Source organism: Cydia pomonella, chromosome 15 (assembly GCF_033807575.1).
Source record: "Cydia pomonella isolate Wapato2018A chromosome 15, ilCydPomo1, whole genome shotgun sequence".
NCBI classification, from domain to species: Eukaryota; Metazoa; Arthropoda; class Insecta; order Lepidoptera; family Tortricidae; genus Cydia; species Cydia pomonella.
The window spans coordinates 1,571,899-1,692,254 of record NC_084717.1 but is presented as its reverse complement, the minus strand read 5'-3'; the positions used below and the strand labels follow the sequence as shown (position 1 = coordinate 1,692,254).

The following is a 120,356-nucleotide window of genomic DNA, read 5'->3' as shown; positions in this document are numbered from 1 at the left end:
ATCCGGATATTACGGATCCGTTAAATATGGTTATTGACCTATAACCGAAACAATTTTCTTATGAAATTTATGAATAATTTTGTCATTTAAATATAGTATTTTCATATATTTAAGCAATTCAAATACTAACAGCACATCAATTTTGATAAGTACATCATGTCACGCAGTAACTTTATACAATGAATGCGAATGTTGCTTAATGCAAACATTAGATCATTGGATATCCTGATGACTTGGGGCTATAGGCTCAAAACAAAAGCGACCTGGAGGCCAAGGCTAGGATAGTAGAGTAGGAAGGAGAGAAAATTGGTCTGATAATCAACCACTAGAATATCTCCAAATGAATAGGGCTAAGATGGTCGGCTCTTTATCATTTGTCATGAAGGGCATAGTGACAAGTGATAATAATAGAACCATGCTGCCACCGCAGATCGAAAAGGAAAGACCTACCTAAAGTAATCGGGAAGAGGAGATAGATGTTCGAATCCAAAATGCCCTAAGATGCTCAGCAGCGCTTCACCGAGTTCTAGTATCCAAGCTGATCAGTAGACTGTCCATGATTCAAGTCTATAAGACAATAATTAGATTTTGATGAATGGCATCGGTAAGTATTACACTTGGACTCTGAATCAGAAAAAAAAGAACAAGTTCTTAGTTAAGAAGACGAAATTCTGGCGGAATATTCTGGGACCTATCAGAGATGAAGATTGAGAAGATGAAAGCATAGGAAAAATAGGGAGCTAGAGTAGCTAGTTGCGGCACCCAATATAATTAGCGAGATTATAGCCGCACGACTTCGCAGACTTGGTCACTTGGAGTGGACGGGAGAGAATCGGGCTGTGAGAAGATAGGAGCGATGTAGCTCTAAAACGCCCTCGGAGTATCCAACTAGCGTGGAGTGGTGCAGAATAGAGCAGAGTGACGTTGTACTTGTGTCAAAGGCCAAGATTCTTTTTGGGTCACTGATCCAGTGAAGTAAGTAAGTATTGCTTTCATAGTCAGTATTTCATGACGAATGAACACGAGGTGAGGCATTGGATGTATTTCCAACTATGCACCAGCTAATCCAGATATAAACCCTCCTTATTAAGTACGGTTTTAGAGATAACATTATGTTAGCTATTATAATAATCAAGTAATCATTTAAAATTGGTTGGGATAATATCATTGTATTAAAACATAGTTAAAAACGTTATTTCTGTGTTATCTAAATCCGTTTATTCGGATATTTATTTTGGTGGATATTCGAATAATTAGAATATCACAATATTCTAATTGCAAACCCTACATATAGTAGTGACACCCAGTAGTGACACAAATAGGTAATGTAAATACTGCGAGGAGGATCTTGTTTAGGAAATAATCGGACAGACAGACGGACATGACGGGTTCCGTTTTTTGCCATTTGGCTACGGAACCCTAAAAACAGAGCGATCGAGTATATTCCTTCAACAGGATGCTCTCTTACAGCATATAAAAAGGGCTTAACAGACCCACATTGGGACCAATTTACCGGAATAGCGACCCACAAATGCTAGATTCTTGCAACTAGGCTTGGCGAAAGAAAAATGATGGACCAGCGTACACCTCTTTGTAGAAAACCCTTCCTGATGCTAGTCTCAGCTGCAAGGAGCTATTGTCTTGCAAGTGCAAAGAACGCTGTACAGGGTGTGGGTGAGTAAAACACGGATTTAAATACACTATGCTTTGCGCATGCGAAGGTGCATGCTCTGGGACAAAATAACACGTAAAAAATTTTTTTTGTTTAATTAGTGTGTAACTTTAATTAGCTAGATCCGGAGTAAATTACAATAAAACGATCTCAGTATTCTTAATTTTGATAATAATACTTTTATCGAAAATATTACTTTACTATAAATATCGTTCAGCAAGTTACCTTTACTTAAACATCATTTGCCTTGCAAATTGTATTGAAACAGCCATCCGACTCTTGGTGGTGTCATCCGGTATGGAACAAAAATAGCGTAATTTGCTTGTTTATAAACCGATTTTCAAAATTTTAATGGAATTTAATAGCTTACTAATGTAACATTCATATCTTGACACAATGTTTTCCTGTAAAGTTATTAGTAAAGTTGATGAAAACAAAAAACTGATTTTTTTTCGGGAAAATTTAAATAAAACTTAAAATTTCTCGCAAACTATGGTACTTACAAGGTCAAATGTATAAACGATATTGTAGCGCATTTAATTTTTCTTTTTATGACACCCCACACAAGCTTACATGTGATATACTTTCTGTGGTATACGCAATATTCTGAACACGGCACCGGCCATTTTGATGACGTCATAACTGGTGACTTAACCACGTTAGAAACTGTCTCCCGATGGTTTTTTTGTCAAAATAACATGCTTAACAACATACTAAAATATGGTGCTGGTTTCATCAAAGGCACCTTTTGGGCCCTATATGACCCTAAGGGAAGCGCCTTCATACCTACTCGTATAACATTTTTTTATACAATTAAACACATTTGAATAAGTAGTCGATAAAGCGGTCAAACACCGATAGATTATTAATATGTTGTAACATGACATCACTATTTTTGATCTCACATAGACAATTTACGCACAAACTTGCATTTCATTTTTGGTCGCACTTTTGAAATTTGACAGTCGTTCTTGATATCCTATTTCTATGTATCCGGATCCGAAAAATTGTCGGATATTGCAAACCCTAGCTGCGCGCTGCGCTATCTCCCCGCCCCGCGCGCCCCGCGCCGTGTGCGGCAACCACCTTCGCTTGCAGTTCGTTGCGATTAATTCTATTTACTTTTTGACAAACTTCCGGTAAAAAAAATCTATTTTTTATTTAGTGCAAATGTAGTGTCTTTAGATAAGTACCGTTTTTAAAATTTTCACGTCTCTCTTAATTTCCCCCGAAGCACAATGTACAAAATAATTAAAAATACATGTTCCATAATTTGCCCAGGCGTGCAAAGTTAACTGAATGTTTATAATGCTTTAAAAAGCTTAACTTGAGATTGCACCAACCGACTGACTTATCCTCGAGCCGCAATCGAAAAAAAAATTTTTTTTAGGGTATCATACATTGCACATCTTTTTAATTAAGATATACTATGCACCAAGGTGTTCTCTATACACTACTTAGCTTGAACCCAATAGCTTTTAATTTACTCCAAAATTACGGCACTTTATAGTTTATACCTAAAATTTAACGGTCTTCCGTACATAATAGAAACGGTGCAACTCGGGGGAAATAATCTAGTTGCGCCATCTAACGAATCCAAAAAAAGCACGACTACACGACTTACTTCCATACTTTTCGTTAACTTGACTATACTATTATGTCAGTATCGAACTGGTGGTAGCCACACTGGCCACGCTAGCCATGTAAGTTAAATAGGATTACTTTCCAAAAACTGCATTTTCGACTGTTTTCCTGTTTGCTGCCATTCTTTTGAAATTTCTGTGAATTGCCATTGAATATTTCCTTCCTTTTGACCTTTGGCTTTGATATCGTTTTCTGTGAAACGATGTGAGATAAATTAAAATAATTTCCAGCTTGTTGGACTTAATTCCTCAAAACGCTTTAAAGAATCGAATATGATCGGCTTATTTTGTTCTTCATAAATTGGAAACTGCTTTAGCTACAAATTCCATTTTTCAATCTTTCAATTTCTCAACAGATAATTTTTTGGCAATAATTTCATTTTTGGTACAAGCTTTTATCGCTGACTGTACTTTTCTTTCTACAAGCGTCTAATACTCATCGAGACAATTCTAAAAACCCCAAACACAATTAGGGTACGTTGTTTAAACACAGAGCTCCTATGACCACCTTATGTCTCCATCATCAGATCAGCTCGATGGTACCATAATATTGCATTGTCACTCGACTTACTTATGTATGCAAATTTTCAGCTTCATCGGAAACCGGGAAGTGGGTCAAATTTATTTTGCAAGATTTGATTACAGACAACGGGACACGTGAAACTAAATAAAACAGTAGCCCCCTTATTCATAAATGTCTACTAAAGTTACGATACCGCTAATAATCGTTTGTCCCTTTCCGACGCATTAGTATGATGGAAAGGGACAAACGATTATTAGCGGCATCGTAACTTTAGTAGACGTTTATGAATAAGGGGGTAGATAAACAACAAGGGCATAAAGTAATCAATTTATTAACCACTAAAAAATGAGTACTCGGGCCCGTGCACGTCGCGTGGGGCGCGCTGGCCGCCAGCCTGCAGGTAGGGGCAGTTGTATATCAGGTTTTGAACTTTATTGCAAAGTTAATAAGGGTCATAATAAATGATTTTACTTTATGCAATCTATTACACTCTAGTATAAAAAACAAAATGCCGCTTACACGCGACTTAAACACCAATTTTAAGTACATTTGAACATTAACATGCTGATTCGGCTGAATACTGAGACAATATTGATACCATGTAACTCTTTGTATAGTTCGTGTCATCCAAGATGACGCGCAGATTTCTCAAATCTAACCTTTAATATCATGGGAATACGAGTCAAGGCGGGCGTCTTCGTGAATGACACGATATATACATGTACCTACGTATTCTTGCAAATAAACGCTTCTATTATATTCTAACTTTACGATCATAAGAAGTGAAAAATAAAATATTCTAATAATTATTGTGACAATGACTGTCAAAGTCAATTCTTAATTCTCATCAGTGACACTAAGGTAGATAAGTAATTAAAATAAGAACGGATTACTTATTAATATTCATCAGGATATCAGTCTGAAGTCGAACTTAGATTGTTTAACTCCGTAAAACGGTTTACTCCGCTGGGTACTTTGATAAAATTAAAATAATATTACAACTTCGGGAACAAATTAAATTATTTTACAGTACATATGGTGCTACTTTATAGCACTAGTGCGAAAAGTAGCATATTACGTTACTATGTCGAACATTTAAAGGGCCATAATATGTACTGTAAAACGTTGTACGATACATGTGCGAATAGGTAATTCGCAAGTTTCGCAACTCGTGTTGATTTAAAACACTCCCTTCGGTCGTGTTTTAATTTATCGCCACTCGTTTCGAATTTCCTATTTTTCGCACTTGTATCGTAATGTACTACATCATGTTTTTGTGTTCTAAAAATAATTTTGATTTTTCGTGTTTTGTAAAATAGTAACACTAATATCAATATCATTTGCTTGCCCGTATCCCTTTCACTTTGGGTCGGCTCTGTCGCCCGTCTTTTCATCATTCACCTGGGTTCGTTTCATAAAATCATCTCTCACACAGTCCATCCACCTTTTTCCACGGTTTTCTTTTCCTCTTACCTCCTTTCATTCGTAATACGTTTCTCGTCACATGACATGCTGCCGTGACCCCGGTGGCCGAGTGGCTCAGGCACCTGCCGCGAGAGCCGCTCACACCGGTGTTGCTCCTGGTCGTCTTCACGACGGCATTTTCAGGGGCCCATCTAGTGGGCGGCGAGTCACCGCCTGCCTCGATAACTAGTGAAAACATTGTTATGGCAGGTATCCGGACCTCTTTGCAATAACCCAGTCTCCTTGTCCTCCCAAACTTCGATCCATAGACCGTTATACTGTTCACTTTTACTACAATAGTCCCAATGCCGGTTGCGACCGGTTCATGGGTGTCTATTGTTGCGCCTGTGAACGGGTTCCAGCAGGCGTTCTACATAACATTAATGCTCTCCAAGAGGCCTCTACGTGTTGGATCTATATCCCCACGCAAGCCTATCAAAAGACCGGGATTTATAGGCCCGTGAAATCCAAGGAGATACAATAATCTAATAAAACTAGAGCTAAGTGAAGCAAACTTAATCAAGTGATCAAGCCGTTAGATAATCTAAATAAATAATTATTCTGATAATTTTATGGGCATTAATTAAGTCTTAGATATTTAATTAATGTTGTTACATAATTATTAGAAAAAAGCGGGGTGATTCTACTATTAATTCATAGGCATTTAATTCCCTTTTTAACCGACGGTTTTCAACTCTTTTTTTTTAATATTTGTGTATTCCTCAGAGCTCCGTCATTTTTTGATCGATTTAGATTTTTTATTTATTGAGTATACATACGGATTGGTCCCATTTTTATCAAAATCCAGTTCTGATGATGGGATTTATGAAGAAATGAGGGAATTCCTCTACTCTCATAAGCATGATTATAGCGAGCCAAGCATTTGCATTTAAATATTGTTATTTGGTGAAACGGAACTGCTCATGAAGACCAGAATGGAACTCCTCCACGGCAAGTTTTTTACGTCTTGTGGATTATTCTAATAGGCATGATGACAGATGTTGAATTTGATGATAAAATCTATTTTTATTTTTATTTATTTATTTATTAAGAAACAAACAGTCTTACAAAACAGATAATGATATAAAGTAACATTTTTCTAGTTATAGACCTATAGTTCAAAATCTAGTTGAATAGATAGAAAATGGACAATTTATCACAATAATGTGGATATTAAATGATAGAAATGATAAAAATATACAGGACCTGAAAAATTCCATTTTTTTTTCACTTCCAAAAAGGAATGAAATAAGGGAACCATTCGATTCCTTACATTTTATATAAAAAAATGTATAACAATTATATACTAGATTGAGAAAGTCTGTTTAAGTTTTGTTATTTATTAATGAAAACACAGAATTAGTTAAGTCACAGAAGGTATACAGACTTTACCAAAAAAAAGCTTTGGAATTACCCTAAGACTTTTAGATGAGGCGAAAAAAACAGGGTCATTAAACGTAAAAAGTATGATACAAGTTTTTCAACTTCATATCTGAATCCAGAATAAGGTGTGTTAAATAACATCCTGCTTTGTGAGAATAACATCGTAGTTTTTTTTTCAACCAGCTCCTAAAAAAAAGAGGACTGTGTTACACTTGAAGGCAATGAAAATTGGTCACTGTGTATGCAAATTGTATAAAAGTGTAGTAAATAAATTAATATAAGTAGTTTTATTATAGTTGGCTTGATAACTGATGTAATCGCTCCTCTACACGATGGACTATGCATACTGGCCCACTACGATAGGCCAGCGTGTAAAGAGGGTAGTGGTGTCGGATGGCTTATGGCCAAGGCGGCAGGATAGCGATGGGATGGTCATGGTGTCGGTGTTTCGTCCGTAAGTATATCAGAGGCAGTGGGCCAGCGATGGTGCGTATGTATCTACACGTGGCCCATTCCATAGTGCGTGCTCAACCATCGCATTTCCATCTCGCTGGCCCAGCACTGGGCCATCGTGCAGACTGTAGAGGAGCCATAACAGTACACTTCTAAGGCCTTGTGATCAAGAGTGCCAACTTCCATAAAAAAAATATCAAAAGACAACGATGTCTCTTACCCTTAGATAAGTTGAGCTTATTCGCTATCACAATGTCATAAAAACAAGTCGTTAAGTGTTTGACTACGAAAAAAAAAAACAATCGAAAGGAGTACTTCCGTAATTACTATGGCAAGGCAGTAGGTAACCAAAGGAACTCCTCGACGGATAACACAAACACATCGAGTTTAGGTTCAGAAGAAATGTCTCGAGAAGTACTTAATAGACATGCAAATGAAACATGAAACGGTAAATTATTTTGTTTAGCTGATAAATATTTAATAGCGTTCATTTGGACGATTTGGATTTGTTTTGGTATGATTAAATTAAAAAAAAATTAAACTAGAAATAAACCTAAAACTTAAATTAATTATAATATCCTAACTGTATATTAAAAGACCGACCTGCCTACCTAACCTACGACCTACCTACCTACCTAGGTATCGATGGGCGGATGTGCTGGACACGGATCTGCGCGGTCTCCAGGTTGAAGACTGGCGAGAAACTGCACAGGAGCGGGATTAGTGGCAAGCAGTCGTGTTGGAGGCCACACTTTGGGTCGCTGCGCCAGTGGAGTAAGTAAGTAAATAAAAGTACCTGTCCCGTTCCGACTGTCCCGCGATCCAAACGTACCAAAAATGATAGCGGCATTGCCGGGTTGCACAGCCAGCGATATTTGCTCGACCAGGAAAGAGCCGCTGCTTCTATCCCTCAAACGCCGCCCCAAAGTTCTAATAAGTTGGAAGGTTACGCTTATATTATATGGGTAATTCTGTCATCGTATCCCTATTCTGTGAAGTACCTAAACCAAATCCTTAACAAATTTTAATATCGCTCAAAGTCTAATCCAACGAGCCAATCATAATATTGTTGGTAAACAACCTTGTTTATGTGCCCAAAGTGGAATTCCCATATAAATTTCTGCATATATAATTTTGTTTTTGCCAAAACATGCTTTCTACGGGACGTAAATACTTACGCACAACGAACTGGATTTCACTAATTCCACTATTTCGATCTAATAAAAAGTTATAAATATTTATGAGGCATCATTTATTTATTTAAAATTTATTGTACATCAAAAAAGGTAGTAATGGCGGACTTAATGCGTCATGGCATTCTCTACCAGTCAACCATCCGGCGAAACAAAACATGTCAAGGAGGCATCATCACTAATATTAGTAAGGTTTCACTTACACCTTTTTAATCTTAGCTTAGTTTATTGTAATATATATTCATTAATAATTAATAATAATTGTAACTTTAAGTAATGGGTTAATATCTTAATAAATAGCATTATTATTTATTTATTTTATTAGACGAAATGCGTCCACAGCTGGACTTAAATCTCCCCCAAATGTCTTCACAGCGATCGGTCATGCGATACCCTTATCCAACAATTCCATATAAAATCAAATGTATAATGCGCACTTGTGGACGTCAGCTGCCGCACCGTTGGTGGGTTGAGAAATGGCATTCACCGAAATCCGTAAAAATAATAATAATTTAGCTATCGCCTCCCGTTTAATACTTTGTCAGATGATAATTTAGATGCTATTTATTGTGAATAAAATATAGGTATAAAGGAACTTCAATAGGTGCTCGTTAACACGAAAAAAATGCTGTGCCCGTCCCTTCAAAGCTCAAAACCTCCATAAAGGTGGCATTATAATTCAGACTGCACCGGCACTATTGCGGCGTGACCTTGCTGCCGACAGCTGCAACAGATGTCAGAAGTCTGGGCATTAAGAGACCCAGCAAGGTCAGTTATCAATTATAATTACATAGTTACGTTCTGATTTAAAAAAAGCCCGAATACTACAATTTTTTTTTACTATCATCTGCCATCGGCTTCCATAGTCATAATCAGATTGTACTTATGTATCTATAAATTTCTTTTTCCAGGTGGTGTTCCATTAACCACCATTCCTTTATGTGAAGAGAGGGGTTATTCTCTCTGGTCTAGTTCCAAGATCTGCCACATTTTGAGTCTTGTGATGTTACTGTTGTCGTTTAATAGGTCTCTGGCAAGTTCGTTCTCATGATTTGTGAGCCTTTCCTTATATTTCTTTAAGAAGCTATTTACTTCTTCTTTAATGGATGACCACCGCTTGCCTAAAGCTGTGCTCTACTCTGAGTTGGCGGTGGGTAAGCGGAAGCACGGTGGTCAGCACCTGCGCTACAAGGACGTGCTCAAACGGCATCTGAGCGCTTGCGCCATCGACCCTGAGCGTTGGGAGGAGCTTGCTGGAAGGAGGTCTTCTTGGCGTTCTACCATCCATAACGTTGTCAAAACATTCGAAGATAACCGCCTCACTAGCCTAGACATGAAACGCCAGTTACGGAAAGAGAGACCTAAGCCCTCCTACGTGTACACGTTCAACGCAGCTGGCCAACTTTATTGTCACGCGTGCAATAGAGTATTTAAGAGCAAGTTCGGCCTGGCCAGCCACATAAGGGCTCATGCTAGACAACGTCCATAATGTGTTTATTTGGGGTCGCCGTGATCGAAATCGATCGGGGTCGAAAACGATGAGGAGGACTATATATATAATGGTTGGTATATGTAGGTAGTCATGTATTTCTTTATTTCCGACAACTAATACTACAATGAAATAAAAAACAGCCTCACATTGCTTTTAAAATTTATATGACATGGTAATACTGCAGCATTAATGCTAGTTTAGTCGCAGGCAGAAACTATTAATGTTGATAAATCTAGATAATCAATTAGCAATTAAGCTTAACACACATTAAAAAAAAACGAATGATCTAAGCGCGGTTCGTAAAATGTAAAAATACCATTCGTTTTCTTGACTTAAGAAGAAATAGCAGCAGAGATCTGAGCCCTTTCTCAAATTTGAGAATTTTAAGGTAAATATCTTCTTAGTGCGATTATAAGGACAACTGCAGCTCAGGCGAAAAATCTAAGATATCTAGTTTACCTTCTTGACATTTTCCTCCTCGAAAACTTAACTGATCATAACGACCTTTTGAGAACGGAATAAGAAAGAAATTAGTTGTGTCCAACCGTTTTTGTTATTTCGTTTATTGTTGCTAATTTTGTACGCTAGGCGTCTGTTTAAGGCGCCTTTATCTGGCCGTTTAAGCGCTTTTTAACGTAACCTATAAACAGGAATATAAAAAAATGAACGTACAGACACAGGTACGGGTGATATTGAATTCATATGAAAAAGTATTCATCTAGGGCGAAAATCCAGATAGGAAAATGTCTAGAACTTTTGTATAGAAAAATAATGTTTCCTCTTAATCCGAACGGTACCTTTATTTCAGAATAGGATGGTTACACTTTTATCGCCTATCGTGTCTGATGTCACTTGCACTTACAGCTCTTCTATTAAAACGTGACGGAATGGTGCCAACTGTAAAAGGGACGGCCATTAGCCCCAGGGATCTCTATTTCAATAAAATTTCCAATTTCACAGCTATACTTTATTTATCTTTACGGGCGATATCTTAAATTGACTCTGCATACAAGCAAATGTGTTATTTTTAGAATATATAGATATTTTACAAACATATTCTCCAAACAATCGACTCATTGTAGTAAACGCAGAGTCTATAGCATCAACGTCCAAATCTTTCACGAAATACGTCCCTTTCTTAAGCTTACACCCTGTTATGGGTACACCTACAATTTCAAACGCATTTTTAACCATAACATTTGTACATTTCAGATTCTTCAAACTATAAAGCCATTTAATGCCGTTTGTTGTTTTCTTTCCGGTGAGAATTGTAATTTCCTTATCAAATCCTGGTATATCTTTTTCCACTGATAGATTTCCTCTAATGATAGAATGACCTTTGATGGTGTTCAGTTCTATATTTAATTTATAGGGCACTGGCTTAATAAAAGGAAGTTGAAGATAATGAAGATTTGGGCAGCTGTTTACACTGATGATATTTACACGGTATGATTTGCTGCAATAACACAACAAAATCGGTAAAATTATAAGAAATGGTAAATATTTCATTTTAATGACGCTACACTATTGGGTGATGGATCTCAATATGAATAAAAATAAATAGTAATAAATTGCATTTTAAATTTATATAGATTATCTCCGGTAATTTAACACGAAAATCATATACGCTACTTCGAAATAGACATTAGAAGTAATTACAGTCATTAAGACTAGCATGCCAATAACAACGTGCACCTGCCATCAAACCCATGTTTCAATCATGCTGGAATCATATCAGTTAGCTGTCATTCACACGTTCATTTCGCTCTGACTTATCCGTACATGTATTAGTAAGAACGAGACACCCGCACGAATGACAGTTAACTGATATGATTCCAAATTCAAATATCGCTTTGACGTCAGGACGTTCGAATTGGGCTGTAGGTACGTAATTGATGTTTTGCCTAACGTCAATTCTTTATTAAGTACTATGTCATAGTACGACAGATAATTGCATAATCATGGTCGAATAACACGGAACATAATTTATGAAAAATATCGCAGTATCACATTGTGTTGATCTTTAAATTATTCCTTAATAAATAATAATGTGACCATACAAAAGTTTTATTTTAAAACACTTCACGCATTGGACAATTTAAAACCAAAAAGCAACTCTTGTTATAAAACCTCGTTTACATAACTTAGATTTAAGACTATTGCTGTACCCTATCAGAGACCATATGAAACTCACAACTCCTATGTAACACCTGTAATAACCATGGATGCAATAAATAAATAAATGAGAAATGAGAACTCAAAAAGACTTGTGTTTCACTTAGTTGAAGTATCTCTATTACTTAAACAAAAACTTTAATTGTTTGTTAAATAATTAAATACTTATTTAATATTTGAATGTAGAATTGGACGATCAATCCTCAATCATGCAAAAAAAATGAAATGAAATTTGAAACTCAGATAAGAAAAGAACAAAAAGAACGTTTTATCCAGGAATTGACTCCCCAAGGAGTGAAAGGACGGAAATACTAAGCCAATAAGTGGAAAATGGAATATTAGAGCAAGATGAACAAATGGCCGTCGGGTCAATATAGCAAGTATGCAGGCATTAAAACTACATACTATTTTATTCATGACAAAATAGTAAGGTCTGGCTCTGGGATCTTGGACTATATTGCCAAATTATCGACTTCGATGGAAGTAAAGATTCATAGATTTTATTTGTACAACATAGGTGGATTACAAGATGTTACATAAATATTTTGGTATCACTATGTCGGGCCTACTCGCGGATTGAAGCTAATAAAACATTTAAGACTTTTTCTTCCAATATTTCTCAGGAATTTACACACACGTACAGTACCCCTAGTGTAAATTTGATCGACATCATAACGTGACGAACGCGTTTGCGTTAAGTCTCATTTTGTATAGGATTTTGAGTTTCCAAAACGTCCCGCTTGGCGCGCTCTTTCTAAATCCAATACAAAATGAGACTAAACGCAAACGCGTATGTCACGTTTCGAAATCGAATTTATTTACACTAGGGTTACAGTTCTAGAAAAACCACAACCAAATAATTAGCCTTAGATATCGGATGGATAACATTTTTAAAATGTTTGTATTTATTCTTCTAAAAGAATGAAAAAGCATAATTATGGTGACTCAAATACAGTAAGCAAAAATGTTGATTCTATAATTGATTGAATCAGTTTCGCTTCCAGACCATAAAACACTAAACACATTATGGTTTCTTCACAGGCAGTATACTAAAATTACTTTTCCAACACCCAAATGAGTTACTTTTAGAAAATACTACTATCTCACAAACATATTCGCCATAAACCAGACCTATTCCAGGGAACGCAGAATTGACAGCCTCAACGTCTATATCTTTCAGAAAATATGTTCCTTTTTGGAATTTACACTCTTTAATGGTGATACCAAGCTTTTGGGCGATATTTTTTATTATATCGCTCGAACAATTCAGTTTCCTTAAATGATATATCCACTGGACTCCTGCTTTTGTTTGCTTTCCTGTCCAAATTGATACTTCTAATCCCGTTATATCCTTTTCCACTGTTAGATTTACTTTTAAAAGAGCATGGTCTTTTATACTCTTATAGACTTCTAAGTTCAGCTTGTAGGGCAATGGTCGGATAATAGGAGGCTTTGGATTCGTACAGTTGTCTACAGCGAGAATGTTTACGCTGAATGATTTGCAAAAATAGCAACGAACCAAAAGTAGAATTATGAAAATCGATAATGGTTTCATTGTACTGAGGGTACGGTACTGAAAGGTATGTCAGTATTAGAACTGGTTATTAGTTTTAGAATTATGTTTATTTCCGGTACCTAATTTAAATCAATTATTTTGATTTGAATTTATAAAAATGGATATATCACTTGTATCGTCAGCAGAGGCCGGTGATTTTTTAAAATTATTTACAGATGGTTCAGTAGTATCTGTGTAATGAGATATTGACTAGGAAATGTTGACAACGGTAAGTATTTGGTATACTAAATTAGAGATGTGTGATCTGACAAACTTAGATTGCTCTTTCGATGACGGCACTGATTTAGTAGGGTGTTCGAGATTACTTTTCCTAATACCAGGGTGGGAAATACTAAGCCCTTAAGTTGTGGAGAGTGGAATAATACCACAGAAATACAAATATAAGGAGTCTCAACCCCCGCTCCGGGTCGTTCCTAGCGCAAAGGTTGTCCATCGCGGTTCAACGCGGAAACGCAGCGAGCGTGATGGGCACCTTTGCGTTAGAAGCGATGCGAGGTGGGTTGTTTGACTTGGTTTTATAGGTTAGTTTAGGTTTAGTTTTATTTATAGTTATGTTTATTGATAGTTTATTTTTAGTCCTTAAGTATTTTTTATGATTGTATTTTTTATTTATTAATATAATAAAAAAAAACATAATGATACCTGAATAATAAAGTAGTATTCAATATAAGGAGATGTGGTTTGTTTGTTGAGAAGTTCTCTATTTTCTAATCAAAATGATCAGAAAGCATGATCGCATTGTCATTTGATGGACAGCCGTTGCGAATATCAGAGCAAAATACCAGTTTGCGCCGTAATTACGTGTAAAAATCGCAGTACCACTAGCACAGGTAAAATAAGATTAAATATGGCAATTTAGCGGCAAAATAATATGTAACTTTGTTAATGACCTTTATTTTGGCACTAGAAATGAGGGTCTGCCGAGTCCTGTCAAAATTTAGGATTCCTAACTCCTTTTCGGGGGGTATGTGCTGGGGGTTCATTTTAAAATATACACAATATGTTACAAATCAGGCGAGTGAGGTGTCACTTTCGTGTAATTTTTTGCGCTGAATCGAATGAGACCATACTCATACTTATAGGGTTGCAGCGCCTACAAACTATCTGTTTTGTCCAAGGGGTGACTGGTAGAGAATGCCTTATAGCATTAAGTCCATCTTTTGTACGATTGTTATGAAAAATGTTTTTATGATTATACAGCATTCTGTCATTTAATTAGTATGACTAATAACTTTGTGTTTTGATTTTATACATAATGTTTATTATGACTTTATGAGTTTCAATAGTAGTTAAATGAAATTATGCTAAAAGTTTGTATTAAAATTGAACGGCGCCCGAATAAATGTGATAGAATCCGACCAAGATAACTCTGCAGTCATTCTTATAGCACACACGTTCCAGCAGCGGTATCATGGTCGTGTTTTTGTCACTTGTCATATCATGCGTCACTTTCACACTTACGTATTTGTTAGAGCGTGACAGGTATGGTGACAAATGATAAACAGCCGTCCATCTTAGCCCTGCTGTTTTATTTAAAAGCATTATTTCATATACCTATAACTTATACTTACTACTATACTTTGTTTTAAACCTTAAATGTTACTAACCATTATGGACCATTGTTGTCTTTTGAAATAAATAAATTAAATAAATTAAATTAAATTATAAGTTTACATACTTAAACATTATTTCGAATAGTCAGATTTTGTATTTTTTTTTTGTTCTTCCCGTTCAGTGTGCAAGTTTGTTCACTTTTTTCATTAGTTCATTTCTACAGAAAAAAAAAACAATTATGTTGCTGTTTGATTTATAATTTTAACCACATTTGGTTTGATGTAAATAAAATTACATTTTAATGTAAGTATAATAAAATGACCTTGTTTTATTATTTATAAATGGCAGCAGCAAATATTTCCTCTGATCATCGAATTAATCTAGCGAGGTCCCGAGAGGTTCGGATCATAAAATACAAAACAAAAACAATTATTTGACACTGCATATTTGACGACCGGTTTGGCCTAGTGGGTAGTGACCCTGGTGGGTAGTGGTAAGGGCATTTATTCGTGCGATGAGCATGGATATTTGTTCCTGAGTCATGGGTGTTTCCTATGTATTTAAGTAATTATACATATTTATATATTATATATATCGTTGTCTAAGTACCCTCAATACAAGCCTTATTGAGCTTACTGTGGGACTTAGTCAATTTGTGTAATAATGTCCTATAATATTTTTATTTTATTTATATGACTTTTTACCTTACAGTTTTTACTGGGTAATTATAATCAATTTAGCGAATGTGTGTACTAACCAGAGCGCAAGATCGCACGTGTAAATGCACTGTCTATACGTGAGAAGGCCTTATGCGCAGGGATCGGAACCGGTTTTTTGGAAAAACTTTGAAATAAACATATATCGGTTTATTTTATACTCTAAATATAGGACTCGGTTGTGTTTTTAGATAACGACTTCGTATTATTAGATTGCCCAATTAGAAAGGGAATAATTAACAAAGAACGAAAAAATACCGTTTTCGTTCCCATACAAAAAATACCGGTTTCCGATCCCTGCTTATGCGTACAATATTGTAATTGAAATGCACAAATTTTTAACTGCGGCGACATCGATCCCAGGTCCCAATACTAACTGACGATGACAGCGGATCTATAGATATCTATGGATATTACGAATGTATATATGTATATATATATATATATATACATTCGTATATTCACTCATATATACATATATTAATTAGGCTAGAACACAAATCAAATATATATATATATAATAAATATAGCTATAAATCTTTCATGTACTTATGGAATATTTCCCTACTACTAAGTTAAAAGACTGTATGTTATGGAGGAGCGGGGCATCCTGATACAGGTTCATTCACCTAAAAGGAAGCTCCAACCACTTATGTCAAATTGTAAACCTTTACTTTATAAGGAAAATAAATATTTTTTCATTTTCATTTTCATTTTTTTCATTACCAAATTATCGACGTCGACGGAGGTGAAATCGAAAAAATAAAACATTTAACCCCTTTTTATTTTATTTTTTTATCATGAATTTAAAATACCCACAACCAATTCCAACCAAATCTTCTTCCTCGCGTTTTCCCGGCATTTGCCACGGCTCATGGGAGCCTGGGGTCCGCTTGACAACTAATCCCAAGATTTGGCGTAGGCACTAGTTTTTACGAAAGCGATTGCCATCAGACCTTCCAACCCAGAGGATAAACTAGGCCTTGTTGGGATTAGTCCGGTTTCCTCACGATGTTTTCCTTCACCGAAAAGCGACTGGTAAATATCAAATGATATTTCGTACATAAGTTCCGAAAAACTCATTGGTACGAGCCGGGGTTTGAACCCGCGACCTCCGGATTGCAATTGCAAGTCGCACGCTCTTACCGCTAGGCCACCAGCGCTTATTACGCAATTCCAACCAAATAATGCCCTTAAATATTGAATGGATACAATTTTCAAAATGACTCAAATTCAGTAGTTAAGTAAAAATGTTGATTCTATCATTGATCGAATAAGTTTCGCTTTAAGAACCCCTAGTGTAAATTTATTCGATAGCGTGACGTGACGTGCGTGTTTACGTTAAGTCTCACTTTGTATGGGACAGAAAAAGCGCATCAAGCGGTATGTTGTGGAAACACAAAATCCCATACAAAATGAGACTTAACGCATACGCGTACGTCACGTTTCACTATCGAATAAATTTACGCTATGGATACAGACCATAATAATTAACACTAAACTGATTATGTTTTTTTGACAGGCTGTACACTAAAACTACTTTGCCAACACCCAAATGAGTTGCTTTTAGAAAATATTGTTATCTTACAAACATATTGGCCGTAAGCCCGACCCGTACCAGGGAACGCAGAATCTATAGCATCCACGTCTATATCTTTCATCAAATATGTTCCTTTCTGAAGCGTACACTGTTTTATGGGGACACCAAACTTTTGGAACATAATTTTAATCAAAGCGCTCGAACAATTCAGTTTCCTCAAATGATATATCCACTGGACTCTTTCTCTTGTTTGCTTTCCTGTCAAAATTGAAACTTCTTTGTCCAATCCTGATATATCCTTTTCCACTGTTAGATTTACTTTTAATCTAGCACGGCCATTTATACTCTTGTAGACTTCTAAATCCAGCTTGTAGGGCAATGGTTGGATAATAGGAGGCTTTGGATTCGTACAGTTGTCTACAGAGAGGATATCTACACTGTACGATTTGCAAAAACAACAACGAACCAAAAATAAAATAATTAAAATTGAAAATGATTTCATTGTGTGATGATGATACGGTACTGGAAGGTATGCCACTCTTAGAACAGGTTATTAGTTTTAGAATCATGCTTATTTCCGGTAATTTAAAGCAATTATTTTAAGTTCTGTTTATTAAAACGTATAATCACTTGAATCGTTAGCAGAGGGCGGAATATTTGCAAAATTATTGACTGATGGTTCAGTAGTATCTCTGGATTAGGATTTCGAATTTGAAAGGTGGACAACGATGGGTATTAGGGATTTATACAAAATTAGAGATGTATAATCCGGCAAACCTAGATTGCTCTTTGGATTATGGTATACTGTTTTAGTAGAATTTTCGATATCGCCAGACTACTTCCGGGCCGTGCTTGTCGACATCACCATCCCCCATGATGAGAATCTCGTGAAAGCCGAGAAGGACAAGTCCAGTAAGTACCTAGACTTGGCTCACGAGATAACCGCCATGTGGGATGTTGATTCGACGATCATTGTCCCGATAGTCGTTTCAGCGAATGGTCTCATAGCGAAGAGTCTCGACCAACACCTTGAGAGACTCTCGCTAGGTGGTTGAATCAAGGGTCAGATGCAGAAGGCGGTGATCTTGGACACGGCGCGGATAGTCCGCCGGTTCCTCTCTCTGCGGCCCTGACCACCGGCAGCTTGGGCTCTGCCCCGCTGCTGGCGGCACCCTAGGTTAGGTTTTTTATAATGTGTTTATATGTATTTTGTATTATTTTTGTGTGATTTGTTGTATTTTACTTTTATATTCATAATTATAAAATGCCTAATCTAAGACACAAGATAAATAAAGAGATAATAATAATAAATATTATAGGACATTATTACACAAATTGACTAAGTCCCACAGTAAGCTCAATAAGGCTTGTGTTGAGGGTACTTAGACAACGATATATATAATATATAAATATTTATAAATACTTAAATACATAGAAAACACCCATGACTCAGGAACAAATATCCATGCTCATCACACAAATACATGCCCTTACCAGGATTTGAACCCGGGACCATCAGCTTCGTAGGCAGGGTCACTACCCACTAGGCCAAACCGGTCGTCGAAATAATTCCTTATCATAATTATATGTAAATTGCATTATTATAATACAATATACATAATGGATATATACAGATGATTATCCGATTACAATTATTATCATATCACTTTTCCCCATGTACAAAATTGTAGAAAGAGTAAAAATTGAACAAAATGCATACCTTGAACTATCATATGATTGTGACATAAAAATAAAAATCGGCCAAGAGCATGTCGGGCCACGCTCAGTGTAGGGTTCCGTAGTTACTCTTCCGTCACAATAAGCTTAACTGGAGCTTAAAGTATAGTAAATTGTTAACCAAGGGATGAAACGGTACCTTTCACCCGAGTTAAACAAATAGGCAAATTTGCATAATCAGTACCTAATTAAAGTAAGTCTTTTTACTATGAAGGGAAAACTTTTAACGATAACTCAAAAACAGCTAAACTGATCATGTCCGCTATAGTTTTCATTTAATGTCTTTCTTAAGCTCTACTTCCACGATTTTTTTCATATTTTTTGGACCTATGGTTCAAAAGTTAGGGGGGGGGCACAATTTTTTTTTCTTTCGGAGCAATTATCTCCGAATATATTCACTTTATCAAAAAATGTTACTTGAAAACCCTTATTAGTTTTGAAAGACCTTTCCAACGATACCCCACACCCTAGGGCTGAAGCGAAAAAAAAATTTCACCCCCACTTTACGTGTAGGGGAAGTACCCTAAAAAAATATTTTTTTAGATTTTATTGTACGACTTTGTCGGTTTTATTGATTTATATATCCATGCGAAATTTCAGCTTTCTAGCACTAACGACCACGGAGCAAAGCCTCGGACAGACAGACAGACAGACAGACAGACGGACATGGCGAAACTATAAGGGTTCCTAGTTGACTACGGAACCCTAAAAAGACGTTACATAGGAAAAGGCCATTACTCAATATACAAATAATTAATGCACTAATCGAGAGGACACTCTTGTCTACAGGCTTCAAAGTCTATAAATACAGTCATTATGGGTAAATTACAATTAAATACCTGCCGCTATATTTTACGAGTAAAACTACCTTTAGTATTATCTGCAGTTGCTGGTTTACACGATAAAGTACCTATGTATGTATATAAACACTTTATTGTACATAATACAGGCTTAGAAACAATAAAGACAAAATATATACAATGTCCAAAGGCGGACTTATCCCTATAAGGGATCTCTTCCAGTCAGTCGAAGTAGAAATAATCATTCATTTTTTTTGTTCCGTTTTTGGCACCATTAAACAATAGTTATTAGTTTCATAATGGGGCAAAGTTGTTGTTTAACCGCTCCTGCTAATATTGATACCCGAGCAAGCGAAAGATTCGAAAATTGAACCACGAGCGTAGCGAGTAGGGTAGCGAGAGGCACGAGGGTTAAACAAACTTTGCCTCCTAATGTAACACAACATTTTTCACCGCATCAACGCAAGGAAAATACTAATTATGCAATACCAAAAAAATCAAACCAAATCTAATACAAATGAAAGTAATAAAAAAATATCATTCAAAATCATCATTTATAAAAGTCAATTCTACCAGCAAGCATAAGGAAACAACTCAAATTTTACATCTGATTACTTTGCCCCACATGTGGATAAAATGTTACTTTCTCATTAGTTTTTAAACAATCAATAGAGCCTTTACCAGCTGGTGTGGTGAAAAAATGTTTATATTCCTTTAGTTCACGCGGGTCTCTATTTTTCCCATAAAGTTTTAAGTCATAATGTATTATTTGTCCGCATTTTCGTTAGTATACTTTGTTTTTCTCAGAAACGCGTTACTTTTCAGGATTGCCATAGTAAAAACCTAACCTATCTATAAGATAACCTTACGAAAATCCTGAGAAGTTAACGGTTTCAGAATTATGACTAATGATACTTTGACAATCATTACATTATGACTATGGAAGGTAGAGACAAGGAATAGAATCTCCATAGGCAGAACTTTTGCAAAAGTGTCCAGCTGTCAGCTATAAATAATAGTGCCAAATCTCTCCAGAGTAGCGCTAGAGTAGCTAAGAACCTAGGCGTTATTGACGGAGTGAATTGCGCTGTCTATGATTAGATTTTTTTTTCAAGTATTCTAGGTATTGTAGCTCCACCTATTTATGGTTTTTTGTCGGACACTTTTTGGTATATGGAGATTCTATTCCTTAAAAGGTTCCAAATTATGACTTTCAATAATTATGTCAAACAAAGGGATCCGAGTTCACGCTGCTATTATTATTTACTGTACATATCTTTTAACACGCGCCTCAAAACTTTGCCAGACGGACTTTTCGGTATGCTCTCGATAAACGACAAATCTTTTATCTTCTTATAAGGCGCTACTCTTTTATTTACAAAGTCCATTATTTCAGTATCAGTCACATTTGCCGCTTCTTTTAGCACCACGAAAGCTTTAGGCTTCTCTCCTGAGTAAGAATCAGGAATGCCTATGACTGACGCGTCGAAAACTGCAGGATGCTGTTTGATCGCGTTTTCTAGCTCTGCCGGTGGTACTTGATATCCTTTAACCTGGAATTTACAACAGAAAGTAAAGTACCTTTCAAAGAAGGCCCATTGTTATTTTATTTTTTGATTTTCTTAAGTTTAATAGGTATGAACTTGCAGTTTAGTCCGTGGTTAACAGCGAACATGGACGCAAAATTTAAACATACTTACTCTTATAAAAATGAAATTTTGAAAGTAGGCAAAGTTGAGAATCGGGACTTCTTTAGCGCAGGTACCTTTTGATCATTGAGCCTTTTATATAATTACTTGCGGTTACGCGTTAACGCGTTGCGTCTGCGTCGCGTCATTGCAACGCTTTAATGTGGCATTTCATAAAAAAAAAAACATCTTGGCGTTGACGCTGCTTCGTTAGGATCGAATGAGCTCGTGATTCTGAGTAATAATAAGAATAATAAAAAGCCTCTTTATTTTCTTATCAACTACTTACACACTTGGTATCATTTAGGTACATACTATTAATTAAAGGACAATGGGCACTTTTGTATGGGGAGTGTCCCATGGATGTATACTGTTGAGACATATGTCGTTTTAAAGCTCTTAATCGTAGTATTATTTTATTGTATGGCACCAACCTTGGACCACTTGCAGGGACCGAGCTATATAAAAAAAGAAGTTGCGCATATAAGCAGTTATATTTCCTTATACGCGGGATATAAAAAGTTTTAGCGTATTTTATTCGAAAGAATATAAAAAATGCTTTATGTTTTTTGTATCAACACCAATGATAAAGTATTTAAAGGGACACAATGTACAGTTTTAAAAAATCGTCATTCTAAAAATTACTTGATACACAGCGAAATAAGAGTGTATACAAATGCCATGTATATCATGTGAAAAGTATTTTTATAAGCTATTTTTCGTATAATATAACTGGGGTCAAATCGTTGCAGGGACCAAAATAAAACCATTTAATGAGTTAATTAATTGTAGTTAATTACGCCATAACTTTTCTACTCAACGCCAGATGTCGCTCTAAAGCAAAATTCTACTTGACGTAAAACATTTATACATAGCGGTAATCTCGTCAGTCTTACTCCATCATTTTAAAAAGTATAGACTAGTTTATGGATTTCTAAAGTTATGTCAAGATGACTCTGAATGTAATATTGTCAACAATAATTGTCAAAACACGCAATTTAAAATATTCAACATTGTAATTACAAAATAGTATATTTCTAATACGCTATAATTTTCTCCAATCGAAAGGCACTCCATTCCATTGATCTCAGAGAGTATGCTCCTTGATGATCTTCACTATTCATGGGGTAGGTAAGATCAAAGTATTATTTTTTCTCGTATAGCTGCTATGTAGCGTTCGACTCCATGGAAAATAAAGGCTCCAAATTATATAAAAAATGTAGCATATATACAAAGTGCAATTTAGATAGTATTCCAGAAAAAAAAAGCGCCAATGTAAATGCTGAAAAGTTTCCTATCGTATTGTCGAACAAATTCATATCTTCTGATCTTCTGATCTTAAGTTTGGATTGTCCTACCTAATCATTTTACATTTTATTGTTTTCAGAACAAGAATTATTTTACTTCCCACTGTCTATGTAAGGGGACTTAGAGCGGATTCATACTTTAATATACGTGTCGTGTCGAATGATAGTCCCTATGTCAGTTTCTCCAATTCTATTTTGCGTAGGATAAGTTAAAAAATAATTAAAAATATGTGTTACCGTATTTTTATTCGTGAAATGTTACCTATATTTCTAAGTTAATGATTGTACTATACTTCCAAAAATATGTCTGACAGACATTTTACATGTAAGCCATTTTTCCATGTAAAAATGAACTGTTATAGGGACCATCTTTTGAATTTATGATAATTCATTCATATTTTAATGTACTTGGGTAATATTGCAGGCATTATATCAGCACCAAATAAATGCTGTGAACCAGATATATAAAGTGTTTTAAGTGGCGAATAACGTTTCCAAATCGCATTTTCTTTTGACATATCTTTCTTTTTTCTTTTTTTTTGCTCTTTTTTTCACGACCGGTTTGGCCTAGTAAGTCGATGATCCTGGGTTTGAATCCCGGTACGGGCATTTATTTGTGTGATGAGCACAGATATTTGTTCCTGAGTCATGGATGTTTCTATGTATTTAAGTATTTGTATATTATATATTATTATGTCGTTGTATGAGTACCCACAAAACAAGCCTTCTCGGCTTGCCGTGGGACTCAGTCAATTTGTGTAAGAATGTCCCTATAATATTTATTTATTGTTATTATTATTGTATGTCCGGTAACAGAACTCCCCAGGAGCACTCGGGTGTGTAAGGTCGCTACTTCCCAACTTATTATAATTGTTATTACTTTCAGCATTTTTAAGTTGTTCATCGGACACTGAGGCCATTGAAGTTTCAAGCTGGCGGCATCAAAATGGAGTACCTAGGTACTGTTTCAAATAAATGGGTGGTAAGTAAGTACATTTGGTGAAGTGGAACTGCTGATGTTGATCAGAAACGGAACTCTTCCACGCGCGTGATTTGTCTTCTTTGTTAAGTTTGTAGCTAGTAAGTTTCAAGTACCAAGGTTTTTAGGAACCTTTGTGTCAAGGTAAAGGTCTGACGATGGGTTCCATGAGGAAGCGAGGGAACACCTCAAATCTTATAGGCATATAGTCATTTTGGATTTTCATCAATACCTTAAGCTTTTTCATTTCCACTAGTGGCATTTAATGAAGTGGAACTACTGATGTTGACCAAAACGGAACTCTTGAACGCGCGAGATTTTTCTTCTTTGTTTTTTATTTATGATATAAGAGGCAAACGAGCAGACGTCACACCTGATGGTAAGCGATTACCGCCGCCCATGGACACCTGCTAAACCATAGGGGTTGTAAGTTCAGTGCTGGCCTTTAAGATTGGAATACGCTGTTTTCTTAAAGTTTTAAATGTCGTATTGGTCCGGAAATACCGCAGGCGACAGATCATTTCATAGTTTAGCTGTATGAGGCAGGAAGTTTCTAGAGAAATGCACATTGAGGACTGCCAACCATCTAAGTGGTGAAAATAAAAATGTTGTAGCGTAGAGCGATGACGAAAAGAGGCGGCAAGGATTAATCCGAGCAATTCGATGGAACACTCGCCGTAATAGATTTGTCCTGATAAGTTTGTAGAAAGTAAGGTTGTTAAGAAACATCTGTGTCTAGATCCAGGTCTGATAGATACCTCAAACCTTATAGAAATACATATAGTTTTTTTTGGATTTACATCAATATCCTTAGGCGTTTTATTTAAAAAAAAGCTACATTTAATCAAGTGAAACTGCTGATGTGTTCCAGAACGGAACTTTTCAACGCACACGTTTTGTATTCTTTATTAAGCTTGTAGTGAGTAAGGTTCTTAAGGTGTACTTAATACATCAATGTCCAGTTCTGATGATGGGTTTCATGAAGAATCGAGAGAATTCCTAAAATCTTTTAGGCATACATGTAATAATTTCTGGGATTTTATTTACATATCAAGCATTATTATTAAAAAAAGTGTCATTTGACTAGAAGTAACAGCTGATGTTGACCAGAATGAAACTCGCCAACTCGCGCGCGATTTGTTTTATTAGTTAAGTTTGTAGCAAGTAAGTTTTAAGTATTAAGGTTTTTAGGAACATTTGTGTCAAGGTAAAGGTCTGATGATGGGTCCCATGAAGAATCGAGGGAATTTCTTAAATGCTATAGGCATATATGTAGTACTTATTGGATTTTCATCAACATATTATCAACTTTTATTCACAAAAGTGACATTTGATGATGTGGAACTACTGATGTTGACCAGAACGGAACTCCAAAGCGTGCAATTTTTCTTCGTTAAGTTTGTAGCAAGTAAGGTTCTTAAGAAACATTTTTGTCAAAGTACAGTTCTGATGATGGGTTTCATGAAGAATCGAGGGAATTCCTAAAATCTTTTAGGCATACATGTAATAATTTCTGGGATTTTATTTACATATCAAGCATTATTATTAAAAAAAGTGTCATTTGACTAAAAGTAACAGCTGATGTTGACCAGAATGGAACTCGCCAACTCGCGCGTGATTTGTTTTATTAGTAAGTTTTAAGTATTAAGGTTTTTAGGAACATTTGTGTCAAGGTAAAGGTCTGATGATGGGTCCCATGAAGAATCGAGGGAATTTCTTAAATGCTATAGGCATATATGTAGTACTTATTGGATTTTCATCAACATATTATCAACTTTTATTCACAAAAGTGACATTTGATGATGTGGAACTACTGATGTTGACCAGAACGGAACTCCAACGCGTGCAATTTTTCTTCGTTAAGTTTGTAGCAAGTAAGATTCTTAAGAAACATTTTTGTCAAAGTACAGTTCTGATGATGGGTTTCATGAACAATCGAGGGAATTCCTAAAATCTTATAGGCATACATGTAATAATTTCTGGGATTTTATTTACATATCAAGCATTTTATTAAAAAATTGTCATTTGACTAAGTGTAACAGCTGATGTTGGCCAGAATGGAACTCGCCAACTCGCGCGCGATTTGTTTTATTAGTTAAGTTTGTAGCAAGGAAGTTTTAAGTACTAAGGTTTTTAGGAACATTTGTGTCAAGGTAAAGCTCTGATGATGGGTCCCATGAAGAATCGAGGGAATTTCTTAAATGCTATAGGCATATATGTAGTTCTTATTGGATTTTCATCAACATAATTATTATCTACTTTTATTCACAAAAGTGACATTTGATGATGTGGAACTACTGATGTTGACCAGAACGGAACTCCAACGCGTGCAATTTTTCTTCGTTAAGTTTGTAGCAAGTAAGGTTCTTAAGAAACATTTTTGTCAAAGTACAGTTCTGATGATGGGCTTCATGAACAATCGAGGGAATTCCTAAAATCTTATAGGCATACATGTAATAATTTCTGGGATTTTATTTACATATCAAGCATTATTATTAAAAAAAGTGTCATTTGACTAAAAGTAACAGCTGATGTTGACCAGAGTGGAACTCGCCAACTCGCGCGCGATTTGTTTTATTAGTTAAGTTTGTAGCAAGTAAGTTTTAAGTACTAAGGTTTTTAGGAACATTTGTGTCAAGGTAAAGGTCTGATGATGGGTCCCATGAAGAATCGAGGGAATTTCTTAAATGTTATACATATTATCAAGTTTTATTCACAAAAGTGACATTTGATGATGTGGAACTACTGATGTTGACCAAAACGGAACTCCAGCGCGCGCAATTTTTCTTCGTTGTTAAGTTTGTAGCGAGTAAGGTTCTCAAGAAACATTTTTGTCGAAGTACAGTTCTGATGATGTGTTTCATGAGAAAGCGAGGGAACTCCTCATTCTCCTTAATTCTTATAGGCATATAGTCATTTTGGATTTTCATCAATATCTTTAGCTTTTTTCATTCACATTAGTGGCATTTGATGAAGTGGAACTAGTGATGTTGACTAAAACGGAACTCTTCAACGCGTGAGATTTTTTCTTTTTTTGTTTGTTGTGATATAAGAGGCAAACTAGCAGACGAATCAACTGATGGTAAGCAATTACCGCTGGCCATGGACATCTGTTACACCATAGGGATTGTAAGTGCGGTGCCGGCATTTAAAATAGGAATACGCTCTTGCCTTAAAGTTTTAAAGATCGTATTGGGCCGGAAATACCGCATGCGACAGATCATTTCATAGTTTAGCTGTATGCACAGTTGAGGATTGCCAACCATCTAATTGGTGAAGATATAAATGATGTAGCGTAAAGCGGTGACGGAAAGAGGCGGCAGAGATTAATCCGAACAATTCCTCGGAACTTTTAAGTTTGTAGAAAGTAAGGTTCTTAAGAAATATCTGTGCTAGACACCAGTGTCTAGTGTCTAGGTCTGATGATGGACACCTCAAACCTTATAGAAATACATATAGTCTTTTTTTTTCATCAATATCTCTAGGTGTTTTATTAAAAAAAAGTTATATTTGATCAAGTGGAACTGCTGATGTTGTCCAGAACGGAACTTTTCAACGCACGCGTTTAGTATTCTTTATTAAGCTTGTAGCGAGTAACGTTCTTAAGGTGTATTTATATCAATGTTCAGTTCTGATGATGGGTTTCATAAATAATCGAGGGAATACCTGACATCTTATAATTTCTGGATTTTTATTTACATATCAAGCATTTTTATTAAAAAGTGACATTTGACGAAATGCAACAGCTGATGCTGGCCAAAATGGAACTCGCCAATTCGCGCGCGATATGTTTTATTTGTTTATTTTGTAGCAAGTAAAGTTCTTGAAGACCTTTGTGTCATAAGGTCTAGTTCTGAGGATGGGTTCCATGAGAAATCGAAGAAATTCCTCAAATCTTATAGGCATACAATACATACAGTAATGTTTGGATTCTCGTCAACATATCAAGCATTTTTATTTAAACAAGTTAGTGATATTGACCAGAACGGAACTCTTCAACGCGCGCGATTCTTATTCTTTGTTAAGTTTGTAGCAAGCTAGGTTCTTAGGAAACATTTGTGTCAAGGTCCAGTTATGATGATGGATTCAATGAGGAATTGAGGATTTTAAATCGATTTGAATTCTCAATTGGGAGGAATTGAGGATTTTCGTCAACATATCAAGTTTTTTTTTATTTGAACAAGTGACATTTGATGAAGTGAAACTGCTGATATTGAGCAAAATGGAACTCTTCAACGACAAGTATTTTACCTTAGGCGTTTTTTTTATTTTATTTCGTTTATAGCATGTAAGGCTTTTAAGGAACATTTGTGTCAAGGTCCAGTTCTGATGATAGGTTCTACGAGAAACCGAAGGAGCTTCTCATATTGTATAGGATAGGCATACATATAGTCATTTTAGGATTTTCATCAATATTACAAGCATTTTTACTCAATAAAGTGACATTTGATGAAGTAGAATTGCTGATGAAGAACGGAACACCTCAACAACTTCCAGATTCTTTATTTTTATTACTCTCCTTTCTTTTCCATTATTCTTAGAACAGGTATTTCTACTAAGTGAACCGAACTGCTACTATTAAAAGTAGGTAGGTAGGTAGGTTAAATAGGTTAAAACTGTAAGGATTATTATGTATAAGTAGTCTTTCTTTTAATTAAACATAGGTAAGTAATTCTATTTAAGTATAAGTATCTTTAAAAAAACATCAATCGACTCTTATCTGTCACTAGTTCCAGTTTCAGAGTATAAAATCCGGGTACACAGCCACGGCTAGCCGGGTAGCCAGACAGTTCGAATACGGACAAGTTATTGTGAATAAAAAATCTTATCGTCTTGCAAAAGTTATTGTTATAAATGTATAGGTTAAGATAATTAGGTAAAGACAATGAATAATTAAACGTATTATAAATTGACACCAATATCCATCAAATAGTATAACTAGGTATGCTAAGAGCGGGCTTCAGGCCATTACGTCGCACCTTTAGAATGAAACTAATTTGACTCAAAAAGTACGACTACTTTATATATGTAGTTTGGTAGAACAGTAAGAACTCACTATATGTGTCTCTTTTTCATGCGGTGAAATCCCCCCCACCCGGAAAGGGTAGCGACGCCCATTTTATCGACTCTCGAGTCGACTCCAATCTGATACTAATAGCAAGTAAGTACTTACTTAGTAAGCAAATTGTAGTAGTCATCCCTTCTTAGTAAACGGACGGAAGTATTGTAAAGATACTACTTTTTAACCGACTTCAAAAACTTTTTTTTTGTATATATGTTAAGTAAGATCTTCGTCATTTCTGAACCAATGTTGAAAATTAGTTATTGTTTGAAAGTGGGTATATAGTTCCAAGATGGTCCTTTTGACAAAACCACGAGGAATTAAGGGAACTTCCCAAATCTCATAGGCGTTTTTTAGTTTCATCAACAGACCAGGTATTGCCATTCAAAAAAGTGCTATTTGAAGAAGTGGAACTTCTGATCAGGACCAGAAAAGAACTCTTTAACGATGGGTATTTCACGCTAGACGATTTGTCTTCTTTGTTATGTTTGTAAAGAAGCTACTTGCTTAACGAGGTTTAAAGAATATTTGTGTAAAGGTCTAGCTTACATCATGGTTTCCATGAGGAATTGAGGCAACCTCTCAATTCTTGATGGAACGTAAAACTGTTTATTGACATAATTGTCGATAGGTATCCCATCTGTTCTAATTTACCCCACTTGACGGTACTTACATGAAAAAAAAAAACTTCTCTTAAAAATAGGAAACCTACTTCAAACATAGGTATTAGAAAACAATACAAAAACTGTTATTGTATTTTCAGAAACCATACGGAAATAATGAGGATGCATCGACATAAGAAGAATCGAACATGGGCAAGATAAAGTTCAAGAAAAAAGCAAATATAATGTGTACTTGTGTGTAGTCAAAGAAAGTTGAAAAATAAAGCATAATTAATGGCCATAGAATACAGAACCGATACACGAACATTAAGACTATTAAAAATAGACATATAGGTTGATCGTACTACTCGAACTAATGTATTTCTTTTGTTCAATTATATTATTGCATTAAAGTTAGATTCTCTAGATATATATTATTCATAGGTTCTGTATTCTATACGAATTGTTTTAGTGTAATTATTGTACTAAATACCGTTGACCGCCTGTCAACAGTATTTATTTCTACATTACTATCACAGAAGATTTTAGGTCCTACAGTAGTTTTTGAATTAGTATTTACTATGGACAAATATTGCGAAATGTGAGTTTCTACCTAAAATATCAATCTTTTGTGAACGTGGTGTAGAGTATATACCGCCTAAGACTGAAGTAGCTACGCGGGCAACGTTTTCAAAATAGAATCGTGTTCATCGACCATGAAAAATATGGTAAAAATAATTAGGTACCCGTAGACCCGCTGGTGAACACTGTTTATGATAATGATAACACTTAAAATAAACCCCGTGGACCCACCAGGAGAACATATTCGAGAGACTAGAGATAATACACCCCTTTAAGGGCGGTCGCACTCGGCATTGACATCTGGCGTCTAGATGGCGGGTGGACCTCAGCGAATTTCAAAGAAATATTTATAAACATCCAATGACGTTCGGCTCGGACACCAGATCTTCAATCTCCTGATTCCTGTGGAGTCTCCAGGTTCCATCCTCTCCACGTGTGAGTCCTAGGATTTTTCGCGCTGCCAGACTCGGGCACGTAGTTCAGATGGGTGAGGATCGTGCAGCCTGGAGGGCGTACTCTGAAGTTCCAAATGGCCGAAGACCGTCTAGACGTCCTAGGTAGGTCCCGCTGGAGAGACGAAATGCAAAAAGACCTTAGCGAACTCGGCGCCGTCGACTAGATGGAAACGGTTTGGGACAGAGAAGCGTGGCGGTCTTTGGTGTCGGAGGCCAAGATCCACTTCGGGTCGCTGCGCCATAGCAGTAAGTAAGTATTTATAAACATACTGTACCTTCTGTGTACCTAACCCAAAACGAGATATTTAAGAAAAAGTCCACCCGCCATTCTGACGTCAGGATTGCGGTTGGACCTATGAAATCTTGCATTATACCGCACTAAAAGTATGCAGTTATATGGTACAGTCGCCACCAGATATATCGGAGTGGCCGAGGTGCTCAAAGATCTCTAAACACGCACTCTAACCTCTTGACAGTAGAGGCATGTTCAGATATTCGTGGGTACCTTGGCCGCTCCGATATATATGATGGTGACTGTACCTTCAGTGTACCTCTGTAAATAGAAATAGAAACCGGTGTACCTCTCCCCAAAACAAGGTAGGCTAAGCTCATGCACAATATAGCTGCATACTTTTAGTGCGGTATAATGCAAGATTTCATAGGTCCACCCGCCATCCTGCCGTCAGGTTGGCGGGTGGACCGTTTTGTAAAATATCTCGTTTTGGGGAAAGGTACACTGGTTTCTATTAAAGGTACACTGAGGTACACAGAAGGTACAGTCAACGTCAAATACTTTGTAGCAACCAAAGTAACCAAATAGTTCGGTACACCATATATTTAGTATGGTGTACCGAACTATTTGGCCACTTTGACTGCTACAAAGTATTTGACGCTGACTGTACAATATGTTTATAAATATTTCTTTGAAATTCGCTGAGGTCCACCGCCATCCTGACGCTTACCATATATCTAAGGACCGACCTTAGGGGCAATAAGGATAGTGCTAGTTCAGTTGTGTCATTCACAAATTCGAGCCAATCGTGCTGTCTAACGCAGCTAGATGCGATCAATCGCGTGCGTAATGCGAACTCATCAACCAATCACGTTGTGGTACTTGTGACGTTAGACTGCACGTTTGGCTCAAACTCGTGTGCGTAACACCGCTGTACTGGCCCCATTCTTATTGCCCGTAAGGCCCGTCCTCAGATATATTATGTCAATGACACAGTCGCGATTTTAAAAAATCACATCGCTTCTGCTACCAAATTGTTGAGCATAACGTTTTCCTATCCATAGGTTCCATCTGTCCAGTAGGATCCACCATCTCGATCCACCAGATTGAAGAGATTGTTACTTAACTGATGGATCGAGATAATGAAACCTACCGAATAGAGCGGGTCGATTGGATATAACAAAGTACGCTTATATGAAACGCTACTCCGGTGTGTGAGTGAGACAGTCAGGCCAATTTGAACTTGCATTTGACAGAAAACTGATTGTCTCCATCAAACGCTACCAGTTCCATTGCCGGCCTCTTCGCTGCCTTCTATAGTGGTTCAATCTTACCTTGCTTATGAATAAAAAGGGGCGTGCACACCGATATTAGAGTAATATTGGAATCATATCAGTTAGTTGCGGGCGTCTCGCTCGCACAAATACATGCGTATAAGTGCGAAATGAACGCACGAATGACAGCTAACTGGTATCATTCCAATATTATTCTAAAATTGGTTTAACCCTTTACCAGGCCCCGAAGAACCAGCATGTCTTAATACGTACTTTATATGCTGTTGCAACCGTATTGAACGCCTTGTAAAAAATGTATTTATGAACGTCGGAGATCTTCCTTTAAACCAGAAATAAAAATGTGGGTTAAGGTTATCCCATCGCCTGTCTAAGTAATGAACTGTCATACTAGATTTTGTCTTATTATATTCTTGATCAGGCCAAGGGATATATTCCACCCACATCTTATATCGGTTATAATAGTCAAGGTTTAACTCCAAATCTCCTACGAAACATTATATCAATCACTGAAAAAAAATCACTTACTTACGTGAGTTTTTATGACATGACAAGACAATTTACCGGGCCATGGGAAATATAGCTCCCACACAGTTAAACTCTAATAAGGCCATGGGATAATGTCAACCCACATCCTAATTCTGGTCATACACAATAATGCATGAATATTTATCAATGTTTCCGATTACATTAGCTTTCAACACTCAAAATCTACAAAATATCAAAAAATTGTTCGACCTATGTACTTCTGTTTCATAGAAATTATGAAAAGTGTTCGAATTTCTCCGTAGTTTACTGAAATTAGCGTTCAAGTGAATTTAAACGGCTGCCAAAGATATATTACGCAATTTAGAAGCGTGTTGTGAATGAAGATCATAAAATAATATTTTCAGGGATTGACAAAATATTTTGTAGGTGGTTTGGAGTTAAAACCTGACTACGGTAACCGATATAAGATGTGGGTGAAATATATCCCTTGGCCTGGTAAAGGGTTAATGTCAGTTGCACTTTCGAATTGGCCTACATAGCGATTTCCTTAGCCTGTACACCGGATCGGCGTGTGGGAAGGCATCTAGCTAATGTAAAGCCCCCTCATTAGGTGCTTTTAGCCTTTTGAACGGCAAGAACACCTAAAGATGTGGTGAGAGAAAGCCGCGCGTCCCTCATGCACTGCACTAGCTTTACAGCTTGAATTGCGACCAATGTATGCCGCTCACCGCCCCGCCGGTCGCGTGGGTCCAATCCGCGGCCCTAGAAGACGTACTTTACATATAAACAAGAGCACGCGAGCATTTTGCGAGTTGTGTATGTGTACTTGTGTTATCTAGGCGCACAAACGGTTACAATAACAAGAAGTGTACACCGCGTGTGCAGTCCAACACGGGAGCACGGGTGCGATTCGAAAATAACGCGCTAGCGACGCATTACGACATTGATACTTTACCCTTTGAACGCCATAACAAAAACGTTACTCACATGCCAAGGTCACGGGCGCAAGTGAGCTTGAAAGTGCATGAGTATTACATTAGGGACTTTGACAGCGATTATAACAGCTATAATCATTAATGTGTTCATGGTCCTTAAATCATGTCTAGTTACGACGCCTTAAGGTATTCTTGGCGTTCAAAAGGTTAAGGGCGTTTGCTAGCTGGCGCGAGTGCACGGAGCGGGTGCACGCGCGCGGGTGCCTTTGTAGGTAAAATTCGTCGCATGCGTCCGCGCCAGTTAGCGTCGCCAGTTACTGTTTTTCGTTAACCCGCTCCAGCTAGCAAACTAATCGCAAATGGTCTGAGATTGGCCATGCATTCCCTTATCTGGATCTGGATGCACCTATTCACCAATGCTTGCTTTAAAGTAACTTGTCGACTCGTCCTGATAATATTTGTGCGACCGTGAAGAAAATCTATGCCGTCACTTATTTTTCAATTTATATGAAATAAAGATGTTAAATGTATTCAAAAGTTTTTATTTAATAAGGTATGTATAAGTGCTCTGTGCATCCGCACCAGCTAGCGGTGCCCTTAGCAAACCAATCGCAAATGGTCCGAGATTGGCGCAATAACCATGCATTCTCTTATCTGGATCTGGATGCACCTATTCACCAATGCTTGCTTTAAATTAACTTGTCGACTCATCCTGCTAATATTTGTGCGACCGTGAAGAAAATGTATGCCGTCAGTTATTTTTCAATTTATATGAAATAAAGGTGTTAAATGTATTCAAAAGTTTTTATTTCATATGTATATATAATGGAACAAAATACAGCTACTATCTTAGCTTGGCAAGCAGTTAGAGTCGCTGATGCTTGTAATGTATTCACTGCGTTAATTTTAGGTTTAAGATTCTTTATTCTGACTAAGAATTTGACAATTCACTTACATGAGAACTTATGGCCTGCTTCATATGGCAAACGAAAGGAACGTTGCTTTGAACCGCGACGCAATCTCAAATGTTTCACTTTTACACAATTTTCCTGCAGAGAAACAAAACAAGTATGTACATAGTACCTTTTTACGATTTATTTTATCGTAACATATAAACTTAGATTTATTTTCTTGCTGCTAATTATGGTACTCCAACTACTCCATAAATACATTTACTTACCTACTTATTGCTTAGGAATCTTATTTCATGTTTAATAATAAGTTTATATAACGTTTCTAGCGGGACATAACGCGAACTTTAAAAATGTAATGCTTTTTCTACCTTTATCACTCGAATATGTAAGAGCAAGAGAGATAAATAGACGAAACTTACTAGTTCAAGGTAACCACTCGTTTTATTGTCAAAGTTCCGAATTAAACAAACTTATTCTTCGGTGACATTTTTTAGCGTTTATAAGCGACTATACGGATCCAGCATTTGCCGCTCATTCGGTTCTCCTATTGCACGCAAGATGTCAGTACTAGAGAGGATTTGAAAAATCATAATTAAGTAGTTTAGTGCCATTTATTGAGCGGTAATAATTTAAAAATATATATAAATTACTTTTTCATTATATTTCAGGCATGCAAAGTGATGTAAATGGTTACAAAAGTAACTCTATATGAATGACATTTTTTAGTTCCAGTTTACGCCGCAGCGCATGATCAAAATTGTTAATATCATCTTCCCTGGACACTTTCGGTCTTTGGTGTCATATAAGTAATTAATGCTTAATTGAAGACCTTCCAAATAGGATATGACTCAATTGTATATACCAATAGTAAAAATTACCCAAACTGCTACCAAGGCTCCATCTAGTGCCAGGTAGAACAAACAAAGCGGCATTTACCACAATTAATTAACGAAAAAACTCGTTTTATTACCGCCCCTGCAAGCATTTGAGTGCAAGTATATATATATTAAAATACCTTATAAAAATGTCTTTTAAATGAGATATATGGCTTGAGTATACAAGCAAGTTTCAGTGTTTAATAGCAGTATTTTTAATTCAAGCATATGTTATATCAACTAATTCCAGCCCTGTACGTACTTAAACGTAAGTAGTGGTAAACAGAAATCTAGAATTTCTCATATTCTTTCATACAAAACACCTAACAACCGGCTACATAACAAGTACTTTGTAAAACAACAGTTTATATTCGCCACTTTTTTTTTTAAATTGCTCAGTCCCTGCACGTTATCCAAAGTTGGTGTCATACAATAAAATAATGCTAAGAGTAAACCCTTTCAAACGAGATATGTCTCAACAGTATACATCCATGGGACAAATTGCCCATTCTCCTTTATTATGGTTAGTATATTTCAACTTAATTTTATGTTTTTTTTTTTCAAACTAAAAGTTGATAGGATCCCCACTTTATTGGGTAAAGGCCTCTTTCAATTTGTTGATTCTGAGTAAATTAACATAAAAAGGGTGTAGCAGGAGTAGGTGTAATCTTTCAAAAATTCCCCCAACGCTTAAAGTTCGAAACTATTACTAGATGATGTCCTGTGAGGATAAACTACTTGATACAATTTTTTAACCCCGTACTTCTAGAACCTCACGGCATTCATACAACCTTTTTTCTCCAAATGTATTTGATATTGAAAGGCTATCCAGCTACATCCTTTACCAAAAAAATATATTGTACTAATATAAATACAATAATATTTACCACTAGCTTTTCGGTGAAGGAAAACATCGTGAGGAAACCTGCATACATCTGCGATGAAATTCAAAGGTGTATGTGAAGTCCCCAATCCGCATTGGGCTAGCGTGGGGACTATAGCCCGAGCAGTGGGACGTATATAGGCTGAATTATTATTATTATAATATAAATACAATATTCCTTTGTGCTACCTTAATTAGTTCTTTCAATCTATCAGCGATGATGACTCGGCCCGTCTCGTCAATGGAAGCAAGATCTCCAGTCCGGAGCCAGCCATCTTCTGCAAACACCTGGCTGTTGCCTTCAGGATTGTCCTTGTATCCCTTCATGACATTTGGCCCTTTAATCAATAGCTCTCCCACCTGGAAGGAAGTATTTAGGAGATGGTTATAAGTAAACCTCAATTTTGGATAGGCAGATCAAGTGGCGATCCTTTTTATAGAAAAAAACTTAGTTTCAACAAACATGAAACAGGATATGACTATACCTAAGAGTATCTGATGATAAGCCGCGAGTACAATGTCGTCGTTTTTATTGAAGAAATTGTACTTAAGGTTTATGGTATGGAAGGTAGAGGCAAGGAATAGAATAGAATAAGAATATGAAATATTTATTGCCACATATTACATATTCACTATAAAAAAAAAAATACATCATAAAGAAGACGAAAAAGAATTATAATAATTTATACATATGAGTAAGTTACGTTACTCAAATTGACTAAGTCCCACAGTAAGCTCAATAAGGCTTGTATTGAGGGTACTTAGACAACGATATATATAATATATAAATATTTATAAATACTTAAATACATAGAAAACACCCATGACTCAGGAACAAATATCCATGCTCATCACCCGAATAAATGCCCTTACCAGGATTTGAACCCGGGACCATCAGCTTCGTAGGCAGGGTCACTACCCACTAGGCCAAACTGGTCGTCAAAATATGGCCTCCATCAATTGTATGATGATATTGAATATGTCAAGTGTCGTAGTAAATTTTGAGTGTGCTGGTAGAGCCACGATGGATTGCCGGGTTGGTTATCAATAGCTGCACACTTCCACGATAGTTCACTGCATAATAAGCTATCAATATTACACTTTAAACAACGTTAATGAGCAAAACACAAAAAAATAATCTCGAGACGTCCTCGCCATCTTGAACCTACGACAACCCAGCCGCTACTTGTAAAATTGATTAAATGAGTGACGGAATGAACGTCATAAACGCGGCAGTAACGTGGCGGCGAACGTCATTCATTATCAAGGAAATTGACAGATACAGCGGCAACAACGAAACCGCAACAGTAATGCAGCTGCAGTTGATATCCGAACGTCATATTTCACATTTACTCGTAATTAGGTAAATTCAGATGACGAATGAAGAAGCATTCCATACAGTGTTTTTTTTTTCTTTATATTGGAGAAACAACAGAAGTATGCGACAGGATAATAGGTTACATTGTTAGGTACAAACAATGTAGAGATGAACACTTACTTCCTTAAACGCTCTCACTAAGACATAGTGTGTTGGCCGAACGTTAATTGCAATTAACATTTAACCATTATAAATTGAACCGTAACCGCAACGGACGGTTACAGTTTACGGTTCAACTTATATGGCCAATAATTTTTAATTTCATTAACGATTCGGCCAAATCTGCTTCCATATGTGTGGGTGAACCTTGCGGTATTACTGTCAATCTCCTTAATAAAATGAGTTGCGATTGAGCTTTTAACCGATACGAAAATGGCAACATCGCAATTTATTAAGGAAATCGCCAGTAATATCACCCAACACTATAGTCGCAAGGCTGCAACAGTAATGTTACTGCAGCATCTGTCATATATAGAATAGAATAGAATAGTTTATTTTCTAATAAGTATATATACTTCCATATGTGTGGGTAGATGAATAAAGATCAGTCTTACAACCAGCTTACGTGTGTTACTTATTCCTCCGTCACAATAAATATATTACAGTGTTGTTATCTGAATGTCGCCTAAGTCGGATAGATCGAATATTCAAAAGATAGAACATTTACTCGAAAACACTATTAGAATAGTGTCAGACCAAAACCGTCAAAATTTCATGTCGAAACCGAAACTTCAGCCGGACACTACCGAAAATGCAGTTTTGGCTTCGGCGTGGCGAAAGCTTCGACCGTTTTTTGGACGAAACCGAACCTTCGGGCGAAATTAATATTAAAGTCCGCTTACTTCATTAGGGCCTAAGTTCCTCATTTCTCCGTCCACGATCCGTAGCTCCACGTTAGGGAGCGCACTGCCCACAGTCGTGTAGTCCCTAGCTCCAATTGGATTTGCTGTGGCCAGTGGTGAGGTTTCTGTTAAACCATAGCCCTGGGCGAATTCCACCTCACGCTAAAATGAATACAAAGTTATTTGATTAAAATCCCCAGCAGATAAAATAAATTTGCTTTTTCTACTACCTATTTAATACCTAATATTACACATGGTCTGTTTATTGAATTCCGTTAGCTTCGGGGTATGGCTATTTAAACTATTTAAAGCGTTTAAAGCCGACCACTGACTAACAGTAACAGGCCACCGGACGATATCGGCCTGTCAGTTAGAACAAAAATTTTACAGTTTCGAACCACTAACCGGTGGATATCGTCCGGCGGACTGTTAGTTTAAGAAAACGGCACCCTTACCATGAGTCACTGACTCTGTGAAAATTGACAAATACGCTAACGTCTATGTAACAACATTTCTATGCATCTCGCTGGTACTGACATATTAGTGCGAGTGAGATGTAAGAATAAGAATAATTTATTATCATAAAATAATACATAGTAAAAGTTGCACAAATGCTGTCCTGTATGTGTAGAAAGTAAGTTACGTAGACGATAGCGTTGTATATCAGTGTTAACACTGTCAGTGACTCGTGGTACAGGTACTGTATGGTTTTAGTTGTATTTTTTTTTTCATATAAAATTATTAAAATCTTGGATATAACGTTGTTGACTCAACCAAAGAATCGGTAAAAGCTCACTTTTTATAGTTTTTCGTAAATACTCGTAAACGGTGCCCCATAGCAAAAAATGCTCTATTACATAATCTACGTAACATTTTCTACGATTTAAAAAGATATTAAAGGGGGAAATTAACGAATTTGCGGTTGTTCTTAGTAATACATATTTAATAAAAATCAATCCAGCAGTTTGAAGAATGTATCTCTGTTCCAAAATGACAAGGCGTTTTTTGCATAATATGGTTTAAAATGTTATGATTAAAATAAGTTTTTTATTTTTATTTTTAGTCAAATATTTATGTAGACAGAGTATTTTCTCTTAGAAAGCATCATTTGGTGACGTGGAACTGCAAATACTACAAAATGATGGCATAATATTGTGAAGGCTTTACGTAATTGAAATGAATTATACCTTAGCTTTGGCGAACATCTTGTCTATATCAGCCTGGGCCAATGACGCAGCGCCGCACATCATGCAAGTGATGTGGTCGAATATCTCAGGAGTAACTTGGGGATGCGATCCGAGGAACAATACTGGAAAATACGAACAAATTAAATTAATCATGGTCCAGAGACTATTCAAAACTTCACATAAAATAAAAGTAAAAATAAAACCAACGCAATGATGGTCCGATTTTGATAGCAATGTCTTAAAACAGGCGCTAGAAAACTTGCTTTCAAAAAATGCGTCCAAGTCGGATTAATAGCTACGGTGTCACAGACTAACAGACAGACACATAGTATTCAAACTTATATAAACGTCGTTCCAATCGTTACACTGTCAATATTGATGTCATTATTACTGACCGAGCGTTAGCGATAAGATTTCCATTTCAGCTTGGACAAAAATGCTTTCGTATGTCAGGATGTACTACAGGTCGCATATCTCAACCGGTTCTCGTAAAATTTTGTGAGTAGGTTCAAGAATTAACACGTTCATGGACACAGCGCCATTCTCGAAATTGCCTGCCGTGACACAGGTTAATCCCATACAAGATGTTGCATTATCTATAAAAGTTGTGCCACATATTGACAGCTCAGTTTTTATACATCTTCATACATTGAAGAGGCTCGTGATACGTCATCTCGTCTATAGCCGTAACGTACTCAGTCGTGTCATGGCCTTATACTAGTGATGCATTAACGTCGGTAAGTCACTATGAAGATTTTGCTGCGGTGACACTAGAAAGCCTTTTGATGTGCCTAAAACGGCATAAGATACTTATCCTCATTTTACTTCTATGAAAACTCGCCGTCTGTGGACGGGATAGCGGTTTTGTCAACGTAAAAATCATCGGCTGCAGACGTGGTGCCATATCATGAGGCTCTCCAGTTACGTCTCTCGACGGACTGTCCGTGAACATGTTAAATAGATTTTCTAAATGTTGGAGCCATGGGGATCCGCGAGGTCTATAACTCACAGATACATTAGCAGTGTTTTGTCTGTAAATAATGTAACGAACTATGTGAAATAATTTCTTGTTGGTTGCATGGGTGTCATTATTCTCACAGGGCAATTCGAACGTACACATATCAGAATGACATTTAACTGATGTCATTCAGTTATCATGCTAAATAATACGATTCAAATATCATTCTGACGTCAGTGTACGTTCGAATTGGCCTGTATGAAACAAACAAAGAGAATTCTAACGAAAGCAGTGAATAGAAATGTTTCCCCTACGACAACAATGCTTTTTTAAAGTATCAGCATAACAACATACATTGTTTGCTAATAACATTGAGCAATTGTTTAATATTCACTTAGATTAATTAAACAAACGAACCGGCCCTGACTACGGACAATTGTCTCTATTAACTCCAACAGTTTACCTATTTCATACAACGTGATGACCAGTATTAACCAAAAAACATTGATTTCTACAATAATATATTTAAACAAAATTGCAGACTATAAAAAAAAAAAATAGGTCAGATAGGATAAAAGAAAAAAGTTTTATTTTGCCCGAATAAAAAGAAATCGTATGAGGAAAGTCCTACTACGTAAGTATGTTTAATATTATTTTATGCATTCAATTTATTGTTAGTATTTGTATTATCATTTAATTTAATATCTTTAAGACGAAAGTGGAGGACCCGCGCGAAATCACCTTTTCATACAAACGTAGACCTCATTTTCATCATCATCATCTTGCTAGGCCTTGTTCCCATTTACATCATCATCATCTTGCTAGGCCTTGTTACCATTTACATCATCATCATCTTGCTAGGCCTTGTTCCCATTAACATCATCATCATCTTGCTAGGCCTTGTTCCCATTTACATCATCATCATCTTGCTAGGCCTTGTTCCCATTTACAAACGTAGTCCTCATTTTCCTCTCTGGATATTCACATTATTGAAAATATTTTGACACAATTTGTTGTATATCAATCTACATAAATAAATATTATAGGACATTAGGTATTACACAAATTGACTAAGTCCCACAGTAAGCTCAATAAGGCTTGTGTTGAGGGTACTTAGACAGCGAAGTTTTATAATAACACAAAAATCGAAAAAAAGTCAAACGTCCCCTACGTTTGTTTTTGTGTATAGCAATGGTTAATCTACATCAAATGATGAAAAAAATATTTTCCAAAATGTCAATATTCAGAGAAAAAAATGGAACTACGGAGATTAACTGTTATTTTTCCTATAAGTGTTGCTCTTGTCCCATAGTTTCCCTTATCTTATCATATCATAGTTAATCTTAGATGAAACATTTCAATGAACCTTACCCATAGGCGGTGCCACATATAAGATGTTTATTTTGTTATTCCGCATAGCCTTCAGGAAGGTATCAGGCTGGAACTTCGGTAGCACGTGCAGCTTTATCCCGACGCACAACTTGTGCACCGTGGCGATGGACAAGCTGTAGCTGTGGTACATGGGTAACACCACTAGCTGGTTCTCTTGGTATGGAGCTGTAAAGAGGGTATTTATTAAAGACAATAACACAAGTCAATACAATATTAAATCATTAAAAAAAAACGCAAGCTAAGATTTTAAGAAATTAAATGAATTGAATTAAGAATTAATTTAAGAAAAATACGACAATAGCCTTAAGTCCTGGTCGGCTAAGTGGGATGCCACAAGGCTGGCCACGTTTTAGCAAATCTGTCCTAAGTGAGATAGTGGCCAGCCTTTTGGTCATCAGTAGCCTCAATAAGGGCCGTTTATATCCATAAATAGACGACGCGTACTAGGCCCCGGCTTTTCCAGTTTTAAATATATTTCCTTTTTCAAGAGATTAGTACCAAACCATGGGATAACTCTTATTTACGTCAATTTAACAAATACAAACCATCAAATATTTCCCAGATGTTAATTAAACACATTATTTGATCCTATTTCCTGACTAGACAAGTTTTTCGTCTAGTATTATCAAATATAATTTGAAATAGAGGTGGATGGTCAAACAACTTTGTAGCCACAGTAAATTTATTGCCATCTTTCGACACATTATTACAACTTTTCGAACGCCAGTTGACTTTGACCCTTATTCTTTCACTGATTTAGTGATTTATGTTAAAGTTAAACATCAAAAAGTAGTGCCATCTTACCGGGCATAGGCCCAAGGTTATAGTACAGTCAGCGTCAAATACTTCGTAGCAGTCAAAGTGGCCAAATAGTTCGGTACACCATACTAAATATATGGTGTACCGAACTATTTGGCTACTTTGACTGCTACGAAGTATTTGACGCTGACTGTACCATCGCTCAAGACGATGCCGCCATACCTTTGGCCTATAATCTATTATTAGATATCGCCACTTTTTGATATTAACACATATCAGTGAAACAATAAGGATCAAAGTCAAATGCCGTTCTAAAAGTTTTAATCATGTGTCGAAAGATGATAGTAAATTTACTGTGGCTACAAAATTTTCTTTGACAATCCACGTCTATTTCAAATTCTCTCTGGTATTATGCACAGTTTTTATCCTTAACTAACTAGAGCAATAGTGTTCGTTTCAGACCTTGTGGATTTCAATGATTGCCTTACCATCAGGATTGTAATGCTTCAATTCTGTATCCTGCTGCGCACAGTTCGCCACAATATTCCCATGAGTCAACTCCACTCCTTTAGGCAGCCCCGTAGTCCCACTCGAATACGGCAAGAACGCAACATCACTTGTCTTGACTTTAACCTTCTTCAAAATATCTAAATCCACATGAATATCTTCTATAAGCTCTTTGAATGATACCGTGCCCTCAACTCCAGATGCTCCTGAGTTTAAGCAGACAATTGGTATTTGTTTCTTGCTGAGTATCAATGCTTCTTGTAGAGTTGATATTGTGTCGGGATGAGCAAAGATTAATTTTAATCCTGATTGCTGGATTTGAGTTTGTATTTCGTCTGTAAAGATGCATATTTGATTGAATGTTATCAAATATTTTATGAAAACGATACCATAAATTGAAACGGTGCGGTGTACTTTTAAAGTGGCAATAATCAAAATCAATATTGAAGAATAGAATACATTTATTCAAGATCATTAAACAACGTTATGTTCTTTTTCAATAATTTCATTTTTGATGGAAGATTTTATCGCTGACTACTTTTTTTTCAACAAGCTACTAGACAATTCGAACAAACCCAAACACAATTAGGTTGCATTGTTTTATCACAGTTCCTATGGCCACCTCCTGTCTCATCTGATGAGCTCGTTTCGCTTACATTGTTTTTTTTTTTAATAGGGAAACCAACATCGAATATTACACATAAAGGTAAGTCATTGAAGATATTACGCTAGCCAACACAGTTTTCACTTAAGTATGAATAATAACAATTCAGTTGCTCAGAAAAGACATAGCACTTAGAAATGTGATATGTATGTAGGTATGTGAGGGCATTTGCCTATTACATCGCTTATGCTTGGTTTAAGCTAATGCTTTGTTAATTACACTTATATTTTAATTATAATTATACTTACAAGCTGTGTAAATAGGATTAAACGTAGTCAGCGTCGCTCCAGCAGCCAACGCTCCTAATGCAACTATAGGGTATTCTGGTGAATTAGGAGATATGATGCCCACCGTGTCTCTGTCGTTTATTCCGAACTTCTTCCTTAGGTTGGCGGCTAGGGTTCGGCTAAACTTGTGTAGCTGGCCGTACGTGTAACTTCTATTCGTAATAGCGCATTCCTTGAAAATAAACATGGTTAAGGTCAGGTTGAGTAATGGAAACATAGTTAATTCTGCTCGGGGCACGAGAAAACTAATGAGAAAAGTCCTTCTACGAAAGTATTAATAATATACGTGTTACATGATATTTATCAATATCAGCCGGCCAAAATGTATGGGAGAGTCAATATTTTTTTCGTGATTTCGGGGTTGGTCCCATAGTTAAAGTTGCTCAGTATGACCTATAAAACGTGTACGCACCCTATTTTCAGTGGCTGGTGTAACGAAAATTGAAGAAATTGGCGTAAAGGTCTTAATTAAGTGCCTAAGCAAGTCGCTTAAGACCATTATGAGTACGCTGTGATAATGATTCAACGAAGTAGGTATGTTTTGTTTTTACGCTTACGAATCTTATCACGACCTCGTGACAGCTCTACAGCTCACAGTCAATAGTTTAGTTTAATTTATGATAATTTAACAGTACAGAGTCTGTAAATTTATCAGTAACTGCATTTTCCTTCATAACTATAATTTGTCGACCTTTAATTAAGAACATTTTAAAGGTGAGATTCCGATGGCAACTACAGCCGCATGACTGTTGAGATATTACTGCGGCCTTGATTTTTTTTATACTACGTCGGTGGCAAACAAGCATACGGCCCGCCTGATGATAAGCAATCTCCGTAACCTCTGTACACCTGCAACTCCAGAGGAGTTACATGCGCGTTGCCGACCCTAAACCCGCACCCCCCTCGTTGAGCTCTGGTTCTGGCATAAGCGCTATCTGTCAATTTCCTTAATAATATTAGTGATGTCATCGAGGCAGTAATGCGGCAGCGAACATCACCCGTTTATTCATGACAAATACATTACACTGTACAATGATTACCTATTTTATAATCCTATTTAATCTACATTTTTCCAAGTTGTTGGCTGCACTTACTATATGGTCTTAAAATCATCTACTGGGCCATCGTACCTTGTCAGTGGGCAGTGGGCACTTCAAGATGATATAAGATAATAATGACAATGATGAGATGATAATGATGAGTAGCTTAAGTGTGTAAAAATAATTGTAATTTAATCTTGTTGGGGCAATAAATTAGGTATTTATCTATCTATCTATCTATATGCCGAACAGTATGTTTTGAGCATCCGCACTCGCAGCATTCCTGGTCACTCCATCCCCATTTTTTCGGAGGTATACACATTTAGTACGGTCAAATTAACTCAAATTTCACTAAAGTCAGGAACTAATTCTAAGGACTAATAAAATCACTACGGATTGTTTTGTATGGGCTAAAAATCGAACTTTATACAGTCGTTACTAAATTCACCCCCCCGGAAAGGGGTGAAATCGGCTGAAAATAATGTAATGGTTGTAACTAAGAAGAGAAAAAAGGTGTACTCGGTGCAATTTGGCGTACGTTTTACAACACTTATATCTAAATTCGCACGTGTTATTTATGTTAATTTAAGCTACGGAACAGGTAAAAAAAAAAACAACATACAAAAAAATCTATTTTGGCCATTGCGGGTCTGGGGAAAGTAATGTACTCGGTGCAAATTGAGTATATAATTAGAAAAAATATTTAAATCCAATGTCAAATTCGCACCAGGGTGCGACACCCGGAAAGTAGTTTTTCATGTTTTACTGTAGTTGTACTTCGGGGGAAATTTTAATACTATTGGAAATTGATGCAATCATATTCATTTGATTTTGTTTACATTCGCACCCCATAAAAAATTGGCATTTTTATACGGAACATGCAGTTTTGTAATCAAGTACCAAAAACGTAGAGCAATAAATACACAGAAGCGACAAGCGCGTGATTAGTGGCAAGAGAAGGAACGCGCGTAGATGCACCGACGAAGCACGGCTCTTGAGGCACGAGTAGTGGCATGTACCTACTGCAAAAATAGTATGTTTTTTTTTTTCTTTTATACTACGTCGGTGGCAAACAAGCATACGGCCCGCCTGATGGTAAGCAGTATCCGTAGCCTATGTACGCCTGCAACTCCAGAGGAGTTACATGCGCGTTGCCGACCCTAACCCCCTCCCGCCCCTCGTTGAGCTCTGGCAACCTTACTCACCGGCAGGAACACAACACTATGAGTAGGGTCTAGTGTTATTTGGCTGCGATTTTCTGTAAGGTGGAGGTACTTCCCCTGTTGGGCTCTGCTCTAGATCTGGAATGACATCCGCTGTGCTGTGCCCTACCACACAGAGCGAGATGACATTCACAATGCCCATACCTCTCGTAAAAGGTTTCTGAGTATGCAGACAGACAGTCAACAAATTAAATACAGGTACGCTCAATGTTTGTTAAATTCGAAAAATCGCGTTTTTCCATATACTTACGAAAACGTTAGACTACTTAGTTCACTCAATGGTTGTTTAAAACAATAGTTCCGTTTTAATGCCAGAAGAAAGATTTGTGCTCGTTGCCCGTCAAAAGTGTCAAACAAACTGTCTCGGAACAATCGCTGCGCGTAGGGTTTGAGATCCGGATATCCGAAATATCCGGATATCCGTCAACTATAAGATCCGGCTATAGCGGGTCATAAGATCCGGATATTACGGATCCGTTAAATATGGTTATTGACCTATAACCGAAACAATTTTCTAATGAAATTTATGAATAATTTTGTCATTTAAATATAGTATTTTCATATATTTAAGCAATTCAAATACTAACAGCACATCAATTTTGATAAGTACATCATGTCACGCAGTAACTTTATACAATGAATGCGAATGTTGCTTAATGCAAACATTAGATCATTGGATATCCTGATGACTTGGGGCTATAGGCTCAAAACAAAAGCGACCTGGAGGCCAAGGCTAGGATAGTAGAGTAGGAAGGAGAGAAAATTGGTCTGATAATCAACCACTAGAATATCTCCAAATGAATAGGGCTAAGATGGTCGGCTCTTTATCATTTGTCATGAAGGGCATAGTGACAAGTGATAAAAATAGAACCATGCTGCCACCGCAGATCAAAAAGAAAAGACCTACCTAAAGTAATCGGGAAGAGGAGATAGATGTTCGAATCCAAAATGCCCTAAGATGCTCAGCAGCGCTTCACCGAGTTCTAGTATCCAAGCTGATCAATAGACTGTCCATGATTCAAGTCTATAATACAATAATTAGATTTTGATGAATAGCATCGGTAAGTATTACACTTGATCAGAAAAAAAAGAACAAGTTCTTAGTTTAGAAGACGAAATTCTGGCGGAATATTCTGGGACCTATCAGAGATGAAAATAGAGAAGATGAAAGCGTAGGAAAAATAGGAAGCTAGAGTAGCTAGTTGCGGCACCCAATATAATTAGCGAGATTATAGCCGCACGACTTCGCAGACTTGGTCACTTGGAGTGGACGGGAGAGAATCGGGCTGTGAGAAGATAGGAGCGATGTAGCCCTATAACGCCCTCGGAGTATCCAACTAGCGTGGAGTGGTGCAGAATAGAGCAGAGTGACGTTGTACTTGTGTCAAAGGCCAAGATTCTTTTTGGGTCACTGATCCAGTGAAATAAGTAAGTATTGCTTTCATAGTTAGTATTTCATGACGAATGAACACGAGGTGAGGCATTGGATGTATTTCCAACTATGCACCAGCTAATCCAGATATAAACCCTCCTTATTAAGTACGGTTTTAGAGATAACATTATGTTAGCTATTATAATAATCAAGTAATCATTTAAAATTGGTTGGGATAATATCATTGTATTAAAGGATTTAAACATAGTTAAAAACGTTATTTCTGTGTTATCTAAATCCGTTTATTCGGATATTATTTTGGTGGATATTCGAATAATTAGAATATCACAATATTCTAATCGCAAACCCTACATATAGTAGTGGCAGCCAGTAGTGACACAAATAGGTAATGTAAATACTGCGAGGAGGATCTTGTTTAGGAAATAATCGGACAGACAGACGGACATGACGAATCTATAAGGGTTCCGGTTTTTGCCATTTGGCTACGGAACCCTAAAAACAGAGCGATCGAGTGTATTCCTTCAACAGGATGCTCTCTTACAGCATATAAAAAGGGCTTAACAGACCCACATTGGGACCAATTTACCGGAATAGCGACCCACAAATGCTAGATTCTTGCAACTAGGCTTGGCGAAAGAAAAATGATGGACCAGCGTACACCTCTTTGTAGAAAACCTTTCCTGATGCTAGTCTCAGCTGCAAGGAGCTATTGTCTTGCAAGTGCAAATAACGCTGTACAGGGTGTGGGTGAGTAAAACACGGATTTAAGTACACTATGCTTTGCGCATGCGAAGGTGCATGCTCTGGGACAAAATAACACGTAAAAAATAATTTTTGTTTAATTAGTGTGTAACTTTAATTAGCTAGATCCGGAGTAAATTACAATAAAACGATCTCAGTATTCTTAATTTTGATAATAATACTTTTATCGAAAATATTACTTTACTATAAATATCGTTCAGCAAGTTACCTTTACTTAAACATCATTTGCCTTGCAAATTGTATTGAAACAGCCATCCGACTCTTGGTGGTGTCATCCGGTATGGAACAAAAATAGTGTAATTTGCTTGTTTATAAACCGATTTTCAAAATTTTAATGGAATTTAATAGCTTACTAATGTAGCATTCATATCTTGATACAATGTTTTCCTGTAAAGTTACTAGTAAAGTTGATGAAAACAAAAAACGGATTTTTTTTCGGGAAAATTTAAATAAAACTTAAAATTTCTCGCAAACTATGGTAGCGCATTTAATTTTGCTTTTTATGACACCCCACACAAGCTTACATGTGATATACTTTCTGTGGTATACGCAATATTCTGAACACGGCACCGGCCATTTTGATGACGTCATAACTGGTGACTTAACCACGTTAGAAACTGTCTCCCGATGGTTTTTTTGTCAAAATAACATGCTTAACAACATACTAAAATATGGGGCTGGTTTCATCAAAGGCACCTTTTGGGCCCTATATGACCCTAAGGGAAGCGCCTTCATACCTACTCGTATAACATTTTTTTATACAATCAAACACATTTGAATAAGTAGTCGATAAAGCGGTCAAACACCGATATATTATTAATATGTTGTAACATGACATCACTATTTTTGATCTCACATAGACAATTTACGCACAAACTTGCATTTCATTTTTGGTCGCACTTTTGAAGTGTGACAGTCGTTCTTGATATCCTATTTCTATGTATCCGGATCCGAAAAATTGTCGGATATTGCAAACCCTAGCTGCGCGCTGCGCTATCTCCCCGCCCCGCGCGCCCCGCGCCGTGTGCGGCAACCACCTTCGCTTGCAGTTCGTTGCGACTAATTCTATTTACTTTTTGACAAACTTCCGGTAAAAAAAATCTATTTTTTATTTAGTGCAAATGTAGTGTCTTTAGATAAGTACCGTTTTTAAAATTTTCACGTCTCTCTTAATTTCCCCCGAAGTACAATGTACAAAATAATTAAAAATACATGTTCCATAATTTGCCCAGGCGTGCAAAGTTAACTGAATGTTTATAATGCTTTAAAAAGCTTAACTTGAGATTGCACCAACCGACTGACTTATCCTCGAGCCGCAATCGAAAAAAAAAATTTTTTTGGGGTATCATACATTGCACATCTTTTTAATTAAGATATACTATGCATCAAGGTGTTCTCTATACACTACTTAGCTTGAACCCAATAGCTTTTAATTTACTCCAAAATTACGGCACTTTATAGTTTATACCTAAAATTTAACGGTCTTCCGTACATAATAGAAACGGTGCAACTCGGGGGAAATAATCTAGTTGCGCCATCTAACGAATCCAAAAAAAGCACGACTACACGACTTACTTCCATACTTTTCGTTAACTTGACTATACTAATTGGCTTATTCCTGTTCTTAGACGGTTGAGCATTAAACCGTAAACCGTAACGGACGGTTGCAGTTTACGGTTCAATTTATAATGGATAATGGTCAATTGCATTGACGTTTCGGCCAACACTGATCTTAGCTACATAAATATAGGGGTCAATTCAATTCATAACAGACAAAAATAAATTATAACGAAACTCTGATAGTGCGTTATGCGCATAATGGATGGTTAAAGTTTACGGTTCAATTTGTAATGGTTAATGGTTTGGTTAATTGCATTAAAGTTTCGGCCACCACTGTTGAGTATGCACCACGCACGGCAATCAAGCCAATTGATTAAACGGTTAATCAAGGAATTTGACAGATATAGTAGCGGCGTCAACGCCACAGCAGTAATGTCGCAACAGTAGTACAGCTGCAGTTCCCATCGGAATGTAACCTTAATTACCCATTGGCATTAGCTTTAAGGTAACATTCCGATCAGCATCGAGCCGCATGGGAACGCATGCTTTCATCTGTAACGATTTTTTTTATACTACGTCGGTGGCAATCCCCCGCCCGGTGGTGGTGCCCGCCTGATGCACCTACGCCTGTAACTCCGGAGGTGTTATTTTCGCGTTGCCGAGCCTAACACTCCGCACCCTCGTTCGCTCTGACAACCTTCCCGGCAGCGTCACAACACTATGAGTAGGGTCTAGTGTTATTTGGCTGCGGTTTTCTGTAAGGAGGTACTTCTCTAGTTGGGCTCTGCTTTAGATCTGGAATGACATCCGCTGTGCTGTGCCCTACTACCCAAATCGAGATCACAGTGCCCATACCTCTCTTTTGGACGTAGTTTAAGGACATACCCAGGTCCAGTAGTCTCTATCAGTTATCTATCAGTTATCAGTTAGGTTCAGTAGTTATCTATCAGTTATCAGTTAGGTTCAGTAGTTATCTATCAGTTATCTACAATAATTTCGTATCATCCACGATGACGTGCAGATTTTGTCAAATCTAATCTTTTTTTTTTGATACTACGTCGGTGGCAAACAAACATACGGCCTGCCTGATGGTAAGCAGTCTCCGTAGCCTATGTACACCTGCAACTCCAGAGGAGTTACATGCGCATTGCCGACCCTAACCCTACCCCCCTCGTTGAGCTCTGGCAACCTCACTCACCGGCAGGAACACAACACTATGAGTAGGGTCAAGTGTTATTTGGCTGCGGTTTTCTGTATGGTGGAGGTACTTCCCCAGTTGGGCTCTGCTCTAGATCTGGAATGACATCCGCTGTGCTGTGCCCTACCACACAAGGCGAGATGACATTCACATTGCCCATACCTCTCTTTTGGACGTAGACTTTTGAGTATTTTGTGTTTCCTTTTCCATAATACAAACAATAAAGTACAATAATAGACATACAAACATTCATACATACCTACCTAACAAAATCTTGTAATTAATTTTCTATTTGATTATTATATTTATACTCAAGTTTAATCTGTTTTATCTGTCACTTCACTATTTACTTTACCGTTGCAACTTTCTTCTCCCATTTATCCAAATTGCGCCAAACAAACTCATTCACAGTACACTCTGGTATCACTATATCATTACACGGCGATCTGACCACATTTTCATTAGACCAAACATGTTTTTTTCTCAAAATAATCGCGGGAAACGAGTTCCGAATGAACACACGAGCGGCCATGACTACGACCATATAATGAATGCGGCAAGAGGTTGGTTTTGAACTTACTTAAACGCGGTGCCCTTGGTACGAGTAGAGTATCAGGTTAGATATATTCGAGTTTAAGTTAATTCATTCATTCATTTATTCTTTTAAAATTATGGTTTCAGTCCAGTATCAAGGTAATGGAAATATAGAAATAGAAATTAAAGATGCAAGCATTCTTACCGTTGCATCTCAATACATACTTGAGAATATTATGTATGTTCGGAAAAATATCAATGAATTCAAGCTTAACAGTGATATCCATAACTATAACACTAGAAACAAGCATAAACTTGCTGTGCCCGCCCACCGCCTCCGTAAGGTTAGTACGTCTTTCGTCGGGAACTGTACACGTTTTTATAACAAAGTTCCCACTGATATAGTGAATTTGCCTCTTAACAAATTTAAGTCACACGTTAAGAGCTCTTTGTTAAGTAAGGCGTATTATGCTGTGAATGATTTCATAGATGATAAGGATGCCTTTAAGCCAGTAGCTTGATCTTGATAGTATGATAAAAATGTAAGTAATAGTGTTTTCGTTTTCTTTCTGTGAAATAACTATACTAGCGTCCAGTAGAACTGACACAAGAGAACATCATGTTCTCGTTTGATTGTATTATTTTAGTTTTGGACACTTAGAGACCTTATACACCTCTAAGATTTTATTTTATTTTAAATTTTATTTTATTTTAATACCTATTTTAATGATTTGGACACTTAGAGACCTGTACATCTCTAAGTCAATTTAAATTTATAATTTAGTTTTATAGGTAGGCACTCCTTATGAATAATATGTAGTCGCGTTTATGTGGCGCTATGCCGTCTTTAATGTAACTTACAAGCACAAATGTTGTATCTCACAATTTTTTATTATATTTATATTAATACAACCCGGCAGCTTGAACATGTCATGCTCGCTTAAAAGTCTTTACTTACGGTGGCGTCGTTGATCGGGTCGCCACTTTCCCGAATGAAGGTTGAGGGAGGCGATGGCTGAGATACACGTCATACTCGTGAACGGGTGCTGTTTGTGGAGACCGGTCTGTTTAAGCTTACACGGGGTACAGGTTATGTTAAAGTATGTAACTTTACTTTTGAGTGGCATTAACGTGAGACACTTCATTCGGTTCTTGTCTGTTTTAATTTTTTTGTCTTTTAATCATTTATATAAGAATTCAAGCCTTGGCGACCCTCTACATCTCTAAGGATAATTTAATATATTTTTTATATTTTATCTCTGACACTTAGAGACTTATACATCTCTAAAGAATTTTAGTATTTTATGGTTTTATTTTTTTATCATAGTTTTTTTTGTGTAATTTGACATTTAGAGACAGTATACATCTCTAATAAAGTATTTATTATTTCATAGATTCGATATTTGTAATTTTTTTTTTTTTAATTTATTGTTTGTAAAAATGGACATGTAAAAGTGCCCCTGTGGCCTATTTGCTGAATAAATGTTTGATATTTGATATTTGATAATAGAAATAGTTTATTCATGGCAAAAATATACAAAAAAAAGAGGACCAAAAACAAACTTATACATAACATTACAACGTATAACATCGTATAATACATACTTTTTTATCAATTAATTTGTTAAATGCTATTTATTTTATTAAAATTTTTATATCTTTGTATTGTGACTTATCATTTCCACGTTATTGGCAATGTGCTGTAAATGAAAATGAAATGAAAATGAAAATGTAAGTTGGCTATTAGGAGCTTTAAAGGCGACTAAAATTGTACAGTTAGTACAAGACAGAGAACGGTGATTTTATTAGCTCGCGTACAGCGATAGCTGAACTTTACAAGTAGCATGTGGACCATCGGCCGTTGACTCCAAAATGGTTGTTAAACGCGTTTCAAGATAAATTTTCCATTCACTGCTGACTATTACATTAGTTTACTGTATAATAAGCTATAAACAATATTAATGAGCAAAAAACAAAGGAATTAGTTAACATAATAGGCGTGACTATAAATATGGCGCTCGAACCGGAAGTCCTTAAGTTATTCCATCTGTTCGATATCGATGGTCACTGATCTATCAGTGTCCAAAGTGACGTTTTGGTTGAAGTAATGTCACTATTGACACTGACAGATCAGTATCATATCAGAAACGGATCTAATAACTAAAATTCGAATTGGCCTATGGATGACAGACAAACATCGTAGTATGTTATAATGATAGCATATTGAGGACACTGTACCGACGACTTCAGTGATATGTATTGATGCATTTTTAGCTTTATGACATTGGGATAAGGTACAAAACCAATAAGGTAAGAGTGAAACGTATTTGTTGAGCTATGGATACACGTTAAAGTTATCTTTTTTGCGATAATATGATTAGGTGATAATTATTACACAAATTGACTAAGTCCCATAGTAAGCTCAATAAGGCTTGTGTTGAGGGTACTTAGACAACGATATATATAATATATAAATATTTATAAATACTTAAATACATAGAAAACACCCCTGACTCAGGAACAAATATTCGTGCTCATCATTACACAAATAAATGCCCTTACCAGGATTTGAACCCGGGACCATCGGCTTCGTAGGCAGGGTCACTACCCACTAGACTAGGCCAGACCGGTCGTCAAAATATTATATTACATATGTTTATACCCGGTTGTAACCACTCTATATTATGTCCTCTTGAATGAGAAGAATAGGCAAAACACCTAACCACCTAATTCCTATCACTGATAATAAAGGGTAACTAAGTGAGGTATATAAGGCCCTTCCTTAATTTAAAATGAAATATTTTTAATATAAAAATATACATAAAATTATAAATACTCCCCACACACTTATATAATTTCTTTACGCACTGTGGCGACAATACTGCATGTTGCCACCCGAATGTCTCAAAATAAGTCAAACTCGAAAACTCAAACATTTCTTCAGCAACTAGGCCACAGGGTAGGGTCACCAGATCTAATTTCCGGTATTACGGGACAACTGCATGGAAAATACGGGATTCGAGATTAAGATACGGGACAGGTGGTTTTTTTTTATAAAAAATCCTAAATTTCATATTGATAGACTTTAAAAAATAGTAAAAAATATTACAAAATACAATATTTTTTATAGTTTTGGTAGGGAAAATGTGAAATAAACAACTGAATAACCTACATACAAACTTTGATTTTCTTTATGAATTACCCTTAAAACAATCATAAATCAATAATTTGTTAACTATTTGGATAAAAAATGTGGATTAATTTACTACATAACATATAACAACAAATTCTGACTTTATATTCCTATTAAAACAATAATAAATATTACCACAGTTTGTAAATTATTTGGAAAATGTGAAATCATCAACTAAATAACCGCTGTGTGCGAGAAAATAAATATTGTTCAAATAGGTATTTTTTATCATTAAATGCCATTACGAGACAATCTACTGTCCCGTATTGGATTCGCCAAATTACGGGACATAGAAAAATTCGTGCTTGAAATACAGGACAGCCCGTAAAATACCGGACATCTGGTTACCCTACCACAGGGGTACTTTTACATGTCAAATTTTCCCAGGCAATAAAAGTAACCAAAAATTACAAAAATACTATTTTTTTTGTATTAAGCAAAACAGCATTGTTCTGTTCAAATCTGTATTTTTTAAAAGAAGATTTTTTTAAGGGTGAAAGAATAAATAAATAATGTACTACTTATATTTTGAAATCACGTATACTTCTCCTTCAATTCTCTCCTCAATATTTTCCCTGTCGTACTTTTCGGCAAACTATCCACAAACTTTACATCATTAATCCTTTTATACGAAGCTACTCTCTCCTTCACAAAACTGGAGATGTCCGTAGGAAGGACTTCATGTCCTTTCTTAAGGACGATGAAGGCTTTTGGTTCTTCACCGTTTGTTTTGTGCGGAACCCCGATGACGGCGGCGTCGGCGACGGATGGGTGGTCACGTAGGACTGCTTCTAGCTCCGCTGGGGGTACTTGGAAACCTTTGACCTGGAGAGGAAAGAAATCGATGGTTCTGTAGGGAATTTGATGGAATATTTTAAGATATATTTAAGACTTACGGCGGATAAGTGGGGGCAAAGGCCCGGCAAAACTACACTTAACATGTTGTGCAGTTTATTACATTTATTTATTTGTATTCCAAGATAACTTAATATTTAACATGACGACAAGGTTAACAAAGGATGAATAGTGAACAATTTCTTAGCATCTGGACTGCGGCCGTTGCCGGGCCGTCTAAGAAGTAAACAAGTTGTATACGCAAAGACTTAAGATTATTTTTGTTAGACCTTATAGTTACCTATAATGATAATGTATAAAGCACATGGTAGATAATGCAAATAATGTAAAAAAAGTAAATGGTAGGTATACTTTTTCCTGAAAGTACCTTGATGAGTTCCTTCAATCTGTCAGCAATGGTGATTATTCCCTGCACGTCGGCAACCGCCAGATCCCCTGTTCTGAACCATCCATCTTCGGTGAATGACTCACTGTTTGCTTTGTCGTTGTTTTTGTAGCCCTTCATCACTTGAGGACCTCGAACTAGAAGCTCCCCTTTCTGAAAATCACCATTAGGAGTGATTTAGGTTTTCGGGGGTAAATTTTAGATAATTATTTTTTATTAAATTCTTGTACAGGTTGTTAAAATGACCCTGAGACTACATTCTAAACATTCCTAAAATTTGGCACCATTTCCCCGTCCAAAGTTACTCCGCATAGTCTGCAAATATTAGATAGTGACAGTAAAAATCAAATCAACAGCCATAAACCCCCAAAAATGTATAATTATTATTCATCGGACTTACCTCATTGGGGCCCAGACTCTGAAGATTCTCATCCACTATCCTAAGGTCCGTGTTAGGAAGAGGAAGCCCTACGCAAGAAAAGTTCTCCAGACCTTTAGGGGTCATCGTGACCACGGGTGACGTCTCTGTAAGTCCATAACCTTGTCTGAAATCAATTTTTCTCTGAAAACAAGATATGTATATCTAATTATATAGTCTTATGGACATAAACAAGGTTATCTTGCTTTAATAATAGTTATAATTAAATGTTAGCGATGCCTGATAGATTCGCCTGCCTTGTTCCAACCCTTAAAGAAATTTTACCTTGGCTTTCTCAATTAACCTTTCTGCATCAGCGCCTGCTAGTGGCGCAGCTCCATTGATAATTATCTCCAAGCTTTGGAATGTCTTTGGAGACCCGGCTGGATGCGAAGTCATCATCAATACTGAAATAAGACTATTAAGGATAGTAAGAATGTCAAGGCACTCAAACGTTTGAACCATCGTCATGATTTTCTACAAATTCCTAAATAATTACGAACACATCAACACGATATTATTTAGTATTCATTAACCAGCCTTCCTAAGGTTGCTCTTGTTACCATTTACATGGGCGGATTTAAGTGTTGATGATGTCAGCCTTCTTCTTTAATTTATAACATTATACACATATTTACTTATAGGAGGAGCTGCAAACAATATATTCGCCTTGTAGTTTTCCAAAGCCTTAAAAAACACTTGAGGCTCAAACTTAGGCAGGGTCACCAACTTGGTGCCCTGGGAGAGCTTATGGAACATTATCACCTCCGCCCCATAAATGTGGAAGAATGGCAGCACCGCCATCACTGCGTCTTGATGTGTCGCTGGAAGGTTAGGAAATAAAAATTGTATTTTTAAAATGTGATACATAGTAAATGACATCATAATTATTAACATATACATAAATTAACTCTAAAATTAAACTGTGACAAAAATTTGCACCTCGCTGTAGTACTTACGTTAAATAATGGTAAATTTTCGTATAATAACATTTATTAAAATAAAATTAGCATTTATAATAGATACATTATATATCAGCTTAATCGTAAAATTACCTGTTGTATCATTATTCGCCCTTGTTAGAGGGTCATTTAGTTGCTCCATATTGGCCACTAAATTGGCATTCGTCAGCTCTACTCCTTTAGGTACTCCCGTAGTACCACTAGAATAAGGCAAGAAACACACATCTTGGGCTGTTCTTTTCACATCTTTCAAGAATGATAAATCAGCATGAACATCTTCACTTAGTTCATTGAAAACTATAGTGCCATCTGGCGTTGCAGTATCATCAGTCTTTACTACAATAATAGGTAAGTCTAATTTGACCATCTTTAAAGCATTTTTCACTACATCCGCTGTTTCCGGTAATGTAACTACGATTTTGGCGCCGGAAAGTAGCAGTTGACGCTGGACTTCATCTGAAAAGATATTACCATTTCTTTTAAATATTACTTAAGACCATTTTTTTTTTCATATTTACTAGTTACGTTCTCGATTCCGTCTGCTTAGAATTAAAATTATAGCTAGCAAACGAATAAATGACAACAAAAAGTGTGGGTGTTTATTATATTTAATCCAAGTTCTATGAAAGACGTAAACGAAAGTCTAAATTGGTTTGATACCATTACCATTAGGTAAACGTTTCAGCGTCGAGCATGCCCATGGCCCATGGTGGCCAGATCATAAAGCAGCTGGACACGAACGGCAGCCACATTGAATCGGTAGTGCATCAAGCCAGTAAACGAAAGTAAAGTTTACGCGCAGTGTAAATAGGGTTGATTTGATAGTGGTGATGCAGCGCCCAGTTGGAATAAATATGTGGGGTAGTCATAACGTAGGTACAACTCATTGAATTCAAAATTCGTCAAGCCCAGTTAACAACACAAACGAAAGTAAACTCACGGGCGGTGTAAATAGGGTTAATACTGGTAATGACAGCGCCAGCGCCCAGTGTTCCCAAGGCCACGACGGGATACTCGGGGACGTTGGGCAGCATAATGGCCACGGCGTCGCCGTCTCGCACGCGCAGCTTACTGCGCAGGTTCGCAGCGAAGGCGGAAGATAGCTTGAAGCCCTGTGAGTACGTGTAGCCTCGCCCTGTAAAGCCGCACACCTGGAAATCATCATATCATTATCGTTATTCAGATTTTAATCTTAAAGCAAGTAACATCTTCTTAAGTGGTTCTTTTCACATTTTCCCAGCAAGCTAGTAAAAGACAAGAGCGATACAGAAGACCTAGTATCGCTAGTAAACGTAGTTTCTAACTCTTTCGTCGCTTTTAACTTTTGCATTTGTAAACATACTCCACTAACAGAAGCGGTCGGTAGAGCAGAAGAAGCCAAGCTCTTCCTTTCTGACTGTGTCTGAGCGAAGTACAGATGCAAATACGAGAGTTCTTGCCCTTTGACAATGACGGTCTTCCCAACCAAAAATTTTATACGTCACTCTTCGCCACATTGACTTTTATGTTTTCTTCCTTAGTAGTCTGATCATAACGAATCAGATACGAAGATAAGTATACAGAACGGGCATTCTACTGTTTCTATTTTTCTCTGGCCATACTCACCGCCATTGTCTTTTTTGACCATTTCTCCAAGTTCTGCCACAAGTACTCATATACAGTACAATTCGGTACTTCCACGGGTTTCAAAGGCGACTTTATAATCCGCTCCTGTGTCCACGGACTTCCGCTTAGTTTCCTCCAGCTCATGCCAAAAGGGATATTTATGTTTACGGTCAGACTCCGCTTTGTCATGAGGAAACATTTTGACCCCATGGTTGATACAGAGATGGTTTATCTGGAACTGATTGAGAAAAAATACTAAAAAAACCGGGCAAGTGCGAGTCGGACTCGCGCACGAAGGGTTCCGTACCATTATTTATAAATACGGCAAAAAAAATATGTTTGTTGTATGGGAGCCCCCCTTAAATATTTATTTTATTCTATTTTTAGTATTTCTTGTTATAGCGGCAACAGAAATACATCATCTGTGAAAATTTCAACTTTCTAGCTATCACGGTTCATGAGATACAGCCTGGTGACAGACGGACGGATGGACAGACAGCGAAGTCTCAGTAATAGGGTCCCGTTTGACCCTTTGGATACGGAACCCTAAAAAGGTTTAAGTCGAGTCAAGAAACAGGGCCTAAGGTATGTCAAGATATACCTACTCAAGTATTTACTTGCATGTACCTGTACCTCATTCCATAAATAATAATATAAACACATTGTATGTAGTACCTTAATAATTAAATTTAAAGCATTGTAATTTTTTTTTATTCTTAGGGCCGCAACAAATATAAATTAACTGTCAGATAAAACTTCATGCAAAACCAGTTAAGCTTATTTGAAGATTCTGAAACGCCAACGATAACTTTATTCATCAGATAAGTTTAGTGTCAAGTGGTATTTAGGACTCTACTTGGACATGATGTGTAATTTTTTAAATATTGTGTTACACTTCGTGCTGCATACGGCACGGCCCCGACGGAAGACCAGCACTAGCCCAGCCAGGCTAGCACCATGCTGAGTCGGGACCATTTCGTGGCTTATATGTTACGTTTTGTTATTTGTTGTTTTCTTCTTTTTTTGCCACGAATAAACGCTCTCTACTCTACTCTAATCTACATTGTGAAACAGGCCCTAAGAAGCTGGCCGCTTAAACGTAGATATTAGACCTTTGCTTATTGCCAAAAATGGTTCATAAGTTCATATGACAATGTATGTATGATAAGTATATGTAGATAAAAATAAAGTTTAAACGTTTCTTTTAGTGTGTACGAAAGATTATTTAATTCAATTCAATTCAATTCTTTATTACAGATAACAAATAATCCATATTACAATAAAATGATTAAAATAACGTAAATTAAAAAAAAAATAAAAATTAAAATAAATTTAAATCCTATATAAATAAAAAGATACATTTTAGCGTTACATATAATCAAAAAATAAATATACAATATATTTTGTATTTATTTTTTTATCTATTTTTTATTCAAACAGATTACACAGTATTACAATGAGACACTAAGGCACTGTGGAATGCATACAATATAATTACTATCCAAAAACGTTAACGTAAAGTTGTGTTATACAATAACAAATAAACTTAAATATATATATAATATGTTTTATGGTATTGCATCGTGATCAATATGTACCAATGTACAACATAATGTTTGTCTTATCACAATTTTTTATGAAAACAACTCGATTCTGTTATTGTAACAGGAGAATTTAATTATTCTACCTACACTAAATATAGATCGTGTCATTCACGAAGACGCATGCCTTAAATCGTATTGTCATCTTATTAAGAGGCTGTCAATACCTAAAGTGCGCACACTGTCTAATGTATCGGAGTAAATGAGATAGCACTGTCGCATGTTACTGGGCCTGGGCAAGGGAATAATAAGAAAAATATTTAAATAAAAAAAGTGGATTATTAGTGTAATATTTTACTCAACAGCGGTTTAGATATAAATGTTTTGAAATTGTGATTTTAATTGCAGACCCATAAGTCAAAACAATTAAGACATAGAACCGTTTAATTGTGATTTTAAGACCAATCTTTGCAATTATTTTCTACCGAGCCGATTTCGTTCAATCATGTATCGAGTACAACCACGGTCTTTGAAATATAATTAATATGAACATATATTTTTCTTACTAGACTCTAACAAATAGTCTTTCTTAAAAAACTGTTTAAGATTGGGTGTTGACAGCCTCTTAAAGGTTAGATTTGACAAGTCTGCGCGTCATCGTGGATGACACGAACTATAAATAGGTAAGTACAAAGTTAACTTATAAAGTATTGTCTTAATCGCTTGAATTAAAATTCAATGCTGATTTTGTTATGTCTAACCATACATTAAAGGGTATGAATACGTGGGTCATACTATATAACTTTTACTATGAGGAGGTCAACCTCGAAATGGGGAAAAAAATCAGCCGACTCATACATTTTGGTGCATCACATGTCAATGTTTTCCATGGAACAGCTGATTTATTTTTCGAGATTTCGGGGTTGGTTGGCCCCATAGTAAAAGTTATTCAGTATGACCTTCATATCCACCCCTCAGGTGTGGTCAGACATAACAAAATCAGCCTGTATATAATAGTAACAAGTCGTCTGTATTTAATAGTAAAAAGTCGTAGTAGTCATATCAATAAATTTTTAATTCGCTATCAGAATGATTTGCAAAAAAAATACCCAGCACTATCATTTGGAAGCAGATATTTTTTACAAAACTTTTATCCAAATTCCAATTAAATAAGAGCATCTTCAAAACCTTTTAATTCATAAAAAGTAAGATATTGTGAATACAAAACCACATAATCAAGTTCTTTGCAATTTTCATACATAAATAATATATTTACCTTCTTAATATCCAATCGTTAAAAAAAATTAAACACAATTACGCTGTACAAATATTTATATACATAAACACGTAAATTCTTGCGCCAGCGCGTCTGCCCGATACGGCTTGATAACGAACGAATGTATTTTATTTTATTTCCCTCAGGTATTATACTCGAGCAATATTCGAATTAAGAAAACTGTAGGCACCTTTCTCTTTTACTCCAACTAAGGGATAATTAGAGTGACAGAGAAAGATGCCCGCAATTTGCGACCGGTGTACGCGGCAGGACTTCTGTCATTGTGATGTTTTTACTCGCAGCGTATCTCGTCCCCACGAGCAAAGTGCATGGGCGTCTCTCTTCTTCCTAGCGTTTGTCCCGGCTTATTGCCAGCTCATTGCCTACTGTACCTACCTAACCTAACCTACTGTAGAATGCAGAAGTACTTACATATCACATCCATAAAATTAATACCTACATACTTACATTATTATTTTAGCAAACAGATAAATATAAGCCGTTCAGGCAGTAAAATGATATTACAATCACGTTGCCATTGCACTGCAATAATTAATTACAGCATTTTCTATGATATCTATATGATCCCATCGAAAAACTAAACTTAATCCTAGTAAATACCCGGATACATTATTATAACCTACATATAAAATGAATAAATGTACAATAGATCGTGTATTTTTGATACGACCGCATCATCAATTATCCGCCGCATAATTAATATATTAATTTATCTAAAACAAAAATAATTAATTTTAGACAAAGAGGTAATAAAAGAATTGACTAATTAAACTATTAATTTGTATGGAGAATAGCTTGCCCTACCCTGCGCCTTAAGCCTATTTTCAACGAAGAGCGCTACACCCTTAATTTTGATTTGATACGTATAACATTACCCTCAACTACGAATATCGGGATCGGATATGTCAGTGTCAAAAGTGAACAAAAACAAAAACGTCATATCTGATCCATTTTTTTATACAACGCCGGTGGTAAACAAGCATACGGCCTATGGACGCCTGCAACTCCAGAACTTTAAAACTTTAACTTTAAAAACCTGTTCACTCCATACTGTAGCCCCTCGGGAAAACCTCGGCAGGAAGCTCATTCCACAGCCGAAGCGTCCGCGGGAGGAAATTTCTCTTAAACCGCACAGTACGCGACCATTTAGGTTCTAGGGTGTGAGAATGAACACCCTGCCGACGGCGAGCGGTGTGGTGATATAAAGTGGCCGTTGGCATCATGTCAAACAATTTTTCAGAGCACAGCCTATTATTGTACAAGCGGTAGAACACACACAAGGAGGCAAAGTCGTATCTTTAGCAATTTTTTGACGTACCTATCTTAAATTTCGAATCGGGCCGCGTGTGTAATTGTTGGCGAGATGGTCTGGAAACAAGATCTGGTCAAAAATAAACTCTTTTTTTTTTTCAAAAAAAAATCTATTGGAATAAGTTTCATACATTGGAAACTTGCCACATAGCTCAATGCTTGCACAAAAGGTAATTTAGCTGACCTTACTTTTACGTATATAACTAGGAGATATTGGAAGGGTCCTTCTGGTATATCCAGGAGCAGCAATGAAAGACCGAGGTAACTCAATCGCGTGTATTTCGGAACTGACATACAAAATGTTTTTCATCACAATTGCTCATGCAGAAGTACTGAAGAACAAAGGCTTATATTGTAGATTGTGAATAAGAAATATATTATTCCCTAGGGAGTTCTTTTTTCCTTTATTTCACTTATTCATACAAACCAAGTGGCATAAATGAGTTTTATTTTAAAAATACTGACGTTTATAATTTAATATTTTTGTTTATGTTTAAAATTATTTAATTTGATTAATTTAACAGCCGTTTAAAATATTTTTACATAATTTTCAATTGTGGCTGAATGCCGAATAGGTCTGTGCCTTCGATGCCTTACCTGTCAAGAAATTACAAAATGGCGGACGAATGTTTGATATGGCGCCGTATTTAAGAATTATTTCGCTTAAAATTTAGTTTTTCTTCGCAAGTGTGATGAAAACCATTGTGTGTAACTCCGGGGGTAAGAATATTGCAAACTCGGGTCTTTAATTCCACCACCCTCGTATCCAAAATCTAATTTACCCACTATCTAGTCGGCGCATATAAACATAGGTCTACCCCATATTAGTTACAGATATAACACTTACATACAAATACAAATACAAAATACAAATAATTTATTTATAACGCCAAGTTACATGTCATGTTCATCATGTTCATGATGGTTTTCATATCATTAGGTAATTAATTAATTTTATTCAATTTAATTATTACACATTTAATTTAAGTATCTATGCTTTATACAAGTGACTAGATTATAGTAAATGAATAATATTTATATGTTAGGCAGATCAAAGAATTCGTCTATGGAATAGAATGTATTGCTAAGAAGCCACTTGCGCAATTTCAACTTAAAGGCCACCGCAGAAGCTGCATCTTTTTTTATTTCATCCGGTATATATTAAACTTTTCGATAGTTTGACACCAAGAACACTCCATTTCCAAGCTGATCATGCTTCTAATACTCGACTCGACTAATCCATGCACGATAAGCTATTAAAATGACATCCAAGGTCGTTGAGGACTATACATTATACATAATAACACACGCCACAAAACGACCTCAATGTCAATGATCCAACGTAAACAAACATTATCATTTATATTCATTGTTCAGTAGTATCGTCGGACATATGCCAATATAAGCCAGACGCCATTATACACAGTTCCTATGAACCTAAGGATCAAATTAAGCTAGCTATGTGCTCACAGTCTTCATCATAGTGAATATATTATGTTTAGCAAATAAACATAACGTAATATCAGTGTTTGCCCGGCCAGCGTGCGGGCAATACGTATTTAAAGTAGATAATGTAAGGTCATACAATGTTATTATAAAAACTTAGTGAAAAAGTGATAAAATAGTATTAACAAAACGTGATTAACTGATTGTTACAGGCGTAAGTACCTGAAAAGGCAGACAGGTGAAAGTACTTAAGCTTTTATTCCATGGTGATAAGTAAGGATTTTATGTCTAGTATACGTGACAAGCATGTTTTCAGTATATTAATATGGGTGAGATCACCCGTGTATTATAATCATAATCATAATCATAATCATTCTTTATTGCAACCATGGTACAGTACAGATGTTATACAATATGATATACAATGTCTCACATGGACCCTGCAAGGGCACAGCATATAATATCTTATTATTCATAACTCATAACATATTATCAAAATTATCTACTTATTTAAGAAAGTTATGAAGCAATTCTTATATTACACATGAGATCACTAATAAATGTCAAACAAATAAATTAATTAATGTACAATATTCATAATACAGATTTAGTTTTTGGTTATAAATGTAGGTAAGTTTGTAAATAAATTGTTTTCATGAAGTATAGTTAATTATAATTGCTTAGAAGGTGTCTGTAACATCATCATCAAAAAAGTCCTGTAAGTTGTAGTAACATTTATTTATCAGAAAGTCTTTCAACATTTTATTAAATTGTTTGTAATTTTTTTGAGCATATTAATATGGGTGAGATCACCCGTGTATTAAATTGACATTTATGTTGTAGTTATTATTTGTTTTGAAGTTATCTTCAAACGTGTGATGCTTTTGAGTGGTATTTATCACAGAAAATTCAATTTATCTTTTAAAAAATAGCGATGCTTCATAAAACATGGCATTTTTTCCGCAGGCATTGCTGCTTTTTATATATGAAGAAGATTAATATAAGAAGAGAATAAAAGGAGAATTAATGTACGAGAAACATACCTAATTTTATAATAAATAATATAAGAAAAACATTTCAAAGTTTTGAAACAAACCAGTGAACTTTGACACTCCAACTCGAGGCACCTCACCACAAGGCACCGAGCTGGAGCCAATTTTTTTATTAATAATGTTAGCTGTAGTTTTAGTTTTAATGTGCGCCGTTTTTTATTACTTTTATGAAGTTTTTTTTATGTTCAGCTTTAATATTTATATTACAATCGTGTGTTGTCTGATAACTAATAAAAAAAATTATACTACGTCGGTGGCAAACAAGCATACGTCCCGCCTGATGGTAAGCAGTCTCCGTAGCCTAAGTACGCCTACAACTCCAGAGGCGCGTTGCCGGCCCTAAAACCGCCCCCCTCGTTGAGCTCCTGCAACCTTACTCACCGGCAGGAACACAACACTATGAGTAGGGTCTAGTGTTATTTGGCTGCTGTTTTCTGTAAGGTGGAGGTACTTCCCCAGTTGGGCTGGACTGGACATCCACTGGCTGTGCCCTACCACACAAAGCGAGATGACATTCACAATGCCCATACCTCTCTTTTGGACGTAGTTTAAGGAAGTACCCGGGTCCAAAATAATTAAATAACGCTCCAACTGTTTAGATAAAAATAAAGGTTTATTGTATTTTACAAAATTTGAGGTAGGTAGCTATAAAATCCTAAAACAAACATTTCACCTCTAAAGTGGTTTAGATCAGATCTAACATTATAAATTATATTATTTAACTTACTTGACCAGCACGTTTGATGTATAGGTAATTACCATTATCAAAGTCGTTAAAATATATAACGACTAGCTAATGGTCACGTTCATGTAGTAAGATCACACACAAAGTAAACCAAGATTTCCATTTTAGTACCAAGAGTACAAATATAAATTGATCATCCCATTATATTTTCGAGCTTTCTTGTATCAAAATTCGAAAAGATTTTTTTTCCAATAATATTCTTTGGTTCAAGACCTTTTTTTCTTCTAATGTTTTAAATCTTCATCTTAAGTCAATAGTAGATCTAATTATTTAAATACCCACTTACACCGTTTCAGCTGTTTCACAAAAATGGCATCAAAGTCGTTGTTCGCTGCAAATCGAACTGTAGCGCTAACAAAAAAGAGTCTGAAATGCCTTAGCTGCGTGCGGAAGTTCTCTGAAACACCTTGGACTCAAGAAGGAATCATAAAATCCCCTTTCAAAGACATTGAAGTACCGACGTGTACGTTGTATGAGTACGTGTGGCAGAATCTGGAGAAATGGCCGGATCGGACTATGGCGGTAAGTATTTCTTGGGAGAATTTTTCCTTTCTTACCGTCTAGCATTACTTGCGTTCTCACGCGCGAGTCCATACTTGAAGTCGCGCTAGATATATGGAGACGCGTGCGAGAACGCAACTCATGCTAGCAGGCAACTAGTAGGTCTGGACGATTTGTGCCAATACCAAATGGTCTTTCGAGTATTTGGAGTAGCGTATTTTAACGAGACGATTAAAGGTGACATTCGGATGTCAACTGCAGCTGTATTACCATTTCGACATTACTGCGGCGGCGTTGATGTTATTGCTGTATCTGTCAATTCCCTTAATAAAATGAGTGACGTTTGCCGCCGCATTACTGCCTTGATTATTGCGTTCATTTTATCAAAGAAAATGACAGCAGCGGCGGCAACAACGACGCCGCAACAGTAATGCAGCTGCAGTTGACATCCAAACGTCACCTTAATAATTATTAATTAACTACAACCTAACTGGAACTTAGGTATAGTATTACCAGCACATCATTCATCATCATTCACATCAGTCATTCATTTTTCATTTTCAGTTTCATTTTCATTATCTAAATCGCTGCCAACATAGCTTGACCTGACTCTAGTCATCGTACCGTAGGTACACATATTTTAAGTTAGTAGCGGCAGCGGTACCTTAAAGTCCTAAACATGAAATTATCCGGAAATGAAAACGGGACCTACAATTAGCATACACACCAAAAATGTTACAACCGCTCTTGACATTTCGGCCATCGGCTTATTTTAACTGCATTACTGCATTATTGTGTTAATCACCTTCACCTTCCTCATAAATTACTAAAGTAGAAATGTATTGCTGCGTCATGACTTGTCAATATTTCATTTCATTTATTTCCCACATATAAGCTTACAGCATTTCACCAACACGCTTACATGCATAACACAGACAAATTTAATATAGAATTGAAGAGAGAAAATGTTAACAAAATTATTAATATTGTTAATAAGTAAATAAATCACATAAACAAATTACGAGTATTACACAGATTAAAATGAATGTTACTATCAATATGTCATTAGAAAAATTAATAAAAAAATAAGTATATAACAACAGTTAGCAAAGATGTCGGCATCCGGGACCTGCATCAGCTCCGACGAATATGACGAGTCCTACAATGCCCTGTGCCCTGAGTAACAGTGACATATATATTTTATTAGATGCACTCTAAAATTAGCCTTAATAGTGTGAATTACATACTAATATATTAACATCACATCCACTTACCTCATCATCATTCACTTGCCTTGCCCTTATCCCATTCACTTGGGTCGGTGCAGCCGAAGCATGTCTTTTTCTTCCATACTTCTCAGTCGCCCGTCATCTTTATCATTAACTTGCATTCGTTTCATATCATTTCTTACACAGCCCACCTTTTCCTCTGTCCACATTCATTCGTAATACTTGTCATATCCCACCTATTTATTTGTAAATAATTACATTTCCAGGTGTGCGGCTTCACAGGACGTGGCTACACGTATTCACAAGGCTTCAAGCTATCGTCCACCTTCGCGGCGAACCTGCGTGGCAAGCTGCGCGTGCGCGACGGCGACGCCGTGGCCGTCATGCTGCCCAATGTGCCTGACTATCCTGTCGTGGCCTTGGGCATATTGGGGGCTGGTGCTGTCATCACCAGTATCAACCCTATTTACACTGCGCGTGAGTTTATTTTCATTTGCGTGCTTAATGCACTATGGATTTAATAAGGCACTAGCATTAGCAATAGTTGCCCAACGTGCTTGACTAGCTCGTCATAGCCTTACCGCTGTATCTACCCTATTTACACTTTGCTTCTCTAAATGTATTGGATGCACTATAGGTTTAACAAAGGCACTATCGATTCAATATAGCGTAATCCATAGCTGCCCAACGTGCTTGACTACCACGTTGTGGTCTTAAGGAAACTGGGCGCTGGTAGCGTCATCACTAGTACTGAACCCTATTTACACTGCACGTGAGTTTATTTCGGTTTGCATCGTTAACTGGGCCGTCATCACCAATATCAACCCTGTTTATACTCCGCGTGGGTTTATTTTGAATTGCGCCACTAACCTGTGCTTGATGCAGTAGAAATTAAATGTACTGGCTATTTTGTTGGACTACCCCATTATCGTCATCAGTTCAAACCTATTTATACTACGCGTATTCACACGAATTCAAGCTATACTTCATAAAACACAAAATTCTTACTGTGCCTTTACAAATGCCTTTACATTTCGGAAAATTGCAAATTTGTTCATAAATACACAGAATTTTACGTAAGACGAGGAGACATACCCTCGTCCTAACCATCTAGAGACAATTCAAGATTAATGCCACCACCCTCCCGATTAAAACTATATTCGCCTTGCCCATTAAAAATGTCAATAAAATTGTAAAATAAATTACCTGAAGAAACTAAAAAAGAAAAAAAGAAAGTATTTTGGCAAATAAATTAAAACAAATGCTTATTACAAAAATCTATTATTCTGTGAAAGAATATTTAAACGACAAACTATAAAATGTAAATGTTTGTATAATAAATTGTTACCTAGTGTAAAAAAAATTGATACTTACAGGGCTCATGTTTGAAACTTTTATTTCATAAGAACTTATGTATAACATGAAAGCAAATAAACTACTGCTTGAAACTACTCGAATTCAAGTAAATTCTTACTTCGGTGCAAATTGCTTTGATGCAGGGCTAGAAGACTAAAGGATTACTAGCAGGATTCGCCCTCACTTTGCTGTCCTCGCTCAAATTGCTCATGTATCGGTCTCTCGCTACGTATACTCAGTTTATAATTAAGCTCTCCTTTTCGTTCCAGATGAAGTCCAACGCCAACTTGTAATGTCAGACGCAAAAGTGATAGTCACGGTGCGAGAGACAACAGACGTCGTCAAAGCCGCTCTTAAAATGGCAAAATTGGATATTCCCATCATTATAGTTAGAACTGAAGATACAGAAGTGCCAGTTGGCACGATACGATTCAAAGAATTAAGCGTTGATGTCAATGTTGATCTATCTCCGTTGAAAGAAGTCAGACGAACTGCTCAAGATGTATGTTTCTTGCCTTATTCGAGCGGTACAACAGGAGAGCCAAAGGGAGTAGACTTGACGAATAGGAATTTAGTGGCAAATTGTGAACAAATGAATGAGCCTATCATCAAAACACATAATGCTACAACAGGTAATTATAACTGCTTCAATCTAAACAGTGAGAGTTATTTAGCGTCTATTTGGTAATCACCTGAAAGTGATTCACAATCCACTGCTGAGGAAAGGAAACCCTGCAACATTTAAAATATTTTACAGAGTTTCAAAACTGAAGAGGCTACTTTTCTCTGCATGCGACTGTATTCTTATATAATTATATAACTTTTTAATTCTTTTAGACATACCAAAACACAAATGACATCAAAATCATTAAAATCTCTGAGGACGCTACCTTTGAACAAACTTGGCAGTGACAATTTTTTTTATACTACGTCGGTGGCAAACAAGCATACGGCCCGCCTGATGGTAAGCAGTCGCCGTAGCCTATGTATGTATACATATCCAGCATATCCTATAGGAGCACCATACTAGACAGCACTTGGCATGAAAACTTGGCGTGATCTGACTCTAGAATCTTAATAACTTCACGGTCCGTTAGACATTCATAACACGAACATCTGACAATGTAATAACATTCCATAATTATTCGATCACGTTTTACCAGACATTGAGGATTCCAATTCTTTGATAAAGATCGTTATAACAAGCTAGCTTGACGTATTTGCCAGTCGGTTTGTGTCCAGTAGATACTGGAAGATAATGAAGACTGAAGGCAGTGAGATAAATATGGTCACCTAACCTATCTCATCTCCGAAAACTTTAGACGTGATTATTAAAATCCTGAAATGTTGATTTGACCGAACGCGTTGAAAGTCACCATTTACCAATCAATCTAACGTAGCCTAACCCAATGGCTCCTACGGGATGCCTATTTGAAATGTTTAGAAAATTTCACAGTTTTTAAAAAAAGACGCGTTTGATTAATGAAAATTTGGCTAATGAAATATCGGGCGACTGCCCGATTTCGAAATATGACTATATTTCGAAATTAAGACATGTTACCGATAAATACAGGATGTAACAAAAATAGTGGTGATACGTTTAGAGCACATTCGGAATAGTGTTCTCATTAGGAAATAGTAGAGAAAAAAAATGTTTTTGACACGAAAATACCTAAAAAATCTATGAGGCAGGTCGTCCAAGTCCGCCTAGAAAATTTTCGCGTCAAAAAATAATTTCTACTTTTCCCACCTGTCCATGAAGAGAAGTGTCGAAGCGTTGTGCTCGAACTGTCCACTAACAAAAGTTTAATCAAGTAATTTACAAGCAATCCATTATGTTCATCATAGATTTAGCGAATATTTAAATAACTTCTCGATTAATTAGATATTACTATTTAGTGTAATATTTCAAATTGCAAATTTAATTCCCAGCGACCCACCAAGATGCCGTGATGGCGGTGCTGCCATTTTTCCACATATACGGCGCAGAGGTGATGATGTTCCACAAGCTATCCCAAGGAATCAAATTGGTGACCCTGCCGAAGTTCCAGCCTCAACTGTTCTTGCAAACCTTGGAAAAGTATAAAACCAACGTTTTGTACGCTGTTCCTCCTATTGGTATGCGAAATGTTTAGTGTCTCAAAATTCTTTCTATACGAGTTAATTTAATTTTTGTTGCGTTTTAAGGGTTCCATACCTAAAGGGTAAAACAGGACCCTATTACTAAGACTCCGCTGTCCGTCCTTCTGCTGCCTCGCACCAGGCTGTATCTCATGAACCGTGATAGCTGGACAGTTGAAATTTTCACAGATGATGTATTTCTGTTGCCGATATAGCATCAAATACTAAAAATTACGGAACCCTCGGTGGACGAGTCCGTCTCGCACTTGTCCGGTTTTTTTCGAAATATAAATTATTATCTCAATTCTTGGAATACTAACTTCCCTGTAAAAGTTTTTACGTGGATTTTCTTTATAGCTGATACTTAATTTGTTATGATTATTTATGTGTATTGAGAAAAAACCAATACATTTTAAACTGAAATGGTTTTATATTACAGTGTTACTGATGGCTTCACATCCAGCTGCAACACCCAAAACATTTCAGCATCTGGAGGTAATCATCAATGGATCTGCTCCCCTAACAACCTCAGATGCTGATAGATTCATCGAAAGAGCCAAGGTAAATTTATCACTGCTATGTAGAAATCAATACGTATTCAAGTAGAATATCTACTAAATAATACTGTACTTATACATGTTAACCTAATAAGTTATAGTAAAGGTAACGTTCCTGTGTCAACAGCAGTAGCAGTATAATTATTGCTGCGTTGTTGCTACCGCTGCATCTGAAGGTTTCTTTGATAAAATGAGTGACGGTCGCCGCCGCATTATTGCCACGATTATGAGGTTCATTCCGTCACTCATTTTATGAAGGAAATTAACAGATACAGTAGCGGAACAACGACGCCGCAACAGTAATGCAGCTGCAGTTGACATCACAATTTACAATTTGTGTATCTGTTGTTAGGCCTACGTTGAGCGCCAAAGGGAAGTAACGCACCATAAAAAACTCATAACATTGTTTATCATACTATCGTGCAATAAATTACGAACTCAAAATATTTTTCTGCTGCTACGACTGTTAAATATGATTTAAAACAGCACCAAAACTGCAACTATTTAAACCTCATAAAACTATTCAGTATAAGACATGTGCATATATTATATTTGTATCTACTGTATTATTTTGATCTTAATTCAAACAAAAAATATTAATTTGCTAAGCCGCAAAAAAATAACGTGCCAGTCAATCAATGCTAACCCGTTATACTTACTTACAGACACGAGAGAGTCGTCGAGTGAGGAGTTTTGTACTTTTGGTGATGGGTTGTTATATTTAGTTGCGTATTTATTTTTGCGGTGGGAGGGTGGGAGTATTAATTGCATGTACAAATACGCAAGTATAACCGGTTAGCACTATTGACTAGTATGTTATTTTTTCGCGAATTACCAAAGTAATATTTTTTGTATCGATTTCCGCAAAGTAACGCCTGATTCTATTCATTATTTTAATATTTTATAACAAACAAACATTAACAAACATGGAAACTCTAAGGTCTAGATTAAGAGAAGAAGGTGTAATAATATTTTTTGTATGACCGTTTGTTTTATATTTGAATAAAATAAAAAATTAATCTTTTCAGAGAAAATTTGACTTCAGACAAGGCTACGGTCTAACAGAAACTTCACCAGTGGTAACAGTAACTCCGAGAGGTAATGACAACTATGGATGTGTTGGTCTTCCTGTTCCAAATACTCAACTTAAGATTGTTGATGAAAATCTTAAAGCTCTTGGACCTAATGAGGTAAATGTAATTTATATATTCTCTATAGATTGTTTTCGAGATATTGACCTTCAAGAGTTTTCTAATAATTATATCCATGTAATCTAGATTTACTTAGATATTACGTAGATACTTCAATAGAAAAATTTGAGAATAATCATAATATTACCTGCCATTTAACTTTTTTGCAGAAAGGAGAACTGTTGATTCGTGGCCCACAAGTCATGAAGGGATACAGAAATAACGACAAAGCAAATAAAGAAGCGTTTACTGACGATGGATGGTTCAGAAGTGGAGACTTGGCCATCGGAGATGAGCACGGCATCATTACTATAGCTGATAGATTAAAAGAACTTATTAAGGTACTTCTTCAAATTATTGATAAGTTAATGAAATAAATTTAGATTTAAAGTGATAAGATAGGGGAAAAAGAAGAAGGGGTAGCTCGCATAGGAGTTTCATAATATTGTCGGCTATGACTACATATAATTCAATTGATAGAGGAAATACCGCAATTCACTGAACTTTCATACAAGCTCTCGCACCATCTGGATGATCCGGTATCATTTCCCATGATATTTATACTTGCTTAAGGCTCAAGAATACATAACGTGGAAACCGATTTAAACCTGTAATTATACACTAAAATAACGAATGCGCGAGGGTTTTCTGGCAGTTTTATCCCCAATAACAGGCTAATTTTCTACGACGTTAAGCCCAGTATCATCAAGTTGGTTGAAATATGTTGTCTAGTGTTTTTTAATGTTATCCAGGTCAAAGGCTTCCAAGTTCCGCCAGCAGAATTAGAAGGCGTCCTCCGCGACCATCCATCAGTAGACGACGCTGCAGTTATCGGGGTTCCCCATGAGACCAAAGGAGAAGCGCCCAAAGCGTTCATAGTGGTAAAGAAGGGACACAATGTAGCCCCATCAAATATATGCGACTTTGTGAAGAAGAGAGTGGCTGAGTATAAGAGGATAAGTGATGTGATGTTTTTGGATGAGTTACCGAAGAACTCGACTGGAAAGATACTAAGGAGAGAGTTAAAAGAGAAATATACGTAAATTTTCAATTATCCCTAGGGACATGTGCTCCTTGAAGGAAAACAGAGATGTGGCTTGTTTGAAATACTTGACTTAAATCGACCCGGATATGAACCGTGATAACCTTTCATATTGTTTTTGAGCTCCATATATTCCGACGCAGTAACATGCATCTTGTTCACGGGTAACTGAAGATAGTGGGTGGGTGTCAAAGTTTGTCCCGGTCGATTTAAGTCTAGTGAATCTAACTGTAAATCATTCAAAACTGTTATTGAAATACTTGTATTTCAAATGCAAATACGAAATGCAAAATGCCTATTTCTTTTTTTTATTTCAATACTTTTTTATGAGACTATTTTTTGTTTGAAATAGTTTTAGGACCTATTTTCAAAATACAAAATACTTTTTAGCAGTTTGTATTTAGAGGTTACAATCTTTTCTGACGACAATTCTTGCAACTCCCTCATTCTTTTAACATGGAACTGTTGAGTAGGTTTAGTAATGGCGCACATGACCGTGAGTGCAGTGAGTAGTTAAAAAACTAAAATCTTGAGCATTGCGAGGGTTTCAAGGCACGAGAGGTGAAAAAACTTTGCTACATGGTGAAACATAAACATTTTCACCACACCAACAAGAGTATACTAGAGTAAAGAAACTGTAACACATTACAATTAATAAAAAGATAATTATTATTAATAAAAAAACCACCAACCGACACACTATTTTCAAAGAATAAAGAAAGCCTTTCTGACTCCGTAATTCCGGTACTTTTTACCGAAAAGTATTTGTATTTTAAAAAAGTATTTTGAAAATAGCTATTTAGTATTTCAAATATAAATTTTAAAACTATTTTTGTATTTTGCATTTGAAATAGTTTATCAAGTAGGTATTTGTATTTTGTATTTTTGGTACTTTTTATAAACTATTTTTCCCATCTCTGGTTATTGATAGATCTGGATATTAATATATGTCTACTTAAAGTTAAAGTTACTTAAAGTTAAAGGAGTAATAGGTAATTAAAGGAAGGAAATATTATAATATTGTATTCGTTCAAGGAAATATGAAAATAAGGGCGTTTTACCGAATCGTGTACCATGCCGAAAATGACACCTTTTTTAATATCATTTTTAGTGGGAATGTTGGTATCCATAGTAAAGTAGATATTCTAAAGTATTTGAGATTGTGTTTTGTTTCACACACTTAAGCTTAGTTTATTTTTTTAATTTTATTATTAATTTATTTAACTGACAAAGTCGTAAATGCCTGTCAGTTATGTAACGACTGAAATAATTCTGTTCTGTTTTACCTATTTCAATAGGTTTAATTGTACATTTAAATTATTAAGATTTATTAATATGATTTTTTTTTTCATATTAATTTTTTCAATAAAAAGGCAAAAATTATTAGAATAATTAATGAATATTGCTCTAAAATACATTTTTAATTCAGTTTTGTAACGGCTGCTACTATTGCGTGCTTTATTTTCTTTACAATTAAGATGGTTGCGATCAAAACCATTATGAAATGTTACTATTTTAAGTAATTTTTTTATATAGTTTTATAATATAATGATATTTTTGTTATTTGTTTTATAATCTAATATAATATACTGCAAACGTAAGGAAAAATCGATAGTGCTCGAATTTATGTACTGAGAAAGTGGCACAGTTACAAAACTGATATGTCAAAATTAATAGGTCGGGGTTACATGGGCGAATTCTGCCATAAAATAAAATATATTTTTAAATTTTTTTTTTAAATATATTATAACATTGGACTCATGATCAGACTTACCAGTTATATACATACCTAATGGCAGCCGTTTGAGCTGTAGCGCGTGGCAAAAAAAATGTGCATACATACATATACCCTCGATAAACATTACCGTCTTTCTGACGCAGTCGGGTAAAAAACTAAATTTCGCAACTTTATGTAGGTAATTATAACGTTAATAACTTCTGTCTGCGATTCAAAAATATTCTTTGTCCTTTCTTGGGCCTCAAATTATCTGCATACCAAATTTCATCTAAATCGCTTAAGCGCTTAATCCAGTTCTGGAGCAGAGCCCAACTGGGGAAGTACCTCCACCTTACAGAAAACCGCAGCCAAATAACACTAGACCCTACTCATAGTGTTGTGTTCCTGCCGGTGAGTAAGGTTTCCAGAGCTCAACGAGGGGCGGGAGGGGGTTAGGGTCGGCAACGCGCATGTACGTGATTACTATAACTAGCTTATATCTAAAATAGACCCTTGAGGCATTGTACCAAGGATGCTGGCGGCATTTCCTCGTTGTATCGCAATACTGATACGTTGTTCGAGGAAGCCGCCAGCTCTTCGGTCACCAGTTACGTCAACCAGACGTTTCGCGATTTCTCCAAAAAACTTGTGCGCGCTGGGACCCCATGGACCTAGAGTTTCAACGCCAAATGGTACTCTCTACCGAGGCTCTTATATATTTATTACGTTTCAAAATTTCGGCGCTTTCCGCCGCTGCGCCCGCTTTTACATTAGTCCGTTGGAGGTGGGACGGTGCCAGTGTGTCTACGCAGGTAGCATCCCACACTAACATCCGTCCCAAGCTCCAAGGAAGCAAGGACACCCCATCAGGCCTCTTGCCATCATCCCTGATAATGCCAGTCGGTTCAAGAAGAGCAGGCACATTGATGGTGGCAAGAGATCGATGGATTATGTCATTAAGCGACGCATGTCTTGAAAAACGACCTGCACTTTTTTGACAAGATAATCCATGGTGTCCCAGTCGGTCCACGTCCGTGCCACAAGAGCATATATGTGGCGTACATACCGAAACCCCGCGTGTCGCAAACCAGTCGCCAGTCTTAGAGAGGTCAGATCCAAGAAAGTACCAGTATTAGGTGAAGGATGGGCATGTAGCCAGGAGCCGGCTTCCCGGGCTCCGACCGCCAAAAGCCTCGCGTGACCTGGGTACAGCTCCAGTTTAGAAGAGTGTTGTAAGTTAAATCACAGTAAATATTATCCCAGCTCCTTTGTGATTTTGGGTTGTCTGGAAATTGTTTGCGTTATATAAAAATCATTAAGGCATTTATTGATATACGGACAATAGGTATTATGGTTGTTAAAATATTTATTTTATTATGTTTTCCCACAAAACAAGTTCTAATGAGATATTTTGAGACTAAATATAAATCAAGAATCGATATTATTATTTTAAATTTGCATCAACATACTTTAATATACCTAAGGTATAAGAAAACGTAATACATAAATATAAGAGCCTCGGTAAAGAGTACCATTTTGAGCCATTTAGCGTTGAAACTAGGTCCATGGGGTCCCAGCGCGCACAGGTTTTTCGCAGAAATCGCGAAGCGTCTGGTTGACGTTGGTGACCGAAGAGCAGGCGGCTTCCTCGCACAACGTATCAGCATTGCTATACCACGAGGAAATGCCGCCAGCATCCTTGGTACTATGGCTGAAGGACTTATTTTAGATTTAAGCTACTTATTAATAGTAATAACTTTGTTAGGTATATCAATTTTATCTTTATCACCCCAAGCGGAGCCACTTTACAATGGGATTAACTGTTATCATCGTGTTGTATTGTATATAACATGCTATCAAGTGCTTATAATACTTGTGTTATCAGTAGAAAGTTCACCGCACCAGTTATATCTGATCGCATTAAGGTTGTTTTTCCTTAATAAATTCAGCTTACCTAGATACAGCTTGTATTTTTGAACCACATATTCTAAAAGTGGTAGTATGGAAGGTATAGGCAAGGAACAAAATCTCCATATACCAAAAAGTGTCCGACAAAAAACCATAAATAGGTGGCGCTACAATACCTAGAATACTTGAGAAAAAAATCTAATCATAGACAGCGCACTTCACTCCGTCAATAACGCCTAAGTTCTTAGCTACTCTAGCGCCACTCCTGGAGAGATTTAGAACTATTATTTATAGCAGGACACTGCCTAAGGAGTTTCTGTTCCTTGCTTCTACCTTCCATAAGTGGTAGCTTTCATATGTCATTTTAAGAAATTACAACTTTTATTTTTCCTTATAAAATAATTCAGCAAGCAATGTGTCATTTTCTTTTTAAAGTACCCTAGTCAACTAGGAACGTAGGAAGTCTTACAGTTTTGCCATGCCATCTGTCTGTCCGCGGCTTTACTCCGGGTTCGTTAGTGCTAGAAAGTTGCAATTTGGCATGGATAAGGTAGAAGTACTAGTGCTCGACGCTGCACTAGTCACCGACACGGGCACTTTATTTCATGGAAATATAGGTTAAATTTGAACAACGAAGATTTTTCTGTATTCGAACTTAATCCTTGTCACTTTGACATAAAGTGCCCATGTCGAGTACTAGTGCAGCGTCGAGCACTAGTACTTCTACCTTACATAAACACACAATAAAATAAAAAGTCCAAAGAATTTTTTTACGGTACCTTTCATACAATATTTTTTTTTTTCGCTTTAACCCAATAGTGTGGGGTGTCGTTGGATAGGTCTTTCAAAACAAATACGGGTCTCCAACAACGATTTTTTTTAATAAAGTGAATATTTTCGGTGGCAACAAAATAGGTCTTTGTCCTTCAGTACACCTGCATGAAATATTATATCTTAAAGATCTTTTTCGAGCAAGTGTGATGAAAAAAAAACATAAACGTCACCCGAATTAGGCTTAGAACGCACTGTAATTAGATCATTTATTTGCGGTTTCAGAACCGCATCAAGTGTAACGTGTAACGTACAGTCAAGTGTAAAAATATGGGTGTACACATCTTACTCAAAAATATGTCCCATAGCATTTTATTCCAGTGTAATAAGAGCGTAGTACCATATTTATGAGACGATTCTTATCGATACATATTTTTGCACTCGACTGTACCTACGCCATGCTTCATATACGCACGCATTTGGTGTTTCAGTCTTGAAACCGCAAATAATTAATCTCAGTGCGTTCTAAGCCTTAATAACTCTGATTTGGATAATAAAACCAAAAAAATAATAATTTTCTAAAACGTTTAATAAAATTTAATATACAACACCAAACTTCATAAAATAACTTCGGTATAAAACTCAAACAAAAGCAGGCATTAGATCACAGACGATATTTTAAAATGTAATTTCAAATTGAATTCCCAGCTTATAATATACATATAATATATTTACAGTCACCCATTGAATGAGTTCATTTTAATCATGTTTTTTACATAAATTAAGGTATATCTTTTGCACAGTCACGTCTGAAAACATCGACCCGATCGAAGTGCCAAAAATATGTATACATGACCTTATGGCCCATATACTAGGGTAGTGTATACATAATTTTGGCACTTTGTCCGTATCGATATTTTCAGACGTGACCGTATATACCTACCCGCTGATAAAGTAGTGACCTAAATTTGAGAGCAAACTTTATACCCATTAATTCGATTCCAATATATTTTTTTATACTACGTCGGTGGCAAACAAGCATACGGCCCGCCCGATGGTAAGCAGTCTCCGTAGCCTTTGTACGCGTGCAACTCCAATATAAACTTTCAAACCCTTTTTAGTTCTCTTAGGAGATGAATTTTCGAAAATATTAATTTTCTTGTATTTTACATTTACGAAGTTTCAAGTTCCTAGATAAAAATAAAATTTCACCCCATACAAATTTTCATCCCCCTTTTTAGCCCCCTGATATACCAGAATAAAATTATTTGAAATTTGGATTATTGTAGCAAATTTTGGAGCAAAGTAGGCATTTTACGGTTATAATTTTAACAAAAAGTTTAAATAACTTAATGCTAGTAGATGCCTAACTTCATTAACCCTGAACGTGCCCACGAGCGCCACAAAATTCAAGGGTACACTGGGTTAAGTGGATAAAGACCCTAAACAAGAATTATAATTATGAATACACCAATTAGGTAACTACACGAAAGAAAAAAGATGCGACAGGCAGGTTCTGCCAGGAGTCAGAGGAGACTACAATGCACATTCTCATTTCTCGGTAAGAAATACCTACTTAGGAGGCACGTATTGCTACCCTATGAGGTACAGAACATTACGGCCCAAAGGATCTGGAATTTCCTGGATTCAACGGGCATTAGTAATGAATTTTAACGGGCCGTCACAATAGATCACTGCTTGGTCGACGTGGCACTCAAAGGCCCACAAAACCCCAATAATAACTACACGAACGCATGGCGAACAAAATCGTTAGAGCGTTTTCACATCGTCCGATCCGATATCAAATGTCGGAGGACTTTCCGAGAAAAACCGCTGCTAGTAAATACCCTATGGTATCAATTTTTATACAGGGTGCTTTACCACTAACCAAACTGAGGGGTGAATACATATGTCATACTTAACAACTTTTACTATGAAGCCAACCCAAAAATCGCGAAAAAAAATGCTGCCGTCTGATACATTTCGGTCAGTGCTTTCTAACAGCTGATATTTTTTTCGGCTGCTGATATTTTGGGGTTATGGGTATGACCTACATATATTCACCCCTCAAAGGTTTTACTTTTGCTTCTTTTTGTAGTCGTATCCGACACCCGATATCGGATCGGACAATGTGAAAAACACACTTTCAGTGCCAAGCACCCCATCTCCAATAAAAAATTAACACACCTAGCGGGTTCTTGGCAGTGTCTTAAATCTATTATATGACGTGCTTCGACCTTTTATATTTGAATAACTATTACAATTTTAGCTAAAAGCCTAGCACCTATGTTATCTCACTAATAAAATCTCACCTCCACGCCTCACGCGTACATTTTCTTCAACTCCCTTCTCAAAATCTTCCCCGTATTCGTCTTTGGTATATCATTTACAAACACTACTTCTTCTATCTTCTTGTACGGCGCCACCTTCTCCGCTACGAAGCTTTGTAGTTCTTCTTCTGAGAGTTTGAATCCGTTTTTAGGTATAACAAAGGCCCTGGGTGCTTCTCCATGATATTCGTGTGGAATGCCAATGACCGCTGCGTCGGCGACGGCTGGATGAGATCGAAGAATGCCTTCTAATTCTGCTGGCATTACTTGGAGACCTTTAACCTGTAGTGAGACCAATTTAGTTGGTTAAATTGTAAATCAATTTCAATTTGGGGAGAAATAGAATTACATATTAATAAACCAGTCGAGACTAAGGTACTTTTGAGTAATGAACGCTTAGAGATGGTAGATAAAGCGCTGTTTCTTGGTTTAACATTGGACAAAAATCTACAATGGAGTCCTCATCTAAGAACGCTTGCAAACAAATTAAGTTCGGCCGCTTACTCCGTCAGGAAAATTAGACAATTGACCAATGTTGAGACGGCTCATATGTTTTCTGAAAGAGCTACGTATTTGTGTGATTTGATGTACATATATATTACTTAAACAAATTTCTATAAAGTAGGGGCTTATTTAATCCGAAAGCGGCCACCATTCCGTTAACATTTTAGTCCACCTGCCATCTCTCTGCCTAGCAATTTTTATAGTAATATTTTTATAGGAATCTAAATTGTATTTTTTCTTATTTAATGTATGTATTTTTTCTTATTTAAGATGTAATGTTATGAAAAGATGGTTCCCGCTGAGTTTCTTGCAGTCCATATTGAGATACTCTCCTCCAATTGAGGGCGATTTTAATCTTCTCGGGTCAGAGGTGTAGGGTTAGAGCTGGTGTAGCTTTATTTGACGTTCATAATTCATAAGCGCATTGCAATATGCCTTCTTGAATAATAAACTATCGTTACCTTAACTTTATTCCTACATATTTAAACAAAAGAAATCAATATCAATAAAACTGTTACACTTCATAACAAAAGCGTCCATCTTGAATATCCTGATGAAACGACAAAATTATACAACCCACCCATGACCACTTATTTGACCACAATGTTACTTACTTCGTCCGAGTATAACACTCACGCCTCGAATAATGTTCCCCATCAAAGTTAAATTTTGAAATAGCTTTAACGTACAATGTTTGTAGCCATTTTTTGAAGTTTTGCTCATTATTTATAAAAGTAAAGTGGAAGTAATAAAAACACGGTAAAAACATATTTCTGATTTTTTAAAAATTAAGCTTAACCATAAGAGACTTCATAAAATTGTCATAGGTCCTAGGGACCATTATTCAACGCGAGAGTTCTAAGTATAATAACATAACAAACAATAAATACTCGTATGTGGATGTTATGCTAAATTATTAACAAAATACAATAACAACTGAGGTTAAACCAGTTTTTAAATAACCAACCTCGACCCTGAAAACTATAGCTAAGACTGTGACATGTTTATATACATGTTTGGTCTACGTTGTTTTATGGAGGAAAACGTACAGATATGGCTGGGCAAAGGTTCACTGGTTAACGATTTGCGTGATTATGGGTTTTAATTAGTAGTATAAGTAAAATTGCTTTCTAGGAGATAACACGGGGCGTGACTACTCATATCTATATTGGGTACTTAAACATAATAATCCTACACTAGAACAGGTGCCTCCGCAAATAACTGTTATGTCACCTAAATTATTTTTAGTTTCTACAATTATAATTGTTTTGTGTATGTTAGTCTGTGGTCTATGGGCCTCTGTTGCTTGGCTATTTAGAATTTCTAGAAATTGCTTATCACATAGGTAAAGCCTGACCAGTAATATATGATCACGCGCCATATTGCGGAATTTCATTGGAACAACATTTTTCATACTAAACTGAACAGTCAACCTGTACATGAGAATAACAGCGCCCTCTTGATAATGATCATAATATTTCTGGTCGGGCTTTACTAATCTTTGTATTCATATAGAGATTTCCATTAAAGGAGTCTATTTTTCATCTTCTTTCGTGTCGAGGCACATTTAAGGATGACTCACGCTAGAGCGGGCTGGACCCGGGCCGAGGCGTCCGACACGTCATTTTCTATGACGGCTCATCGGTGATCCCGTGGTGCTTTCCATAGAAAACGAAGCGTCGGAAGCTCCGGCCCGGCCCCGGCCTGGTCTAGCGTGAGTCATCCTTTAAACCGCGGATGCCCAGATAGCAGAGTCCATTTCAAGTAGAATACCATAGATATTCCGTGGATATCCCTATAAAGCCATTATGACCATCATGGTCCGCATACCAGCTAATGAAATTATTTTGCTGTACTCATCAAATGAAGTATCCCATGATTTCTTGCGCAAACTTCCCCTCCTTTACCCAGGTCTTTAGTATGATGGTCGCGAATACCGAAGCGATAATAACGGGATAAAGCGTCCCTCTTTTTCCGACGCATCTTATTTATATTAGAGATCCCTCTTAGGGATAAGTTCGCCTTCGTACTACACAATTATGTTCTATCTGATGTTATCACTTTATGTTTGTTCTCGTAAAATAAAATGTTTATTTATTTATTTTATTTATTAAGGTTTGCCAACAGGTGTAATACAAATACAATTGGACTTAAATAATAACCACAATAATCATACCGGAGTATTCACCCAATTATAGTCAAACACAACTTGCTAATACTACGCGCTTACATTTTGCACTTATGTTAAAATTCTTAACCTTAGCCAAAACAAAACAAAAAAAAGCTACAAGCATTAAGAGCAATTCCTAGCTGAGCAACTTTTCAAATCTCGAATTTTTGAAGCTATGTTTCTGTCGCGCTGCGGTGGGCGGGAGCCGGAGCTATCTAAGTGTGAGTGCACGCACACAGACGCGAGACTCGTGCGCTCGCTCATTGCGCGCCGTTCCGTCGACATCGCCCGCGAGCCAGACGGAATTTATTCTGCGCTGCCCGACGCAAGTTGTTTTTGTTGTTACCACGTAATATTGTTTTTCATTTTTATATTATACTGTATCTATTACACCCTAATACCAAACACCCTATCACCTGTACTAAATGTATTTTACACCTATGATGACAAAATAATAAATGATTGATTGATATTAATTACCATATAGGTAAAAACTGCAAAAAAGAATGATGTCTCAGCTTCGCTTTTCGGTGAAGGAAAACATCGTGAGGAAACCGTCGTCGTCCAGTCAAGTGCAAAAATATGTATCGAAAGAATCGTCTCATAAATATGGTACTACGCTCTTATTACACTGGAATAAGATGCTATGGGACATATTTTTGAGTAAGATGTGTACACCCATATTTTTACACTTGACTGTACCTATCCGTATCAGTAAGTTGGGAGTGATCATGGTGTGTTGTGAAATTTTGTAAGTAGGTATAAATATACCTATGGTTAAACTACAATCTATTTAACTTGTAGTACGATGGGGCTAAACTTGGGCCGCCTTATTGAAGAACGTATCGCAATGACAATCTGGGTAAAATATGTTGGGATAATGCCGGACAATTTTGGGACTAATTGAGAGAACTCGTGAAAAAATGTTTTTTCGAGATCTCAACACGTGACAGATTCTTGAAGTACGTAGCGAATCGTTAAATAATAACCGTAGATTCGGCCTGAATTTTGGTAATATTCAATATAGAACGGTTTTAGTTTTGTACCTGTGTAAAGATGAGACATACTTTTTTTTAGGGTAACGAGTGTTTTGCCATCAAGGGAGAACATTGGATGGTGAAAAAAAAGTTGCTTCTAATGGAAAGAGAATAAGGTATCACAAAGAAATAGGTCCGGTGTCTACCCTTTTGTATCCGATCTTAACCCTGATACAAAAATTGATAAAATTGTGGCTCTCAAACTTTGATACCTATGTCATAAGGCAATTTGATAAGTAAACAATGTGCTAAGAAACCTCTTATTGTAAGGTTTACCCGAAGTAATAAAAAAAACCACTAAAATAATAGATACGTTGCGAAGTTTTGACAATTTAAGATTTCGTGAACTGTACAGGTTTAGGGAAAGTGTAAATGTACTCGTATTGTTTATTGAATGGAATGTACTGGAAGATATTAAGTACTTAAGTAGGAGGGACAAAAATCAAAATAAAAAATAATCGTGCCCAGTCATTTTTGATGAAGGTCGCCAAAAAAATAAAAATCAAACTTAGAAATCAAAAAGACTAAGTAGTTCTTTAAAAAGGTCAAAAAAGGTATATATATATATATATATATATATATATATATATATATATATATATATATATATAGTTGATATACAATCTTTTTTTTTTTGATAAAATGTAAGGATCGTATGTAAAGAGTAAAGTATATAGGAAAAGAGAGCCCTCTTGAAGCATTTTAAGGAAACTAATTTCGAAGTCCTATCTCTATTTTGTATCCGAAACTAGCAATGTATGTATGCGTGCACATCTACATATGCATCCGTATGTGTAGGTACTTTATTGCGAAAAATTGGTCATTTATTTTACTCGATTTTGTTATAAATTTCAACATGTATCATCATCTCTATACAATATAAATACTCTTTATTGCACACTTCAATAAAAGAAAACAATACAAAAGAAAATTTAAAACACATAAGCACAGGTAAACAACATGCGGTCTTATCGCTAAAAGGCAACCTTTGGGTTGCGGAAATTAAAAAAAATACATTGTCAGTAACCGTCGCGCTGGTAGTGGTACTGGATAAAAATAATGGTACGAAAGTGTGATCAAGAAAACAATAAATGTGATAATTAAGGTCAGTAGGTAAATTGAAGAAAATTTAAAGTTTGATAATCACTGCTGTTTTTTAAATAGGTAAAGATCTGATTGTTTCTGGTCCGATCTTTCCTGGAAGGGTCAAGATCGGATATCGGTCTACAGCAGTGCTAGGTCTGTTAACACAATTACAAAAACAAACACAGTTTCATCACAATACGCAAAATAAATTACAGAGCGAAGATCGGATAGAAGGAAGAATTCGCGAAATTTACCTTGCTCTCTATGATTGCACATAGCACAAGCCCGACTCCCTGAGCGACGCGGGGACACTGACAGTCGAGGCGCAATGAAATGGCGTCTTACACAATGTTGCCTACATTAAAAAATAAAGCCAAATTAGGAGGGGAAATGAATGTCCTACGTTCTTCACCCGCATCCGGTATTTACCCAACATACCTTAATCGTTGAACCGCCGCATTTCAAAATGGCCCTTATTTTGATATCGGCTAGCCGTAATGTAATACGGCGGATTATACAATACGACTTCGATACTTATATATAAATCCCCTCGTCAATGTAATTTCATTAAATTTGCTATCTAGTGGCAAACATCAAAGTAGTTATCTTTTACTTGTGACGCACAAGTGTGAGCAATGTAAAATACTATATTTCTAAAAAAAAATTGCCTACTACGTAATAAAAGAAAATGTGATTATTAAATTATAATACGAAAGGTGGTCAAATCGCAAAATGCTGTCGTTTTATTTAAAATAATGAAATAATTAGACCAGTTCCGAAAGTACCGGGAAATCCCGGTTCTTTAAAACAGTACCGGTTCTGCAATCCCTAATAAGGATGTTATGCCCATCACTATTCCTTCTGTGTACGTATATTTAGAAACTGTCTCCGCCTTCAATTCGTGCGATAAGGACAACTGCAGCTCGGACCGAAATTCACTCGCAAAAAACTCAAAAATCGAGGTTTCGCTCTCGACTGTTTCCTCCTCCAAAACGCAACTAATCATTATGAAATTTTGGAAATTGCAAGAGGAAGAAATAATCTATGCCGCTATGTTTTGATTTTTTGGATATTTTTTGTCATATTTGTATACTGTGCCTTTTTTTACAGCCAATTCAATTTAGCCGTTTTTGCGATTTTCGAGGCGCTGTATCTTTCTTCAAAATAAAATAATCCAAAAAAGCAAAACATAGAGGCACAGATATTGATGATATTGATCTTATTTGAAAAAATCACTGCTCTAGGTTAAAAATCCAGGGAGGAATCAGTCGAGAGCGTTTGTATGGAAAAATCGCAACTAGGAATTCCTCTTAAGATACAAGAATGTTTACTCACTTATTATATAAAAATAAATAACTCAGCCTATATACGTCCCACTGCTGGGCACAGGCCTCCTCTCATGCGCGAGAGGGCTGGGGCTATAGTCCCCACGCTAGCCCAATGCGGATTGGGGACTTCACATACACCTTTGAATTTCTTCGCAGATGTATGCAGGTTTCCTCACGATGTTTTCCTTCACCGAAAAGCTAGTGGTAAATATCAAATGATATTTCGTACATAAGTTCCGAAAAACTCATTGGTACGAGCCAGGATTTGAACCCACGACCTCCGGATTTCAAGTCGGACGTCATATCCACTCGGCCACCACCGCTTCAACTTATTGACATCGTCCACCATAACGATGGAAGGTGAAGGTAAGGAATGGAATCTCCATATACCAAAAAGTGTCATCAAAAAACCTTAAATAGGTGGCGCTACAATACCTAGAATACTTGAAAAAAAAAATCAAATCATAGACACTCGCTTATTATATTATATTTTATTTATTAAAAATAATTCAGATTATATGTCAAAATTCTTGACTCTCTTCAGATAGCAGATAGTCTTTCCATCTTATGTTCTTTTATATGTACTCGGTTGGTAACCATTAAACCATTTCCAGAACATTAATTGAGCCACACGAGCTTGAAATAAACGTTAATTTAATTTATTTAATTTTTAATTAATAAAATATGTTACCTTAATAAGCTCCTTGATTCTGTCCGTGACATATAGCCCAGCATCCTTGTCGTAGTAGCCCAAGTCGCCGGTTTTGTAAAAGCCATCCTCTGTCAAACTGTCTGCTGTCGCTTTTTCGTTCTTGTGGTAACCCTTCATGACTACGGGTCCTCGGACGTACAGTTCTCCTTGCTGAAAAATAAATTTTAAAACACTTATCGTCAAAGTTTTTTTAAATTAGAAAATAATAAAGGTTTATTTCTAAAAGATCCTTATGCACATGCAGCATGAGGATAAGGTCCCTTTAAGCATGGAACGCTACATTTATTCAAACAACACACCTATATAAATAACAAATTGAAATTTAAATAAAACAAATATATTGAGAAGTAAAACCAAAATGATCTCCACTCAGTAAATGCAGTTGACACGACTACATAGCGTGATCAACGGCGCCGGTTTTCTGTGGAGCTAGTCCCTTAAGTGGTAGAACTTTAATTTTTTTTATGGAGGATAGGCGTTTAACCACGAAGTATGTACTACTAGAACTCAGATAAAATACTGCGAATGAAGTCGCGAGCAACGGCGTTTGGTAATAAATAAATTCGATTATTTATAAAATTACGATTTTCATAGTTCATCATCATCTGTCAATATGGATATTGTGGATAAACACAGCAAGAGATAGTGAGTCTTGTAAAATATCTTGAGGAATTGCTTATCTGATTAAGCATTTTAAGTCGTTATTTGAATCTTTAATTGAGACATGAGTAAAATAATGCAAATAGGTACGTATTTTGTCTAAAAGATGCAGTATCAGATTGGTAAGAAAAACTTTATCAAGGAAGATACTGATTAGGAATGGAACTCTTAAAGCTTATCCAAATTTAAGTATTCTTAATGATACACTTACTTCTCCACACGGCACAGGGTTCCCAGTCAAGGGATCAACGAACTTCAGTTCTATGTTGGACATTATTACCCCGCTGGCAGCGAAGTCCGGAGCACTACCGATCAGCGTTGCTGTAGTCAATGATGTCGTCTCCGTCGCTCCGTATCCCTGGCCGAATGCTATGTTACCCTGTCAATTTCTCAATAATAAATAAAAAAAAATTAAAAAAATATAGTTGAAATTTTTGCAAAGCAAGCACAGTGGCAGAAAGACTTAATGAGCTTCGACAAGAAGTTGTTCTTGAAAAGCAGCGTCGACCATTGGATGACTCGCTTGAGAATCATCATCAAGTTAAAGAATAGATAGCTTAGCCTGAAAATCTTGCCAATATAGCAGATTTACCCCGAATATCTGCTAATAGGGTGTGGCGTCTTCTCTGTCACTACGTGGTGCCTCAATATACTAACAGATGCGTTAGCAAGCTAGAACGCAATTATGTAGAACGCTACATCGCGCTTACGGAGTTCTGAATAACAGTTATTATAAATACAACTTCTGAACAACTCTCAGTGGACTTCGGTCCCCGGGCATAATACAAAGAGTACTCTCTATTGACTCTATCTTTTTACAAGGATACCAGATAAAGTCTGAGAAAGAAGTTAACACCAAATGAAAATTAAAGTTATAAAAAGTGATCATTTCTTCGCTTCTGATTTTTTACGTGATCTTGTATATAAAAAGTGAATTTTATTCATAAGACAAGACTTACGTTACTTTTTTCCATCACCAATTGAACATCAGTGGCGGACAATGGAGCGGCGCCGCTTGTGATTCGTCTTACATGTTTCAAATGATCGTTAGTCACGTCTGGATGCTTACCTAGTAAGACAGCTGGAAACAGTAGTTTAATTTAAGTTTAGATCTTCTAAAATTTAGTTCTAATCTAAATGTTTAAATTTAAACCTAATCTAGTTAAAGCTGTATGACCAAAATTAAAAATACTTACAATCATATAAAATCGGAATACAGAAAGAGAGGGTTTAAAATTCGGCTAATAATTTGGAAGCTGGTTCATTGTGCTCTAAAAACGAAAGGCTTTCACACATTGTTTGAAAACCTGAATTATTCAACCGCTGAGCAGCTAGTTTTTGTGGAAGAGCCTCAAACAAACCTGATGAAGCGATGTATCAATTATATAATATGTCTTTACTCACCAATAGGAGGTACTATATAGAGAAGGCTGGCTTTTTTATTCTTTAGAATATCTAAGAACAATCCAGTTGAGAACGTAGGCATGGTTATAAGTTTGCATCCTTTTGACAGATGTCCAAGTAGATTAATCACTAGCCCATAGATGTGGAAGAATGGCAAAATACATGGCACTACATCTTGGAACGAATCTGAAAGCAGAAATGTTGTACTGGTTTGATTTACGTAGGAAAATCAGTGTAAAAATAAGAGGGTTACATGATTTATATTTTACTACTATAATGTGTTACGTCGGAAATAGATGCCTCAACCTCACTGTCCAAGGCCCTAGATCACGCGGCCGCGGTAGGCCTAAGAAGCGCTGGCTGGAGGTCGTGAGAGCGGACATGGTGGAGAGCAATCTCACATCTGAGGATGCCGAAGATCGGGCAAAGTGGAGAAGATTAAGTAGGAGAGCGGACCCTGGCGCTAGGCCGGGAAAACGCTAGGTTGAAGAAGAAGAAGAAGAATGTTCACTCTGCACAAAGTCTTGGTGTCCGGGCTTCTCAACAGAAAAACTAAGATTCGAATTTACAAGACCGTAATACGACCCATCTTAACATACGGATGTGAAACCTGGACACTAACTTTGAAGGAAAAAAGTAAGCTTTTGGTGGCTGAGAGAAAGATTCGCAAAATCCTTGGCCCAACGCAGAGACCCGATGGCAGCTGGAGAATCCGCAAAAACGTCGAAATCGAACAGATAGTTGCTGAGCCATATATCATGGGTGTCACAAAGGCGAAAAGGCGTCTGGCTTCGAAACTAAAGTGAATGGGAGGCGATCGGGCGGTGAAAAGAGCGTTTGAGGGAAAACAGACAGCACGCCGCCCGGTCGGTCGACTTAAGTATCGATGGGCAGATGTGGTGGACACGGATTTGCGCGAGTTCCAAGTTAACGTCTGGCGAGAAACTGGATCGGGATCAGTGGTGAGCAGTAGGCCAAGACACACTTTGGGTCGCTGCGCGCTTACTCCCCAGTAAGTAAGTAGTAATGTTCACTGGTTTGAAGAAAATTACACGCGTCAATCTAAGGTTTCATTGAGAAGGCAAAAAATTGCACAGCGTTGAACACTAATAACTACTTATCCTACTTACTTATTGTTCAACGCTGTTTGTATATGTCATGGTCATGAGGTTGCGGCTTAGTGGAGTATTCATTTTGTTCAGTACCCCTAGTGTAAATATTTTCGACAGCGAAACGTTACGTACGCGTTTGCGTTAAGTGTCATTTTGTATGAGATTTTTGACTTTCCAAAACGTCCCGCTTGGCGCGCTGTTCAAAAACCCATACAAAATGAGACTTAACGCAAACGCGTACGTCACGTTTCGCTATCGACTAAATTTACACTAGGGGCACTGAGCACAGAAGGTAGTAGTAGTTAGGAGTCTTAGTATCATTACATGAGATAAGTCAAAGATAAAATAACGATGATTAGGATGAATACCTAAAGAATAGAAATATAAGATATCCTAAATGAAATTAATAATGAATAAGTATATACTCGATTTTTACCAACTAGCAATTGTTTATCACAGAAAAACAAAACAAGATTTATGCAGAAAATAAGACTGTGCAAAATATGACCCAGCGTAATGACAAACGATTTTGTATTCGGTTGAAGTAGGTATTCAAATTGTTTACTTTATATATAGTCATAATACGTAGGTAATTGGGGTTAAGACTTATGTTATTGTTATTAACTTAAGTAGGTACATTTAACATAACATTGCTAATAATAATACAGGCTGTGAATCCAATACGGGTAATAAATCAAACCAGAAATAGAATTTACCCGAGTAATCATGAATTACGTTTTTTTTTTAAAGTTAAACTTAATAATAATTAATAACCCCATTGTTATTTTCTGATAATTTACCGAGCAGCAATCTACTGCAAACATTATGAGACATGACATGACATTAAAAATGACATTATAAAAAGCTCGTATCTTGTAACTTGTGTGTTGCTTTACATTGCGGGCCAAATTATGTTGTATGGTTAATATTTTCATTGTATTTCTAGGCAAAAGTTATCTCAATATAAGCACTTCTTAAGTCCTATGCTAACCAGGACCGGATTTACTGGAAGGCAAGCGGGGCTACAGCCCCGGGGCCTCCACAAAAGAGGGGCCCCCACAATATACTTCGGAAAATTTACCATTTTATTAGGATTTTTTTTCCAGATTTTAGACTTTTATATTTTAGAAGCTACCTATTTATACAAATACAAATGTTTTATTACAGAAATAAAATAATAACAGTATTACATTTATGCTGGCCCCCACACTAGGCATAGCCTGTCTTGTGGTGGACATAATAGGGTTTACAAGTAAAAAAAAAACAATACTACAATTGAAAATAATAATATACAATTATTTAGAGTAAACAATTTAAAAAGAAACGGTGGTGAATGGAATTTACAGAGGTACAGTTTACAGTGAGTCAAAAAAGAAAAGATCGAGAAACAAAAAGTTTAAACATAAATTATTTTTACCATTAAATAATTTGGGGCCTCCACTCCTTTATTACCCGAGGCCTCCAGACCTCTAAATCGGTGCTAACTACCGTTTATAGGTTTTTTTTTTTTTTTTGCTAACTACCTCCACATGGATCGGAGCCTATTTTATTAAGTTTCGCATTCATTCCAGTTCTCGCTGTTTTGCTTCTCGCACTTTTATTCCTCATACGTTTCTTTCTTGCATTCATCATCTTTCATTCTGTTCACGGCTGCCGTCTATTTATTTACTTATGCTAATTGAGCTACTTTTGCTTTATTTCCTTCTGGGATCAAGGGGGAGGTATGGTCCTCTGACATGGGTTAGGTCAGAGTCTTTGTTTACATTTATTTTTGCTCTTTTACTTTTACATTTTTCTTAATTCTAATACACTTTTACAATTCTAATACAGTTTTATATTTGCTATTTTCTAATTTACAATTTTAGTTTATGTATCTCCTAATATATACAACAGATATATGTGAGTACATAATATTATTTATCTATTTCTATTTCTTACAATTTTTACTATTTCTGTACAGAACTCTAAGAATATATCTCTTTCCTTTTTACATTCTATATACTGCAAATGGTTTCTTTCCGTATCTCTATTCCCATTCTGGCTTCACACTCCATGCGCGCGTATTCGTGCACGGGGCATTCTATCAGAAGGTGTTCTACCGTCTCCTCTTTATCTGGCTCGCAGATGCATGATGGGTTGTCCTTGAGCTTGAATCTGTGCAAGTACGAGGAGAACCCACCATGCCCTGTCATTATTTGCGTCATTGTACCCGTCGGCTGAATCTTTCTTACAAGCCGGTATGCGGCTACCGCATCCGGGAAGAACACTTTCGTCACGGAGGCCGTCGAACCCGCCGCGTATCTCTCAGCCCATTCGCCAAGCGTCTCATCACGTATGAAGCGCTTGGCGAATGAGATGGGGCACCGGTCGTAGTCCGCCTTCCTCCGTGACGAAAGTGCTGCTATTTTCGCCAGCTCGTCCGCCCGCTCGTTGCCCGCGAGTCCTGCATGTGCCTTGACCCAGAACAAGAGGATATTCTTGCCCTGGTCAGAAGCGGCTTGGAGATTGCGTCTCGCCTCTAGTGCCAGGCGGTGGAGCGAGCCCCGGTTCGTCAGCGTCTCGAGAGCAGCTCTCGAGTCGCTGAAGATGCCGAAGCTCGCTTCACCCCTCCTATTTATCTCCTCGGTTGCCCTGTGTATTGCCAGGAGTTCGGCCTGATACACGGTGCAGTAGTTGGCTAAGGTGATTTTTATGGCTTTGTCTTCGCACTCACCTTTCCATATGGAAAGGGAGGCTCCGACTTTGCCCTCAATTTTGCTGCCGTCAGTATATATTTTCACTTCCTGCACCGCATATCTTTCCAGAGCTTCACGGTCCGGAAGGCTCGTGAAGCTCAGCTCCTGGCAAAGGGCCGGATGAGGAGACTTTGTGTACCTTGACGCAATCTCCACCTCCCTATCATCAGGCAACGCTCGGGTCAGGCCTTTTCTGGCTTTGTACAGTTCGGCTGCTTCCCGTATGCGGAGGTCCAAGGGCAGGATCCCGGTCAGTACTAGGGCCGAGTCCAGGGACACTGTGCGGTATGCTCCACACAGCTTCTGCACAAAGCCCCTTTGCACCGCCGCCAGCTCCTTGCGGGTGCCTATCTTTTCCGCGGCAGGTGACCACGCCGCGGCTGCGTAAGTGATAACTGGCTCTACTGCTGCGGTGTATATGGAGCGTATCACCTCCGGGTGTAATCCCCAACTCACTCTCGCGGCGGTTCGAAGCTTTTTATATATGTTTAGGGCCTTCCCGCAGACCCTAGCGACGTGCTGATTGAATGTGAGACGATCGTCTATCGTTAGTCCGAGGACTTTGAGTTCTCTGGACATCTCGATGTCACGCCCCCCCATGACCAGGACCGGGGTGTCATATTTAAGCTTTTTTGTTACCGTTATGGCTACTGTTTTATTAGGTGCAAATTTCAGCTTATTATTGACACCCCACTCCAGGACGTGCGAGAGCGCTGTATTTGCTTCCATCGAGATGTCCAGTCCCGTCGCACCGTCGAACACCATCAGCACGTCGTCCGCGAAGGCCTGTACATAATGGCCTCTTTCTTCTAGCCGTCTCAAGAGTGGGTCGAGGAGGAGGTTCCACAGTATGGGCCCGCCTATCGATCCCTGAACACAGCCCTTTTCCGTTTCCCTTTCCGCCCTCCTGCCCCCATACCTCACCTCCACCTTCCTGTCCTCAAGGTAGCTGTCAATTACCCTCCTGATGTTTACAGGGCATTGCTCCTCCGCCAAGCGGGTCCTTATCTTAGGCCACCAAGCGCTGTCGAAGGCTCCCTCTATGTCCAATGATACTACTGTGACTATTTTCTTTTGCTCCAGTTTGGTTTTAATGTGTTGCATTAGGACATGGAGGGAGTCCTCGGTGCTGCGCTGTGGCATGAACCCATACTGATTTTTGCTGAGTCTTGGGACCAGATGGTGCCGCAGTCTGGTCATCATCATTTTTTCGAAAATTTTACCCAGGACCGGCAAGAGTCCTATGGGCCTGTATGACTTCACGTCGGTGTAGTCGGATCTTCCTGGTTTTTTCAGAATCACCACCACCGCTTTCTTCCATGCTGTCGGGAAATGGCCCAGTTCAAGGCATTTGTTCGCGACAGCAAGGAAGACGGTGGGGTGATTTTTGACTGTTCTTTGACATATGTCCGACGTGAAGCCATCATCGCCCGGGGCCTTTTTGGGGTTGAAGCTGTTCACCGCGGCCATCATCTCTCCTGCTGCAAATAACGGGTCATGTATCTCAGCATGACCCGGTTTATTTATTTCGAGTGCCAACTTTCGCGTTTCGCGGTGTTCAGCTCCATCCCCTTGTCGGTCGTCCTTTGGGTAAAATCTCTCCGCGAGCCATTGTGCTGACTCCTCCAATCCCAAAACTCTCCCCTCCTTGCTTAGCGGTAGGTCCTCTGTTCTCCTTTCTGTTGTTTTGAGGACTCTATATATCCCGTCCCACACTGTTTCCTTATCCTGCTTCTGACAGAATTCCTTCCAGCTGCGTGTTTGGGCCTTCTTGGCCGCAGTCTCATATTTTTCTTTTTCTTCCAGGTACTCCTGCACCACCTTCTGTCGTCGGACCGGCGCGGCGCATCGGATCCTTCTCCTCTTCGTGTTGACAAGCTTCTTCATTTGGTACAGTTCGTCGGACCACCATGGGAAGGTAAGTTTTTGGCTCTTGGCTTTCAGTGGTATGTGCTGGGCGCATGCTTGTGTTATTTGTGCTGTGTATGTGTTTACTGTGTTGTCTAGTTGTTTTTTGTCTGTCAGTGCGTCTATATTGTCTGTGTTTATGTTGTTCTGTTGCAAGAGTTGGGAGAGTTTGTCATCAAACTCATTCCAACTTGCCTTTTTTGTGTTGTATATGCGTGTGGTTCTGTCTGTAGTTCTGCATGCGCCTTTTTCCATATCCAACCGAAAGACAATGGCATTGTGGTCCGACCCCGTTACCTCTCTGTCTACTCGCCACTCTGATACCTTAGGGAGGAGATCCGCCGAACACACGGTCACGTCAACTATGCTGGTGTACGTCCTGCCTTGCCTCTCTACCTCAAAGGTGGGTGTGCTGCCTATGTTTAGTATCTGCAGTTGCAGCTCGTGAAGGAATTCTGCTAGCTCCTGGCCTCTCCAGTCGGTGTACGCGCTTCCCCACCAGACACTCTTTGCGTTGACGTCGCCCGCTAATAGCATACCCTTCGTTCCCAACTTGTCCCGAATTTTTGCTATGTGGGCTAGGTATGGATCAATGGGGGTGGTTGGTTCGCAGTAGAGGGACACTGCAGTGGTGCACCAGTCGCCAGACCGAATCCTTACGACCACGATGTTGTTGGTTGTAAGTTCAGGGTCTTGCTCCACGTCAAGGTCTGCGTCAAAAATGACTATGGCAGCCTTGACTGGACCCTCCTCGTCTGATGCGTTCTGGTACACCCTTGCAGGTCCTCCACCTCTCATCTTCCCCACTCCCCCGACGTAGGGCTCCTGGACCATGGCTATAGCTGCCTTTCGTTTCGCCGCTTCTAGTAGTAATTCGCTTGTTGCAAGGTTTTTGCGTTGCAGGTTGGCCTGCATCACCAGGAGCCCTCGCTTTCCATGCCTCTGGATGTTGTTTGCTATCGAGTTTTCGCTAAGAGTGCCTTTAGCAATACGCTACTTTAGCTCTCGCTATGGCGTCCCACTTTCGCCTGACCGCGCAGTCCGGATCGAAGGCGTCATGCTCTATGTTTCTTGCTCCTGACTTGCTGCAGTTTATGCAAGCAGGCGGCATGCCGGCCGCTTTTTGCTCGCATTGCCCTCGCATGTGTGGTCCCCCACAGTGGCCGCACTTCACGGCGGACTCTCTGCAATACTTACCGCTGTGGCCGTACCCTAGACATACAGAGCATTGGACCAGAGGAGATTGGTCCTCTACTCTGACCCTCTGTATGTCCAGGTGGACCACAGACTTTGCTAATGCCCTTCCCCATATCTGCGGGGAGACCGTGAGGACCACGTGCGTCAGGTGTGGGTTGCGCGCCCTTTTCCTGTATTTTACTACCATCCTGTTGCTCTCCTGGTCGAGTCCGCCGAAGACATCCCCATTCTGATTCCTCAGAGCCTCGAGTATCTCCTCGTCAGTGTTGCTCTGCAACACGTCCCTGAGTATCAGAAGGGGGTCCTTATTCTCCACGTCCTCGACCCGGAGACCGACCCCCTCTCTCTGCAGACTCTCCTTTACTCCTCTCCTCAGTTCTTTTGTTCTGCAGCTCAAGATCACCTTTCTGTCTTTGCCTTTCTTTATTTTGTCGATCTGCACGCCTCCCTTCTCTTTTGCTGCCTGTCTAACTCTTTCGATGACTTCTTCTCCTGTCTCAGTCTCGTCCTGCGCCGTGACGATCATGGAGTGCAGAGTTTGCCCTCCCGCTACTACTTGTTCTGGGCGCCTTGTCACCACACTTGCGTATGTGGCGTGGGCTGTTGCCGCCCTCTCGAGGGCTTCTCTCTGCACCTCCATGGCCGTCCTCAGCTCTTGCATCTTTTTGTTATTTTCTTCCAACCGCTGTGCGTGCTCTTCGATCTTTTCTATAAGGCTTGACCCCAGGGTCAGGGCCGCAGGAACCTGTCCTGCGGGCTGGTCCTCTTTTAATGCCCTCTGCGGGGAGGCTTTGCCTCCCGTGGGCAAGGGTCGCGTTCCCAGTCGGCTCCTCTCCTGTTCCGCCTCTTTCACGACTTTGTATAGCTTCTCGATGACCTCCGTGACCCCGAGCTTTATCTCTCTTTTTATGTTTATAGGTTTGCCTATATGGAATTTACCCACTGTATGTTTCTGAGAAATAGGTGTTGCGAATGCAACTTATTATTGTATAAAAATCAATGCAGTAGCTAAACGCAGCCGTCGGGCTCGGCTAGTATTCGGAGGCTTTTCAAAAGCACCAATAGGAGCGCTCCACATATTTTCTAGCGCGGCAAATTAAAGGCACCTAAATTAAAACCACTCTTTCATCATCCTCCATATTGAAGGGAGCGGCGTCCGACTAAGGGTTGCAGAAACAACACACGTCCGTTAATTACAATATTTAATCGAGACAAAGAAATCTAGCGCTACCCACTTATATGTTACCTATTTTTTGTTAAGTATGGTTTAAGATATTTAAATAATAATAATAATTCAGCCTATATACGTCCCACTGCTGCTATATGCACCCACATACATCACAGTTTCCTTGAAATAAAGATATCTACAAACTTACCAGTCGCAAGTATAGGATAGCAATTTCTTTCCTCGGACATAATTTCGATAGCCGCAATGGCGTTCCTGTGAGTGATCTCCACTCCTTTCGGCATACCAGTTGTCCCGCTTGAAAATGGAATGACCGCTATATCATCAGGCTTGCGTTTTTCTACTCTTTCTAATAGGGCATTATCTATTTCACCATTTTCTGCTACTTCTGTGAATCTGACTGTACCATTTGGTATAGCTGTTTCTGTGTCATCTTTTATTACAATTCTCATATCAAGATTAGCATTATGCATTGCTTTTTTTATTGTTTCGTAGCATTTTGATTTCGTTACGATTAGTTTTGGTCTGGTTAAAGACAACTGATGGGTGAGTTCTACTGTAATAAAAAATAAAATATAAGTATTAGTAATTTTAATCCGAGCCGGAGGCCGTCCGCGCGCCAGGAAGGTGGACGCGATAGAAGCGACAGCAGAGGGCCTACCGCGAACCACGTTCGACGTGTTGCCTCCCTGTCACACTTACGTACGAATTTACAAGTGCGACAGAGAGACAACACGTCGAACGTGGTTCGCGGTAGGCCCTCAGGGCAAGGGTGACTCGATACAGCCACAGACAGAGATAAAAGAAACACTTTGGGGTAGGCTTTTACACAGAAGGGCTCCACACCTATGATGCCCCAGGTCTACACAATCCACCTTATTATGAATGACACCTAGGGTGAGCTACGCTTCTCGTTTCTGGCGATGCGTACGCTAGCATGCCTAGCAGAAAACGCGTCGGGCACATCTAAGGATAACTTGTTTTTTTTTGTATAAGTGACGTTTTGTATAGTATTAGAACTAGTAGAGATTTTCACATTGGAATGAACACCGTCTATGTGTGGCAACTTGATATTGAGATGTTATAATCTGTAAGCTGGTAATAAACCGTCGATACAAAACAATAAAGATTATCTACTCGTTTCTCGTATCATCACATTCAGGATTATTATAGTCATTGAACCCGCTTTATTGTGACTGTTTTTCTTTTCTAATATGTGATAAAGAGTAGTAGGTACCTACTTACTAGATCATATCATAAGACTTTATCTACACACATATCATAAACCTTCTATGATGCCTTAAAAATCCGTAAATAATGTCCAACATTAAGATAAACTGTTGTGTTACAACAAATTTCTTGTCTGTGAAAATGTTGTAATTGCTTCATTGCAATAACTAAATTGAATTAGTTTTAAGTTAGTTAAGGAACAAATTAGCACGGCCATATGCAAAGCACAGAGTTTCTATTTGTATATTAAGACCCTTAGTATCACCTGTGTTATACAAATAAATGTTATTCTACTTATTCTACTCTGGTTTTACTATTATATTATATTCTAAGTATAACATGAGTTTGTTTTGTTGTTTTTAAAGTAACTATAGCAATAGTTTCGTTTGTAAATTAATGATAAAGATATTTCGGCGATGCCGCCACATATCCGCGAGTTCCGCCAAAAGAGCAACGATGCTCCAATGTTGGCTGTAATTTAGGTTAGTGAATATATCATAGAAAGTTTATAATATGTGTGTAGACGATGCTCCAATGTTGGCTGTAATTTAGGTTAGTGAATATATCAGAGAAAGTTTATCATATGTGTGTAGATAAAATAGTGTATGTAACTTTACATAATTAGGCATTAAAACACTCGTGTGGTCCTTTTAAGAAACTCACTTCGTTCGTTTCTTAAACCCACACTTGTGTTTTAATGCCTTTCATTATGTAGCAGTCACATAAACTACACAATTGAAATGGCGTAATTGTGTATTATTTTTCTGATGGACAATCTATTCAGTAACCATATACGTATAGCACATAAATAATAATATGTATATAACTACTCACTGATTGGTCAATTACTGAGATGTTATTGTTTGGGTTATCCAAATAGATTAAACGTCAGCAGTTCAAACTACATTGATATTTATATAATATATAGAAGGTATATAACCGTTTCTCTGACTTTATTGACCTGTATGTCTGTTTAATCTACGCTCTCTCTACGCCTTTTGAAGAGTTAGCATATGATTACATTTATAAATTAATAGGACATACCGTAAAATGGGGTGAGTAGAACTGACATTCAAACCTCGATAAAACTTTATTTTTACATGTGGCAGACTGATTTTTATACTCGTACACAATAAACGTTCCGGTTCGGTTGAATTTTAGTTTTTTTTATGATTTTATGTAGTTCCATTTCATAACTTTAAAGATAAACACGAAAAAGTAAGAAATCCCAGCTGTGGTAGCACTAAGGTGAGTTTTGAAAATTGTTGGATCGACACTTTGGGATAATGAACATTATAAAAGCTTGATTCGTTATTAGAATTACATAATTTACGTAGCAGTAGCCTGTAAAAACCAACTCACCCCTCTGTCATTCCTCCTCACCCCATTCATAACCCAACTGCCCTCGTAATCCCTACTCACCCCATTTTCCCTGTCGCACTAATTTAATATTTGCCTTACCTAAATTAATAATCTGACACCATTGGATTCCCTAACTTTGACAACAAATAATTTAAATTTACATTTAGATTCAGCGTTAGTTAGTTGTCAAGCGGACCCCAGGCTCCCATGAGCCGTGGCAAAATGCCGGGACAACGCGAGGAAGAAGATTTAGATTCAGCGTATGCTATACATGTACAAAATATTGTACACAATTTTATTCAGAACAAACAGTTCTAAATCGATGAAAATAATTGCTACGGAAACTAAGGAGGATAACATTCGTCTTTATGAATTTGGCACTTTTATACTTGTATTGAACTAAGTAGATCAGATACGTAATTAGGCAGCTACTACCTATACCACAGAATAAATAATAGTACGGTGTACAGAAGGTTCACTGCATAACAAAATACCGATTTAGGTATACCGAACGTGCCGAAACGTTTCCGATTGGACAAATTATACATACTTATGTGTTGTAAGCATTTTTCTAATTGTTTCTGCAGTGACATATTGCTTCAGTTACACATATTGCTATGCGACACCAGGGCTATAACTGCGAAAATCGAAGTTCATTAATTGCGGGAATTTTGCTCTGTCACTCTAATTACTTCTTAGTGAGAGTAAAAGAGAAAGATCCCCGCAATTTGCGAATTTCGGTTTTCGCGGTAGACCTCCAGATCTGGTGCAGACTGCGCGGCCCTGAGTGACATACGCCTAAGTATGATTAAAAATGAACCTTACATTCTTTATAAATAGGGTTGATAGTGGTCATCGAGCACCCCGCCTGTATAATCCCTAGAGCTGTCACCACGAACTCCGGGCAGTTGGGTAGCATGATAGCCACGATGTCGCCTTGCTTCAAGCCGAACTTCTTTAGCAGAGATGTCGCGAAGATGTCCGTGTTGTGTTGAAGTTGCTCGTATGTGTACGATTTTTTGGTCTCGGCACATTCCTGGAACAAGTTACGTTATAAACAAAAATAATTTTAGTTTTTATTTTTAGACTTTTAGACCACATACATATATAAACTTTATGTGGGTCTGGGGGCTGGTGGCCCTGCAATTGGTCTGGCTACTTACAAACCGTATTAGTTCCCTGAGTATCATATATAAAAATCAAGATTGAGAATATAAGTAAAGTTACAATATTTTTTTCTGGTAATAGTTATCGCCGACGGAAATGGTCTGGCAATGTTGATGATAATTTTTTTAACAATGTTTTCTAAAACACACATAAAAATCAGCCACGAGAATATTGAGAAAAGTTTGTAATATTTTTACCAACCTTTAGCACCTTGTACCGCAAAAATGGCCGTCGGGCCCATATAGCAAGTATGCAGACATTAAGAGGCTGTCAACACCCAATGTCCTTGAAATTGATGTTACTTAAACAGTTTTTTAATAAAGACTATTTGTTTTAGTCAAGTAAGAAAAATATATGTTCATATTAATTATATTTCAAAGACCGTGGTTGTACTCGATACATGATTGAACGAAATCGGCTCGATAGAAAATAATTGCAAAGATTGGTCTTAAGAGGCCTTATTCCTACAGACGAGCGTATTTTGTAAAATGCTTCCTTTTTCATTCAAGATTACGACGTAACTATTAGTATTTATTCAAAAACTGATAACGTACTTAAATAATCGTTTCCTAAACTAGGGGCTCCAACAGTTCAAATTTTCATTTTCTCTTTTAAACCTCTTTTTTAATGAGGGTTTTTGGGAGTCTTTTCCAAATTTTGCAGTGAGATGTGGCGTTTCGGTTCTCAATTTTGCTATAAACAAGAATCATTTGGTACATGAATGACTACAATTTGATTCAACATATCTCGTACGAGGGGCTGGAATGATTAACAATCGAAGATTCATTTGAAAAAACTGATAAAATACCTTCCGAGTTTTCTTCATTTTTTTGGCGAAAACAGGGTTTTATTATATTTTATTTCCGCAAATTGTATGCTTATTGTGCTTTAAAAATAATATTATAGCAAACTGTAACTTTATGTTAACCTATAAAAAAAAAATCGTAACTATGGGACCTACATTGCCGTAAATTTATATTTTTTTAAAACACGTATAAATCACGCAGCAGCGACGCCCCGCTCTCAGTCCGCGCGGAGCGCGCTTAGAGGACGGACCTGTGCTCGATTGTCAGGCATTCGTTGTGTTCGTAATCAGCTACGGAGTTCCGAGAAGTGCTATATACTGCGATTAGAAAATCTTAATAATAGTATGCCTAACAACAGACTCGCTTATTGATGGATTTTCAGTGTTACTTTTTTTTATACTACGTCGGTGGCAAACAAGCATACGGCCCGCATATGTACGCCTGCAACTCCAGAGGAGTTACATGCGCGTTGCCGACCCTAACCCCCTCCCACCCCTCGTTGAGCTCTGGCAACCTTACTCACCGGCAGGAACACAACACTATGAGTAAGGTCTAGTGTTATTTGGCTGCGATTTTCTGAAAAACACATTTTCACTTGAAATTACGTTAGGGTTTGCATTATTATTTTTGACCCGGATGAAGTCCAAGTTCTCATGATGGAGTCAGGAGTTGGTCACCAGAAATCCTAATCTACTAATTATAATCCCATCGTGTTTGGGCTCAAAAGATTTGCCCTGACGAACACCATCGATCTAGATGAGGTCCAGGGTCTCATGATGGAGTCAGGAGTTGTTCACCAGAACTCCTACTCTACTCATCATAACTCCATCGTGTTTGGGCTCAATAGAGTTGCCCTGACGAGCACCTTCAATCTAGATGAGGTCCAGGGTCTCATGATGGAGTCAGGAGCTGGTCACCAGAACTCCTACTCTACTCATCATAACTTCATCGTGTTTGGGCTCAATAGATTTGCCCTGATGAACACCATCGATCTAGATGAGGTCCAGGGTCTCATGATGGAGTCAGGAGTTGGTCACCAGTACTCCTAAACTACTCATCATAACCTCATCGTGTTTGGGCTCAATAGATTTGCCCTGACGAGCATCATCAATCTAGATAAAGTCCAGGGTCTCATGATGGAGTCAGGAGTTGGTCACTAGAACTCCTAATCTACTCATTATAATTCCAACGTGTTTGGGCTCAAAATATTTGCCCTGACGAGCACCATCGATCTAGATGAGGTCCAGGGTCTCATGATGGAGTCAGGAGTTGGTCACCAGAACTCCTAATCTACTCATCATAACTCCATCGTGTTTGGGCTCAATAGATTTGCCCTGATGAACACCATCGATCTAGATGAGGTCCAGGGTCTCATGATGGAGTCAGGAGTTGGTCACCAGAACTCCTAAACTACTCATCATAACCTCATCGTGTTTGGGCTCAATAGATTTGCCCTGACGAGCATCATCGATCTAGATAAAGTCCAGGGTCTCATGATGGAGTCAGGAGTTGGTCACTAGAACTCCTAATCTACTCATTATAATTCCAACGTGTTTGGGCTCATGAGATTTGCCCTGACGAGCACCATCGATCTAGATGAGGTCCAGGGTCTCATGATGGAGTCAGGAGTTGGTCACCAGAACTCCTAATCTACTCATCATAACTCCATCGTGTTTGGGCTCAATAGAGTTGCCCTGACGAGCACCATCAATCTAGATCAGGTCCAGGGTCTCATGATGGACTCAGGAGTTGGTCACCAGAACTCCTAGTCTATTCATCATAACTCCATCGTGTTTGGGCTCAAAAGATTTGCCCTGACGAGCACCATCAATCTAGATCAGGTCCAGGGTCTCATGATGGACTCAGGAGTTGGTCACCAGAACTCCTAGTCTATTCATCATAACTCCATTGTGTTTGGGCTCAAAAGATTTGCCCTGACGAGTACCATTGATCTAGATTAAGTCGAGGGTCTCATGATGGACTCAGGGGTTGGTCACCAGAACTCCTAATCTGTTCATCATAATGGTAATTTGATGGTGCTGGTCGGGGTAAATCTATTGAGCCGAAACACGATGGAGTTATGATAAATAGATTACGAGTTCTGGTGACCAACTCCTGACTCCATCATGAGACCCTGGACTTCATCTAGATCGATGGTACTCGTCAGGGCAATCTTTTGAGCCCAAACACGATGGAATTATAATGAGTAGATTAGGAGTTCTGGTGACCAACTCCTAACTCCATCATGAGACCCTGGACTTCATCTAGATCGATGGTACTCGTCAGGGCAAATCTTTTTAGCCCAAACACGATGGAATTATAATGAGTAGATTAGGAGTTCTAGTGACCAACTCCTGACTCCATCATGAGACCCTGGACCTCATCTAGATTGATGGTGCTCGTGAGGGCAAATCTATTGAGCCCAAACACGATGGAGTTATGATGAGTAGATTAGGAATTATGGTGACCAACTCCTGACTCCATCATGAGACCTTGGACTTCATCTAGATCGATGGCACTTGTCAGGGCAAATCTTTTGAGCCCAAACACGATGGAATTATAATGAGTAGATTAGGAGTTCTGGTGACCAACTCCTGACTCCATCATGAGACCCTGGACTTCATTTAGATCGATGGTACTCGTCAGGGCAAATCTATTGAGCCCAAATACGATGGAATTATAATGAGTAGATTAGGAGTTCTAGTGACCTACTCCTGACTCCATCATGAGACCCTGGACTTCATCTAGATTGATGGTGCTTATCATGGTAAATCTATTGAGCCCAAACTCGATGGAGTTATGATGAGTAGATTAGGAGTTCTGGGGAGTTCTGGTGACCAACTCCTGACTCCGTCATGAGACCCTGGACCTCATCTAGATCGATGGTGTTCGTCAGGGAAAATCTTTTGAGCCCAAACACGATGGAATTATAATGAGTAGATTAGGAGTTCTGGTGACCAACTCCTGACTCCATCATAAGAACCTGGATGGACTTCATTCGGGTCAAAAATAATAATACAAACCCTAACGTGATTTTAAATAACACTGAAACTCTATAGCACTAATGTGCGCAAACGATTGGCATCTTGACTAGGCAGCATGGGTGCGTAGCCACCATGCCAATCGATACGACAACGAAACACTATATGTCTCTCTCTCGTACTAATATGCACAAACGATTGGCATCTTGGCTGGGCAGCATGGGTGCGTAGCCAACATGCCAAACGTTTACGATACGACAAGGAAACACTATCTGTCTCTCTATCGCACTAATATGCGCAATCGATTGGCTTTTTGGCTAGGTATCATGGGTGCGTAGCCAACATGCCAATCGTTTACGATATGACAACGAAACACTACTCTCTCTCTCTATCGCACTAATATACGCAAACGATTGGTATTTTGGCTAGGCACCAAGCAAGTGTGTGGCCAACATGCCAATCGTTTACGATACGACAACGAAACACTATCTGTCTCTCTATCGCACTAATATACTTTATTTATACCTGCAGTCATTTACTAACTTCTTCATTTTCCATTGGTGTAAAAGAGACAGAATAAAGAGCAAGGGTTATAGTACACTCTGTAGTCTGTACACTTAGTAGTAGTGTAGATAAAAAAAAAAACTACTGTGCATATACAATAAAATAAAGAGTGCCCATATGATATCATATGACACTAAAATTAATGTTGCTTGAAATTATATTGAAAACTATCAAGATTATTCTAGTCTGCATTGAAACGCGCGTCACGTTGCCGGCGCTCGCGTAACGAGCGCCAACGCCATCTATCGAGCGTTATTTCGTGAAATCGGAGAACGCTCCAAGGATTAAGGGCTCTTAAAATCACAATTAAACGGTTCTATGTCTTTATTGTTTTGACTTATGGGTCTGCAATTAAAATCACAATTTCAAAACATTTATATCTAAACCGCTGTTGAGTAAAATATTACACTAATACCATTTTTTTTTTAATATTTTTCTTATTATTCCCTTGCCCAGGCCCAGTAACATGCGACAGTGCTATATCATTTACTCAGAGATACAAATAGACAGTGTGCGCGCTTTAGGTATTGACAGCCTCTTAAAAGTACATAGGTACTAACACTAAGTATATTATCCCATACATTTTATTCACGAGAAAATAAGTAAGGTCTGGCGGCTCTGTGATCTTGTATTATTACTATTATAATACACGAACATATTATTATTATTATTATTATTTATTGTTCGGAGAACCAACAGCTATAGATTGTACAATAGTTATATATGATATAACACTATCATAATGGAGATAAATTGTCACATTTTAAGCTGTGTATCATCAATTATCAGGAACGTTGCAAGTAAATGTTTACATAATATCTAGCATTTGCACAGTAATTAGATTCAAACACTGTTAATTGTTCAGATGGTGTTGATACCTACATCCACTACCCTCGTCGTGACCTTCGCTTCATAGGTACTAATAAATTTACAAATGTATGTTTGGAATAATTAACGACTCGAATTATTGGCTAACAGCATATTTCAGATCGACTTGACTCCTTGGCGCTGCGTACAGTAACCTAGCTCTGCATTTTCTATATATATATCGCATGTATAACGGGGAGTGCTCCGAAGAATTGTTGGGATTAATCCCTGCCGCTTCTTTCCGCCATCGCCCTACGCGACAACATTTCCATCTTCACCACTTAGATGGTTGGCAGCGCACCAACCCCTCTGGTGTTGCGAGTGTCTATGGGCGGCGGTAATCGCTTACCATCAATGTTGTAATGGCATAGTGTGTAGTAAAACGAAAAAAAAACAACGGGGTGCACTCCGGGAGTGCCGGCAGAAGTGAAAACTTGAATATTAACGGTGTGCATTTTTGATATTTTGGAGAAATTGAGTAGAAGTTTTATAAAAAGAGATTTTATACCTACGTAAATAAATTTTAGTGTTAATATATACGAGTACGAAAACGGCGTTTAGATTCGTTAGATTAGATCCGTGGTGTTCCGGATGCGATCCCTTAGTTTAACACCTAATATGCTGCGCTCCATAGCTCTTTGGCAAACCCCGAGTTCGGACTTCTGAGCTTCTGTCAAGAAGTTCAAAGACCAAGTCTGGGCACTGTAAGTGAAGACTTGAAGTATGCACATGTCCATGAGTCTACGTTTGAGTGACAGAGGTAGGTCTCCCTCTCATGAGGTGTTTCATGGACCAGTAGCTTTTCCATGTGTTCTCGGTCCGTGAAATAAATAAATAAAATAAAAAGAATGGCTTCAAAGCCGTAAAATCAAGACGTGAAATAAATATTCGTACACCATGTGCTAAACTACACCTAAGGTATCTGAGCCAGGCAGCTTGCCTACTTTCAAAATTTCATATACTTAAATAAAGGCTTGGGCCTTCTTTGGTACAGGAAGATCCAAAGATAAAAATATGAGAACTATGCTGTATACTTACTTAAACTGTTTAACTTGAGGACGAACATTAGTAACAAGTCACAAATTATAATTCGACGTAACTGGTGACCGAAGAGCTGGCGGCTTCCTCGCACAACGTATCAGTATTGCGATACAACGAGGAAATGCCGCCAGCATCCTTGGTACATATTTGCGGCGTTTGGGGTTGAAACCCTAGGGCCGTGGGGGCCTAGCGCGCGCCGCCTCTATAAGGAGTTAGCAAAACGCCTCATAGAGGCTTCGGGTGACCAGAGGGCTGGCCTGTACTTCGCCCAGCGGATAAGCATTGCTATCCAGAGGGGCAATGCAGCCAGCCTTCTGGGCACCCTGCCAAGCGGTCTCGATCTGGGACAAATTTTTTATTTATAAGTTTTTAATTTAAGTTTTTAATTGTTTTTCCACCCATTTGTGTTTATTATAATTAAAATATTTATCATGTTATAGTAATCATCTGTTATTGTCAATAAATATTTTTTAATTATAATTCTGTCTTGTTCGACATTCAATCTTAAGAAGATTCCATACGGTAGGAAAAAAAAAATAATTCAGCATCAATAGGTATCATTTAGCAAATGATTGTCCACTTATCTGTTGAATGTACACGCCATTGTAATTTATGTAAATTCGAACTAAATTATCTTCTTCTCTTATTAAGTAGAATTGTTTTCATCTTTGTGAGGCTGCAGAGTTTGATGTGAATTGTGACTGGTTTTGAAAGAACGATGGTTTTAGGATCTCATCCGCATGAAAATGAAACAAAAATCATTAAGTAAGCAATAACGAATATCGGCTGTTGAAAAACCAAACATCGTGAGTGTTGTGTGTCGACCGTGTGAACGACTCGCGCGGCTACAAGTTATTGATGGCAACTTTAGCCAACCTTCTCCACGGGGACTATGCCGTCCTCGAAACGTCGGAAGTGATTTTAAAACTTTATTATACTCGTACATGATTAAACTGATTAAGTCCCGTTTTCGATACAGTCGCAATCTGTCACCTTTTTGACTAGCCTTTATTTAACATGCAATGTTCCTATGTATGTACGGGTCAAATCTTGCAAGACAAAGAGACCCACTTCCCGGTTTTCGAAGAAGCAGTAAATTTGCATACATATGTAAGTCGTGCGACAATGCAATATTATGAGCTGATCTGATGATGGAGACAGGAGGTAGCTAAAGGAACTCTGTGATAAAAAACGCAACCTTATTGTGTTTGGGATTTTTAGAATTGGCTTGATGAGTATTAGTTGCCTGTGGAAAGAAAAGTACAGTTAGCAATAAAAGCTTGTAAAAAAATTAAATTTTTGCCAAAAACTTATTCTTAAAAGTAAAACCTGCTTGCAAAGGCTGCCTAGTTTTAAATACTGCCAAGGCAAAGATATATAATTGTATATAACTCCGTATAAGATAAGCAAAGCAAAAATGTGCCTGCAATATCAAGAAAAATTATGCTCGAACATATGGCCTTTGGCCTATACTCGAGGAGATGGCGACACCGTTTGATATTTAATCAGTAAAAAAACTTGGGTCAAATAGCCATATGTCATTCAGAGTTTTAGTCCTGTGTCGAAAAATGGCAGTAAATGTAGTTGACCACAAAATTTACTTTGACAAATTCTCTTTGACCAAGGTTAATAGCGTGACGTCATGTTATATCTAACATCTAAAAATGCGTAAACCTGTCTGTTACCTTGACGTGTCCTGACCTAGTATGTTTACCTGACTATCGGCCCGATTCAAAGAATGAGATACGATAACGATAAGTTCAGGTTAAGATAAGTTCTCATTTAGATATTGTATATCGTATAATAGACAGAAGCAGCTCGATTCGGGCAACCAATGTCACTTTGACGTGAGAAATATCGTAGATAGATCTTATTGGGATCACAGCGATCAACTAAACATATCATAAACAATTTTGACATGTTGTTTAGTTATCGATCTTTTAAAGATCTTTCCAAGATCTTAAACGTATCTTAATCATTCTTAGAATCAAGCCGTATGGAAATAATTGCGAATGTATGTAACGATATAGGAGGCAAACGAGCAGACGGATCGCCTGATGGTAACTGCTTACCATCAGACCATACCATTTTGACGACCGGTTTGGCCTAGTGGGTAGTGACCCTGCCTACGAAGCTGATGGTCCCGGGTTCAAATACTGGTAAGGGCATTTATTCGTGTGATGAGCATGGATATTTGTTCCTGAGTCATGGGTGTTTTCTATGTATTTAAGTACCTATTTATAAATATTTATACATTATATATATCGTTGTCTAAGTACCCTCAACACAAGCCTTATTGAGCTTTCTGTGGGACTTAGTCAATTTGTGTAATAATGTCCTATAATATTTATTTTATTTATTTTTTATTTATTTATGTACCTAAATATGTTACGATACAGGAGGCAATGAGCAGACGTGAGGGGTTTTAAGTGCGTTGCCGGCCTTTAAAATGGCAGTACGCTCATTTCATGAGGTTTGAAGGTGTTGGTCCGGAAATATCGTAGGTATAATTCTGCCATTATTGATATCTTCCACTTCTTCTTCTTCCTCGCGTTGTCCCGGCATTTTGCCACGGCTCATGGGAGCCTGGGGTCCGCTTGACAACTAATCCCAAGATGTGGCGTAGGCACTAGTTATTACGAAAGCGACTGCCATCTGACCTTCCAACCCAGAGGATAAACTAGGCCTTGTTGGGATTAGTCCGGTTTCCTCACGATGTTTTCCTTCGCCGAAAAGCGACTGGTAAATATCAAATGATATTTCGTACGTAAGTTCCAAAAAACTCATTGGTACGAGCCGGGGTTTGAACCCGCGACCTCCGGATTGCAAGTCGCACGCTTTTACCGCTAGGCCACCAGCGCTTCAACTTATTGACATCTTCCACCGGTAACTATGGAAGGTGGAGGTAAGGAATGGAATCTCCATATACCAAAAAGTATCAAAAAACCTTAAAAGGTGGCGCTACAATACCTAGAATACTTGAAAAAAAAAATCAAATCATAGACAGCGCACTTCACTCCGTCAATAACAGTTCTTAGCTACTATAGCGCTACTCTGGAGAGATTTGGAACTATGTTTTATAGCTGACAACTGGAAACTTTTGCATCAGTTCTGTCTATGGAGATTGGATTCCTTACCTCCAACCTTCCATACACCGTAACTTGAAAACTATTGTGCCGATATTGATGACAGATGTGTCAATTGATTTATTTTTACGACCGCCGACAAAGGCTATCATTTTTGTTGATTTCTTAAAAGAACAATGTAATTTTTTTTAATACCACGAGCAAAACAAGTCATAAATTGTCTTTTTTTTTGAAAATTCGTTCTTGCAAAGTTGGCTAGTTTCACGGTATTTATTTTATGACTTGTCACAACTAAGTGCAAAACATTACTAATACTTATTTTTTCCTTTTTTTATACATATAAGTACGAATGAAAATAAAATGCTGAAAAAAAAATGAAAAAGCTGCTTATTTCTAAATAAGTATCATAATATTTAACTTTCTGGAAACGCTTAACTTTTGCACATGGTTGTGACACATCCAGTACCCCTAGTGTAAATAAATTCGATTTCCAAACGTGACACATTTTGTATTGAATTTCGAAAGAGCGCGCCAAGCGGGACGTTTTGGAAACTCAAAATCCTATACAAAATGACACTTAACGCAAACGCGTTCGTCACGTTATGATGTCGATCAAAGTTACACTAGGGGTACTGAATTACTGATATATGAGAAATGTAGGCAATTATTAGTATCGTAATTAGTATTACGATAAAATGTAGGAAAATACAGTGTATAAATTGTATATGGGTAAACCTTTAAACGGTGGTTGGCATAAGACCTAAGAAGCATATTAAAAAATAACTTTTGCTTAGATATACAATTAAAATATGAACCATAAGAATTGATTCGGCCCGCAATGTAAAGCAACACACAAGTTACGAGATACGAGCTTTTTAATGTAAAGTTACTATGAACAGCTCGTATGTCGTAATTTTTTATTTATTTAGAAGACAAACATTTGTAGTACAAGTACAATGTAGTGTACTTAACGTACTTAAAAATCATAGACTTTTTTGCCACGTTAGTGGCAAACAAGCATACGGCTCGCCTTATGGTAAGCAGTCACCGAAAGCTATGGACGCCTGCAATACCAGAGATATTACATGCGCGTTGATGAATGATGACCCTTTAAGGTAAGGTAATGTCATGTACATTTCTGATTGGTAAATTTTAAAAAAATAATGATTGGTCGTAATTAAGTATAACTTAAAAAAACTTCTTAATTCATGATTATTTACCTACACAGGTAAATTCTATGTTTGGTTTGAGTTATTGTCCGTATTGGATTTACAAACTGTATATTTAACATTGAAATTCGTCACGTCTCGGTCAGAGGTCACGTCCGTGGATCGCTAATCTTAATGTTAACTTCCTTGTTAAAATGATGTTTACCTGTAATCTAAAAGTGACGTTAACGAATCCTTGGATAAGATGAATTAAGGAGGTAGGTTGAATTTTTGTGTTTTGAACTTTTTTTGAATGCCGTAGTTCGTAGTTTTGAAAAAACGTAGCGCATTTTAGATCACATTACGGTTACCAAAAATTTAATTAGCAACCTTAATCTCTTCCTATATTAACTTCATCGATTTGAATCCTGATTTTTTTACTTTCGCTTGATAGAAAAATCACGCACGCGGTTTAAAACGCACTTTAAAAATTTGTAGAAATCTTTACACAAAAAAAAGAAACTCACCGATTTCTTTTTTTGTGTTAACTTACAAACAAAATATTTAAAACCATGATATCCGCGATCCCGGGTACTTAAATTAGTCGCACTCGCTCACGTTCCGTGACAGTGAGAAAAAAAATTCCACCTACAGGAACTTAAGTATGTATCTATCTATATACGTATATAACCTCTATCTATCGTACCTCTCCTCATCATATCATCACGAGTTCATCTGGTCCTCATTATGTTAGTATCTTTGTTACTTCCAAATTATCCTCATTCTTATTAGGTATCATTTGTATTCATTTTGTTCATATTGGTTGCGATAGGCGTAACCTTAATCATGTCTCCTGAAAATTTTTCAGCAGATAACACCTGAATATTGACGAAATCGAAATTTCAAACTTAATTTTTATTTTACTTTTATAGTGTATTGATTGCCTAGAACTCCGCTGTTTTATATACTACTGACTAACAGCTATCATTGAAGACCAAATTCAAGCCTATATCTCCTGAAAATCTTTCAGCAGATCAACCCGAATAATGACGAAATCGAAATTTCAAACTTAATTTTTTATTTTACTTTTATAGTCTATTTATTGCCTAGAACTCCACTGTTTTATATACTACTGACTAACAGCTATCATTGAAGACCAAATTCAAGCCTATATCTATTGAAAATGTTTCAGCAGATCACACCTGAATATTGACGAAATCGAAATTTCAAACTATTTTATGTTTTTAATATTTAAACTTTATCAATTGCCTAGAACTCCTCTGTTTTATACAATTCAGACGCACGTTTATCAATGGAGACCAAAATCAAGCCTAATGCTGCTAAAAATGTTTCAGCATATCACGTCTCTATTTTGAAAAAATCCAAATTTCAATGATAATATTTTTTTAACCATAAATGTGAGACAGGGGCCGGATAATCCTTTTGTTTTTTTAATTAGACTCTCAGCTATAAATAAATACGCAAATAATACCTAGAACTTTTAAATATATTTTTCTATATTTCATATGAATTTTGTTAAAATTGAATATTATTAAAATTAAGTTTTTTCTGGCTCGCTCGCTTGATTTAGGACCGAGAACTTCGAGAACTCCTGAGTTCTACGAACAATAGAGCAAGAGCTATCGTTTGAAACCAAATATATGTCTGTGCCTTGTAAAATTACATCAGCATAACACGTGTGAAGTTAGCATATCATTGTATTCAAAAATAATTAATAATTGTAAGGAATGGTCTCAGAGATGTCTTTTTTGTGTCAGGAACTCTTTGTTGTCACGTGACAAGGCAATACAATTTTTTTTATTCCATTTGTAACTAAATGATATGCTAGTGTGTGAAGTTAGCATATCATTTGGTAAAAATCCATAGTATTGGTTTTTATGATAAAAACGCCAGAACTATTGATATAAAGTATCAGGAACTCTAGAACTATGGTGCATGCTAATAGAACTCCAATAAAAACGTGATCTGCTAGACTTTGATATGCCAACTTCACAGACATACCTTAATCTAGGTTTAAAATTAGGTATTATATCACTACCTGTGAGTTCCTATAATTGGCTTCCTTCTCTACTGCACCATCTCAAAAATCCTATAAAAGAAATTTGGAATCGTGACTACCCACAAAAACCTTTTATACTTTTAACGAAATCATGGAATTCCCGCTACGTATTTTTTTTAATGAATAACTGTCATTTCTACACTATGTATATTTCGTACTGTAATGTAATGTGAAATTTGCATGTTTCTTGTAGAAAATTGTATTTGACGTCTACCAGTATGCTACCAATGAAGATTATGTTAGGTATCTTACTAAAATGTTGCACGTTCAATAATACTGTTGATGGAGTTGGAAATAAATAAATAAATAAAAAGCAAGAGTAAATAGGCTACTACTGAATCGGTGAGCTCCATCTTAGGCCCTGTCTTCACTTTCCATCAGGTGTGACTAGAGCCAATCGCCGATCAGTTTTTTAGGAAAAAAAAAATATTCGGGGACAATCTTACAGAAATCGACCTAGCCTCAAACTATCTCGGTACTCGTGAAGTAATGACATACTTTACGCACTAGCATCGAAATGTACTATTTTTACACTAACACATGTAATCTTTACCCTTTTTTCTGCGAATAAATTATTGTTTGTATGTTTTAGGGTTCCGTAGCCAAATGGCAAAAAACGGAACCCTTATGGATTCGTCATATCTGTCTGTCCGTCCGTACTTCACAGCCACGTTTTTCCGAAACTGTAAGAACTATACTAATGAAACTTGGTAAGTATATGCATTTTTTAACCGCATTAAGAATTTCACACAAAAATAAATAAAAAAAACAATACATTTTGGGTTGGTTTTACACACAAAAAAAATATGATGTACATTACCATGCGAACTTCCACCGAAAATTGGTTTGAACGAGATTTAGTAAGTAGTTTTTTTTAATACGTCATAAATGGTACGGAACCCTTCATGGGCGAGTCCGACTCGCACTTGGCCGCTTTTTTTGTTTGTTTTATTTATAATATTTCAAACGTATAAGACATATATATATATATATATATATATATGTGTGTGTGTGTGTGTGTGTGTTTATTTTAAATGTATAATTGTTGGTGCAATAAAGAATATTTACTTACTTGTAATTACATAATATATTTCAAAAGGTATTGATTACTAACCTACGAGAAACAATGGACTATTAAAGTAATTTATATTCAATATATGAATTATATAACTATTTACACAAACAAATGAAACAAAGACATCGGTTTTGTGGGGGAAAAAATCCGAATGAATGAATAATTGATAAATATAAAGAGGGCGTGATCATCACACAATTTGGTATTGCAATTTTATTAGTAAAAACACCTACATTTAAAAAAATAAGCGCTGGCAACCCGGCGACTTTGGTACTCGAGTGGCGCGATAGATGGCGCTGCTATTTGAGAAATTCACTTGATTAGGGCTGAGTTACAAGGGTGTTATCTCTCAAGCGGGAGGCACGGATACCTAAATAAATAATAAATAAATACATATTATAGGGACATTCTTACACAAATTGACGAAGTCGCTTGGCTTGAGTTATGGGTACTCAACGATATATATATAATACTTAAATACATAGAAAACATTCATGATGATGAGCACAGGTCATGATTCATGACTCTGGAACAACCTGTGCTCATCACACAAATTCATGCCGTTACCGGGATTCGAACCAAGGACCATCGGCGTCATAGGCAGGTGCACTACCCACTAGGCCAGACCGGTCGACATTTTGGGAGAAAGATTCATACAGGGTGTGTATTTAGTCACCCGTAACGGGGTGAATATGTAGGTCATACTGAGCAACTTTTACTATTGGACCAACTCCGAAATTGCGGAAAAAAAATTGACTGCTTCATACATTTTGGCTGTCTTACTTACTTTATCTATGGGAGACTAATTTTTTTTCGCGATTTCGGGAATGGTCCCATAGTAAAAGTTGCTCAACCTCAATATGACCTATATATTCAGCCCGTAAATTATTGCAGGTGACTACATATAGTAAACACCCCTATAATGGAACAGGCACCAGTAATGGAATGGTATAAGTAGATAAATCCTGTAAAACAAGTATTTACCATCAGGCAACATTTTACTATAAACAAGAGCTAAAGAGCTGCTTAAGTTTAATTTTTCTTTGATATTTGTTATTTTGAAAATGAATGGCGCCATACATTCCATTACTGGAGCTAAAAAAAAACACAGTTTTAATTGGTTGATAATATTGAAACCAATTGCATTAGCTTTAAATATATATAGAAAACATAAAGGACGAATAGAACATTCAACTTTTTTTCGGTTACTTTTTGACCCCCCCTCCCCCTTGGTGATATTTGATGAGGTTCTTGGCTTCCCGTCCCCCACGTAACCTCGCGTGTAATCTTTTTTATTTTTTCGTTCGAACTAATTTTAAGGTAAATAGTATTGTACTTATAGAGTAAATCTTGTTTAGGATCGCTATTTTGAAGTGACAAGTGAAGATTTATGCTTAACAAAACCGAGAAAAAGTATGTGGTAGATATTTTTTCTTAGTTTCGTTCACCATAGAAAAATACACCTGAGGTTTTCTAATACCCCCCTCCCCCAACGTGATCTCTCGTGATTTTTTCGTGAGGTCAATAAGCGACCGTATTATATCCCAGTGATATAGCCAATTTTTTACGATTAATACAATACACTACAGCAATATGCGACCCAGTAAAATGCAACAAATAATTTTTGCGGCTAACTAAATAGGCTATTGATAATACATGCTACATAAAAAATTGCTACTGTTGTAAACATCTATTGAAAATATATGCTGCTAACTAAATAGGCTATTGAAAATACATGCTACATTAAAATTTGCTACTGTTGTAAAATTCTATTAAAAATATATGCGACTAACAAAATATACCACCGATATTACACGCTACAGCAAAATACGCTAACACGGTGAAACGCGAATAGGTGAAAAGCTACAAGGATTTTTTGATTTCGAGGTATACGACTAACAAACGGATATTTCACTCCTTTTAATTCCACACTCCATATACATATCCCTCATAAATATGCTCTATGCCTCCCATTGTCTATACTTGTCTATACTTATCGCGTCAATATGGATGGTCGGTATGACAGTTCCTTCGTCTCACTTTTGATTATGCTCAATTAAAAAAAAATGAATAAGTAAGTATGTTTTTACCCTATTTTTATTACTTAACCCATTCAGCGCTAATCACGATACGTTGTCGTTTTGCCTCTACGAAGCATTTCCGCTACATACCGGGAAACCCATGTTATCGGCTACAACGTAGCGCTGCGACCGTAGCTCAGCGGTAAATGTGTTATGTGCGAAACTTCCAAAAAATATTTACAAACATTTTACGTGATACCTACCAAGCCAAGTGAGAGTCGGAATCACGCTCGATGGGTTCCGTACCATTAAGCTAAAAACGGCAAAAAAATCACGTTTGTTATGGGAGCTCCACTTATATAAATTAATTTTATTCTGTTTAGTATCTGTTGTTATAGCGGCAACGGAAATACATCATCTGTGAAAAGTTCCGAAAAACTTTTAAATTGATAACCTCCTTTTTTACATCAGAAAAAAAAAGAAAACGAAACTAGAAAAAAAAAGGTGATTGTTATTTACTAATATAAACCTAATATTTTATTTTTAGGGTTCCGTAGTCAACTAGGAACCCTTATGGTTTCGCCATGTCCGTCTGTCTGTCTGTCTGTCTGTCTGTCCGAGGCTTTGCTCCGTGGTCGTTAGTGCTAGAAAGCTGAAATTTGGCATGGATATATAAATCAATAAAGCCGACAAAGTCGTACAATAAAATCTAAAAATTTAATTTTTTTTTAGGGTACCTCCCCTACACATAAAGTGGGGGTGAATTTTTTTTTTCGCTTCAACCCTAGAGTGTGGGGTATCGTTGGAAAGGTCTTTCAAAACTAATAAGGGTTTTCAAGAAACATTTTTTGGTAAAGTGAATATATTCGGAGATAATCGCTCCGAAAAAAAAAAAAAAGGGTCCCCCCCTCTAACTTATGAAATATACTTATGACCATAGGTCCAAAAAATATGAAAAAAATCGTGGAAGTAGAGCTTAAGAAAGACATTAAATGAAAACTATAGCGGACATGATCAGTTTAGCTGTTTTTGAGTTATCGCAAAAAGTTTTCCCTTCATAGTAAAAAGACTTATTTTAATTAAATAGGTACTGATTATGCAAATTTGCCCATTTGTTTAACTCAGGTGAAAGGTACCGTTTCATCCCTTGGTTAACAATTTACTATACTTTAAGCTCCAGTTTAGCTTATTGTGACGGAAGAGTAACTACGGAACCCTACACTGAGCGTGGCCCGACATGCTCTTGGCCGGTTATTTATTATTTGTTGCTATTATTAAGATAAACATTTGAATAAGTACCTAATTTGATAATATTCCAACTATATAATTCAGCCGAATTCGTAGTAGAAATAACGAATAAACTCTCCAATATTTGTTTAAAAAACTTACTAAATAATAACGAACCTTGTAAAAAGTTTTTTTTTTACAAACATTTTATAAAGTTCCTTCCACCACACTGAGACAATTTATTTATTTTAAAAATTAAATACGATAAATAAACTCACCAATGCAACAAACTTTTTAAATCCCGCGGATTCCATCCAAACCCTATCCAGCAGTTTTATATCAGGAATTTTCTTTTCCGGCAGAAAAGACTTTATGATGAAATCCTCGTCCTTCCTCAAAGACGCACTGATAGAGAGTTTCCTTTGCCATTTTATTTTTTTTAATTCACTCGTTATAAGTTTACGCGCTAGGCTGTTCATTGTGCGCGCGATTTTCTTTGTGGTTCGCGTACGACTGATCTGCATGAGCGTGTTTTAAATGAAGCAATGCTATTTTACTTTGTTGTTGTGAGTGACATGAGAATAGGAAAGACTGTCGCTCTTCAACCATCAAATAACATTAAGAGCTCCTGTTTGGCCCTTGGTTGACTAGATCAAGACATTTGGCATTATGAAGCATTCAACGGGTTGTCTCGTTCAAACGTATTTTATTTCGTATAAAAAAAATGATTGTTTTTTTTTTAAATAAGGCCCAACCAAAATGATGAAAAAAGTTTTCATCGTATTTTTATTACTTACATGTAACATTTCTAAATAAACTAAACTTAGTTATGTTACATGAAATAATAAAAATATGGTAAAAACTTATTTCATCATATTGGTTGGGCTTTATTAAAATAAATCGGCCAAGAGCATATCGGGCCATGCTCAGAGTAGGGTTCCGTAGTTACTTTTCCGCCATAATAAGCTAATCTGGAGCTTAAAGTATAGGAGATTATTAACCAAGGGATGAACTATGGATATTACGTCTTTTTACTATTTGCGATATTTTTTTTTTATTTTTTTTTTTGGGAAAATTTTTGCGATAATTCAAAAACAGCTAAACTGATCATGTCCGCTATAGTTTTCATTTAATTTCTTTCTTAAGCTCTACTTCCACGATTTTTTTCATATTTTTTTGACCTATAGTTCAAAAGTTAGAGGGGGGGGACACATTTTTTTTCTTTCGGAG

At 37.2% G+C, this 120,356-nt stretch overlaps 4 protein-coding genes and 1 long non-coding RNA gene across 7 annotated transcripts; 2 read left to right on the top strand and 3 right to left on the bottom strand.

Annotated features, from left to right (window-relative positions):
- Nucleotides 1-20,036: 20,036 nt before the first annotated feature.
- On the bottom strand, nt 20,037-52,078 carry LOC133525520 (uncharacterized). The gene is made up of 8 exons (XM_061861787.1): nt 51,722-52,078; nt 44,152-44,362; nt 43,221-43,574; nt 41,953-42,138; nt 39,624-39,745; nt 38,437-38,598; nt 36,406-36,576; nt 20,037-21,474 (listed from the first exon to the last, which is right to left on the bottom strand). Exons 1-8 carry the CDS (start codon nt 51,908-51,910, stop codon nt 21,181-21,183), a joined length of 1,689 nt encoding a protein of 562 aa, XP_061717771.1. The 5' UTR covers nt 51,911-52,078; the 3' UTR covers nt 20,037-21,180.
- LOC133525524 (uncharacterized) lies at nt 29,651-34,074 on the top strand. The gene is made up of 2 exons (XR_009800584.1): nt 29,651-33,111; nt 33,751-34,074. It is a non-coding gene; the product is annotated as an uncharacterized LOC133525524 (long non-coding RNA).
- Nucleotides 52,079-55,539: 3,461 nt separating the features above from the next.
- On the bottom strand, nt 55,540-62,261 carry LOC133525519 (uncharacterized). The gene is made up of 9 exons (XM_061861786.1): nt 62,136-62,261; nt 59,319-59,556; nt 58,654-58,864; nt 57,807-58,169; nt 57,390-57,575; nt 57,037-57,158; nt 56,734-56,895; nt 56,316-56,486; nt 55,540-55,918 (listed from the first exon to the last, which is right to left on the bottom strand). The coding sequence occupies exons 2-9, from the start codon at nt 59,526-59,528 to the stop codon at nt 55,628-55,630; spliced, it is 1,716 nt and encodes a 571-aa protein (XP_061717770.1). The 5' UTR covers nt 59,529-59,556; nt 62,136-62,261; the 3' UTR covers nt 55,540-55,627.
- A 2,722-nt stretch (nt 62,262-64,983) lies between these two features.
- Nucleotides 64,984-76,434, top strand: LOC133525515 (uncharacterized). 3 transcript variants are annotated; one of them, XM_061861778.1, is made up of 10 exons: nt 64,984-65,127; nt 65,880-65,941; nt 67,007-67,232; nt 68,707-68,917; nt 70,066-70,428; nt 71,729-71,914; nt 72,357-72,478; nt 73,503-73,664; nt 73,835-74,005; nt 74,417-76,434. In XM_061861778.1, the coding sequence occupies exons 3-10, from the start codon at nt 67,020-67,022 to the stop codon at nt 74,705-74,707; spliced, it is 1,719 nt and encodes a 572-aa protein (XP_061717762.1). In that variant the 5' UTR covers nt 64,984-65,127; nt 65,880-65,941; nt 67,007-67,019; the 3' UTR covers nt 74,708-76,434. The 3 variants fall into 3 exon arrangements, with proteins under 3 accessions (XP_061717762.1, XP_061717763.1, XP_061717764.1); XM_061861779.1 differs by lacking the exon at nt 65,880-65,941; XM_061861780.1 differs by lacking the exon at nt 65,880-65,941 and having other exon boundaries at nt 64,986-65,151.
- A 3,236-nt stretch (nt 76,435-79,670) lies between these two features.
- On the bottom strand, nt 79,671-119,648 carry LOC133525514 (uncharacterized). The gene is made up of 8 exons (XM_061861777.1): nt 119,405-119,648; nt 101,889-102,099; nt 98,662-99,027; nt 90,334-90,519; nt 89,889-90,010; nt 89,141-89,308; nt 88,249-88,419; nt 79,671-81,714 (listed from the first exon to the last, which is right to left on the bottom strand). Exons 1-8 carry the CDS (start codon nt 119,603-119,605, stop codon nt 81,424-81,426), a joined length of 1,716 nt encoding a protein of 571 aa, XP_061717761.1. The 5' UTR covers nt 119,606-119,648; the 3' UTR covers nt 79,671-81,423.
- Between the last annotated feature and the right edge of the window lie 708 nt (nt 119,649-120,356).

Coding starts and splice junctions, on each gene's coding strand:
- LOC133525515 (XM_061861779.1), top strand. CDS start 67,020: ATGGCATCAAAGTCGTTGTTCGCTGCAAATCGAACTGTAGCGCTAACA. Junction 67,233..68,706: donor GGCCGGATCGGACTATGGCG/GTAAGTATTTCT, acceptor TTACATTTCCAG/GTGTGCGGCTTCACAGGACG. Junction 68,918..70,065: donor CAACCCTATTTACACTGCGC/GTGAGTTTATTT, acceptor TTTTCGTTCCAG/ATGAAGTCCAACGCCAACTT.
- LOC133525520 (XM_061861787.1), bottom strand. CDS start 51,910: ATGGTCGTAGTCATGGCCGCTCGTGTGTTCATTCGGAACTCGTTTCCC. Junction 42,139..43,220: donor GAAGCATTACAATCCTGATG/GTAAGGCAATCA, acceptor CCCTCTTTACAG/CTCCATACCAAGAGAACCAG. Junction 38,599..39,623: donor AGATGTTCGCCAAAGCTAAG/GTATAATTCATT, acceptor TATTCATTTTAG/CGTGAGGTGGAATTCGCCCA.
- LOC133525514 (XM_061861777.1), bottom strand. CDS start 119,605: ATGAACAGCCTAGCGCGTAAACTTATAACGAGTGAATTAAAAAAAATA. Junction 89,309..89,888: donor TGGTGATGGAAAAAAGTAAC/GTAAGTCTTGTC, acceptor AGAAATTGACAG/GGTAACATAGCATTCGGCCA. Junction 88,420..89,140: donor ACCCTGTGCCGTGTGGAGAA/GTAAGTGTATCA, acceptor TTTATTTTTCAG/CAAGGAGAACTGTACGTCCG.
- LOC133525519 (XM_061861786.1), bottom strand. CDS start 59,528: ATGGGGTCAAAATGTTTCCTCATGACAAAGCGGAGTCTGACCGTAAAC. Junction 58,865..59,318: donor GGTCAAAAAAGACAATGGCG/GTGAGTATGGCC, acceptor GATGATTTCCAG/GTGTGCGGCTTTACAGGGCG. Junction 58,170..58,653: donor TAACCCTATTTACACCGCCC/GTGAGTTTACTT, acceptor ATATCTTTTCAG/ATGAAGTCCAGCGTCAACTG.